Source organism: Malus sylvestris, chromosome 11 (assembly GCF_916048215.2).
Source record: "Malus sylvestris chromosome 11, drMalSylv7.2, whole genome shotgun sequence".
Taxonomy (NCBI): domain Eukaryota; kingdom Viridiplantae; phylum Streptophyta; class Magnoliopsida; order Rosales; family Rosaceae; genus Malus; species Malus sylvestris.
The window spans coordinates 28,893,255-29,019,542 of NC_062270.1; the positions used below are offsets into that span (position 1 = coordinate 28,893,255).

General features: G+C 38.0%; 6 protein-coding genes, 2 long non-coding RNA genes and 1 pseudogene across 11 annotated transcripts; 1 reads left to right on the top strand and 8 right to left on the bottom strand.

Annotated features, from left to right (window-relative positions):
* Nucleotides 1-4,765: 4,765 nt before the first annotated feature.
* Nucleotides 4,766-9,565, bottom strand: LOC126589707 (65-kDa microtubule-associated protein 1-like). The gene is made up of 10 exons (XM_050255085.1): nt 9,399-9,565; nt 8,358-8,452; nt 8,050-8,253; nt 7,680-7,928; nt 7,360-7,575; nt 7,080-7,235; nt 6,689-7,000; nt 5,954-6,041; nt 5,589-5,737; nt 4,766-5,351 (listed from the first exon to the last, which is right to left on the bottom strand). Exons 2-10 carry the CDS (start codon nt 8,427-8,429, stop codon nt 5,052-5,054), a joined length of 1,746 nt encoding a protein of 581 aa, XP_050111042.1. The 5' UTR covers nt 8,430-8,452; nt 9,399-9,565; the 3' UTR covers nt 4,766-5,051.
* A 39,309-nt stretch (nt 9,566-48,874) lies between these two features.
* LOC126588552 (trigger factor-like protein TIG, Chloroplastic) lies at nt 48,875-53,532 on the bottom strand. Its single transcript, XM_050253652.1, has 13 exons — nt 53,138-53,532; nt 52,966-53,049; nt 52,734-52,862; nt 52,390-52,478; nt 51,988-52,171; nt 51,389-51,479; nt 51,124-51,278; nt 50,927-51,019; nt 50,744-50,836; nt 50,203-50,283; nt 49,908-50,057; nt 49,653-49,748; nt 48,875-49,242 (listed from the first exon to the last, which is right to left on the bottom strand). The coding sequence occupies exons 1-13, from the start codon at nt 53,426-53,428 to the stop codon at nt 49,165-49,167; spliced, it is 1,614 nt and encodes a 537-aa protein (XP_050109609.1). The 5' UTR covers nt 53,429-53,532; the 3' UTR covers nt 48,875-49,164.
* A 1,088-nt stretch (nt 53,533-54,620) lies between these two features.
* Nucleotides 54,621-56,901, top strand: LOC126588558 (uncharacterized). The gene is made up of 3 exons (XM_050253659.1): nt 54,621-55,004; nt 55,512-55,658; nt 56,453-56,901. Exons 1-3 carry the CDS (start codon nt 54,729-54,731, stop codon nt 56,597-56,599), a joined length of 570 nt encoding a protein of 189 aa, XP_050109616.1. The 5' UTR covers nt 54,621-54,728; the 3' UTR covers nt 56,600-56,901.
* Nucleotides 56,902-57,196: 295 nt separating this feature from the next.
* Nucleotides 57,197-60,774, bottom strand: LOC126588557 (grpE protein homolog 2, mitochondrial-like). 2 transcript variants are annotated; one of them, XM_050253658.1, is made up of 6 exons: nt 60,463-60,769; nt 59,292-59,493; nt 59,011-59,204; nt 58,714-58,881; nt 58,316-58,444; nt 57,197-57,529 (listed from the first exon to the last, which is right to left on the bottom strand). In XM_050253658.1, exons 1-6 carry the CDS (start codon nt 60,598-60,600, stop codon nt 57,446-57,448), a joined length of 915 nt encoding a protein of 304 aa, XP_050109615.1. In that variant the 5' UTR covers nt 60,601-60,769; the 3' UTR covers nt 57,197-57,445. The 2 variants fall into 2 exon arrangements, with proteins under 2 accessions (XP_050109615.1, XP_050109614.1); XM_050253657.1 differs by having other exon boundaries at nt 59,011-59,493; nt 60,463-60,774.
* On the bottom strand, nt 57,661-58,309 carry LOC126588560 (uncharacterized). Its single transcript, XR_007611521.1, has 2 exons — nt 58,100-58,309; nt 57,661-57,948 (listed from the first exon to the last, which is right to left on the bottom strand). It is a non-coding gene; the product is annotated as an uncharacterized LOC126588560 (long non-coding RNA).
* Nucleotides 60,775-66,200: 5,426 nt separating the features above from the next.
* LOC126588556 (MATH domain and coiled-coil domain-containing protein At3g58370-like) lies at nt 66,201-74,568 on the bottom strand (annotated as a pseudogene).
* A 1,247-nt stretch (nt 74,569-75,815) lies between these two features.
* LOC126588554 (uncharacterized) lies at nt 75,816-80,317 on the bottom strand. The gene is made up of 6 exons (XM_050253656.1): nt 80,250-80,317; nt 79,125-79,303; nt 78,422-79,033; nt 78,190-78,330; nt 77,934-78,094; nt 75,816-76,317 (listed from the first exon to the last, which is right to left on the bottom strand). Exons 2-6 carry the CDS (start codon nt 79,190-79,192, stop codon nt 76,145-76,147), a joined length of 1,155 nt encoding a protein of 384 aa, XP_050109613.1. The 5' UTR covers nt 79,193-79,303; nt 80,250-80,317; the 3' UTR covers nt 75,816-76,144.
* LOC126588553 (uncharacterized) lies at nt 75,816-117,655 on the bottom strand. 3 transcript variants are annotated; one of them, XM_050253655.1, is made up of 6 exons: nt 117,464-117,652; nt 116,758-117,372; nt 116,526-116,666; nt 116,275-116,435; nt 113,951-114,183; nt 75,816-76,068 (listed from the first exon to the last, which is right to left on the bottom strand). In XM_050253655.1, exons 1-6 carry the CDS (start codon nt 117,535-117,537, stop codon nt 76,000-76,002), a joined length of 1,293 nt encoding a protein of 430 aa, XP_050109612.1. In that variant the 5' UTR covers nt 117,538-117,652; the 3' UTR covers nt 75,816-75,999. The 3 variants fall into 3 exon arrangements, with proteins under 3 accessions (XP_050109612.1, XP_050109611.1, XP_050109610.1); XM_050253654.1 differs by lacking the exon at nt 75,816-76,068 and adding an exon at nt 90,414-91,050 and having other exon boundaries at nt 116,526-116,663; nt 117,464-117,655; XM_050253653.1 differs by lacking the exon at nt 75,816-76,068 and adding an exon at nt 90,414-91,050 and having other exon boundaries at nt 117,464-117,654.
* Nucleotides 108,070-108,723, bottom strand: LOC126588559 (uncharacterized). Its single transcript, XR_007611520.1, has 2 exons — nt 108,309-108,723; nt 108,070-108,200 (listed from the first exon to the last, which is right to left on the bottom strand). It is a non-coding gene; the product is annotated as an uncharacterized LOC126588559 (long non-coding RNA).
* Nucleotides 117,656-126,288: the final 8,633 nt, after the last annotated feature.

The window sequence follows — 126,288 nt, forward strand, 5'->3', positions numbered from 1 at the left end:
TTACTCAACTCCCCTAAAGAAGTACTCATTTCATGTCCTTCATTGAAAAGATTATGAAAATAACATCTCCATCTGTCTTGGACCGCGTTCTCTGTAGCAAGAACCTTTCCATCCTCATCCTTGATGCACCTCACTTGGTTTAGGTCCCTTGTCTTCTTTTCCCTTGCTCTAGCTAGTTTATAGATATCCAACTCTCCTTCTTTGGTATCTAGTCGCTTATACATATCGTCATAAGTCGCTAACTTAGCTTCTTTCACAGCTTTCTTCACCACTTGCTTCGCTCTTCTATACCTTTCACCATTTTCATCGGTCATGTCCTTGTATAAGGCTTTACAACATTCCTTCTTAGCCTTCACCTTTGTTTGTACCTCCTCATTCCACCACCAAGATTCCTTTTGGTGTGGAGCAAAGCCCTTGGACTCTCCTAATACCTCTTTTGCTACTTTTCGGATACAACTAGCCATGAAATCCCACCTTTGGCTAGCTTCCCCCTCTCTATCCCACACACACTGGGTGATTACTTTCTCTTTGAAAATGGCTTGTTTTTCTCCTTTTAGATTCCACCATGTAGTCCTTGGGCACTTCCAAGTCTTGTTCTTTTTTCTCACTCTTTTGATATGTACATTCATCACCAACAAGCGATGTTGATTAGCCAAGCTCTCTCCCGGTATAACTTTGCAATCCTTACAAGTTATACGATCCCCTTTCCTCATTAGAAGAAAATCTATTTGTGTTTTTTACGACCCACTCTCGTAGGTGATCACATGTTCTTCTCTTTTCTTAAAGAAGGTGTTGGCTAAGAAGAGATCATATGCCATTGCAAAATCTAAGATAGCTTCCCCATCCTCGTTTCTCTCCCCAAAACCATGGCCACCATGAAAACCTCCATAGTTGCCTGTCTCCCTGCCCAATTGTCCATTTAAATCTCCTCCTATAAATAACTTCTCCGTCTGGGCAATTCCTTGCACCAAGTCTCCAAGGTCTTCCCAAAATTTCTCCTTCGAACTCGTATCCAACCCTACTTGAGGTGCGTACGCACTAATCACATTGATGAGTTCTTGTCCTATTACAATCTTGATTGCCATGATTCTATCTCCTACCTTCTTGACATCTACAACATCTTGTGTCAAGGTCTTGTCCACGATGATGCCAACACCGTTTCTCGTTCTATTTGTGCTTGAATACCAAAGTTTAAACCCTGAGTTTTCTAGATCCTTTGCCTTAAGACCAACCCACTTAGTTTCTTGTAGGCACATAATATTTATCCTTCTCCTCACCATAACTTCCACTACTTCCATAGATTTTCCCGTTAAGGTTCCTATATTCCACGTTCCTAAACGCATTCTACTCTCTTGAACTTTACCCTTCTGTCCTAGCTTCTTCACCCTCCCCCGTCCAATAGGATCAAAGTACTTCTTTTGTGTGTCCTGTGTAAAGTTGATAGAAGCATATGCTCCCAAACAACTTTGAGTGGAGTCGTTCGAAAAGAAGTTTCTATGGCCCCCTTGCTCATTTAACACTGCATCCGGGTGCCGATGGAGATACAACGACCCTTGCTCACTTATCACTGTGCTCGAGCCACACAGCGCGCCACTTACGGGTGACGCCCTAGCTTTAGCGCGATTTCATTCTGGATTTATTTTCATAAGGATTCGACGTAATTGAGGAGTTCTTTATTTAGTACGTACAAGTTATTAGTATGTTGTATTATCCTTATTTTGGTACGTACAAAACTTATGGTATGTTATGTGTAAGTTGTGTAACCTAAAAAAAAATAACTTTTCACATTAAAACATTGCACTAAAAAATATTTTGTCAACTCTTAATAATTAATTATTGGAATAAGGACTCATTTTAAATAAAAATAAAAATGTGAAAACTCTTAGTTCACGTTTCTACTATAAGTAGTTGTTAAAAAATTCAAATTTATCTTCAATTGCATGAAATTAGGCAGTCTAGTCTACATCTCAATTTTAATTATAAACGAACTCTTGTTTTTTTATAATCTATATAAAATGTTGAGTTGGAAATTGGAAAAACTATATTTCATCCAATTAATCTTGAACCCCAATAGATATAATTGAATCCTTAAATTGAGGAAGGGATGAGATTCCATAAAAATAGCAATAAATTAATGAATATTATTGAGTGCATTTTTTTTACATAGAAATGGATTTAAAAGAATTTATAAAATACTTAAATTAAGAATATACCTGGAATATAAAGTTTAATTAAAAGTAAAAGCACTTTAATCAAAAGTTGAAAAGTAACAAATGTTTAATTTAGAAAAATCTAAAATGAGGCATCTAATTATAATTAACTGGACATTTTATCCTAAAACCATTTGTATATTATTTGTCATTTGTTTGTTAAGGGTGCGTTTGGTACGTGGGACGGGACGGGACGGAACGGGACGAGGCGTTCCGTCCCGCGTTTGGTACGTCAAAAATGGGTGGAACGGACTGTTCCACGGGACAGATTTTGGGTGTTTTTGCGTTCCACCTCCCCGCCCTGGAACGGGTTTGTTCCACGTCTGTGGAACACACTGTTTTACCATTTTAAGACAAATATACCCCATGTATTTTTCAAAAATTACACCTTCGTTCCGTCCCGTCCCGTTCCGTCCCGTCCCGTCCCGTCCCGTCCCGTTCCGTCCCGTCTGCGTACCAAACGCACCCTAAATCTTCGATGGGGGAGTTCAAACAACATTATCTCCTAGACTAGACGTGTAAAGTAAGGGTAGTTTGGTATTGCTATACTTTTTTAAAAATAAATTGCTTTTTCTGTGCTGTGAAAATAAACAGCTCTAAAATAAAGTTGTTAAGTGTTTGGTAAACCTTTTTTTTGTAAAAGTGCTTTTAATAAATTAAAAAAAAACAGTGTATGAGTGTTTGGTAAACTTTTATATAAATTGCTTTGAATATATTAAATGATTAAAAATGATATAATATTTAGTATGATATAATAATTGTCAAAGACAATAATGTAAGGGCAAATATTGTAATATTATAAGAACAAGATCAGCAGCCCCTCCTGCATCACAACTTGGACACATGTCGCACCGTGATAGGCTCTCAGCAAGAGGGGTTGCTAATTCTTTCAGCAGCAAAGTTAAATCTATATTATAAAACATGTGAGAGTATACTTGCCATTTAAAAATTTTATTAAATGAGCATTAATTACTATGCTTTGAAAGAAAAAAAAACACTTTTCTTAGAAGCATAGTAGACCCTACTTCTGCATTTCTCTGTTTTTCTACTTTCATTGACAACAGTTTTTTTTTTTTTAAAAACACTTTTTTTTGTTTTACCAAACACATTTAATGTTCCAAATTTTTTTAATAAGTTGTTTTTTTTTTTTTTAAACACCACAATCCGAAACCAACCCTTAAAGAGCAAAATAAGCATCTCCGCATATGTGGATTATATTAATTAGTTAGTTATGAGCATTATGCCAATATAGTCTTGTATTTATGATGACTTTCCGTAAAATTATATAGAATTAGTGGAATCTAACTGGTGGTCATGGGGTTCTCTTTTTCCTTGTTCGGGGTTTCTCTTATTGAGTTTTTTCTACTGTTCTAAAAATTCATGCCAAGCACCGCCTAGATCCCGTCTAGGCGCTAGGTTGCTGGCCACCATCCCGATTAATATTTAAGCGTTTGAAAATTAAGAAAGGGCACCTAGACTTGCTGAGGCGCCCACCTAACCCTTCCAAACTTGCCTAGACACCTGCCTAGATTGCAACTCACTTAGATAGAAAATAGATAATTTTCCTTTTGTATTTTATTGTTTCCAATAAATTTTAAGAGACTTATTGAACACTTAAATAAACACATATTATATGTTTGCTCTCATATTTTCATTATATTCCAATACTTCATAATATAAATGTCATTCTATTTTCTAGTTTATGATGAAATTATATATATTTTAAGTATAAACAAACACTTATTTACACAAAATATAATAGATTTATTTAAATCCGTCTAGATGCCTAGGCGCTAGGCCCTAGCCCGTCGCCCGACTAGCACCTAGCGTATTTTAGAACCTTGGTTTTTTTCGAACAAGATTTTCTCTTAAACTCTTGTTTTCATTTGTGAGTGAGAGGTTTTATGTTCGATTTTGTTTAAAGGCAATTTGAACCACATTAGTATAACAAAACCTGTATAAGGTTTACTTCCTGGGTCCATTGAATCTTCAACAATGAAGTACGACAAAATTCTGTTTAGAATGTGATTTTGCATGAGCTTATATAAAATGCACTACTTCTCTTCTTGCCTTATTCTTTTGGGGTACATCTTGAACTTTATTCAAAGTATCATATAAGGTTTGTCCATGTATGAAACCTAGTAACCATAAGTGATTTTCGCCACATGATTTGTGTTATCCATGTATTTAGCTCAAGTGTAGCCAGACACGAGGGAACGTGTAAGCTAAAGCAACGTTAAACTCAGCATGCTTCGCATCTCAAGAAGGAAAATCTAGGAAGGAATTTCGTACCCATCATTATAGTTTGGAAAGAGATACACACATTTATCCCCCTACATATCTTTGGTTAGTCATGTCAATTGGGTCAGTTTAATTTATTCAATAAAAAACATATATAAAAAGGGGTGTTTGGGAAAAATGTGTGTTCAAATCAATTCGCCAGTATACGAATGAGCAGCATAGATTACCAAGTTCATTGCAACCAAGACAGGAAATTCAAATTAAACTTTTTATATGGTGTACCAGTTATGCAAAGCAAAACAATAAAAGAGTACTGGCGAGAATGCAGATGCAGGATTTTATTTCCAACACAGAATAGCTACCGGCACAGGCACCATCATGCTTGCTTGCTACAATATAGATCAAAACTTGAAGAACAAAGAAAGCAACACGTATTTAGAAAGCTCCGAATGCCAAAACATAACATGCACAGGTAGAGACGTCACAGTTCACTCTCCAATTTACCCTCACTGTTTCATACATTATATCCCTACTACAGTAACAAGTAAAAACGCTAAACTTCGACAGAGCTGTGTAACCTACAGTACTTTCCCTTATTAATTATGGTGAAGCAGGAACCGTGTCAGTGCCAGAAATGTGGGAGGCAGCATCCTCTTTTGCCATTTCAACGTAGTTCATAGGAGCGACGGGCCTAAGATCTCTCTTCCCATCTTTCACTACAGACCTGCTTCCATTTTGATGAGCATTAAGTGAAAGCCGTCTGCTAGGAGTTCCATTGGGGCCACCATTTGCACGAGGACCTACTACCTTCTTTGTGCCAACTGGTCGAGCAGGGCTAGGCTTTGAACCAAATATGGTTTCTTGTTCTGTATGTTGTAGCTCTTGGTACTTCTTCTGATCCTGCAAAATCCATCAGACGTAATCCCATTTGATACATGATGACAATAAAGTCAGACTGCTATGTAATAACCAAAACCATACACGCTACGGTAATGTCAGATTAGGATTTGGGTCATATAAAACGCAACTGATTTCATACTCAGGCACATATCAGAACTCGTACAATGATCGGTGAAAATGTAATCACCTCATATAATCATCAATGAGCATTTGATTATCTATTCAAGTAAAACGTACCCTCATCCTCCGCTTCTCTTCTTCTCTTTCTTGCCTCAGCATGGCATACTCATCCAGCATAGCAAGGAGAGGAACACCATCATAAGTAAATGATATGCCACGCTCTTCCTCCCACCCACGTGTTTTGGCTACCAACGTGTCTACAAGAGCTGCGTTGCCAAGAAAATGAAATAATAAGAATTTGGAGGTAATGGGTAATCAGGGGGTGCTAATTGGCAACAATGCACTGTTTAATTTTCTTTTATCAATAACAATATTACAGGCCACACAAAACTTCCATATGCTTATAAGCCACACTTTTTGTCAGTCCTGCATCTGTAAGATACAGTCATAATAATTGTGTTATCCCTTGATTCTACACATACCTGGAATTTTGTTAACCAGAATTCGTGCTTTCTCTGCACGCTTGAGGTTTAGGTGCGCACCTCTACTCGCATTATACCTGTTTTCATCCTGTTCGAGCAACAAAATGTTGGTTAGAATGAAACACTTCAAACGGTTCAAGTATAAAGAATCAGAAAAATTCAAGTGGGCTGCATAAATGCGAAGTAGATTCTCCTCAGCCAGTTAGTGGTTTAATGATTAAATGACTACACCAACCACCCTGAAAAGGCAAGACTCCAAGCCAAGAACACACATACGCCCAACCTCCCCCCAAGGCCCTTTTTACCGAAGTCCAACCATGAAATGATCACGTTTTCCTGTATGCTTAAATATAGTTTGGTAGGTGGTTAAAATGTTAGGACTCTCCGCAGGCACTGGCCAGGCCCTTTTTACCAAGTAGCTTCATTCTTTTTTTTGAGAAGAGACAATAAGTAGCTTCATTCTTGGAACTATTAAGTGGCAATAATTAATTCAAGCATGGCTACCATCTACTGTAATTACAAAGAACAAGCATCACAGGTATAAAATCTCTGATTCCACCAGCTCTAGTAGTACGGTAATATCAGTCTCTTTATTAAGGGAAAGGTCTAGGTAGTTCAACCTCCAATGATGGGGAGCAGACAAGAAAGGCGAAGGGTATATGAATTCCTCAAATCCCCACTCCCTAATACACATGCACACGTAAGCAGATATATTTTGAGAGAGGGTTTACTTACGCGATTGTAGTCCTCAAGCCAACTCTCTTCCTCACAGGCTGACATCCATTTCTCAACCTTGTCCAGTATATCCTTTCTGCTTAGAGCTTCATCCTTCGCTTTCGCTATCTGATCATCCATGTCAGCCAGTAATTCAGTAGGTTCAACATTCCCCGAATCAATGAGTTCCAAAATCTTTTCTCTGGCAGCTTCTGTATCTATTTCTACATGAGCTCGAGCAAATATCTCCTCTAGCTCTGCTTGCTTCTTGAACGCAATTTCTTTCATCCTGCTTGACTTCAGCTGATCGAGCCGGTCAACTTCAACCTCAGTCTGAAAAAAAAATCAAAGAAATGAGTAAACCATGATACATTATTTAACAAACCATTGAACATCAATATGCTTCATATACCTGTTCAATCAGATCCAGCGCAAGAGACCCAGGAACAGTCACTTCATCTACTGAAGCTGATATGTTACAGGTTACATGTTCAAATAATCTCCTTTCCTCGTCAGGGGTATCCATCAGATTCCACAGATCAATGAGCTGAGTTGCTGACTCTTGAAGCTTCAGAGCAAAGACACAAGTCAATTTTAATTCAAAGATCCAACAATCATTGTTTTTTTTTTTTGGTAAACACAATAATTGTTTGTACAAGCACAATAAATGGAAAAAAAGGGAAAAAGAATACCTTATGCAGCCTCTGCTCCTTATCTTCTTTTAGTGCTAAGACAGTCCTTGCCAGCCTAGATAGAGTATCATTGCTAATGCTTTTGGTACGCACACCAGTTGAGTCATTTAAGCTAGGATGAACCTCTGTAACAGTACTCAAGAAGTCCAGTCCAAGTACAGCACAAAGATCGTGCACTGTGCTCACGAATTCAAGCACCTTGTGCAATCTTTCACTCTGCCAGATCAAATGAGCAATTAACATTATCATTGTATTCCACATGAACTGTAGACTACTGTGATAGTGCACATGTCATGTTCACGAGGACAAGATATTTTTACCTTTTCCTTTTGAAGATCATGAAGTTGGGATTGAAATTCATCTAATTTCTTCAGGGATAGATCAGACTCATCAACCGCAGGACTCTCGCTGAGATTCGAGTTCCCAGCAATTTCTCCACAAATCTTCTGAATTTGAGACTGAACATCAGTAAACTCCTTCACTCTCTCCTCTTTCTGTTCCCACAGCTGTTCCAGTAGTGGCGCTATAGCCCCAAGCTGTTCCTTGATTGTCCCTGAAGTCTTCTCAGGCTGTAATCAAATTAACAGTTCACTATTACTTACCATATACTTTGATAGTACTATTAACATGCTTTAATGTAGCAATAACAAATCATCAGCACATATGAGGAAGATGTATGCAAGTACTCACAACTCCGGTAAAACTTTTTTCTCCAAGAGCTGATAGAAGACTGGAAAGTTCAAGTCTGGAATCAGACAATGCCTGAAGAAGCTGTGCCCTTGACTTAGCTGCCAGCTCGACCTTCCTCTTGTATACATCAAGGCACTCTTGCTCTAACTGAAGAAGCATTTTGTCTCGTTCTTCATCACTCTCGCCAACTTCATTCCAAATTTCCTAAATAAAATCATGGATTCGTTCAACAGCTAACCTTCAAAGTACATACAAAGAAGCGGTGGGGAAGAAAAAGACAAACAACCAAAGGTAAAAATATAAATTACCTGCAGTTTCTGCAGCAAAGAACCGCAAGTGGTTTCTCCAACACGAGGATTTTGAGCATCCGCGACAGCCATTTTTGCTTAGACTAAAACCTAAACTGCATCATCGAAAATTTCAAAAGGCATTCTATGCTTTTTTGAAAACAGCAAGTGAGAACTTGACCAGACAAATAATGCACATATACTTTGGCTTCAGTCATATAAGATGCTAGCTAATCTGCAAAAGGACTCTAGCATAAAAAAGATCACAAGCATGAAAGAACCTCAGAAGACGAAGGCAATACTGAGTAGCCATGTTCAAGCCCAACCATCAGTTGGGTATTAAAAATCAAAACACAGATTCTCTAAACATTAGTACAAAGATAACCCTCTATATTTCTTCTGGGTTCTGGAAATCACATCTATCAACGACGAATACCTTGAACCCAGAAGAACTAAATTTTGGTAAAAATTGAAGTTCCAAACACAGATCACACTACTCACATCATGTTACGGACTAAACAAAACTACAATCCAAGTACCAAGTCAAAGAACCATAAACAATTGAACCATATCATTAGTTTTCTTCCCTTGAATTTGGAGTGTCAAGAAAGAAAACTAAAGATTCCAAATCTTAAAAACCTCAACAAAGAATACAATAATCAAGACAGGAAACTTCTTTTCCTCCCATTTTCTCATCACCAAAAACAAAGCACTAATCTTGGTAGTACAGTACACTAAATACCACTTAATTAACCAAATCAAATCACTAAATCCAAGATTCCAAGTTCATAACCAGCAACCAATCATCAAGAACAAAACTCATCAAGCCCAATCCCAAATACAAACCCCACTAACAAAATCACCCAAAATTCACTACAGTAAACACAAAACCCACCAAGAAATTACCCCCAGAAAAAATGCATTACCCACCAAAAACCCATTAACCCCCACATTCAATCAAGAACCCAAACACATCAGATCCCTCAAGAACTTGAACAAACACCTAAAAACCCAAGAAAACACACAGAAAAGCTGAGAGAGAGTAGCAGAGAAAATGCTTACTAGGTCGTCCTTAAAGGTAAGAGATTTCTGGCGTTTGTGGGTTTTTCAGATCTAAAAGAGTGAGTGCCTGTTCTTCCTCAGTGCAATCTCTGAGAGTGAGAGTGATGGAAGCTAACTAAGGACAGAGAAGGAAAGATAGGAAAACAACAGTGTGCAGGTGATGGATGGGACAAAGATGGGGCCCTTATATAACATAATCTAAAATTGTTGCTAAAATTTCTATTAGTAATGCCCAGCATTTGGTTGTTATTTACGATTTTGGCACTGTGGGAGAGTGAATAGGAGGTTTGCTGGTTTGACTGGTTTTTTGTCTGGGTCTGGGATGGTCAATGAGCACTTTGAACAAGTTCACAATTTTGGCCATGAAAAAAAAAAAAAAAAAAAACTTACAGTAAAAGGAAATTTGTCTCACTCCTCAATATCGCTTCATCTCTTCGTAAATGTTTATATTAGATCCATTGAATCTTTTATATTAGGTTTATTATTTATTGAGTATTCTATATTAGGTTTATTGTATGAAAGAAATATTGATGTGTTTGTAACTAATTCATGTATTTTTCTTTAACAAGTATGATAAGCATTGATACGAAGAAAAGAACACATGCACATTAGAGGATAAGGTCCATTTAAATGGGTTTCAATAACAATTTTACTGAGAATTTCAACCCAGTCGAAGAGAAAAAAAAAATTTCCCACACCAACAAGTTACAAAGTTATAGTATCTTAAAAAATGAGATCCATGATTACATAAAGGGTTCCTCAAACTAAGGGCGCTTTATTCAATTGGAAATTTAAGAGATTTTTATGGAATTTAAATTGGTTTGTCGAGATTTTATGTAAAATTTTGATTCATTCCCTCGAAAATCTCATAAAAATAGATAAGATTTGTAGATGCTTAAAATACAGTACGAAATCTCTTCAATTCTCTCGAATTCCTCAACCTTTTCAAATTCTTTAAAATCAGTTTCTAATTGAATACAAGAAAAATGTTTTAAACTTCTTTAAAATGCTAATTGAACACATCCAGATTTTTAAGGATTTTAATAAACTATCGCAAAATCTTAATTGATTACACTTTAAATTTCAGATAGTCACTTAAAATCCTGATTGAATACTCCTAGATTTACTAAAATAATTAAAATCCCTCGAAATTCCAATTGAATGCACCCCAATAAATCACTTGTTCTTCTAAAGACAATCCCATTCTTGCCAGCTGCAACCTTGTTTGCCTTCTTTTGAGTATAAGTGAGCTTTGTGTGGAGAATTGCATGCATATGGCGAGCGTTGTTCACCACATGCCGCAACGAAGAAGTATCGTTGGATGCATCAAGTTTTAATGTAGCGAGAACATGTTGCAGAGTCTACCAAAATTATTAAGAGAGATTATGTTCACACACCCCCTCTCCTCAAATTACTTTTCCTACACCTTTTTACTTTTTTAATATTTTTTATATTCTACACACCACTTGATAGAAAAATATTAAAAAATTAAAAGTGTGTGGAGAAAGAATTTAGTGTGCGAATATAATCTGTCAATTATTAAAGCAATCACACAAATGAGAGCATCTCTACAGCATCGCATTTGGAGATGGTATGAGAAAATTATTAAAACAATCAGCTGCAATTCATATTCACTACTGTTTTGGTTAAAAATTATAATTCGTATTACAATTATGATACCCCACTAGCATAGTGTTACAATTATGATACAATCATTGATGATATAATTCGTGTTCGATTATTATTTTTAATAGGAAACTTTAACGAAAAGCATCCGGTAATGTTCACTTTAACGAAAAACCACATTTTTACACTAAAAAGTCAATCCTGGTACTATTCACTTTACCCTTTATTTTGTCCTTATCATTAAAACTCAAAGTTTTCAAACCATTTTCATTAGTTTTCATTTTTTATTAATATGCTTATCCTAGACTATTTGGGTTGCTCACACAACACATAAACAATTTTCATTTGTAGATTTTTTTTTTTTAACAAACGATATTATCTATAGGATAGAGTGGATTTAACTTCACAATGAGCTAGCAATAATGTAGTTCAAACTCGTATTTGACGAAAATCGAATCTAAGACTTCTCACTTACAAATGAAAAAGAATATCACTAGGTCGTAGTACTAAATAACTATATATAGATCGTTAGCAGAACAATTAAAAACCACAAAAAAAATTGCCTTAAGATTCTAAACGTGCTTTAAAGGGTCACAAGAACCCTTAAAATACATCAAATGTTCAATTCCGAAGTTTTTTGTATGATTAAAAAATTCCAAAGATTGTTATATATACAAGGAAAAGAAGTGGCTTTTCTGTGATTGAGTTGAAGAAGAATGGCATTTACTTGGGTCGAAGAGTAATGAGAAGAAAAAAGGAAAAAGCATTGGTGTGGGTAAAGAAAGAGTGGTGGTCACTGGCCATGGCTTAGGTGTCATCACGAATCCAATTAGGTCTCGATCTTCATATCCAATTATCTGCATGCAAGGCAAGGCCTCCAAAATGTTGAGACATGAGATGAGATAAGCTTTTCTATCTTTTTATCATATTTACGGTTAATATAAGGGGTCCGGTTACAATGTTAGGTCTCACTCATAACACTAATAGTATGTAGACGTTGCGAAGATTAAACAGATTCTTATAACTACTGTTCTAAAATTTCCGTCTAGTACCTCCGAGGCTCCGCCTCAATTAATTCTAGGCATTTGAAAATTAAAAATGAAGCCTAGATCTACTTAGTCGCATGCCTAGGTATCCGCTTAGGTCATGAAAAATATAACTTTCATCTTGCATTACTTTAATAAATTATCAGAAACTTGTTGAATACTTGAAAGAACACTCATTATAATCTAGTTCCTCATATTTTCATTATGTTTTAAAACTTTGTAATCTATTGTTATTCTATTTTTTAATTTATGTATCTCAATACTATTTTGTATTCTTTAAGTATAAACAAGCACTTATTTATACGGTACATAATAAGTTTACTTAAATACGTCTAGTCCACATAAGCCCCACCTAGCCGACTAGGTGCTAGATCCCAGTTCGTCCCCCCATTACCGTCTAGCGTCTTTTAAAACCTTACTAATAACAAAAACATTTGAATGTAACGTGAAAGAAAAAATACAATATAAAAAGGATATTAGAAGCTGAAACGTCTTACCTTTACTAATATACAATTAGACTAAGCTAGGTGTTAGAAATATCTTATTTATACAAAGCTATTATTTCCTTCTTAACTATTTTTTGTTTGAAAAGGAAAAAAAAAAAAAATAACCAATTTACAGCATATCTCTCGGCTTAAACCAAAATCATCTAAATTGCCTCAAAAAGTATTCACATGATCGTCATGTGAATCACGTAGCACGAAAATCATGTTTGGTTTAGGCCTTATGCTCTGCTTTTTGTTCTCAATCCCAATGTTTCTCATTTCCGTCCAATTCCACCCGAGCCATCTTAGGCTGAGAGGGGCAGATGCCCCCGCTCATTTTTTTGGGATATAAAAAAAAAATACTCTTTCAGTTGTTTGTGATATTAACGTTAACTCTTCATGTGCTACTTATATTGTTGAAAGAGCATTTTTTACCATAAAATTTATGAAGATCAATTGTAAAATTGTAAATCAATGAATGAATGATAACATGGTTATATTTATAACAATAGAGATATTTGATAGTATTGGTAATGACGTTGTCATGTAACACTTTCAAAACATAAAAACACATAGATGGATATTGTAATAATGTTGTATAAAAAAACCTTGTAGATTAATACATGTGTTTTGTTTAATAATTCTTAAGCTTTTTAATTTGTAACTTTATTGTTTGAGGATGTTGTTTGAGGATGCCCTCATCTACATAGATCTCTACCCTAATTTGACTTTTACACCTAGGAAATGAACAAGGAAGAGGTGGGAAGACGAGTTTTCCCTCAAATGAGAAGGTGAGGTGCCTTGTTATACGAATGAGTAAATTGTACAAATGGTCCCTCAATTTTAATCAAATTGGAGCAATAGTCCCTCAACTAAAAATCCATTATCATTGGTCCCTCAACTTATCAAAATGTGTAGCTATAGTCCTTTTCATCAATTTTGTCAAAATTTTGTCAAAATAAGCTATGTTGGAATGACCATTTATATAATTAGGGTCCCTTAACTCATCAAAGTGTATAATTATGGTTCTTTTCGTCAACTATGTCAAAAAAATTGTCAAAACGAGTTATATTGGAAGAACCATTGCTACAATTGGGTTAAAGTTAAATGACCATTTCTCCACTTGAATTAAAGTTCAGGGACCAATGGTAATGAATTTTTAGTTGAGGGACCATAGATGCACGTTTTGATAAGTTGAGGGACCAAAGGTAATGGATTTTTAGTTGAAGGACCATTGCTCCAATTTGATTAAAGTTGAGGGACCATTTGTACAATTTACTCTATACGAAGACAAGTCTTTCTTTTTACATGTTTTTCCATACCCATATAAAATGAGACCAAACTATGGTACAATAGTCATCTTGGGTTTGTAGGAATTCAATTTTCCTTTCGAAGTTCATCATATGAACGCACTTAGAGTGCGTTTGTTGCACTGGATTATTTCAGACTGAACTAAGTTGTATGAATTAAGTTTGACTGACTTACAGTAGACTAAGTTGGATTGATTTAGTGAAACGTTTGATGCAGTATAAGACTAGGTAGTTGAATAGTTAACAAACTATAATATTATATTATTTAATCCATATGTTAATGTTTTATTAATTAAAAATAAAAATAAAACTCTTCACACACACGCACTCTCTCTCTCTCGAAACACATCTTTTTCTCTATCCCATTCTCTCCCTCCCTTATATTTTTTCTCCCACTTTTTGCCAAATCTAAAAACGCATAATCCAAAATCCTCAATTTCGTTGATTTGAAGAAATTTTTGAATATTTTCGGAAGAAAATAAAAGATTTAAATTTTGGTTATTTCACCTCTTTGGATCAACGATTCTTCTTGAGATCATCGGAATTATTTCCCATCTGATTTTTTCGGCTTAATTTTCTTATTCATAGCATTGTTTCTGATTTGATCGTAGTGTTTTTTACAGTACAAAGTGACGCTCCTCTGGTGGTTCCATGGACAAAGGAATGATAGTGATGGGAAATCACCAACATTCTTGCCTCTCGTGTTCCTTCAAGCACACCGAGTGGCTCATAAGTCTCCTCATGCTTCTCCTCGTCGTGTTCCTCACCCACCATTGGGTTCACAAAGATCCCGTCTTTTGGGGATATAGGTTTCAACAGAGATGAAGGTCTGTCGTCTACTTGTTGGATGGCCATGAAGACGGTGTGAAGCAGATTGGATGAGTTCAAGGTGAAGCAAAGCAAATGGGCTTAGCAATTTCAATGCTTTTTTGGAGGTCTCACTAAGACCTCATAGTGAGAAATTTAGTCGAGGCGAGTTCTCCTTTATCCCATTAAACTTAATCATGCCTGTAAGAAACATGTGCTTACACTAATATGTAATCTAGTCCAGTGAAAGTTAGTGATGGCAAACAAACACATCCTTAATATTATAGTTTAGGTGAAAATTATTTACTCAATAGAAACTAAAGACAAATATCTTGCTTTAATTTTTGGAAACACATGTCCAAAAAATTTCAAGCCCAAATCCAAAAATTAAAGTAAGACATTTGTTAGGCCTAACAAAGGCACCGGATGACACAAAATTTGACACTTGAGAAAAATAAGAAGTTCGAAGAGAAAAACGAAATAGAAATTTTGGAAACAATAATATAAAACAAGGACCACTTTTAATTGCGACATTGGGTCGTAGTGATGATGGGTATTCCAATCTCATCCCCACCTTTGTTAAGTTTTTTTCCTCATTCCCGCGTCCTACCCGTAATTTCAAATTGGAAATTCTCATCCCTATTCCCAATGAGAACAGGTTCCCCGCCATGTCTCATTACAAAACTAATAAAATTAAAATATTTTCTTCAACAAAATCTAGACTATAAGAATAATCATAATAATAAACTTGATCATCAAATAGTACTTTCTAATATATCAAAGTCCACAAAAAAAAATGGCAAAAAGAGTTGCAAGCAAGTCACTGTTTTATATTTTGTTTATGAAAAATGAGGTTCTTATCTCTCATTTTTCAATTGCATTGATTGAAATCTTAGTCTTTTTCAATAATATATTTGCCCCACTTTGAACATCATATTCGAAAGTTTTCTCAAACTATTCCTCATCCCCACTTTTTATCCATCGTGCCTAATAGGGTGAAACCCCACGACAATCCAAACCAGTGGGGCAAATTGTCATCTCTATTACAAGTCCATTTTAACAATGGTCCTTTGCTTGAATATCTTTTCGGAAGAAAAAACCTTGCACATTGTCCAAACATAATCATCTCTAAAGTAAAAGTACTTGTTAGGGGTGGGCACAATTTGGTTTGATCTGGTTTGACACCATTAAAGACTTTTAGATCATAAGCCCCCTAGTCTAGGCTTAGATTTTTGCTTATGCTTAAGCCATTGTATTATGTGAACGCTATATTATTAATAAAAACTTCTTTAACCCCGTGAATGCAGCCCAACTTAGGGTGAGCCACGTAAATCTCGTGTCTACTCCTCTACCCTTATCTCTTTACATATCATCATTACTCATAGATTGAAGCACAGTCACATAGGTCACTTGACCATACTTTAAATTGACGAAGTTCTACCCGATTGGGTCTTGCATAGGATTAATGGAAGAAAAGCCAATTTAAAGTCACACCTCTTCCACTACCACGATACAAACTTCCTTCAAGCTTCAAACAATCAACAAACTTCAATACAATTAGCTTCAACCTTATTGCAGATTCCAAGATAAAGGTTGGAAGTTTAACCAATGAATAGACTCGAAAGCTTCAAGTAATGCGGAAGCTTCAATCCTTCAACCACTTAGCTTGCAACCTACAACAACTCGAAGCATCGTTAGAAATATCCTTCAAGTTTACAAGAAAGTCATCAAGGCTTCAAACAATTATTTAGGTCCCCATGCGTAATGTTTGAATGAAGCTTATTTATGGACCCATCCAAGCTTAAACTTCTATGAAAATTTATTTGGGTTCCAATGTGTAACATTTTAAGGTGACTGGCTTATGGGCTCACCAAGTTTCAATTACTTCTACTGAAGTTTATTTGGGGTTTTCATGCTTAATGTTAAATGGTGACTAATTTAAGGGCTCCCCAAGCTTCAACTACTTATTTTAGTTCTCATGCTTAACGTTCGAAGATGACTGATTCATGGGCTCTCCAAGCTTCAAATATGCCTATCAATATTAATTTAGGCTCCAATGCGTAACATTTGAAGGAATATGAAATTAGTACCAGGTGGAATATCATGTATATAAAAGTTATAATCCGCTAGACTAACTAGTCAAGTCCACTAGTCAACTAATGGCTCATTTGGATGTGCTTTTAAAATGACTGAAAGCGCTTTTAGAGAAAATATTTTTTGGTGCCAAAAACACTTAAAATGCTTTTTGCAAGAAGCACCAGTTATGTACTTCTCCCAGGAAACACTTTAAGTGTTTTTCCAGAATTTACTTGCATTTTTATTAAGAATTTGTTCCATAAACATTTTCACCAAAAGCGATTTCAGTCATTTTAAAAGCACATCCAAATGAGCTCTAAGATAGATTTATTAGTCAATAAACGAAGATTCAATTACCAATTTCAATTTCCAAAAACTATCCTAGTCAGCAAGGCTGCAGTTCGTTGCAAGTTATTAATGTGTCAAGTGGGCAAGATTGTGAGCACATACCATTTAAATGTTCAATAGATATATGTATCATGTATGTGTATGTGAGATGTGTGACACAATAAAAATAACTTGAACACAAGATATTTTTGGCCTGAAAAACCCACCTCTGGGTTAAAAAACAGGAGACTCTCCACTGAGTCCAATCCTCTAGTGTAAACAAAGGTTCATACAAAGATCACACAAGCTTAATTCCTAGATCTCTATTTATGGAGCAGCTTTACCTCTGTGCAACCTTGCCTTACACGAGATTGACTTCTTCGGTCTTCACGAAATGGCAGCTCCTCCTGAGCTCATCACCTTGTGGCACTAATATCAACATGATCAATGATATGATATGATTTTATGATATGCATATAAAATTTGGATTTAAATGACTAGTCAAATTTTCCAATCAAACAGTTGAAGAGTTTGGTCTAAAACTGAATTTAAAGCTTAAAACCAAACCGAGACTTTAATGCAAAATCTTGAAATAATGCAACCCTAATACACAATGATTAGGTGTTTAATGCATAAGGAAGGTTTGGCAGTTAAGGTTTCATAAATGGAGAAGATGTAAGCTTAAAGCCTTTAAGGCAACTCTCTCTCTATAAAAATAAAAAATAAAAAATAAAAAATAAAAAAATTCTAAACCCCCAAGTTCAAACTAAAACCCTAGCGAACAAATATATCCAAGGAAATCAGATTTTCCATTAGCTAACTTGTCCCAAGGACACTTGTCAGCTGCAAAAGAGATATAGGCAGATCAATGGCTAGAAACTGACTACCAGCAAAAATGTGTCAATCAGCCTATGTGAGTTGTCTTAATTTGTGTGCCTAGATAGTTGGAAGTCAGCATGCAAAATTGACTAGACAATTAAACTAGACATAATGCAACACAAATAAAGATATGAAATACACATGCATGAACAAACCTTTTGAGGTAAAATGTGCCATTTCTTGAACATTTCCTCCAGCAGCAACAACCCATAATCAAAGTATATCTTAAAGCTAGATTGAGCATGTGTGAGGTTCAATTACAATATTTGACAAGGAAAGCCAAACACTTAAGACTATACTTTACAATCTCCCCCTTTGGCTTTCTTTAACAAAATACCCCAAGCCTAGAACTAATTTCACTCACCCACACTCAAGAGAAAAACCAAGGAATGAATCCTGTATATGAACCTGATAAATGAAATTTATCATGGGTAAGAAAAGGCTTGCAATGTATGAAACACAATGAAATTTTTCTCCCCCATTTTGTCATAGTAAGACCAAGACAAGGTGGAAAATCGCACAAAAATAGTCAAAATTGTTGCACATACACAAGACAATCAACAAGAACACAACGGATAAAGAATTTCCAATAGATCATATGGATATCCTCAAGCAAAGTATAGCAACAATTAGACTAGCAACAAGTAAGCACAAAAAATGATCCAACTCTCCTAGAAAGGATGCATGCAATGAAATTGAACTCCCCCAAAATTGATGCCCTTCATGAAAACACACTCCACCATAATTCCAAATCATAACTTCATTTATTTGATGAGGGACATTGACTCAACAGAAAAAAGAGATGACCATTGACACATAAATTTGAGCATAAGCATAGACAAATGTACCCAAACAATCAAAGGCAGCTCATTAGGAAGATAGAGATCAAGATAACAATTGAATCTTTGCACCAATGAACTACAACTAAAACATAAGCCACAAAAAGGATAATAAAAAGTAATTTGAATATCTAGGCTTCCAAGAGATATTGATATGGCAAGTGTTTGACAAAACAATATGCAATGCAATTCTCAAAAGACAACTCTTTAAGGGCATACAAAGATAGTAATATAGAGATGAACACTTGCTCATTATGCAACTATGATGTGTCAAGGTAAGGGAATATGATTGATGACAACCATCTTGAAATCATAGAACCAAGCATTTAATCTTAAAAGCATTTTCAAAGTTAATTAAGCTTTTAATAATCCATTGACCTTAAGAGACAACACTTCCTACATAATATGGACAATGGGCAAGACTCGCAAAAGCAAGGCATAAGCCTTCAAGGAAAAGACAACTTTGGTGTGGAACTTTGAGAGAGGCGCCATTTTTGAGAAATGCCAAGGTCATATGAATGAAGGTTAAATTTTGATGAATCACCATTGATATTTTAAGAGAATTTGATATATGACCTATGGAGGAGGATCTTGAATCACTATACATGACATTGCATGGAAGGCCAAAATGAAGGGATTTTCCCATTTGATAATATATATTTCTTTTGAAGACACCCCTTTCACAAGACACTCTTCCATTTGAATTTTGGTTTTGATTTGGGGAGAGGACAAAAAGAAAGAGAATTGGCACATGGTCCAAATTACAAAGTAAGTAAAGTCACTACCACTCAATTAGGACCAAAGCAACATTAAATAAAAAAAACACCACTAGATTTGGATGATTGGAAAAATATTTTTAAGAGTCCATCTGAGAGAATTAAGAAAACCTTTGACATCATAATGAAAGACTATCCAAGGCTAATTCATATATTACTAACAATGTATAACATATAAGAGATGCATACAAATAACAAAATGAGGTTATCTAATGAGATAACTGCCTATACAAAAACATGCATAAAGACTAGACAAAATATTCAATTATTGGAAGTAAGGCTATACAACCTATTCAAATCATATCACAAAGACCAATAGACCATTGAAGATCCTCGTACCTTCGATTATCTAGGGTTTTAGTGAATATGTCAGCTAGTTTTTTTTTCAGTTGGCATAGAGGTTAATGTAAGTATTTTATCTTCCACAAGATCTCTAATGAAATGATGCCTTATATCAATATGTTTGATTTTTGAATGTTGGACAGGGTTCTTGGAAATATCAATAGCACTCATATTGTCACAATAAACAAGGTGGATAGAGAGATACCATAGTCACTGAGCATTTGCATCATCCACATTAATTGAGTGCAATAGCTTCCAGCAGCAACATATTCAACCTCAGATGTGGACAAGGAGACACAGTTTTGCTTCTTACTATGCCAAGCTACGAAATTGTTCCCAACATAGAAAGCTCATCTAGAGTACTCTTTCGATCATCAATGCACCCAGCCCAATCGACATCATTATATCCAACCAAGTTAGTATTGGTGTCATGACTATATTGTAATCTAAAGTCAGTAGTTCCACCCACATATTTGATAATCCTCTTAATTGCCAATAGGTGAGACTCATTGGGACAACTTTGAAATCGAGCACACACCCCAACTGCAAAGGCAATATCCGATTTACTGGAGGTCAAATAAATTAGGCTTCCAATCATGCTTCTATATAAAGTTTGGTCAACATCATTACCACTTGAGTCCTTGTGGATTTTGGCACAAGTACTCATTGGTGATCTAGTAGTTTTTTATCCTTCAAGATCAAATTTCTTCACTAAATTCTTGGCATATTTGACTTGAGAGATGAAAATTTCATCTTTCCTTGTTTGACTTGAAGTCCAAGAAAGTAGTTTAGTTCACCAACAAGGCTCATTTCAAACTCACTGGTCATTATAACAATGAACTGCTTCATAATAGAATCATAGGTGGAGCCAACAACAATATCAACAGCATACACTTGAGCAATCATAACATGAAATTTCACATTCTTTACAAACAGTGTATTGTCAACTGAGCCATGTGTGTAACCATGAGCTAGAAAATGAGAAGATAGCATGTCATTCCAAGCACGAATGGGCTTGTTTAAGACCGTTGAAAGCTTTCCTCAGTTTGTACACCCTATCTGGCTTGTGATGATCCTCAAAGCCCTTAGGTTATTCTACTTAGACTTCCTTATTAAGATATCTATTAAGGAATGCGGTTCCATTTGAAAAGGCTTGAACTTTAAATGGCATGTAATAGAACAAAGAAGTCTAACAAATTCAAGATGAACAACAAAAGCGAAGGTTTCATCAAAATCAACACCTTCAAGTTGAGAGTATCCTTGAGTAACAAGTCTGGCCTTATTTCTGATCACATTTCCTGACTCATCAACCTTGTTCTTGTAAATCCATTTTGTACCAATAGTATTAGTATTCGATGGACAATCAACAAGGGACCAGACTTCATTCCTTTCAAACTGATTTAGCTCATCCTATATGGTTAAGATCCATTCTTCATCATTTAAAGCATCTTTGATATTCTTAGGCTTAATCTGGGAGACGTTGCAAACATTTGCACCTTTATCAGCTATTTATCTTCGAGTTCTAATGCCATTGTCAATCGGACCCATAATTTTCTCATCACGATGACCTCTGGCCCATTTCTGTTTATCCTTGAATAGAACACGAGAATCTTAATTAGTGCTTGATTCACTCTCATTGTCACTTTTTGACACCACACTTGACTCACTAGAAGCATCACCGTTATCCTTAAAAGAAGGAAATAACACATTATCATTTTCTGTTGCCAAAAAGAGATGGACATCAGTGTTATCCATCTTGACATTTATAGACTCCACAATGGTTTTTATTCTCAGATTGTAAACCTTATAAGCCCGACTTGTGTTGGAGTACCCTAAGAAGATTCCTTCATCACTCTTAGTATCAAACTTTGCTAGATGTTCACAATCACGTAGAGTGTAGCAAATACTCCCAAAAACTTTGAAATACTTTACCATTGGCTTCACCTGCAAGAGTTCATAAGAAGTCACATTAGTGCCAGGTATAAGGAACACTCAATTTGAGATGTAGCAAGCGGTGTTTATGGCTTCGACCCAAAAGTGTTTTGCCAAGTTTTTGCTGATAAGTAGCACCCTAGTCATCTCTATCAAAACACGATTTTTCCTTTCCACTACACCATTTTGTTGAGGGCTATTAGAGCAGAAAATTCATGCTTGATACCATTTGTTGAACATAAATTATCATAATGAGCATTCATAAACTCGGTTCCATGATCAGTTCTGATTCTTACTACAGCAAGATGGCTAGACATAGATTCATTCAACATTACTTTGTACATAGTGAAAAACTGTTGAAAGATATCAGATTTTTCCCTCAAAAAGCATACCTAACTGAATCTAGAGTAGTCATCCACAATTACCAAGATGTACTTCTTGTCACCAAGAGATAAGGTCTAAATTGGTCCAACCAAATCCATATGAATCAATTGAAGAGGCTTAGTTATTCCAATGTTAATCACTTTCTTGTAAGTCACTCTAGATTTATTTCCCAACTAACATGATCCGCAAACATAAGAGTCAAAAATAGAAAGAGGTAGCACCCCCCTCACAACCTCATGTTTGGACAACTTCTTTAGGTCTTTCAAGTTCACATGCCCAAATGTCTTATGCCACAATACATTAGTTTCATCAATAGTTTTGCATATGGAATATTCAGCAACGTTAGAGACATCAAGAATGTAGCAATTGTCTCTAGATATCGGAAGTACAAGCAAGTTCTTTCCATGTTCATCCACAATCCGGCAACTTCGTTTTGAGAAGCACACTTCATCAACTACATCATCACACAACTAGCTAAAGCTAATGAGATTTGACTTCAACCCATCAACATAACTAGCATTTTCAAGCTTTGGTAATTTAGGAATCTTTACATTACCTTTCCCTGTGATCTAAGACTTGTCTCCAGTCATGTGATGAAAGCACCCACTATTAAGATATCACACATTTGATTTGGTAGCAAATAAAGCATTTAAAACAACAAGGCACCTGTTTGAGTCCTTTTGAACCTACTTCGAACTTTGCTTAATATTTCCAGATGAAGAAAAATGAACAAGTTGAGTAATTCTGTTGACTTCGATGACCATATGATCCACCTAATCCTTCAGCAAATTAGTCTTTCTAGAGTACAATTTTCTACATTTTGGACAAATATGCCCAACTTCACCACAGTGATGACACGTAAGAACAGATCTTATCTTTGGACATGGTTTGACATTCTGATATACAGGCCTAGATTCTCTCACAAATTTTGTTTTGATGGGGATAGAACTTGAGCCACTTTCTACAAAACCAAGATCACTTTTGTCATCGTGTAGTTTCCCAATATTGAGCATCTTGTCAATTTTTCAACCCCAATAGTAAGGAAAATGACTTTAGTATTTGCCTCATTCAGCTTAAATAGTTGTTTCCTATTAGCCTCATAATACATCATATTATTTGCCTTTAACACATGAATTTGATTCGTCAAGTTTTCTTAAGATTCTAGCAAGTTTTGAACATGTGCTTAAGAGCAATGATGACATCATTATTTTCAACTTTGTGATTGCAATTAGGAACCTTCTCATTTAGCTCCTCAACATGGGTCTCAAGATAACCAATCTTTTCATCTAGTTCAATTTTGACTAGACGAAGAGACTTGTTTTCCTTCTGTAATCAGCAACTTTCTTAGTTAGTTCAATCTTCTCCACTTTTGTAGCGCAAGTCTCATTAAAGAGTGTGTCATACTTAATTCACAGTGTCATACTTAATTCACAATTCATCACCATTCAGAACATAATCATCATCACTTAGAGACACTTCTTCAATTTGAGCAACAAACGCAACAACCTTTTTCTTTATCATCTAACAACTCATCAAAATGCATAGAACCTTGATCATTGTTATCACTCCAAGAAACCATCATTGCCTTTTTACGCTTTTGACCAAAGAGTTTAGTGTTAGCACAATCAGCAGCATGGTGCCCACTTTCACCACATGCAAAGTAGGGACCATGTACCTTTAACAAACATTTGTCTCCTTTTCTAGCGAACCTTATATGTTTCACTCCAGTAGGTTGTTTTTCCTGGCTGTTTGACTCACTAAACCATTTAGAATCTTTTCCCTTGTTTTGAGAATTCTTCTGAATTGTTTAACGAATAAGGCAAAATCATCTTCTGAGGCATGTCTACACACATCACTAATACCCTCATAGTTCTCAACACTTTGAATGGCTACTTCTTTTCTCTTCTTGGAGTCACTTTCATCCATGTCAAGCTCCATCTCATAGGTAATGAGTTTCCCAACCAATTTTCCAAGCTTGATCTCATTTAGGTCTTGACACTCTTGAATGTCAGCTTTCTTTGCTTGAAATATATTGGGCAAACATCTCAAAATCTTTTAAACAACTGTTGTTTCATCAATAGGCTTCCCTAACCGTAAGGATTCATTTGTTAACATTTCAACTTTCTCAAAGAAGACCAAGAAAGTCTCAGACTCGAGCATTCGCAAATCCTCAAATTTTGAAAGGGTCATTTGGAGCTTTGAATCTCTCACTTGTTTTTATCACCCTCATGAAGAATTCGTAGGTTGTCCTAAAACTTGTTTGGCAGTTGTGCAATGAAGAATATGAGCAAATTGATTAGATAAAATAGTAGAAACAATAGCATTTTTTGTTTTCCTATTAGTCATGCCGAAGCAATTTCTCCTTTAGTCCATTCACCATTTGGCTTAATCACAGACTATCCATTGACTAGCCTTGATGGAGCCTTCTTCTCAAGAGTGAGATAATTAATATCTATAAGATCTTGAGCCTCAAGGAATATCTGAAACTTCTCATTCCAAGCAGTATAATTTGTATCATCAAATAATGGAGGTGTATAACATGAGCCACTGACACGATCACGGTCTATGGTGAGATTCCAACCAACATCAGCAAATCCCTGAGATCACTCTAAGTATATCTAAAGCAAGGATCTAATACCAATTGAAATTGGTACCATGTGGAATATCCTGTATATAAAAATTATAATCCTCTGAACTAACTAGTTAAGCCCGCTGGTCAACTAAGATAGATTTGTTAATCAATAAATCGAAGATTCAATTACAATTTTAATTCCCAAAAACTATCCTAGTCAGCAAGGCTGCAATTCGTTGCAAGTTATTAATGTGTCAAGTGGATAAAATTGTGAGAAAATACCATTTAAATGGTCAATAGATATATGTATCGTGTATGTGTATGTGAGATGTGTGACACAATAAAAAAATTAAAAAAAAAAACTTGAACACGAGATATTTTTGGCCAGAAAAACCCATCTCTAGCTTAAAAAACTAGACTCTCCACTGAGTCCAATCCACTAGTGTAAATAAAAGTTCATACAAAAATTACACAAACTCAATTCTTAGATCCCTATCTACAAAACAACTTTACCTTTATGCAACCTTGCCTTACACGAGATGTACTTCTTCGATCTTCATGAAATGCCAGCACCTTCTGAGCTCATCACCTTGTGGCACCAATATTAACACGATCAATGATATGATATGCATATGATTCAAATGACCAATCAGATTCTCTAGTCAAACAGTTGAAAGAAGAATCTGACTTGAATCCAAAAGCTTGGTCTAAAATTGAATTTAAAGCTTAAAACCAGACCAAGACTTTAATACAAAACTTGAAAACAATGCAACCCTAATACATAATGATTGGGTGTTCAATGCATAAGGAAGGTTTGGCAGTTAGGGTTTCATAAATGGAGAAGATGCAAGCTAAAAGCTTTTAAGGCAACTCTCTCTCTAAAAATAAATTCTAAACCCCCAAGTTCAAACTGAAATCCTAGAGAACAAATATACTTAAGGAAATTAGATTTTCCATCAGACAACTTGTCCCAAGGATACTTGTTGGCTACAAAAGAGATCTAGGCAGATCAATGGCCAAAAACTGACTACCAGCTGAAAAGTGTCAGCCAACCTATGTGGGTTGTCTTAATTTGTTGCCTAGACAGCTGGAAGTCATCGTGCAAAATTGACTAGACAATTAAACTAGACATGATGCAACACAAATAAAGATATGAAATGCACATGCATGAACAAACCTTTTGAGTTGAAATGTGCCACTTCTTGAACATTTCCTCCAACAGTAATAACTCATAGTCAGAGTATATTCTAAAGCTAGATTGAGCATATGAGAGGTTCAATTACAATATTTGACAAAGAAAGCCAAACACTTAATACTAGACTTTACAAAATCTAATTATGCGCTCTTCGAAAACTTCAAGCATTTTCTACACCAACATTCACAAGAATTTCAAGGCAAAGCTTCAAACACATTTTATAGTTGCTACACATATAAAACAAAGAGATAAGGTATTAACCTTGTTGATACACAAAACCGGAGATCTTGGAACAACGTAAATCCGGTCGTGAATCTACAAGAAATGTAAATAACACAAGATGTATCGTGGTTCATCCCAAGGTTTGGGCTACGTCTACACTGATATTGAATTTCTCTGAGAAGTGAGGGGAGTGAGGGAGAGAGCTTCTGAGGGTGAGAGAACTCCTCCCATGGCCTAAGAAAATGGCCTCCCTCAATTGTAAAGGTGAAAAGTCATTTATAGAATAAGGGCTCCTCACTTATTACATATTTGCCCATTCCTTTATTACATAATTACATTTTAAGTCCCCCGAGTATTTGTATGAGATCTAAATACGGAGGCCCTAAATATGGTATAAACAGTAGTCCCCCAAGTCTTCAGTCAAGAGAGTCTTTTGGCTGGAAACTTGAAATTCAGTCCATGTGTGGGCCGAAGTAAGTAGATGTTGTCTTGAACTGATACTTGATATGAGGTGGTGCTCAAAGAGAAATGATGCTCAAGTAGCACATGTTGCGATGCTGCTCTGCTTGTGGCTTATGTTGCCTTGGTTGGTTCGGCTTGTGGCATTGAAGGTGAGGGAGTCCCTTTTATAGAATAAGGGCTCGCTCCTTAATACATAAGTAATGGGTTAAAAGTGATGCTCGCGGCGAGGCGATTGCTCAACTGGCAGCGATGCTCTCTAATGAAGGTGAGGGAGTCCCTTTTATAAAATAAGGGCTCGCTCCTCAGTACATGAATAATGGGTTAGGAGTGATGCTCGCAGCGAGGTAGTTGCTCAGCTGGCGGCGATACTCTTTAATGAAGGTGAGGGAGTCCCTTTTCTAAAATCAGGGCTCGCTCCTCAGTACATGAATAATGGGTGCTCTCTAATGAAAGTGAGGGAGTCCATTTTATAGAATAAGGGCTCGCTCCTCAGTACATAAATAATGGGCTAAGTCCCCCAAGTATTTTTCATGAGGCCCAGTTGAGGCCTAATATATGGTGTATAGTGTAGTCCCCCAAGTCTTCGGTCAATAGAGTCTGTTGGCTGGAGACTTCAAATTGAATCCATGTATGGGCCGAAGTGGCGGTTGTTCGCAGACGGTATTTGTATACCCTGCACTAAAGCTTTGTAGGTGAAGCTTTGCAATTAAAGCTTTGAAGCTGGAGCTTTGTAAATGAAGCTTTTGAAGTTAGAGCTTTTGTAAATGAAGCTTTTGAAGTTGGAGCTCTGTAAATGAAGCTTTTGAAGCTAGAGCTTTTGTAAATGAAGCTTTTGAAGCTGGAGCTCTGTAAATAAGCTTTTGAAGCTAGAGCTTTTGTAAATGAAGCTTTTGAAGATGATTGACATGAGTGATGCTCATGAATGTTTATGTTGATTGACATGAGTGATGCTCATGAATGTTTATGTATGATTGAATGAGTGATGCTCATGAATGTTTATGTATGATTGATATGAGTAATGCTCATGTATGTTTGAAGTACTGGGCATACTTTTGATCACCTGGTTGGTGATAATAGTAGCAGGCTGCCGAATAATTTGGAGTACTGGCCAACTTTTGATCACCTGGTTGGCGATAATAGCGGCGGGGTGCTGAATAATTTTTTGTAGTACTGGGCGTACTTTTGGTCACCTGGTTGGTGATAATAGCGGCGGGGTGCCGAATAATGTTTTGTAGTACTAGAGGTACTTTTGGTCACCTGGTTGGTGATAATAGCGGCTTATGGGCCTTCGCCCTCCACACAACATTCCAGCCCATTTATTTTGGGCTTTGCCTTTTTTTTTTACCCTCTGATGGGATTATACAGATATCTACGAAAGATAAGAAAAATAAATTACATCATTCAAAACAAAGGATTCGACAAAAAAGCTTCGACAGTTGCAGATCGTTGGTGCGTTGCTTTTGCTTTTGCTTTTGTTTTCTGCTTTGCTTTTGCTTTCGTTTTCTGCTTTGCTTTTGCTTTCTCGACATGTGAGCAGATCCGTCTCACATGACTGCACCACTATAAAATTCTCAATAATTTCTCATTATTCCAAACTGTTGCAGCAACGTGACTCTTAAAGCTCTTTAGCAATGATGTATATGTTGGCCCTCCTGGAAAAGGCTCTGTCACTTCAGCATCAACCCCTTTCCTCTTCATTGACTCGGTTGAACCGGTTTTCATCCTCATCAGAAACTAGATCCCACTCCTGCCTTAACCCGACGCATGAACTCAATAACCTTTCTTCTTCGTCGAGCAGGTTCGGTAAAGCTGCCTTCCTTGTACACCCTTCCACCAGGAATATCCACATCAAACAAGTGAATCTTTCTGTGAGTACTTCTGATGTTTCTAGCATCATCAACAACAACATCGGTGTTACACAAATGTTTATTATCCGATCCTTTTTCTTAGAACCCTCCACGTGACAACCAAATCCCAGATTCTCTTGCTAGGGAGCAGTACTTCTGCAAAATTGGACCATCTAAAGGTTTTGCTATTTTCAGACTGTCACCATCTTTAGCACTAATAAATGAAAAACTTTTCGAAAAGCAAATCAATTTTGCTCTGGCAGCAGTTTGACGAGGCGATAGCAGGTGGCAAAATTGGCTGCGAGGTCGTTGACGGAGGTCATTTGGGCGGCGACGACTCGAACTGAATTGGCGTCCATGTTCGACTCTCCAGGGATGATGACGCGAGCGAACTGGGAACGGATCGGAGCGCCGTCTCGGAGAGGGCGTCGAGATCCTCGGTGGGCAGTTGACAGCGCAGACTGACGACCGTCATGGATGGCCCACACAACTCAGTCAGCTTGGAAGACAATTCAGAAAAATAGGTAGAGTGAGGAACGGCAAGGACACGGGTTTGCTCTTTCGAGGTAACGGAGCTTGTCGTCGAGGTAACGGGAGAGGATTTTACGCCAGTAGCTGCAGAGTAACTTGATGTTGATAACCTTGGTGGGGTCAGGCGAGGGTCCGACCATGCTTACTAGGGTTTTGCTTTGACTAGTAACTCAAGAGAATTTTTCAGAAGCGTACGGATGGAAGAGAGATTTTGGGGGATGGAAACAGTGGAAGACGAAACAACTCTGTAAATTGGAATTTCAGAGAGAGAGAGAGCTCTGTGTATGTGTCTCTGTGTGGGTTTTGCAGATCTACGGTGGACAGTGATGTGGTCTCACGGTGGTGAGATGAAAAAAATGAAAGAGAACTAACATAGCTTTTCGTGTCGATTCCCACAGACGGCGCTAAATGTTGATGCACAAAACCGAAAGTCTTGGAACAACGTAAATCCGGCCGTGAATCTGTAAGAAATGTAAATAACACAAGACGTATCGTGGTTCATCCCAAGGTTTGGGCTACGTCCACACTGATATTGTATTTCTCTGATAAGTGAGGGGAGTGAGGGAGAGAGCTTCTGAGGGTGAGAGAACTCTTCCCATGGCCTAAGAAAATGGCATCCCTCAATTGTGAGGGTGAGGAGTCCTTTTATAGAATAAGGGCTCCTCACTTATTACATATTTGCCCCTTTCTTTATTACATAATTACATTTAAGTCCCCGAGTATTTGTACGAGATCTAAATACGGAGGCCCTAAATATGGTATAAACAAACTTTATCAAAAGCCACACAACCCACATAAGCTCGACCTAAGCCTTTGTCCGCGTAAATCTTAATAACCTAATTGCTACAATATAGAAAAGTTGGATGGGATCTCAATTTATGTAGTTTGCCTACAATGTAGCAAGCTTCAACATCTTCATATCTCCCACCACTTTAAATTGAACAAACTACTCTCATTTATGCTTCAATAGCAATGACATCCCCCTTTAGATCAGACAAATTTTAAAACTAGTTGAGCTTCAACCATCAAGGCATCACCCACCTTTTTCATATCTTACAGCAGTTGTAGAGGCGTTGTCTTTCAGCATCGGCGTTAAGCTATAGACATTAAAATAATTCAACACCCAAGCCTTTAGTCACCGAAAACTTCAGATAAGCACGCACTTTCAGACAACGACCCTCAAGCTCGTCAACCCATCATTTTCTGTTGGTCTATAACCTTTCAGCTGAGTATTGGAGGCAAAGAAAAAATTCAAACCTTTAGTTTAATATTTGTTTCAGGTTTAAATTAGATTAGAGTCCATATGGCTGCCCTTGCTTGTATTTAGCTTAAGTGATAGATTATAACAAATGGCATCATCTCATAGGGTGATAGCAACTAAAGGCTGAGATTTAGTTTTTTTATTGATGAGTGAAGGATAACAAATATTCTCATACTCTAACATGGCCTCAGAGCCAGGTTTCATCGTCTAAAATGGGCATGAAATTTGTGAAAGTTACCGTGTGTGATTGAGATGTGTTTTGAGCTCAAATCAAACCTAGAAACTGTGCGATCTCTTGAATCCAAGGTCTAACATGGCTGGATCAAGTACCGCTGAGCTTAAAGCTTCAGTTTTCAATGGAGAAAGCTACGAGTTTTAGAGGATTCTTATGACAACTATATTGAAATATTATGGTCTATGGGAGCTAGTGGAAAATGGGTCTGAAGGATACGAAGGCTGTGCTTGATGAAACGAAGAAGGAAATAATGGAGTTCGTGCCATTCAGCGAGACCTTGATGAAAAATGCTCATACACTTGGAATGATCCAAGAAGCAATCTCGAATCTAATCTTCCCCAAAATTATGAAAGAAGAAACATCCAAACGAGCTTGGGATGTCTTAAAAAGCGAATTCAAATGAGACAAACAAGTAAGAAGTGTAAAATTGCAAGGGTTACATAGAGATTTTGAGTATACTCGTATGAAGGAAAATGAATCTCTATTTGTGTATCTCAATAGATTATTTGACATTACTAATCAAATAAGAAGCTATGGAGATGAACTATCTAGGAAGAGAATTGTGCAGAAATTGTTAATTAGTCTTCCTAAAACTTATGATGCAATTTGTTTTGTGATTGAGCATTCTAAGGATCTCTAAACCCTTGAGGTCTAAGAAGTTGTTGCTTCACTCAAGGGATTTGAGCAAAAACTTGATTTACATGCTAAAACCTCTATTGAGAGAGCATTTACTAGGTTAAATGTTGTAGCCAGGCCTAACTTTGCCCCTAGACAAAACAATGCTCAAAGAAATTGGGATCACATGCCTAATTTTGCTCCTAGGAAAAACAATGCTCAAGGAGATTACAAATGGTGTGATAGGTTTCACTATGGGAAGTGTTGGTATAATGGTAAACCAAATTGCATAGGTTGTGGTAAACCAAGTCATGTTGTGAAGGATTGTCATGAAAACAAAGCAATACAAAAGGCTAATTATGAAAGGCAAATAGGTGAAATAGGGTCACTATTCTATGCCTGCAATGCTATGACAGATGTGAAAGTGAATAATTCTTGGTATATATACAAAGAAATTTGTCTTCAAAGGTGAAAATGGGCACAGCAGCAATTGTCAAAGTTGAAGGAAAAGGAACCTTGGTAATTGAAACTAAGTTAGGAAGGAAACATATTCAAGAAGTTATAATGGTACATGGCCTTGAAGAAAACCTTCTGAGTGTAAGTCAAATGATGGAACATAGTTATTACTTGATGTTTGGAGGAGATGTTGTGAATGTACTTGATGGATGATCACTGGATAATCTAGTGGTTAGAGTGCAAATGACCAGTAATATATGTTTTCCATTTACAATGATGCTTACAAATCAGCTTGTATTAAAAGCAAGTGTCACACATTGCTATCAGGTACGGTATAAGAGATTGGGACACTTGAATGAGAGAAGTCTCAGATTACTTGAAAAACAATAGGTGGTGCATGGATTGCCCCATTTGGAAATGTCAACTAGTGTATGTGAAAGATGCATGATGGGAAAACAACACAGGGACTCATTCTCTTCTGAGTTAGCTTGGAGAGCTAAATATCCATTGGAATTGATCCACATAGATATATGTGGACCAATGCAGATTGATTCTCATTCTGGAAATAAATATTTTTTGTTATTCACAGATGATTGCACTAGATTGACATGGGTATTCTTTCTGAGATATAAGTTTGGTGCACTTGAGTGTGTTAAAAAGTTCAAGGCAGTGACATAATTACAATCTGATTATAAGGTGAAATGTCTCAGAAGTGATAGAGGAGGAAAATTCCTTTCTGCAAAATTTGATAAGTATTGCAATGAACTAGGAATCCAGAGACAGTTTACTATAGCCTACACTCCCCAGCAAAATGGAGTATCAGATAAGAAAAATAGAATTGTGGTGGAAATGGCAACGTCAATTATGCATGAGAAGAATCTTCCATATGTGTTTTGGGCAGAAACAGTGAATATTGTTGTTTACTTGCTTAACAAATGTCCTTCCAAAGCTTTGGAAAAAAAAACTCCATTTGAGGCATATAGTGGCAGAAGGCCAGGGGTAGCTCACTTGAAGATCTTTAGTTCTCTTAGCTATGTGCACAACCCTTCTAATCTCAGACACACATTGGAAGAAAACAGTCATAAATGCATCTTTGTAGGCTATGGTGCTAGTGTAAAGGGCTACAAACAGTGTGATCAGATTTCAAGGAAGATCATTTTATCAAGAGATGTTACATTTGATGAGAATGCTTCCTGGGATTGAAACTACACTTCAAACACTAAAGCAAGATTTCCAGTTCTCACTGAGCATCAGAATACTACTTAGACATGTGATATTGGTGAATGCTCTCAATCTGATCAATCCACTACTTCTCAAAGTGATAGTATGACTGAAAGACCTCAAGTATATGATGACACACCTAAGAAGTGGAGAAGTGTAAATGAAATCATGGCTCGGTGCAATATGTGCATTGTTGAACCTGAAAGTTATGATGATGCAGCCAAGGATGACTCATAGAGAACTGCAATGAAAGCTGAATTAGAAATGATAGAGAAGAACAATACACGGTAGCTAGTTGAGAGACAATTTGATAAGTCAGTTATTGGTGTCAAATAGGTCTATAAAACCAAACTTAATATGGATGGTACAGTGCAGAAGAATAAGCTAGATTGGTTCCAAAAAGGCTACTCACAAAAGCCTAAAATTGAATACAATGAGACTTTTTCCCTCGTGGCAAGATTGGATACCATAAGAACCTTGATTGCACTTGCTGCACAGAAGAAATGGAGTTTGTACCAACTGGATGTGAAATCATCCTTTCTCAATGAAGTTTTAAAGGAGGAAGTGTATGTAAATGATATTGTATACACTAGTAACAGTTCACAAATGCTTGAAGAGTTTAAAAATGACAAGATGAAACATTATAAGATGACAGATTTGGGTTTTTACATCATTTCCTTAGAATGAGTGTATTACAAACTGAGAAAAGCATTTTCATACATTAATAGAAGTATGCAGAGAAGCTGATTAAGAAATTTGGGTTAAAAGACTGCAAAACTATTGTTACTCCACTTGCTGTGACTAAGAAACTAAGTAATGTTGATGATAGTGAAGCTGCAGTTGAAGGTGAATACAGAAGACTTGTGGAGAGCTTACTGTACTTAACTACAACCATACCTGATATAATGTTTGTAGCAAGCTTGCAGGCAAGATTCATGCATAAGCCCACTAAGAAACACATGGAAACAGCAAAGAGGGTGTTGAGATACATTCAAGGAACAAATGATTTTGGAATTATTTTTTTAAAGAGAAAAGCTACTACTCTAATTGGCTACTGTGATAGTGACTGGGCTGGAAATTAAGATGATATGAGAAGCACTTCAGGTTATGCATTTACACCGGGATCTAGTGTGTTTTCATGGGCATCAATCAAGCAAAGCACTGTGGCACTATCCACAACTGAAGCAAAATATGTAAATGTTGCAGAAGCCATTTCTCAAGCAAAATGTCTGAGATTTGAACTTGGAAGATTTTGGAGAAGATCAAGTGGAAGAGACACAGATTATGTGTGACAACACATCAGTCATTGCTATGGCTAAGAATTCTGTCTTTCACCAAAAGACAAGACATATCAGCAGAAAGTTTTATTTCATCTGAGAAGCAATTCAAGCCAAGGAGATTGAACTGGTGTACTGCAAGATAGAGGAGCAAATTGCAGACATTCTTACTAAAGCTTTGCCTAAAGATCGATTTGCTTATCTAAGAGAGCTTCTGGGAGTCAAGACAGCTAAAGGGTTAGAATGAAGTGTTGGCGTATAACCCTTCAGCTGAGTCTTGGAGGCAAAAAAAGAATTCAAACCTTTAGTTTAATATTTGTTTCAGGTTTAAATTAGAATCGTTGGATCATAGGCCATATGATTGTCCTTACTTGTATCTAGCTTAAGACTATAACAAGTGGCATCATCTCATAGGGTGATAGCAATTAAAGGCTGAGATTTAGATTGTTGTTGATGAGTAGAGGATCTCCCTTCCTTTTCCATGTATAATGGTAACAACCTCACATGTTTGTTGTGAGGAATATTACAATCAATTCAATCATCCTTCTCCGAAATTCTCTCTACCATTTTCTGGTTTTTCTTAGACCTTCATCAAGCTTTCATAGAAGCTTATCTAATATTCCCATACTCTAACATTTTCCTCTTCTGTGGATAGGGTGTAACAATGTCAGGCCTCTTCAACCACTTCGTGCTCTTCAACTGTTGCACGGGCAGATCAGAGAACCCTCCGTGAAATGCTTGGTCACCGCATAATTCAAGGAACTCATTCCTCACAAAGCCTCAACAGTGGTTGTTGCAAATCAAACTCGCAAATTCCAGACCTTCTACCACCTCCTTCAACATCACACCCCCCCAAAGGCACAACCCACTTCAAAAGTTTTAACCCCTAAAGCCTCGAAGACTTCAGCACCCCTGCTGAATCACACGAACCAACCTCAAACGAATGAGCTCTTTGTTCCTCCAACTTGGAGGCAACTTGCTAAAAGACACTTGGCAACAGTACAACAACATTCCAAGAGTCCCACATCAACCACAGACAAGAATGGGGGATTCTCCTCACATATAAATGGCACTTCTCTCTTACAATTATGGGCTCTTCGATCTTAGGACCCCTAATTCAGGCTTAGTCCTATACTAAAGCTTAACCCATTATATTATGTAGATATTACATTATTAATAAGAACTCATCTAACTCAGTGGATGTAGTCCAATTTAAAGTAAATCACATACGTCTCATGTCTACTCCTCTTCCCCTTATCTCTTTACATATCATCCCTCTTGAATGACTGAAGAACCGTCTTGTGGATCGTTTCATCATATTTTACGCAAAGCCCACCCTATTTTGTATAGCAACAACTATCATACACTTTCTTTTTGGTGAATTGCAATCATACGGCTTTAAGACTTCTCCAATGATTTGCTTCTATCATGATCGAACTTATCCTAAATTAAATGAATAATTATGTTTTATTAACAAGGTAACCGATATGGTATTGTGTGTGTACTATGTTTTGTTTAGAAAATTGATTAATTCAAAATCAAAGATGTTTGACTAATTATTTAACAAGTGATGGATTCCACTTGGATGGTGATCATCTTTTAATTCCGAAAACTAATGATGGAACGGACCAATGGGAACAGCTTTGTAGGGCTTCGCTTCATGTGGCCTGGACAGGAAAAAGTATGGAACTTGTTTGGGTGCATTGTAGCAATCAAAAGTAGTCACGTGGTCTTTGGACTCTTATGTTATTAGTATTATTAATATTATTCGTTTTTGTTTTGGTGAATACAATAAAATATATGTTAAAAAAAATATAACTGGTGTCAAATCACGATTATTCATTCATTTCGAGCTTAGGGAGGCCATGCAGAATTTCACTCTACCCGTGACCAGGGTCAAACAGACTCACCAATTCGAAGCATCAAATTTGAGACCTCTCACGTTAGCAAGAAAATATGATATATTGGATACGAAGATGTTTGTAACTTTGTAGGACTTAATTTATTTTGCAAGTACTTTGCTTAGAACATTTTTAACGGGGAACATTGTTTTGTCCTTATATTATGTGAGCTGGAATGATCATTAGGGTGTAATTGAACACCAACTTCATTGCCGATGCTATTATTGTTTTTTAACATATTATGGATGGCATTTTTCAAATAGTATTATTCGAGTCCGGTGCGTAATGCTTGATGTATGAGTTTTTAGATGCAATTACGCTTTAATTTGTGATTGGTTGGGCGATTGTACTCTCTTCTTTCGTATTAAAATCATTAACATAGCTGTAATAAAGCGCTGAAATTATAATTTCCTCCGGTGGTTAGATACAATACACACATGTTATATATATGTTGTTCAGAGAGTAGCTGGAGCGGATGAAGGAATTTGGTCTATGCAAATATTTGGTATGAATATTTATTGGTGGGATATATTTGTTCAGGAAACTTCATTAAGGCTTGTAATTTGTAGATCCAACCAAATTTGCATAGTGGGACTGCAATGCAAAACTCTGATGTCCTCATGCGTACGTATAATTTTATCAGGCATGAACTTATCTGTTATGATTTTTATACGAAGAATAAAATTTACATGAAACGAGTGTTTTCATCTAAAAGTAAACACTAATTATACAATGTTATGAGTTAATATTTTTCACCTAATATTGTGTTATTGAATCAAAATCCCATATAACGATAAATTGTTCTGTATAACTTGCTCTTTATGAAACATATATATTGACTGGTAAGTGGCAAGTTCATTTTTTCACCTAACAAACCACGAAATTTGATAAGGTATCTCCAACAGATTCTCTAAAACAATTGCTTGGTTAAATTAAAATGTTGATGACGAAGAAGAAAACTATCCATCCTAATTCCAACACTCCATTATTTTATTAGGCTTTTGCAAGTACAAACCAGTTCAACTCAAATTAAAACTATTAAGTTTCTATCTGAAAGTTACTATAAAGTGATTAGTTAAATACATTTTTGGCCATTTTAATAAGAATATAACAAAGAAATAGAGTGTTGCTGAAGATGCTCTAATCTTCGTTTTTCTAATGCACCAATAAAGTGTCAATGTTTTAATTGAACCTTCAAAGTGATGAGCCATCAATACTATGATCTTATTGTATCTTCTCCGCTTGTATGTTGAGGTTTGATATATCTAATTACCATGACTGCTCTATTATGTGGTTCAATTCAGATTTGCCACTCATTGAAGTGAAATTTTTGTATCAATGGAAAACAGCTTTCAAAACTACAATCTTGTAATATTTTTTATATGCTTGTACTTGTGAGGGACAATTGTCCCACATCAGCCCCAATCTTGAGGAAAGATATCTTCATAAGTGAGATGGTTAAATATAATATGGGCCAAAGCCATGGACATTGGGTTTTGTATTTGGGTGCATATTAATTTGTTAAAGATGGGCCTTTGATTTGGGTGCATCATGATACTTATTATTTTCTAATTGATTTATAATAAGATTTACAATACTATTTGCTTGAAGATTTTTTTTCACTATGCAAAATATAATGTAGTTTTTTAATAGAAAATAACAAACTAAATTATTTTGGTCTAGGATGAATTTTTTTTTTTTTTTTTGTTCACTAATATATAAATTAAAATAATCTATCATAAATTAAAGTTTATATTTCTCTAAAGTTACTATTAAATGATTTCTCAAATACTCTCTTCCTTCTCACAAATTCTCTAAAGTATGATCGGTTGGTATACTTGCTACTAATATATTATGTTGAACTTATGTATCCTTACTGGTAAATGTAGGGTGTTCAATAACACCAAGATGAAAAATTTTGCTTCTTGAGTATCTTGTTTATTCTCTTATAAATATATGCTAATTTTTTTTCTTTATGCTAGTTATAGTAGGATTTCTAAAACAATAAGGGTGCGTTTGTTGCACCGGACTGTCTCGGACTGGACTAGCTGCAGGGACTAAGCTGGACTGGCTTAGACTAGACTAAACTGGACTAACTTAGTGAAGCGTTTGGTGCAATGTCGGACTAAGTTATAGACTAAATTATTTTTTGAACAAAATATTTTGTCATTTTTTTTAATTCTTTCTCTGCACGCTCTCTACCTTCTTCGTTTTTTCTCTCTTTTTCTTTCCAGAGGCTTCTGGTCTCTTATTTTTCTCTTCCTTCTGAATCTCAAATATTTCTTTGCCTGCTATCGCCCAGGTGCTTCTAGTCCCTTACTTCAAATCCCTTTTTTTTTTCCTAATTTTTTCCATCCCTCTCCCTCTTTTTCTCCCCTCTCCAGCTTTGCCTTCTTGATCTCAAACCAGATTCCAAATTCTTAATGTTGCTCTAATTCTCCTGCATCTAAGCTTCAAAGCTGGACATCAATCGGCAAATCCGAATCAGAGCAAGCTCAGGTGCAACAAACGCAAGACCCACCTCCTCGGCCAAATCGAGCGAGCTCCAAGTCTCGGGAATTGAGGGCTTCGGCTATTCGAATAAGAAGAATCATATAACGTTGGGGATCCGAAGAAAAGGAGCTTGCTGAGGTGGACGACGAGGGAGGCTGTAACGCCCCTATCCCGAAATATTTGTATAATTCGGGAAAATAATTATGGTAGGCCCAACCTAAAAACATAGCTAATTGATTTTCTTCTCTTGGATCAATTTCCGTCTATAAACTAATTCTCGAATATTTAAACACATTTATTTTATGGCTGCATCTAACGTCTCGTTAGACTACCTATGCACCCTCAACAGGGATCAAGCCTTTCGTAGTTCAAAACTTCAAAATTTAAACCAAACCCGAAAATATTCCTTTAATCCAGCATATACCAAAATCGTAGAAATATTCAAACCACAGCAATTAAATCTCAAAAAAAACATAATTAGAATAACGAAATTCGCATAAAACACACTTGTTGGCTCCCTGGCCGTCCGCCACCTCACCCGCCGCCGCGGGTGGCGGTCGGCCGCCCCGGTTCGCCGAAAAATTCAATTATTTTTAAAAATTCTCAAAAATTACAGAAATGAAGATCTCAATGAATAGAGAAACTTTCATACCTGCAACCAAGGCCAATTTGGCCTGGAATGGCTCCGATTTCATCAAAACCCGTCGGAACCCTAGAATTTGGGTGTCCTCAATTCGACTCCATAGCAACTTCGACGCCCCAACCAATGAATGGGCTTTGTTCCAGCTCTTAAGGGGCGTCTAATGGTAGTGGAATTGGACTTAAATCGTTTCAAATTTTGGTTAATTCGAACCCCATGCCGCCGCACCCCCACGGTCCGGATCTACCCATTTCAAGCTCAAATCCCATGATTTTTAAGGTGTAGTAAGAGAAGGGAAGATTATGGAGGGTTTTACAATAGTTAATTTGGTGTAATTCGCCGAAAAAAGGACTAAATTTTGTCGTACAAGGGCAAGGAAACCCGACCGGGTCGGGTCCGGCCACCTGGGTCACGGGATCCTCCGCTCCCCCCATTCTCTCCTTTTTCCTCCTTTCTCTCTTCTCTCATTGGTCACCTCTCATCCTCCCCTTTTCTGATTGGCTCCTCTCTCCCTCCTTTCTCTCCTTTATCTTCCATCTCCACCGCCTAACTTTTCTTACTTTTAATCTGGGCCACACACGTGGCCTTCCAGATTTGGCTCCAAAAATCTGAAGCATTCTAGTAATGGTAAATTTACAATTTTATCCCCGACTTTAAACGTTAATAACTTCTTCGTTCTAACTCCGTTTCACGAACGGTTTGCGCCTACGCGTTCGTGAGGTCGAGCTCTATTTAAAAATATAAATTTTGACCTCGAAAGGTCTACGTATTTTAAATAATTAAGGTCCAAACTTTAAACCTCGTCACTAGTTTAATTTAAAACTAAACTTACACAAACTATTATAAATTCTTGAAAAATCATATAAAAGCTCAGTAATATGCTCGATTTAATTCTTCATAATCATAAATCGAATTATTTTTTATTTTCTCCACATATTCATATATTTAAAATTTTTAGGGTATTACATTCACCCCCCGTTAAAATAAATCTCGTCCCCGATATTTCAATCGTCAAGTCACGATAAGGAACTAGCAGTATTTCCACCATTTCGTTTATGGTGAATAAAATTATAACCTCCACCTACGATTTTATTCAAATTCAAAATAAGCAAAACAATGAATTATAATCGTGATTATTTCTCTCATTCTCATATCCCTAACACATTCATTGTCAAATTAAGTATCAAAAATTTTAACCATACCCATTGGTAAAATAATTATCCACATTAAGCCAAAATTTCTCATGGCCTTCATTGGCTATACACAGCCATTTACCACAATCCCTCTCCTTTTTTTTTTTTTTGTTTTTTTGTTTTTTGTTTTTTAGCAATCATCACTGACGATACCAACGTCAGAAAATACCCAATATGGGCAGCATAAATATTATAATTTTCAGCCATAACTATTCTCGACCAATTAACTACTGAAATTTCAAATCATCCACTAGTAACCAGTAGAATTTCAAGCCAACTCTTTATCAAACCAAATATCAACAATTTCAACCAAATTCCAACCACAGCTTGAATAAATTAGTGAGCTACATGTCCAGTGTACTATCTACATTTCATTAACCAAAGGAAAGAATTCTACATTTTACTACTCTAACGGCCAACCAAATTAAACCTTATTAATTTCATAACCATGCGAATATATATACGCTTCAACAATTTGGTGCACAACATCAATTTCAACAATGTTAACTTATAACCATGGCAACTCACCAATCAAATTTATAATTATACTTCCCCATCCATTCCTTTCATAAAAAAAATTTCACATCTCACATCACCAAAAATTCGTTGATATTAAACAAGCTTAGAATTTCATTTCATAGTTTCATTCTTACCCACCACCATTCTAATTATATTAGTCAAACCATAACCATAGTTTATAATTTCATTTCCCATTCAATAAATCACAATCTCTTCCATAAATATTGATATGCCCAACCAAAATTTTCATGGCCATCAGATTTTTGAAATTTCGAGCTATACTTATCATTATCAAAACAATGATTTCACCACCATTTTCTTTTACCTCCATAAGCGACTAGTAGGCGGAAAATATTGTATTATACCTGGCCAATATACACCACTTTTTTTTTTTCCACGGCCCTTCTCACCCAATTTCACATTTACAGGTCATTGTGCCCAAATTTCACATCTATGGGCCTTTTTCGCCCAATCACATGTCCACGGGCTCTTTTTGGCCCAATCACATGTCCACGGGCTCTTTTTGGCCCAATCACATATACACAAACTCTTTTCGGCTCAATCTCATATCCACAGGCTCTTTTCGCCCTAATCACATGTCCACAGGCTCTTTTCGGCCCAATCACATATCCATGGGCTCTTTTCAGCCCAATCACATATCCACGGGCTCTTTTCTTCCATTGGCACAAATATAATGCAATTCTTCCATCTACTTGTCACCATTCCACCATCATTTTAGCATTTCACATTTCATAATGCATAACATAAAATCAATTCAATTCAAAGCATCATACTTCACAACAAATACATTCCACAAAAGTTCCTTATTATTCAAAGAACTTAGAGACTAATGCAATATAAATAAAAATAATAATTTCTACTATCACTATTTCATATTCATCATGGAATTGTCATCACAAGCACAATGCAATCATATATGTATTTCGTATACGCTTTCCATAATGCATAATATAAATTCAACCCTAAATAAAGGTTAACCCAAACCTTAATTAAATATCCAACATTAAGGCTATTACAAGAAATGTGACATTTCAAAAATTTCTATTCCCATTTAATTCATTTCATGACGATTTACAACGCATACTTTCCACATAGATTCCTAATGTTTCATAGAATTTATGAGATAATGCAATACCAACGAGATCCATAATTCACATTCAAAACTCAACCATATCTCATAATGTAAAGTGGGATCATTTGCTCTGATACCATTTGTAACGCCCATGTCCCGAAATATTTGTATAATTCGGGAAAATAATTATGGTAGGCCCAACCTAAAAACATAGCTAATTGATTTTCTTCTCTTGGATCGATTTCCGTCTATATACTAATTCTCGAATATTTAAACACATTTATTTTATGGCTGCATCTAACATCTCGTTAGACTGCATACGTACCCTCAACAGGGATCAAGCCTTTCGTAGTTCAAAACTTCAAAATTTAAACCAAACCCAAAAATATTCCTTTAATCCAGCATATACCAAAATCGTAGAAATATTCAAACCACAGCAATAAAATCTCAAAAAAAACATAATTAGAATAACAAAATTCTCATAAAACACACTTGTCGGCTCCCTGGCCGTGCGCCACCACACCCGCCGCCGCGGGTGGCGGTCGGCCACCCCGGTTCGCCGAAAAATTCAATTATTTTTAAAAATTCTCAAAAATTACAGAAATGAAGATCTCAATGAATAGAGAAACTTTCATACCTGCAACCAAGGCCAATTTGGCCTAGAATGGCTCCGATTTCATCAAAACCCGTCGGAACCCTAGAATTTGGGTGTCCTCAATTCGACTCCATTGCAACTCCAACGCCCCAACCAATGAATGGACCTTGTTCCAGATCTTAAGGGGAGTCTAATGGTAGTGGAATTGGACTTAAATCGTTTCAAATTTTGGTTAATTCGAACCCCATGCCGCCGCACCCCCACGGTCCGGATCTACCCATTTCAAGCTTAAATCCCATGATTTTTTAGGTGTAGTAAGAGAAGGAAAGATTATGGAGGGTTTTACAATAGTTAATTTGGTGTAATTCGCCGGAAAAAGGACTAAATTTTGTCGTACAAGGGCAAGGAAACCCGACCGGGTCGGGTCCGGCCACCTGGGTCATGGGATCCTCCGCTCCCCCCATTCTCTCCTTTTTCCTCCTTTCTCTCTTCTCTCATTGGTCACCTCTCATCCTCCCCTTTTCTGATTGGCTCATCTCTCCCTCCTTTCTCTCCTTTATCTTCCATCTCCACCGCCTAACTTTTCTTACTTTTAATCTGGGCCACACACGTGGCCTTCCAGATTTGGCTCCAAAAATCTGAAGCATTCTAGTAATGGTAAATTTACAATTTTATCCCCGACTTTAAACGTTAATAACTTCTTCGTTCTAACTCCGTTTCACGAACGGTTTGCGCCTACGCGTTCGTGAGGTCGAGCTCTATTTAAAAATATAAATTTTGACCTCGAAAGGTCTACGTATTTTAAATAATTAAGGCCCAAACTTTAAACCTCGTCACTAGTTTAATTTAAAACTAAACTTACACAAACTATTATAAATTCTTAAAAAATCATATAAAAGCTCAGTAATATGCTCGATTTAATTCCTCATAATCATAAATTGAATTATTTTTTATTTTCTCCACATATTCATATATTTAAAATTTTCAGGGTATTATAGAGGCTCTGGATTCTTCAACGGTTGGGAGGGATGGGAAGAAATATATGAGATTGTGGGCGATGAGAGGCGATGAGGAGGAGAAGGCGAGGGAGGAGGCCGTCGACGACACTCTCTTGCAGGATGAGCGAGGATCTCTCTCGCAGGAGCGCATGAGGTCTTACGAATCCGGGCATTTTTGGGGTGCTTCGCTAGGAACTCCTAGCGAGGGATTTAATCCGTGTGAGTCGAATCTAATCCCATTAAACCTAATCCTTGTCCATACCAAACATCAGACTATAGTGTAGTCTAGTCCAGTCCCACCTAAGAAGGTCAAACAAACACCCCCTAAACTCCTAGTAATTGTGGTTGACAAGGTCTACAAGGACAATAACATATAGCATTCGTACCAAATTAAGTGTTTGTGTGATATTTCAGTTGTGTTGATGACTTATGTCTTCAAGGTACTTTACTGTTATAATTATACTATTAAAATGTTAAACTTGGCTTTGATACCAAATTCAAAGTAGTGGCTCAGTTAAATAGTCGGATGACATTATAACTACTAGACATACCTTGCACATGGAACTTTACATGTTTCAGCATGAAGGCTACTGCCAATGCAGGTATAAGGCCCCACAGGTTGAACTCAGAGGTACTGAGAACTCAGAGGTGCCATGGTTTATGTCCAATTATTTGTATGGCACATATTCAACTATAACAAAGTGCTCAAACAAAGTGTCATCATCAGTTTAGCAAAATAATAATATAATTACAATAGTATCTCCCTATTTTGGACTAGAAGTCTAATTAAACAAACGGATTTTTATGACAAACAGTTCTTGAAATTGACCCACTCCATCAATATGGTCCCTAAAATTGAAAATCAATTAATGTAACTCCTGAAAATGAGTCTCACAAATCAATGTGGTCCTTCCATTACAATTCCTTCAAAAACTCTATTATGTGTTGATGTGGCACATAAATGGTTTCCACACCTTTACGGGAAGAAGATGATGAATAGTATTCAATCATCTTCTTCTTCTTTTTTCTTTTTAAATTTTTTTAATTATAAACAATAAAATTTATTTTTAATTATTTAAATATTTTTAATTCACATAATAATATTTAATTAATGTGTGGGACCCATTTATGTGTCATGTCAACACATAACAGATTTTTGGTGGAATTGTAATGAAAGGACCACATTGATTTGCAACACCCATTTTTAGGGACTATATTGATTGATTTTCAATTTGAGGGACCATCTTGATGGATAAGTAAACTTCATGGACCATTTGTGATAAAAACTCTTAAACAAACACATGAAAGAAATAAAACTTACTTAAAACTAGAGAATTTGTACACCTATCTTTTATTGATATACAAAGGATATTTACAATGACTAGTCTTCATGCACGAGCTCACACGCGTGCAGAAAGCATTTTTTGAATCACGGAGTTCTACACGCGACTTACACATTTTATATGTATTTATATGCGTACATTGACAAAAGGAAAGTCAAATATTTGAAATAAATGAATAATCTTAAATCATGCTAGAACAGACCCCTCATAAACCAATTAAAACAGCTGAATCCACATAATAAAATGGTCTCTATATACTTTACATTAATAATAGAGAAAATAATATTTAATAAACAACTGATTGAATCAAATTATTGCTAACCCATTGTGAGGCTAAGCCCACCCTCTCCCCCTTAGTGTAGATAATATTGTTTGTTAAAAAAAATCATTTGACAACTAATTTAATCACATTATTATCCGCATGCGAAAGATATTTTTTATAACAGGCATTACATGTCTCTTAAGATGTTTTGAACGTGTTTAAAAATTGAGAAAATAATATTTAATAAACAACTGATTGAATCATATTATTGTTAGCCCATTGTGAGACTAAGCCCACCCCCTCCCCCCTTAATGCAAATAATATCGTTTGTTAAAATAAATAAAAAACAATCATTTAACAACTAATCTAATCACATTATTATCCACATGCAAAAGACCTTTTTTATAACCGGCATTACACACCTATAAAGATGTTTTGAAAGTGGTTTAAAATAGAGAAATTAAATTGCATTATTGCTAGCCTATTGTGATGTACTAATTAAAAAAACATCACAAAAAAACTAAATAAAATGACAAAGGCATTTTTTGAAGGCGTGCTACGCACGACTTACACTTTTTAAAGTATTTATATGCGTAAATTGAGAAAATGAAAGTCAAATATTTGAAGTAAATGAATAATCTTAGATCATGCTAGAAGAAACCCCTCATAAATTAATTAAAGCAGCTGAATTCATATAATAAAATCAGTCTCTATAGAATTTACATTAAGAATAGAAAAAATAATATTTAATAAACAATTGATTGAATCACATTATTGCTAGCTCATTGTGAGGTTAAGCCTACCATCTCCCTCTTAGTGTAGATAATATCATTTGTTAAAAAAAATAATAATCATTTGACAACTAATTTAATTACATTATTATTCGCATGCCAAAAACATTTTTTATAACTGGCATTACGCGCCTCTAAAGATGTTTTGAACGTGTTTTAAAATAGAGAAATTGAATTGCATTATTGCTAGCCTAGTTTGAGGTACTAATTTTTTTTTTTTTAAATCTCAAAAAAACTAATTAAAATGACGAAGACATTTTTTGAATCACGGCGTGCTACGTGCAACTTACACATTTCAAATGTATTTATATGCATAAATTGACAAAAGGAAAGTCAAATATTTGAAGTAAATGAATAATCTTAGATCATGCTAGAAGAAACCCCTTATAAATCAATTAAAGTAGCTGAATTCATATAATAAAATCGATCTTTATAGAATTTACATTAAGAATAGAGAAAATAATATTTAATAAACAATAGATTGAACCACATTATTGCTAGCTCATTGTGAGGCTAAGCCCACCTTCATCCCCCTTAGTGTAGATAATATCGTTTGTTAAAAAGAAAATACAATCATTTGACAACTAATTTAATGTAATTTAATCACATTATTATCCGCATGCAAATAACCTTTTTTATAACCGGCATTACACGCCTCTTAAGATGTTTTGAATGGGTTTAAAAATAGAGAAATTGAATCACATTATTGCTAGCCTATTGTGAGGTGCTAATTAAAAAAAAACCACAAAAAAATAATTATTAATAAAATACTATTAAAATGACAAAAAAGCCCCTGCCTTATTTGATGCATTATTTTGGAATGCCTTTGAAGTTTTTTGTCTTGGGAGCATTTTTGTTGAAGCTTGGTGACAACAAAATCACTATTCACTTTTCCATTGGCTTTAATCACATTATTGTCCACGTGCCAAAGACCTTTTTTTATAACCGGCATTACACGCCTCTTAAAATATTTTGAACGTGTTTAAAAATAGAGAAAATAATATTTAATAAACAACTAATTGAATCACATTATTGCTAGCCCATTGTGAAGCTAAGCCCACCCTCGTCCTCTTTAGTGAAGATAATATCGTTTGTTAAAAAAAACAATCATTTGATAACTAATTTAATCACATTAGTATCCGCGTGTGAAAGAATTTTTTTTATAATCGGCATTAAACGCCTCTTAAGATGTTTTGAACGTATTTAAAATAGAGAAAATAAGACTTAATAAACAAATAATTGAATCACATTATTGCTAGCCCATTGTGAGGCTAAGCCCACCCCTCCCCCTTAGTGTAGATAATATCGTTTGTTAAAAAAAAAAACAATCATTTGACAATTCATTTAATCACATTATTATCCGCGTTCAGATGACCTTTTTTATAACCAACATTACACACCTCTTAAGATGTTTTGAACGTGTTTAAAAGTAGAGAAATTGAATCACATTATTGCTAGCCTATTGTGAGGTACTAATTTAAAAAAAAAACCAGAAAAAAATAATTATTAATAAAATACTATTAAAATGAAAAAAAAGCCCCTGCCTTATTTGATGCATTATTTTGGGATGCCTTTGAAGTTTTTTGTCTTGGGGGCATTTTTGTCCAAATAATTTTGTTGAAGCTTGGTGACAACAAAATTACTATTCACTTTTCCATTGGCTTTAATCACATTATTTTCCGGGTGCGAAAGACCTTTTTTATAACTGGCATTACACACATCTTAAAATGTTTTGAACGTGTTTAAAAATAGAAAAAAAAATATTTAATAAACTAATTGAATCACATTATTACTAGCCCATTGTGAGACTAAGCGCACCCCCTCCTCCGTAGTGTAGATAATATTGTTTGTTAAAATAAAAAAAATAATCATTTGATAACTAATTTAATCACATTATTATCCGCATGCGAAAAAAAAAATTATAACCGGCATTACATGCCTCTTAAGATGTTTTAAATGTGTTTAAAATAGAGAAAATAATACTTAATAAACAACTTATTGAATCACATTATTGCTAGCTCATTATGAGGCTAAGCCCACCCCCCCCTCTTCCTTAGTGTAGATAATATCGTTTGTTAAAAAAAAATCATTTGATAGCTAATTTAATCACATTATTATCCGCGTGCGAATAACATTTTTTATAATCGAGATTACACGCCTCTTAAGATGTTTTGGTGTGCTTAAAAATAGTGAAATTGAATCACATTATTGCTAATCTATTGTGAGGTACCAATTAAAAAACCACAAAAAAAATTAATTATTAAAAAAATACTGTTAAAATGATGAAAATGCCCCTACCTTATTTGATGCCTTATTTTGGATGCTTTTAAAGTTTTTTGTCTTGGGGGTATTTTTGTCCAAATCTTTTTGTTGAAGCTTGGTGACACTAAAATCACTAATCACTTTTCCATTGGCTTTATATATAGATGGAAGTTTATAAAGGATGGAAGAGAAGGCTTCGAATACTCAATGTGTGGGCTTTTTCTCTTCGTGTGTGTGGTAGTGTGCATTCGTGTGTGTGAGTGAGGGAAAGCTTTCATTTACACATAAATGGGTCTGCTAACTTATAAAACTCCTTTATAAAAAGCTACAATTATTTACACTATTTCTGAAGGTGGACTACACTTGACAATGTTCCTGAATGTGGAATTGATTTCTTTGTGACCACCTTCATCTGGTGCAATCTGATTTGGACCACCATTTTATATGCTTTCTGATTGGGACCATTTCTTGGACCACCAAGATTTTGTGCAGCATGCCCAACTTTGTATAGTCACGTATATCAATCTTTGTTTTGGTTTGGTTAATTAGTTTTAATTAGTGTAGTTCTTCGCGTATTTCTTTCTTTCTTTGGTTCCTCGAGGTGGTTTCGGTGTTTGATTCAACAGTATACAGCAAAAAATAACTCTTGTTACCAATTTGACATAACTTCAAAAACCAGATATTGGATTGATTAGGACTGGATCCACAAACAAAATTCTTCATTTCGGAAAAATAGCTTTGAACTCGCTAATCAACCAATTGAACCTCTCAATCTATTGGCCCTCAACCGGACAATCCAACTAGTGTAAATTTAGGCATGCTGCAAACTATGTCGGCTTGAATGCTGCTGGGCATCGTCAAAAGAAATCACCTTTAAAGTAAAAACATGACTAGCCTTGAACAACATTGTGTACACTGTACGCGTGCCAACACAGCCATGCTTCTCCTCTCCGTCACCTGGTTACGTATTGAATCTCTGCATGCTCTCTCAACCATTCAAGCACCTTTGCTCCCTCTAAAATTTCTTGAACCTGCAATTTGGAAGATTAATTAAATAATTCAAAACCCCAGGAAGGGTAAAAGATGGAGAAAGCAAAAACATCAAACATTTAGCGCCCGTAAGGAAGCTTTCTTGTTTTAATTTGATTTATTTAATAATGGTACATAACAAAAAATGGTAGAAATGTGAGAAAAGAGAGGATAGAAGAAAGGGAGAAGATCAATAGCATTTAGTTTGGAAAAATGAACTAATCATTTTCGTATAGGTTATCCTTTTAGTTTTACGTATTTCCTTTCCTCTCTTTATCATCTCTCTTCCCCTAAATCCAGACTGAAATCACAGACAGCACAAGTAATCAAGATAACAGAAAGCACATAGCCAACACAGTTGAAACTAAAAGCACTTGAAATCTGCTTTTCTAACAGGGTGACACATGCTGACCTGTCCCCTGACACGTTCTTCATCATAATCTTGTTTTTGACGTTTGAATTCATCAATTGAATTTTCAACTTCTTTGACAATCTCCTCTGTTGAAATCTGCAAAACACAAACAATAGGTTTCCGGTTACAATACGTTTTGCAACCCACCAGTTATTTTTCGTGAAGCCTATGCTACCAAGCAGAAAAAGATACAAAGCATAACCCACAGAAAAAAGAGTTCAGGACAAATAATCAGTTAATATAAATATAAATTACCTGCAAATTTTCACGTTTATATATGTCTCCGACAGCCAGACTCTGTTTTATCATATTTGTTATGTTCTCCTTCTGGTTTAGAAGGTACTCGTCCACAGCCTTCTTACTTGACAGAGAAGCCAACTGCTCGTCATTTAATTTTACGCTTGCCTACAAAACCATGACAACCAAAAGATAGAAGTTGTTAACAGAAAAACGCAGGAACCTACATGCTCACCAACACACACACACACAAACTCAAACCACGAGCCAATAAATGTAATTCTCTTTACATTGTTATATTGTAACTACTGACCTGTATCTCCAAAAGTTTGGCTCCATAAAGCTGCCTACCTTGCTCCTCAAAAAAGGACTGAGGAATATCAACCTCTACCATCTAAAAACAACACGACACAGTTATTCTGAAGGTTGAAGTTCCCATTTAAGAGGACACTTGAAGTGTCCGCATGTCAACACACTCTGCATCTCCTTTGTGGATTTAATAAATAATACCAAGGGAGAGGAACATAATTCTTTGTTTGAAATATGCATATTTAAAACGACCATTCATCTTATGAAAATTGAGGCTTCCTCCAAAAAGAATTAAGCTTGTCAAGCAATTTAACAGTATCATGTCAAAACATAGGACTTTTGGAATTCACGCAAACATGTTGACCAGCGTAATCACAAAACTTCCTTGCAATGGTTTTGCAACAACATGGGTGCATTTGTGTGTGTTTGTACACAGATACAAAAAGAAGCCATGCAAGGCCCTGTCTCAGAGAGGCAAACACCAAGTGAAGATTGCAAAAGATCAATCTAATCTTAATGATGAATATTTGAAAAGTTAAAAGCACCTTGCAAAGCTGATCTAAAATGGCATTATCAGCTGCTTGCTCTCTAGCTGTTTGCTCCATTTCCCGGAACTTTTGCAACAACACTTCCTTGACCTGCATATTCGTGAAGCAGAGTAGCGTTGTAGACAGTACAATTTTAACGTATCACTTCATTGAGAGTATTTAAAATCTCATACAGGCTACCTGTTTGAGGGTGGTGCCTCCAGGAAGAAGCCTTTCAGCAAGGGAGTCATCCAATTCGGGTAAGTCTCTGTAGAATAATTCTTTGCATTCAACCTAAAGGAGAATCAAAAGAAGCAAAACATGAGAACTTTCACCTATTTAGTCTTGTGAGGACAAAGTATACCAAGTGGACTTCCACAAAACAGGAAACCACTCACATTGAATTGGGCATTAACTCCTCGGAGCTCTTCTTGTGTCCATGATTCAGGAAAGAAAAGTGGAAAGGACTTTGTTTCACCTCGTTGAATTCCAATTATCGACTCGAGGAAACCAGGAACTACTTTATCACCATCTTCCGTATCAAAATGATAACCTTCAGATAGAAAATAGAGTTGAGAGATTCTTATGCAATAATATTTCATCACTCCAAACCAAAAAATAAAGCCATTGTTAATAGAACAGAAGAAGTGGATATTGCCAAACCTTTACTCTCAGCGGATGGAATATTCTTAACATTTGCTTCATCTTGATCTATCGTTGTTGCAGATATATCAAGGACAGCAAGATCACCAATCTGTAGGAGTCTCAGTTTTGTCAGTCACCAACTTAATATAACAAGTAGGAGAAGGGTTTTCAATGGAATTTTGAAACTCAACTAATATGACACTCTAATCCATGAAACATTGTGAATGTAACGCAGAAGTACTTCTGAAGAGAATTCAAACACTGCATCTGAAGGTGCAGTGAAGAAAGCTTGTTCAGTGATCTTTCTTTATTGAACGAATAAAGCTTAATTAGTTTAGGGAGTGTCTGACAATTCATAAAATTGAAGGTGATAACCGGAAACTTCTCCAATGGACTATTTGTTTTATGTTGTAACTGTCAAAATGAATGCCTAGAAGCCAACCGTCCACTCCAAATAAAATAAGTAACTCAACTGTATGAAAACTTGAGCAACAGACAGATTTCTAACTATTTTCATGCAGTGTTTGGCAGAATTTATCCCAGCAGCGAATGAACATATCATAAAAGTCAAATTTCATTCAAAACAAAAAAACAAAAGTAAATTGAAGTTGAGTCACCTGTAGACCTCTATCGGTTACAATTCTCAGTGCACCTAAGGACTTATGGCGTCGCCTTAATTCTTGTTCAGAAGCTTTTTGAGCATCTATGTCGCTATCTAGCTCAACTACAACCTTCAAATTCTTGTATCCCTCCTCAGGTGTCCATTTCAACTCCGGTGCTATATCAACGATGACTTCATATCTGGACCACAAATCAAACTGACAAGCATGATCGATCAAATCAAACGTGGAGGCACATAATCAGTTGACATGATCAAATTTCCTTCAATACATGCCTCTCCTCTTAACATACTGTGAGAGGAGAGTTGCAAGCATTATGGCATTGTAAGATGGATATTAACAGAAATATCAAATATGCAAGTGGAAAAATGTAACTTGAAAGATATCTGAATTAGCAACCTGAGAGAATTGAGAGTAGAATATGTCTGCTCCATTTCTGGAAATCTGGTTACAATACGTACTGAGTCTCTTAAAGGTGTGCCTGTCATCTAAACCATAAAAGCAGATCAGCCACAACAGAGAACTCGAGAATGATAAATCATAAGAAATTAATGCTGTTCTTATCATATGTTATGGGGGGTTGTGATTGTAAAAATGCTGCAGCATTGTAACTTTGAAGCCATTGCCAATAAGCAAAATCCAAACACTAACTTGCAAGTACACGAATTTAAGCAACTCTATGTTTTAACAACAACGATGAAGATAAATTGTAATAAATAAACAATATTTCAGTTTTAACATACCGAAGACATGGCATGTGGAAGGGTCCTCCTCAAAATAGATTCAACAGTAGCCTTGTTGACACTTCTCTTCCCAACATGACTCACAAGAATACTCTCCGGCACCTTCTTTCCGGGCCGGAATCCAGGAACCTGCGCACATTAAAACCCCCAAAATATCCATAAATTAAACTTCAAGTCCAGACAAACTAAATGAAAACAATGGAGAAGGAATGTAAAACTAGAAAGTAGAAACCTTGGCTTGCTTCATGAACTCGGCCATAACCCATTTGTAGCAATCGTCGCAGACCTCCGGCGGTACTTGTATGCTTAACTTGACCTGCATACAGATTACAGACAGTGATGATATTTACCAAAATTGAGATTAAAATCAAAATTAGAAAAATTGGCAATTAAGAAGATTTTACTCTGGAATTGGGTTCTCGGGTCTCTGTGACAATTATGTCCGCCGGAAGCTGATCTTTATCGTCGCTGACAGCCGTCGAAGAAGAAGGAGAAGCCGGAACCGCCGAGCGAGAGAGTGGTGGCGGTTGGAGATGTTGGAATTGGCGGGAAAGGGAGGAGGGGGGTCGGAGGGAAGTGAAGGGATGAAGAGAAATGGGGTTTCTTGGGGAAAGAAGAGAGCGTGAAGGGGGTGATGGGTTTACGCTGACGACCGACATGGAGACACTATTGACGACGCCCATACAGAGCTCCATTGTTCCTGGTTTCGTTCTGAGCTCACTAGCTTGGTGCCCAGCTTTAGGTTGAAAGATAGAGGGCAAAACTGGGATTATCCAACAAAACAAGGAAAGTTTTCCGTTGCATTCTGCTCTCGCGTCTTTGTTAAATTTATTTGTGCTAGCTACATTTTTTTTTTTCAATTTTCTCATATTAAATCATGAAGTTTTAAACTTTTATGAATTTATACATTTTCTGTTAAATATTTAATCCTTCCTTAATTTGATGAGTTTTTTTTTTTGTTTTTTGTCATGTGATGAAAATCTGACTTACATGTTAATCCATATAAGGATTTCACGTTTACAATATCACAAGTTTAATGATGGATCTAACAATCAATCCAACTAAAAGTTAAATTAATACAATTTTACTATTTATGGTGTAAACTAAAAAAAGTTAAATTAATACAATTTTACTATTTATGGTGTAAACTAAAAAATATTAAAACTTCAAAGCGCATTTTGAAAATCATCTTTAATTTCAATGGTGTAAAATGTAATTACTCCTAAAGTTTTAACCAAATTTGTTCCTCCACATTCCCTAATTCTCACAATGACGTTAGTTATTTGAATTGTCACTTAATATTCTGGTTTAATAATATTTTTTTTCATTTGTAATTTTTTTATATATAGAAGTGAAAAGTAGTAGATTCGACTTTTGTAGAGGGCAAATTTTATACTAAATTATTAGGGCAAACTTATTGTGTGACTTAACTCAATCATAACTCTTTAGTTCAATAATATCGTTGTATTTGAGAAAAGAAGTCAAATTTATAATCGACTAATTTTTCAATTTACTTTAGATTTAGTCTATAAATTAAAATTTGCCAATTAAGAACTCTAACTTTAACATTGCGTTACGTTACTGATGATTCGGTGAGATTTTTCATTAATTTAATTACGTGGCATGATATAAGATCCATACTCAAACCCACAATTGATCCTTGACTTTTCAGCGTACTTTAGACTTTGTCTTTAAATTTTCATCCTAAATATAAATTCAACAGAAATAACGGACAAAATTAAACAAAGATGAACGAGAAGAGAAGAAAGTGTGGTTATCATTTTTCCAATGAGAGAGAAGAAAGTAATGCGGTTGCAAACCGTCAACGGAACTGTGTCGCGTGTGTTTGACAAAGACGCTGTAACTGAACGCAGAAACGACGTCGTGAGGCCTTGAACAACAAATAATCTGTATATCTCAACCTCGTAGCTGAAATAGTCACACACACTGGCTCAGTCACTCTTGAAAGCCGAAGAAGCAAAAAGCGGGTCGAAAATGGAAGCACTCGGGTCGAGATTGGGCAGGGCGTCCTCCAGGTACGGCCAAACAGCCACCGTCTTCAACGGCCCCGTCCGCAGGTGGAAGAAGAGGTGGGTCCACGTGTCCTCTTCATCCCCCTCCCTTACTTACCAAAACCCTCACTCCCAATCCAACAACAGCAGCTCTCGCCTCCTCCTCTGCCGCTGGACCCCAATCTCTTCCGCTACCTCGCCCGACGAACCCGCCGCGGCTTCGGATGAGCCCCCTCGCCGGAAGTTCCGCTACACGCCCGTAAGTACACCACAAACATGCATATATGCATCTATATGTTTCAATTGCTGTGTATTTGTTGTTAGGGTTTTTAGGATTTATGGAAATTGCGGGTTTTTATTTTTATCTTTTAGTTTTTGGAGGATTTCTTTGAAGCATTTGATGGACTGTTCTGTAATCTGTATACTGTGTTTCCAAGTTTGGATTGTCTAAAAGAGTGACCTAGATAGGAATTGTAGCTGCTATTTTTGTGAAAACAAGAACTTGTATGAGTTTATACTTAATAGTATACTGGCTTTAATTTAGTTACATTATCGGTATTAGTTGTTTGCGAATATATTATCCTGCCAAGTACTGCAATTTAGGACTGATGTTATGCTTTGGGGCATTCATGAAAGCTTAACTTGTGTGATCCCCTGAATAGAAGTATTCAGAAATATGAGTCCTCGACTCCCGGAATCCATACAATAGATGCTTGATGCTATTGAATGCTCTTTGTTAATAGCTTATGGTTGATTCATTGTGCAGGTTTCTGTGCTAGAGGAACAGAAAAAGCCAATTCAGAAAAAGGTTGGAGATGAGGAGAAAACTAGTGAGACTGATGAATCGGTTAGCCCAAGTGATAAGGTGCATGGAAAGCCAAATATTAATCAGATTATGAAGGAACAAGCTGAGGTGAGACTTATTGCACTCCTGCTCAATTATCTTCTTTTTGTTCAGTTGGATGTCTTTTTGTGTTCTCGTGCCCTTTCCTAGAGGTTGAAATTAATTTTAGCGTTGCAGAATGACCATGTGGGTGGTGGTATTGGCCGTCACTTAGTTTCTTGTAGTCCATGAGTATTATTTGTGGGTCATTCTATGAAATCACTTAGTTTTCCCAGTTAAGTTCCTTTGCAAATGAAATTGTAAGATAAAATGAAAGCATAAAATAAACATCGACCACCAGTCACTGGCCATGGTGCTACAACCTGGTGGTATGGACATAAGGTCTGCAACATATGGCCGTGGTGTTGGTCTAGGAGGAGCAAGTATTTGTATTCTGTTCTTTCTTGAATGGGTACATGTCCACACACACACAGAGACGAACACAAATATTGGTTAAATTTTCTGGCTTAAGAATGACCCACCTTGTAGAAATCCAATATCTTCGCTGCTGCGAGATGCTTTATAGTGTTTAAGTAACCTTCACTGCTGCAAGAAATGAAAAGAAATCTAATGCATTTATTCTGTTGCATTTGTATGTGTCCTAATTATATTTTAGTAAATTTTATGGGTTATATAAGCATGCGAGGTTTTATATGAAACTACTTGAGGAACCAACACCATCATCAACTATGATACTCTAGCAAAGCAGTGTGAAAGTGAAAAATAGGGGTTAGGATATTTTGAGGTTCTCTTGCTGTAGTGGAGAAAATCTTGAGTAATTTACCATGCAACAAATTATTGATTAGATGTTGTCCGTGGTGCAGGAGTTGGACGAGGACGAATCAGGAGTGCAGGATTCAAACAGAAGCCATCTGGATTTAGATTTGGGCTTAAAAGATGGTCACAATGTCAACCTTGATTCAATGATTCAGATGAAGAAAGCAAGTTCAGGTAGATTTTGGTTGGATTGACGCTTAGCGTTTGTAAGACAAAAACTAGAGCTGCGTGCAGCGATCCACTAGCAGGGACTACTTCAAGCCGTGTGATTTCTATTTAGTATGATACTGCGTGTGATGTATGTAAGTAAGCCGTAGGTTTAGTTTGTGGGTTCTCTCCTTATGTATATGGTTAGCAAGTATTAGTACATGATCAACAAGCACATGACGTTTCGAGCAGTCGACTGTTTGTAAAGATTAGCCGTGTACCTGTTTGCCACTTCTCTGTGTGGGTGACCACTCCTGTTTATGATATGCGCGTGGCCTATTTTTATGAATTCTTATTGGGTTATGTTCGAGGAAATCGAACTCCTCTCCTAAAGCCGTTGGCCACTACGGTTCGAGAGGTTTTATGACAGGACACGAGGAACGAAGAAGTTTTATGAAGGCTAGACGTACAACAATTCCAGACGCATTCTGTCCAATTGTCAGCGAGACTTGTGATCAAGAGAGACTGTAATGTTTCTGTGAGTCTTTCCATACCCCTAAATATAATGGATAATCATGATTTACCACCAATTATCCCTCTTTTTGAAAGAAAAAAAATGAAAAAAAATAAATTTGAACCTCTCGAAAACTCAAACGTGCCCAGGGCACTTATGTGGTCGTGTCGTCCATAATAACAAGAGCAATATACTACAAAACTAACATAAAATGATTGGGTAGAAAAAATTGTCAGGCTGGAAAATAAGTTTATGGACCCTTAAGTCACAGGACTAAGATTAAATCCTATTCAAGTTTCTCAAACGTAGGCAAAAAATATTGTAATGTGATCCGGTGCACCGCAAAGACGTAACTTGGGAAAATTTTGGTAGCTGCCATTTAATTGTCAGCATTGTTCTCCGCTTCCGTTGTTACACCAACTTCAGCTGGTCGAACAACTCGATCATGAAGCATGTATCCCGGCTGCAATACAATAAAGCATTAGGGTATTTATTTATGGACTTAATGCCACAGTTACATAAGTCATTTGAACAAACGTAAAATAATTTCTACACACATATTTGCAAAGAAAACCATATTTTGTTGAGCAAAAAAATATAATCTAAAGATTCAAGCAATTATTTGGATTCTTGCATTAGTCACATTCCTGCTAACAATTTATCCAAGTCCTTGCAATGACCCTTCTCCATTACTAAAATACGTCATAACGCAAAAACGGCCAATTAATGTTGTTGGAAACAAAAACATATATCAAGGAAATCAGTGCATAAATATGTGCGGGGATGTGCCTTCAAAAGCCATTTTCTGCAAGTAAATCTTGAATATGGCATGTTTTCTAACAACATCAAGCTCGTGCCATTTTTTCCCATTAAGTATTTACTCTAGTAGCGATGGCAAGTGCCTTCGCCCATGAGCGGTAGGTCTCGGGTTCGAGACTTGGGAGCAGCCTCTCCATAAATGGGGGTAAGGCTAGCCGACATTCACCTCTCCCAGACCCTGCGTAAAGCGGGAGCCTTGTGCACTGGGTACGACCTTTTTAGAGAGAAACAGGACATGCTTATCCATTCCAAATTTTTTTATCTCAAACTTGTAAGATGTCAAGATATATCCATTGGAGTTCCAATCGCAGCACATAAAGTGTCACCCCAAGGCTTCCAACTTGTAAACTTATAGTACTGATGCCAAGCAGTAGGAAACTTCTTTCTCATTTGAAAAGAAATGCAAAAGAATTGATTATATATTTCATACCTTGAGAACCACAGCAACAGTACCCGGAGGCTTGGAAGCATCTTGTAAACTGAATACTGCATTATGCCTGTTTGGGTCAAACGCTTCATTTGTAGGATCATACTTTTCAATTCCGTACTTTCTAAAAACCTGAAGGGAAAATGCATTATACGTTACAACTTTGTATTTAATTTCCTCTATTGCTAACAGAACCATTCAGCAGTACACAACTACACACGAAATGTAACCTGAAATAGAAAATATAATATGCGAGAATGAGCCTGATTGACACAAAACATATGAGACAAACAGAATGTACATCCAACACATTTAAAACAGTGTTATATCAGACTTATAAAGCCACTCAAATTTTGAAGGATTACAACGGGTGGTTATAATTAGTGATTAAAACGGTGTACCTCTAAAAGCTGTTTCTCAGTCATTTCAACACCTTCTAGAAGTGTTTTCAGAAGTGGGAATGCTGCACCAGTGTCCTTGGACTCGTCAAGTTTTGAGAAACTTTCTTTGACAACTGAAGAAGCTCTGCCTAGATTGTCTGCAACATCTAGTAAACTCTTTGCAAAACTCTGCAACATATTTATGAAAACTCCGCAGAGTTAGACTTCAGACAATTGTGCAACAAGAAAGAGGTAAAAAGAGAAGCAAATAACAAGTTTCTGAGGACAGGAAAATAAATTCTCAAAAGTAACCAAGACCTGTATGGCAAATTTCTTTGAATTCTCTGCCTCACGCTTTGTCCTCTCCATGACATTTTCGATCTCTGCGTAACTTCGGAGGAATTTATCTTGCATTTTCTTGAATTCTTCATGTTTCTCCTTCAGAAGATCTTCCTTCTCAGCAACAAGTTTTACCAGGTCATCCATTGTTAAGTCACCGTCACTCTCTGAATCTGAATCAGAAAATGCAGTTCGTTTAGTACCTCCTCTCCTTCTTTTGACAGACGGAGACATGGTAGACTGGGAATCTGAAATATAACCTGACTCTTTTGCTTGATCAGCAACTTTCACTTCTCCACTTGCTTTTTCTGGCTCTCCATTTGTAGAAGCGCTGCCATTCTCTACAGCACTTCCATGATCCTTTTCAGGATGTGGCGATGCAGACGAAGAGAACCCAAATATTTGAGAGATAGAAGAAGTTGGGGTTGAATGATGTAATAGGGACACCTGCCTCGGAACAATCTGTTATTCGAAAATAAATGAAAAAAAAAACACCTTTAGTAACCATGAAGTTTTAAACTTGTCCAACAGGCTACAAAGTTATACGTTTCAACCCTCGATCGAAATAAAACCTCATACTCAGCGGCCCAGCGGAAAGTCAGGGAGCATAACAAAATTCAAATTAAGCATAGAAATTAAAGTGATACAAAATTATGTTCAGATAACCATATCATATGCTATGAAGCACAGATACCTTAGTTTGGTCGCGTATACAATATTTGTCAGGTAGCATACCAGTATTTGGCTTCTAGGATACCATTACACTTTCAGATGAGAAATTACGAGGAGAAAGTTAATAGGAAACAAAGATTTAGTTGAAAGTTGATGAATACAAAGAGCTTGTCTCCAATTGAAACAAGTGATATAACTCTCACACTTGAATTAACTTGAATTTAGATGTTTTCATGTTAGAATATGTTTTAAATTATATATTTTTATTGCCATATCCATGACGTATTGTATCCTAGTTTTTAGAGATTTTACGTATCACCATATCCGTATCCGTATCCATGCTTCATAGATCATACAGACATGCATACATATGATATTTTATATATCACTTGAAGTAAAAATATGTTGTTAAAAATATATTATCTTGTGCCTACAGAACAAATGAATTCATCAATATTTCAAATCCACTAGCAAAAATACGCTATATTAATTTATCATATATAAAAATATGAAATTATATATCAGAACCCAATATTCACTAAATACAAAAATAAAATTAGAATCCAATAATCAAACAGAGAAAAAAAGTAAGAACAATGATTTACATAAAACCCTAGCAAAACCCTAGCGCTAGATAATAAGAGAACGGGAATTGGATCCAAAAAAGCAGATTAAATTGGTGAAATTTGCAGAAAACCTAAAACCCTAGCAAAACCCTAGTGACAAAAAATTGAAGAAAAAAGAGGGAATTTGTGGCACCTTAGAGGAAAAATCGTGGATCAAAGCTTGGGACTGATTGGACAGGATTGGCAAGTGATGATTTTGCGGAGCCGCCAAGAGCATTGTGCCCCTGGGGAGGGTCCTCGAGGCCCGAGCTAAAACCCTAGAGACGAACATGGCTGGAGAATTCGAGGGGCAAAATGGGAACCAAAATTTGGAAATCTAGAGCGAGAGAAAGACTGCGGTGCGGTGTGGCCTCTTATGGGGAGGGGTTTGTGAAGGGAAGTGAGAGAATCTGTTGCGCTTGGAGAGAAAGGAAAACAGAGAGACACCGGTGGGATTTTTTGGTTGACGAAAGTACCCTTTTGGATGGGAATATATTAGCCGTTTTTTGGAGGGTGTTTCCGTCAGAGCGCCAATTGGGTTCTTGAGGGTTTAGAAGACTCCAGAAGCTTTTCCGCTGGCGCACCCGATATTTGTAGATGACTGATCGTAAATGGTGACACGACATCGTTTAGAGCCGCATGCATTGCTCGGTGTACCTTCATTTTCAAAGATTATGGTCAATTGGAAATGTTTTTAAAATGATTAAAAGGGTCTTTAAAGAAAATGTTTCTATATTGTAAAAGCGCATACTTCCTGCAAGAAGCATATATTACAGTTGCAAAAAGCACTTCAAGTGCTTTTTCTCGATCCACTTACATTTTTACTACGGATTGGTTCCAAAAATATTTTCACTAAAAATGGTTTCAAAATTTCAACTATTTTCAAAACACTTCCAAATGAACCCTAAAGTTAAGCAAGTTCCATAATGTTCGATTCTACACTAGCAAGTTCCAAAATTCTGAAGAAGATTAACTTCACCCACGTTACACTGATCCCGAAGGTCAACAAGCCTAAGGAAATGGGTCATATGCGGCCTATTAGCTTGTCTAATGTCCTGTACAAGATCACTATGAAGGTGCTTATGAACTGGCTGCAGCTCATCATGCCTAACCTGATCTCTCAATACTAGAGAATATTCGTCCCGGATCAACCTCTGATAATATTATTGTTGCTAATAAGGTGGCAAATTGTCGTAGTCATCGGAGAAGGGCAAAAAAGGGCTTCCTATCGCTCACGCTTGACGTTAGTAAAGCTTACAGCCGAATTGAGTGGGGTTATATGGAGGTCGTGTTGGTCAAATTTGGTTTTCCACGGCAATGAATCGATCTTAGTATGTGTTTTGTTAACTCCATCACATACTCGATATAGGCTTAAGGGAGTATCAATCTATGGTGGTGCCCCTTGTTACCCATCTTTTATTTGCTAACGATTACTTACTCTTTATAAGGGCATCTTCGAAGGATTGTGATATGATTTTGTCAATCTTGCACAAGTATGAAATGGCTTTGGGCCAGGTTGTTAACCTTTTAAAAAGTTCAGTGTGTTTTGGCAAAAATGTGAAATGCAATCTTCAAGAAGAGTTAGCTTTGCGGATAGGGGTGACTCGTGTTGATCGAACAAGAAGTATCTTGGCATGCCCACTTATGTTGATAGGAACAGAGGTGAGTACTTCGCTTATATTAAGGAGCTGCTTTGGAAAAGACTTTAAAGTTAGAAAGGGAGGCTTCTTAGTGTGGCGGGCCGGGAGCTCCTTGTCAAAGTTGTTGCCCAAGCTATCCCGTTGTACGTCATAAACTATTTCCTTCTACCCAGGTATTTCTACAAATGACCTTAACCATTTGGTGGCTAGGTTTTGGTGGGGGAGGAGGGTCTGATAAGGGAAAGAAGATCCATTGGCTTAGTTGGGATCGCCTTTGTCTTCCTACGTGCGATGACAGGTTGGGCTTTAGGAATATGCATGCTTTCAATTTGGTCCTTTTGGCAAGGCAAGGGTGGCAACTTCTGTAGAAGCCTAACTCTTTGGTTGCTTTAATCCTAAAAGCTAAGTATTTCCCAACTTCTATGTTTTTGGATGCTAATGTAAAGGCAGGGGCCTCTTACTACTGAAAGAGCATTTGTTTGGCTCAGGAGGTCTTGATAAGGGGTTCAAGATGGTAGGTGGCGTCTAGAGACGATATTTGCATTTGGGAGGATCGTTGGATCCCCCCAACAATCCTCCTTTCAGATCTTCTCTCCCAAGCCTGCATATTGTGATTTGTCTTTGGTTAGTGAGCTAATTGAGGATAATGCTCATCTGTGGAACATTCCTCTACTCAGATCCATCTTCTCCATATCGAAAATTGATCTTATCTGTTCTTTGTCGCTGAGCTTTCGAAAGCCAAGGGATCGTTTAGTTTGGTATTTTGATAGGAATGGCATCTTCTTGGTCAAGAGCTATTATCATGTGGCCTTTGCTTGGGTTAGTGACGTAGAAGCCTCGCTTCATCCTCTGGACCCAACCCATTAAACAAACTTGTATTTGGGTTGCTTCTGTCCCCCCAAAAGTAAGTCTGGGCATGGAAGGTGTGTCGAAATATTATACCTACACGTGGTAATTTGATCCGGAGATGTTTAAAGGTGGAGGACACTTGTTTGTTGTGCGGTGCTTCGGGGGTATCTACTATTCACATTTTCAGAGATTGCTCGTTCGATGCTTGTGTTTGGATTGTTTCCCTCTTGGGACATCCTCCTAAAGGCCGTAATATTGAGACCATTGATGACTGGGCCCTTCTGTTGGCCTCATCGCTGAAGCAAGCAGACTTTGATTTATGCCTTATAATTTGGTGGGCAATCTGGGGGACTAGAAATTGCAAACTATGGAATGGGAATGTCGAGGGCCCTGCATTAATTACGGCGAAATCCCTGGGTTGGCTGTCTGATTTCCTTGGGGCTCAGTCCTCTGTTTCTAATGCTACTATTTTTTCTCCACAAGGGGCTCGATGGGTTGCTCCTCTGGCATGCCATTTTAAAATTAATGTGGATGGTTCTTGGATTCAGAGTGAGAAGAAGGGCGGGGTTGGTGTTATCGCGAAGGATGCTTTATGCCTCTTTGTGGCTGCTAGAGTCGCTCGGTTTGAGAATGTTTTCTCTCCAGCTCATGCAGAGGCTCTAGCAGCTCGTGAGGGTTTGGCGACGATAGTTGAAAGGGGTTTTTCTAATTCTATTTTAGAGTGCGATTCGCTCCAGATACAACTGCTTTGCAGGGGTAATATTCAATCACATCATTTATTGGACCTGTCATTGAGGATGCCAAAACTTTCATGTCAAGGATCACTGGAGTTATTATTGCCCATGTTTGTCGTCAGGCTAATGATTTAGCCAATCGCCTCACAAAATTTGTTCTACAAGATTCGGTATCTCAGTCTTGGTTTAAGGAACCTCCTGACCTTTTGGCTGATCATTTTGTAAGTCATTGATAAGGCTTGAGTTGTGAGTTGTATGGGGTGCTCCTGCCCTTATGTGCTTGTAATGTGATCTCAAACCTTATTCTTTTGAATGAAATCTATCGTTGCCTTTCAAAAAAAAAAAAATGTTTGTGCTCGAATCTCTGGTCTAATTAATTATAATCTTTAATCTAGCAATCTAACTCAAAAGTTAAAGAAATATCATATTTTATCATAATAATTAAATATACTCATGATCAGTGGCGGAGTCAGAAAACTAGATTAAGAGAGGCCTTTAAGCCATACGAAGGATTGCAATATAATTAATGAGAGAAAAATTTAAAGTTTTATTTTTTGTATTGGCATGGAAAATTTTAATCAAATAAGAATGGTGGAGCTTTAAATTTTGTATGAAAAACCTAGTATTGAAATGATTATATAATAAATCAAAACTTGTTTACAAGTTTTGATTAAAAAAGATTAACACAATAAATTCGAACAAAAAATTATGTACATGGATATGGCTGAAATTCCAGAATAAGCCTTACTCAATGCTAGGCCCTATGTGGCTTCGCCACTGCTGACGATTTAAGTGATTTAAATCATATTTCTCAGAATTAAAATCAGTTCTAGCCAATAGGGTGTACAGGGTAGGCGTTCGCACATGACCCTAAGAAATTAGAGACCTCTTAAAAACTTTCTAACCCAAACGTAAAAGAAACACAAAAAGACCGTTTTATAGTATGACCGGTGTATTCCTATTAAATAAAACAAGCCTCTACATAATGGTTCTAAGAGGCCCAATCTAAATTAGCACCCCACTTCTTAATTTAAGATGATGAACTCAATCTAGGCTTGTCAATGTCAACTATCACCAATTGAGGAAGATTACCATTAATTATCGGAATTGGATCAGCTCCGGACCTTAGTGTCCGGAGCCTAGAGATCAATTTATCTGGGCCGCACGAGTTGAATATAATGGTTCCTATTAACTTATTTTTTTGGCCCACCACACAACCAACGACTCTAATTTTCTTTACACACCAATTAGTGGTCTAGATGATTTGATCCTTAAGCTCCGAACACTAAGATCTGGAGCAGATCGAATTCCCTGATTGTAATAATCACATGCCAATCAATGAACATCCATGATGGGACTCATCCGTGCCCTATAAATACAAGTTTCGAAGAAGGGAAAAGGATCCTCGATCAAATACACAAATTGTCATCGTATATTCTCTTCAATTCTTATGATAGGAGCAGCATAATACCCAGTCTATATTATTCTCATGCAATTTACTTTCCACACTTGTATTTATATTTCATTTACATTCAAGCAAATGTGTCTCTTTGCACTTGTTCTTAATTTAGTTTACCTTTTTGCAATTAACTTAATTTTATATCTTTTTTTTTACGATTTCTTTCACTTTCTCATCTAATCTTCACTTCCACTAACTTCATGTCCGTTGGTTGTTTATTGAAAGCCTTGCCCCAAGATAGAGAAAGAACGGAAAAATTAGTATCCGGTCCCTAGTTTTTACTGTTCATTGACTAAGACCTTATTAGTTCTCAAATTTTGATTCAAGTCCCTAGCATTAATGTGATAATGAATTTACATGTTTATTATATAATTTTTTAATATAAAAATTAGTAATTAATTTAGGGTTTAATACTCACACCTCTATTAAACTTCTAATTAATTTTCAATTCAAACATTTCCAAAATAATAAAAAATTAAATTAAATTAAGTTTGTACCTATTAGTTTTTTTTATATATAAAAAGATTCTCAATTTTTTAATCTTAAATGTACCCATTCATATAATTTTTCAATTTTTTTAATCTTAAATGTACCCATTCTCAAATATATCAATTTGTTATATGTAAAATGTACCCTTTTTTTAATATAAAATCCATTCAAATTTTTTAATCCATGTTTAAACTTATATGGGTACATTCTTTTTCGTTGATTTGAGAATGTATCCATGTTTTGGTACAATAACTTTTTTTGTTAATTTTGGTTAATGTACCCATACATATATGTACACACACACAATATAATAGAGAGTATAATTTATATTTTATTATTTTTAATCCCATAAATTATGGGTTTTATTTAAAATCTCATTAATATAAACAATTACAAATTTCAATTTTTAATTTTTAATTTAAAAAATATAGTAACTTACATTATTACATTAATGTCAGGGACCTCAATAAAAAATTAAAAACTAACAAGGTTTCAATCAAAAAATATAGATAGCTAGGGACCACATCCAAAGTGTCCCGAGAAAGAACCCAGACCGAGGGAAGGTTCCTTGCTCAGTCGGCCAATCTAGAACATGTGGTAGCACGCCGGGACATCCAAATCAAAGCAGGACAAAATCACCTTCACATCCTTTTAATGGATTAAATTGAATAAAAAAATAATCAAAAGGAAAAAGAAAAGGAGCTTAAACACTAAACCCCTCATCCTTCCAACATGCTCGTTTGATTGTGTTTTTTAAATGACTGAAAGCGCTTTTAGAGAGTGAAGAGAGAAGCCAGCCTTTATGCATACAACTTCCAAGTTTATTTTGTTTATTCATACAACTTGAAAATCCTACATTAACAAACTTGAGGAGCACGTCAAAAAAGAATCCTCAAATAAGGCTAACCCCTACCGTAACCTAGCTCACCGTTGATGTCTATCTCGTCCAAGCCTTCTTCAGTCTTGTTTAAATCTCTTACTGCTGCCTCAAGATTTGCCTCCGCAACAGCTAGCTCAGTCCTCAACCTCTTCGTTTGCGTCTGTAAAGCGTCCACGTCCTTTCTCAACCTTTTCAACTTCCCTGCACTTTCCACAATCTTGTTCATGTCCAAAGCCCTTTGAACACCAGGCGCCAGCCAAGCCAAGTCAAATTTGAAGGGCCTCAAGCTCCTCCCACAAAAGTTTCAGTTGCTCACATGCATCATCTGTCATGTCCTTGACCTTTTTCGTCTTCATAAAATGCAATAGCCGGCCCAAAGCTGTGAACGCCCACTCAGTAAACATGCGACTTCTCTTGCGTTGACATTCAGTCAGCGAAGGATGCCACGAACAAACCTCATCTCGCAGAGGAACGAAAGCTTTCTCTATTTTCCCTAAACCCCTAAAATCCTCGAGCTCTGCAGCTGGTGGGGAAGACATGTCCTCAGGTTCCTTGACTATGGGAGGGCCAGGAGGAGCATAAGTAAGGTTGTTGACGGCCAGCACGTAATCCAGCACTCTACGTTTTTTGTTTAAGTGCTTAATAGGTGCAGAACTACTTGCATTGTGTTCTAATATATTAATTTCAGCCTTCGAGACAGCAACTTTGGCCCTAATGATACACATATCATTCACAAGATACCCTTTACCACTGTCACAAAACTCACTTAGAGGAATTAACGATGTGAAGCCCCAGTCACTTCCCCTTTTATCGAACACATGCTCAGTGTCTGCAAAATCAAAACATCAAAGATAAAAATTAAAAGAAATTAAAAAATATTAATAATAAACACAGTTCAGTACTACATAATAAATAAATATTCACAAAGGAAGCCCATTGCGAATCTTTATATTAAGTTTTGATATGAACTCAGTTTTCATAGATCAACTGTGCCCACAATAAATAACATACGCTCAATTAGGCTCTAGTAAGTGGTTAAAATAAATAACTACATTAGCAGTAAGCGGAAAGTTCAGATTCAAGGTCGAAACATTTAACAATTCTCCAACTCAGGAACATAGTTAGATAGAAAGAAATAAAATGGTTCAGAACAAAGAGAAATGGAAATAAGTACCGGCTTACTGCTACCATTCTACTTCCTGTCTAGTCAGTGTTGTCTTTGCTCCTATCTTGTATTGTAAAAATTCAAAGAAGTACAGAGAAAGTGGTCAGGCATGGATTTGCAGAAAGCGCATAAATGAATGCGAATCACAACAAAATGTGCCTATAATGATGCAACAATCACTAGCTTCATGCCATAGATAGGATAACAAGAAAACAAACGAAAACAAATGTGAAGTGAACAACATGAACAGAAAAACAAAAGTACCCAATGTTTTTGAGTTGCTAGGATGAAGTTGATTGACCAAAGTCAAGCTGAAAGCAACATATCTAGACCATCCTGGTGGCAGTTTTGAAGACTCCACAACAACCAAATACACCGATAGGAAGTCTACATTGTTTCCCCTTGGATACAAAAGGATTTGCCTGACCAAATCCAACAATCCAAAGTCCAAATTTCAAAGCCATAACATATAACAAACTCAAATTATAAGGCTGTGTTTGGTGCTTAGGATTGGATTGGATTGGATTGGATTGGATAACTCGCTAGATTAAGGGATGTCAAAGTAAGAAATGAAAGCCGCCTCCTAAAATTTGTACAGGTTGACGCAATTGAATGGATTAGTAGGAAACTTATCCCTTGCAATCCCTTCCATCTTTTACCTTCAAGTCAGACAAAATTTAGAAGTTGGCCTTCATTTCTTTCTCCAACATACAATGAATATAGTAACTTATCGAATCCAATCTGGCCTGATTCGGAGTCTAGGATTGGATAACTAACTAACTAGACTCAATGTTAGTTGAATGACGAAAAGGATTCCAACTTTCAATTTGTCCAAGTTGAAGGTAGAAGATCGATTAGTCCCTCCAAATCCTACCACGTCTGCGGGGATCGTAAGGAAAAAGTTTGCTTCATCACTAACCTATCTTTTCGATTCAACTTGGATAAAATTTAGAAGTTGACATCCATTGCTTCGTCCAACACACATAATCTAGTTAGTTATCCAATCCGCTCAAATCCCACATACCAAACAAGGCCTCAAATCCAAGGCATCAAACTGGACTAAGGATTTAAAGCAGACCATGTTAATAACAATGACAAGTGAGAAAATAATACCATTTATAATCGTCGATTGCGAAAACGTCAGAGTAATGCTTGAAGTTATTCAACTTGGAAAAGTTTTGAACTTCCCAGGAGAAGTCGACGGATACAAGATCGTCCTTCACCCTCTTCTGACACTTCGATCTACCATTTCAATTCACACCCTTAACCATGAGAAAGCTGTTAGAGTATAAGACATTTGAGTTATGTAGAGAATGCCACTTGTCCTTGTATTAGTGGCTGTTGAGTTTTGTCTCTAGGGTGTTGTGTTTAGTATGAGTATAAATAGCAGAATTACATTGTATTGATTAAGTTAACAGTAATAGAAAATCTGTTGCAAAAGATTGTCCTTGCTCTCTCTCTCTCTGATATTTGTTATCTTTCTTAATACCTAAGCTTTCTACATTTCTTAGCAATGTTGTCATGGTATCTTCGCCGAAACGGTTAACACCTTCGGTTATCGATCCTTCTTGCTTCCGCTCTCGATTTCGTTTTCTTGGATTGTTGCTGTGATTTGTCGATCATCGTTGGTGATGAAGTTGTGGATTTCGATTCAGTCGCAGTCGGTGGGTTTTTGATTTCTGTCGCTCGTTGTCGAAGTCGGTGCTCTGCCAAACCCTAGAAATTGGGGATTTTTTGGTGTTCTTGCGCTGTTGTTCATTGTCGCTCGTTGCTGAGGTGATTTCTTCTCTTTGTTACGATTGAATCACTGTTAATTGTTGAAGATCTCTACTGCAAACCTAATATGTGGAAATTGCTGTTGCGGATTCTTGATATTTTTTTTGTGTTCATTATCTCTCTGCTGTGCTTCTCTCGTGTGGTTTACACTTTGTTGATTATTCTGTGTCCAAACATGGTTACCACTGCTCAATTGGCTCTTACTCAGTCTCCGATTTCCTCACTGATTCCCAGTGTTGGTAATATTGTTACGGTTAAACTTGATGATTCCAATTATGTTACTTGGAACTTTCAACTGGAATTGTTATTGGATGGTAATGGAATTCGAGGTTTTCTTGATGGCTCCATTCCTTGTCCTGCACGTTTTGATGATTCGGATTCTGATAATGATACTGTGGAACATGAACACACTGTCACTGATGCATATAAAATCTGGAAGATTCATGATAAGGCTTTGATGACCCTCATTACTGCTACCCTGTCCACTGCTGCATTGTCTTGTGTGATTGGTTGTACGAGTTCGAAAGACATGTGGACTTCTCTTCGTGAAAGATTTGCCAATATGACTAGGACTAGCATTGTTCAAATGAAAATTGATCTTCAGAATATTAAGAAGGGTTCTGAGAATATTGATGCATATTTGCAACGAATCAAAGATGCTAGGGATCAATTGGCTGCAGTTGGGGTGTTCATATCTGATGAGGACATTGTTATTGTTGCTTTGAGAGGCTTACCTCCTGAATATAATACCATCAAAGCAGTGATTCGTGGTTGGGAAAATTTGGTGTCTCTTAAAGAGCTTCGATCACAACTGAGGGCTGAAGAATCTACATTAGATGAGACTACTCGACAGATTCCTCTTATGTCTGCCATGCGTGCTCAATCCACTGGTGCTGTTTTTGAAGTTGGGGGTTCCTCGAGCACACAACCTTATTCTTCAGGTTCTGTTTTTGGTCAGCCCTCTGGTTCTGTAATGCCATTTCCAATGCAGTTTGCCTCCATGCCATTCATGCCTCAGTTTCCAGTTTCTGGCCAGCAGGCTTTTGTGTCTCAATCTGGCTCGGGCACCTACAATAATTTTCGGGGGAACAATTTCAAATCCAAAGGGAAAGGCAAGAAATTCTTCTCTGGGGGTCCATCTTCTCATAATCAATCCTTTACTCACGGTGCTAATCCTCCATCTTTTCATACTCAACCCGTCACTTATGGTGCAAATCCTTTCTCCCAGTCCTCCATTCAGCCTCCAGTCACACCATCTTCTCATAGTCCTCAACCAATGTGTCAGATATGCGACAGGAAAGGTCACACTGCCCTTACTTGTTTTCAACATGGTTGTCAAATCTGTCATCGTGTTGGGCATACTGCAGCTACATGTTTTGACAGAAATTCAGCTCCAAATCAATCATTTCCTTCTTCTCAGTTCTATCATACCTATCCTCAGCAACATCCACATTCGGTGCAGTCACATGCTCCACCTCCTGGTTCAGCTCATATCTCTTACAATTCAGCTTCTCCCGGGTCTTCCCAGTTCTTTCCTCCCTCTGGAACTTCATGTCACAATCCTCCTGTTGCCATGAATGTGCGGGCTCAAGTATCACCTTCTGCACCACAACCAGAGTATTGGCTTCTAGACTCGGGAGCCACCAATCATATGACTAGTGATTTGTCTAATCTTCATGCTGCGGCTCCATATCCTGCGAATGATACTGTCACTGGTGCAAATGGTGAAGGTTTAATTATTGCTAATGTTGGCAGTTCTAATCTTCACTCTAAGTCTCACAATTTCAGATTGAATTCTGTTCTGCATGTTCCTCAATTATCTCAACACTTGCTGTCTATGCATCAATTGTGTAAAGATAATAATTGCAGATGTATTGTTGATGAATTCTCTGTTTGTGTACAGGACAAGGTTACCAAGAGAACATTGTTCCACGGGCTGAGTAACAATGCAGTTTATCCTATTCCTATGCTCAAACCTTCCACCGGTCCTCCTGCAGCGTTTCTTGGTCAAAAAGTTAGTTCTATTCTTTGGCATCGTAGGTTGGGTCACCCTACTAATAATGTTGTCCAACTTGCCCTTACTAAGTCTTCAATTCCATTTTCTAGTACCTTAAACTCTCAGCCATGTATTTCTTGCTTGAAGGGCAAATTCACTAAGCTGCCATTTCCTATACATGTTTCCAAGTCTTCAATTCCTTTTGAAGTCATCCACACGGATGTATGGGGTCCTGCTCCTGCTATGTCTTTCGAAGGTTTTAAGTACTATGTCTCATTCATAGATGAATGTACTCGTTATACATGGATCTTTCCTCTTATTAATAAAGCTTCTGTTTTTGGCCTCTTTACTCAGTTTCACGCTTATGTGGTTAATTTCTTTGATACATCTATTAAAATTCTGCAAAGTGATGGGGGGTGGAGAGTATCTTAGTACTTCTTTTCAGTCTTTTCTTAAATCCAAGGGCATAATTCATCAGATTTCCTATCCATATACACCTGAGCAAAATGGCTTAGCTGAAAGAAAGAATAGGCATGTTGTTGAAACAACTATTACTCTTCTTCAGTAAGCTTCTTTACCTGATCCGTTTTGGTATCATGCGTGTGCTACTGCAACCTATCTTATCAATAGGATGCCTACCCCTAGTCTTGCAATGAAATCTCCTTTTGAAGTCTTATTTCATTCTGCACCTAAGTTAGATCACTTAAGGGTTTTCGGCTGTGCCTGCTATCCTTCTTTAAAACCTTATAGGACTACTAAACTTGATCCAAAGACCACTCAGTGCATTTTCTTGGGTTATGCTGCACAGTATAAAGGTTACATTTGCTTTGATGTTTTCAAACACAAATTGCTGGTTTCCCGCCATGTGTTATTTGATGAAACTCAGTTTCCTATCTTGTCTTCTCCTTTTTCTAAGCCATCTTCTTCTTCCACTTTTTCTCCCTCCCCACCACATATTCTTCATCCTAATACCTTTCACCAGTATCCCATTATCCATATCCCTTTACCAACTGTTTTTCAGACACATGCTGCATCTCCTCATGTTACTCAGTCCAGTTCTCTCTCCCATGGTGATCTTGTCTCCTCTACTGCTCCTTCATCAGTCAATGATATTTCTACTTCTCCTCTTGTCTCAGAATTACATCCAGACACTACAATGTCTCAGGTTCCAGATTTACAGCCTGTGCTTCTTGCTGCTACAAATTGTCACCCTATGCAGACTCGATCCAAGTCTGGCATTTTTAAGAAAAAACAAGGGTTCACAGCTTCTGTTCCATCTCCTAGTAGCATCGAACCACACATTTTTGCTGCAGCTTCCAAGTCTGTTGAGTGGAAACAGGCTATGCAAGAAGAAATGGATGCTTTGCTTCATCAGCAAACTTGGTCACTTGTTCCTCTTTCTCCACATAAAAACCGTGTCGGCTGCAAGTGGATCTATAAGATCAAGCGGCATCCCGACGGCTCTGTTGCTCGGCACAAGGCCCGACTAGTGGCACAAGGGTTTTTTCAAGAAGCAGGTCTCGATTACTATGAGGCATTCAGTCTTGTGGTTAAACCTACCACAGTACGCCTGATGTTATCTTTGGCAGCAACAAACGGTTGGAAATTGAATCAACTTGATGTCAAGAATGCGTTTTTGCATGGTTTTCTTGAGGAGGAGGTCTATATGTCTCAACCCCCGGGTTTTGTGGATAGAGATCACCCTGAGTATGTTTGCAAGTTACAACGGTCTCTCTATGGTCTTAAACAAGCTCCTCGCGCTTGGAATGATCGGTTTACCTCTGTTTTGTTTTCTCTTAGTTTTAAAGCTTCTCATGCCGATCCCTCTCTCTTTGTCAAGCATGATGGTCTTCATATAGTTGTGTTATTGTTATATGTGGATGATATCATCCTCACTGGAGATCATGCTGACAGTATACAATCTGTGATCCGGCATTTGACAAAGGAGTTTGATATGAAAGACTTAGGTCTTCTTCATTATTTCCTCGGGCTGCAAATTGAATATCATCCCCAGGGGTTATTTGTTCATCAGTCTAAATATGTCCAGGACTTGTTGCAGAAGACGGACATGGTTCAATGCAAGTCTTGCACCACTCCATGTCATCCCAATCAGAAATTACTCAATCATGGTAGTCCCCTTTACTCTGATCCTACTCATTATCGCAATATTGTTGGGGCTCTTCAATACTTAACCTTCACAAGACCGGACATTGCTTATTCAGTTAACCAAGTGTGTCAGTTCATGCACACTCCATTGGACTCTCATTTTGTTGCTGTCAAACGGATTTTGCGTTATCTCAAAGGAACTCTTGATTGGGGAGTTTGCTTTAGACCTGGTTCATTTGACATTCGAGCCTACACTGATGCAAATTGGGCTGGTGATCCCAATGACCGCCAGTCTACCACTGGTTTTGTGGTCTTTCTCGGTTCTAATCCCATTTCTTGGAGTTCCAAGAAACAACATACAGTGAGTCGTTCTTCCACTGAAGCAGAATACCGGGCTATGGCCACTACCACAGCTGAGGTTGTTTGGTTACAACAATTGCTCAAGGATTTGCACATTGTGACTTCTGTCCCTCCTCTGTTACATTGTGATAATATCTCTGCAATGGCATTGGCAACCAATCCAGTTCTTCATTCCAAAGCTAAACATATTGAAGTGGACTGTCACTTTGTTCGAGAACGTGTTCAACAGGGAGTGATTTCCCTACAGTTTGTCTCCTCCACTGATCAGTATGCTGATATTCTTACCAAAGGCTTGTGTTCACCTTTGTTTCTTCGTCATTGTTCCAATCTTATGCTTGGGGCTTCCCACCATAAGATTGAGGGGGAATGTTAGAGTATAAGACATTTGAGTTATGTAGAGAATGCCACTTGTCCTTGTATTAGTGGCTGTTGAGTTTTGTCTCTAGGGTGTTGTGTTTAGTATGAGTATAAATAGCAGAATTACATTGTATTGATTAAGTTAACAGTAATAGAAAATCTGTTGCAAAAGATTGTCCTTGCTCTCTCTCTCTCTGATATTTGTTATCTTTCTTAATACCTAAGCTTTCTACATTTCTTAGCAATGTTGTCAAAAGCAAACAGTTAAAAGCATCATCGGTGGAGACTGGAGAGGAGAGACTTACGTTTCCATGGAAGCAAAACATGGACTATGAATCTCTGACAAAGCTCAGCTCAGACCTGGAAATGGAATGGAAGGCAAACCCTCAGCTGCTGACCAGCAGTGAAAGTGACTGAGTGAGGCAGTGACGATTGCAATTACTACTGCACCTGTCCGCCTTTTTTATATGGGAATAGTTTTGCATTTATCACCATTCTGTATAGTTTAAATTTCGATATTTAAACTCATTTATCACCAATTATTACCATTCAATTTTTAAATTCATTCACCAGTGATAAATAAAATAATGATTATTACCACCACTTGAAGATGAGACACACAAGAGTAAATGTTTAAGAGTAAATTGTAATAATGGTCCCTTAATTTTAGGGCTGGTTTGGTATTGTTGTGCTTTGAAAAAAAATTGCTTTTGCTGTGATGTAAGAATAAACAGCTGTGAAATAAAGCAGCAGAGTGTTTGGTAAACTTTTTTGTAAAAGTGCTTTTGAAAAAAAAAGGCAGTATTATAGTGTTTGGTAAACTTTTATGTAAAACAGATGTGAAAAAAAGTCGGTTTTTCAAAGCTGGGTTTTGCAGCTTCTTATTTTTGGTTTTTTCACCCAAAACTGTGAAAAAAAAACTGAAGCTAAATGTTTACCAAACACAAAAACAGCTCTCAGCTTTTTTTTATACCAGCTTTTTTTCATAATCACCTCAGTACCAAACCAGGCCTTAATCAAATTGGAGCAATGGTTATTCAACTAAAAATTCATTACCATTGGTCCCTCAACTCATCAAAATGTGTAACTATGATCATTTTTGTCAACTTTGTTAGAATTTTTTCAAAAAAAGTTATGTTGGAATGACCATTGCTACAATTGGGTTAAAGTTGAGGGACCATTGCTCGAATTGGGTTAAAGTTAAGGGACCATTTCTCAAATTGGGTTAAAGTTGAGGGACCAATGGTAATAGATTTTTAGTTGATGGACTATAACTGCACGTTTTGATGAGTTGAGAAACCAATGGTAATGAATTTTTAGTTGAGAGACCATTGCTTTAATTAAGTTAGAGTTAAGGGATCACTGCTACAATTTACTCTAAATTTTATCAGTAGATTATATGATAGGACAATAGTACTAATGGCTATATGATAGGATGAAATGATGGAAAATTTTGTGAGCAACAATTGCACTTACGCAACGAAAAAGTATAAATAAACAAGTTTTCACAATGGCTGTGAAGGTTGGGGTGCAAGTAGAGTCGGCACTGATATTTTCGGGGCCCGAATAATTTGTTGCAATCATATTGCTCTCAACTTGTAAATGTGATGTGAGGTGTTATGTTTAACTTCGATGAATACAAGTTCAATATCAAATCACTGCTATGCAATTGTGCGGCCAAGCTTAACGCCCACACTTGATAAAGTTTGGAAATGTATTTCTTCCATGGAAACATAACATAAACGGTTACAATGACCTAATTTTGTTGTTTTTTCTTGCAAACTCCGAGTTTATAATACAACTTTGAAAATACTACACAGACAAGCTTGACGAGCACGTCAATAATCCTAAAATAAGGTTAACCCCTACCGTAACCTAGCTCACCGGTTAGTGGGACGGCACATCATGAGTACCTTGACTAAGGGAGGGTTAGCAGGCTCGGTGCAAACCTGCTCGGAGCTTGGTGCATCCTGTGGTACGCAACTCTTCAGAACTTGTGGCCTAATCTGCTGCTTCTTTATGGTTTTATCTGACGGCTCCGAAAAGCTTAATTTCAGACTTATGGACTGCAAGCTTGGCCTCAATGATGCATATGTCATTCACAAGATATCCTTCACGGTCATTGTAAAACTCGCTTAGAGGAATTAAAGAGGCAAAGCCCCATTCGCTTTCCATCTTAGTGAACACATGTCCAGTATCTGCAAAGTCCAAATATTCATGATCACAATAGAAGCATAACAATTTCTAATATAGAAATAAAAATAAGGAGTAGCTCATTACGCAGAGTACTTAAAATAAGTAATGGAAACAAACAGTTAGTGCTAGAGCATTAGATCCAAGAATACAAGACTTCCAGAGTCTGCAAACGTAAGACTCAAGATCAAAACAATCCACTTTCAATCGTTTCAATCCCTACCAAAGAAAGAGATTTGAAGGTCCAGAAATTAACCATCTATTTTAGCTACTTATTGCAATTGGTTAACAAACACACAGACTGCCCATAAGAAGAATGTTGCGCATAGCAAACCCAAGTACACACCAGAATTGCTCACCTCACCTTTAGCTAACATATGAGGCCAGATTACCCAAATTCGGGTGTTAGATTCAATAATGATTTAGTAATACATAGTAATGTACCTAAACAAAGGACCAAAGTCAAAACTCATTGTAAAACTTGATTTCGATGAAAAAACCATATTCTCCAAGGATGAAAACCTAACTATCCCTACCTTAAACTAAATGGTTTTATCACGGGAGTATTTACTAAATAGATGGTACTCAATTGCCATAACTTAAAAGTAAAATTTGAAAAGTTATGCTTTCAACGGTAATCACCTTTTTAGACATGAAAAGTTGTATTATTGCGCTCAGGTGATCTAATATTCTAATTAATAGCAGGTAAACTATCAACCGTACTGCAGATAAGGTATGTTTTGCAATGTCAAATGCACTGGCAAACAGTTAGCATCCCCAATATACTGCCATAAAAACAAGATCCCATCTTTGGCAGAAGAAAGATATCCAGCATATCAACCTTCAGTTACACCATGTTAATTAAACAATTGTGGCTCATGCATGCCCCTTTCATTTTCTAAAGGTCTAAACCAACCACCCAGACATGCAGACATAGGAATTTGGTTTAATTTTTGACAGTTAAAAGGAAACAAGCTTCCGTTGTTATAGGTGGTTACAAGAAATAATTTTTAGACTCCAGATTAATACTGGAAACCCAACTAGCCAAGCCGTGATAAGACACTGCAGTTTCACATTTAGTAGACAACGTAGAATAATAAGCAACCTAGCGGTAATAATTAATGGTGCTCGGAATTTTAGAGGAAATGAAGGGAGAATAAAGAAAGAGAACCTGAGCTCAATTGTCTTCAGGACCCAGAGAAATTACCATTTGAATGTTTCTTAAAAGGCGACGCGAAATAAAGAAAAAATAATATTGAAGAATTAGATATTCCTCAAGTTACTGATTTTCTTCAAAGGAGATCTCCTTATAGTGGAAAGTATTGTTAGCATTCCACTTCTGTTCTAAACCTAACTAATCTTTTGAACCAGAGATATGAATTTGCATTATTACCTTTTGTTTATCTACTTTCAGTATCTCGTATAGTAAAATTCAATAAAATGTTGACAAGGCAGTCGGCATTGATAGTAAGTGTGAGACTAAATAAAAAAGGACAGGATACAGCAACCACTAGTTGCCTTCGATAAATTAGCTTTACCCTAAAAATTATAAACTAACATGGCAAGAGACAAAAACAAGGATGAATGTGAAATAAGAAACAGTAACATAACAACAAAGTACCCTTTGTTATTGATTTGCTGCTTTGAAGTTGATTGACGACACTCAAGCTGAATTGCGCATATCTAGCCCACCCTTTTGGCAATGTTGAAGAACCAGTAACATCCAGATAAACCGACAAGGAGCCTACGCTTTTCTTCCCCCTCGGATACATAAGGATTCGCCTGATAGAACCAACCAAGTCTAGTGGAAAACCATATATATAACAATGCAAAAAGAAAAATTTTAAGCTTGTGGATGGTACGAGACAATAAAATACCATTCAAAACAACCAATGACGAAGACACCAGAGTAATGCTTGACGGCATTTAACTGAGAGAAGTTGTCAATTTTCCACGTGAATGTCACAGATGCAGCATCATCCTTGTGAATATCCAGTTCCTCCAATTTCTTTACTCCTCTACAAACTCAAAGCAACAATAACATGTCACCGTAACACCAAATACCACACAACAGAAACTAAAAACGTAAGTATGCAACCCGCAACAAACCTGAATTCTATAACTGTGGGAAGAAGAGACCTGGGCTTAGCCACCCTACAGATATCCTGGACCAGAACCGCCTCGCAGCCAGGCGGCGGTGCATCGAAATAATGGCAACCCAACCCCAATGTCAGCCCAAAATTGGCCAAAAAATCAGCCACGCTGTTTTTTTGCCGGTACACATGCTGCAGGGAGTAGTTTTGGATTTGGTTAAGCAGATTCAGGCAATTCCTAATCAGATTTTCGCTATTCCTAATCTGATTCAGCGACTTATGAATCAAATTAAACTGAGGGTGTTTCGGGTACAACTGAACCGGGCTGAACACAAGCGTCACCGCCATGGCTGAGTCGGTTTCCACCTCAATTGGGTACCACCCATAATTCCAGGCAAGCTCCAGGCCTCTGTACAATGCCCAGACCTCAGCCTCAATGGGTTTCTTGCCCGTTCCCAGATTTTCAGCAAACCCACTCAGCCATTCTCCGTCTTGATTTCTGATCACGCCGCCGCCTGCTATGCACCCCGAGCGGTAACTTCCGTCGACGTTGAGCTTGTACCAGCCATGGCGGGGAAAACTCCAGCACAAAAGCACCTCCTGATTGTTTTTATGCTTTTTCTTTGTGCTGGGTGTAAATACAAGAAAACCCATAAGTTTACAGGTCTAAGCTTTAAAGTTGAAACAAGAGAATCAGAGAGTTTGATCGAGAGACGTACCTTCCCCTGGACGATTCCGGTAACTCCAACTCGGAGCCAGACACACTCTGTAACTGCAACTCAGTCATGGTAAAAGCGGATTCAGGGGGAGAAAGACGAGGAGTTGACGGTGGCTCACACCATTTTTTCTTCACTTTGCAGGGGTTGAGAAAAAAGCGCTCGAACGAGTTGGGTCACTGCTTAGGCCATCTCCAACCCATGGCTGGTAAGAGGGCTCGCTTTAGCCCTCTGGTCCTCCAAGATTTTTTAAGATATTAATATTTTAATGAACAGTACAGGGCTATATTTGCCTCCGTCTCCAACTGAGGGCCAGAGGGCTCGTTTTAGCCCTATCACAAAAAACCGTCTCCAACCGAGGGCCAAAGGGCCATAGGGCCAAACATAATTTATTATTTAAAAACTACAACTAAAATGTTGTTTAAGTTTCATGTTGTATAATTTTTATGTTGGTTAATTTTATTTAATGTTGTTTCATATTGTTTAATGTTGTTTCATGTTACTTAATTTAATTTAATGTTGTATAATGGCTTAGGAAGTTATAGGAAAAAAATAGAATTTAAAAAAAATATGAAACAAATTTTGTCAAATAGAAGTTATAGGAAAAAAAATGGAATTTAAAAAAAATATGAAACAAATTTTGTGAAATAGAAGTTGTGAAATAGAAGTTATAGGAAAAAAAATGGAATTTAAAAAAAACCAAATTTTGTGAAATAGAAGTTATATGAAAAAATAGAAGTTATATGAAAAATGTTGTAAATAAAAAAGAATAATAATAATGTAAAAAAAAAAAAACAAATCAAATGCAACGGCTAGTAGCCGTTTCATTTGAATTTTTTTTAAAACAATCCTGTCGGTTATAACCGACAGGAATACACCATTATTTATTATATTAAATAATAGCATGTATTCCTGTCGGTTATAACCGACAGGAATAACAAACCATTAAAAAAAAAAAGAGCCAGCCCGCTGCTGGCTGGCTGGCCGAAAGCAGCCAGCCCTCCAGCCCTCCAGCCCTCTCCGATCCCGTGGGGTCCTCCCAGATTCCAGAGCCCTCTGGCCTAGCCCTCGGTTGGAGACGGTTTTAGGGCTATTTTCGGCCCTCTAGACCCTTCGGTTGGAGATGGCCTTATGATTGTTATTTTGGGAAAGCCATCCTCCGAATCCTTTCTTCCTAATTCATCAAATTAGAAAATTTGTGCTATCGAAATTTGATTTAATAGCTGAAGTTATTATAATTTTTAAAGTAGCCATATATTTGTAGTTATTGGATCAAATTTTAATAGCACGAATTTCGTAAATTGGTAAATTAGGATTCCTTTCCGTTATTATGATCGCTAGATTCACCATTATTTTTCTTCGCTAGGAAGCAAAGAAAGATTCGGTTCGAATCTTTTTTTATTTTTATTTTTAGGAAGAACTGGATAGATTCATAACCAGGGCCGCATCCAAAAGGAGGATAGAAAGCCAAGCTACGACTAACACCATTTGACCACAAAGTAGAAATACAGGGAAAATAACGACATGTAACAAACACCATGTCACCCATACATCTACAAAATCATTCTAGTTTGGGGGGCAGGGAAGACCATCCTTGTTTAAGACCCGAACAAATGAAGATGGGGTCTCCGGACCCAGACAAAGTCGCACATCTTCGCACCAGTATGCGACGCCACAAAATCTGCCACTCCATTGGCTGATCTAGGTAGGGGTGGGTTCAGTTCAATTCGGTTCGGTTTTTTACCAAAACCGAAACCAAACCGAATTTTCAGTTCGGTTCATTTTTTTTCGGTTCAGTTTTTTCCGGTTTGGTTTAGGTTTTTTTTTTCTTTCAAAAAATGAAAATAATTGTAATTTGAAATTTTAACATCTCCAACACAATCATAACATAAGCATTCCAACTAGAATCAAAGACAATGAAAATAAACATTTAAAGTTCAACTAGAATCATCAATCAAGTCTTCCAAAGTCCAAACTAACAACCCCACAACACAAAAATCGAACAAAAGTTGCAAACTGGCTTACTCTTTTTCTTTGGGGTTTCACTCGATGTTGAGATATAATAAATCAGGCAAAGAAAGTTTGTTAGTTTGTGTCAGGGTAAGAAAAACTGATGAGAATTTTAGATCAAGAGAGTAATTACTAAATGTTTTAACAGTATTCCTCGGTTTCAATTTCTCTTCTTTCCGGTACTTCTTGGGAATTCATATATTTCAGTCTTTACTCTACCCTTCTTATTTGCTTCACTTATTTTTTTTAAGAAAGGAACGAGTTTCAAACGAGCGCAAGTATTCTTAATTTATAGCTCTAGCCTCTAGTCAGCAAACAAGCCAAGAATCTAATATTTCCATTGATTATATAAAATAGGATAACATAGTTCTGTATATGCTATACCTTCGAATGAAACTGAGCATTTTAGGAAAGTAATCAAAGTATACAGAGACAGATGTAAGGAACTATAAAAGAACTATAAAAGAACTATAAAAGAAATATATAAAACAAGGTTAGGATTTAGAGTTTCTAAAGGTTTTTTTTTTAAAATATTTTGGGCTTAAAGTTTGGGAACACATTGAACTTAGCACATTTGGGCTTACAAATTGGGTTTAAAAAATAATATTCAAAACAGATAATTGAATAAATAAAATGAAAAAAATAATTTAATTAATTCGGTTTGGTTCAGTTCGGTTCGGTTTCTAGACCACTGAAACCGAAACCGAACCAAAAGAATTTGATTCGGTTCAGTTTGGTTTTTTCGTTCGGTTCGGTTTTTTCGATTTCGGTTCGATTTGGTTTTCGGTTTTCGATTTTTTGAACCCACCCCTAGATCTAAATACCCAAGACCAGTCACACGAACTGAAAGCCTCGCCCTCATTTCGAATCTCCCAAAGAGTTGGAAAGACTTCCCAAGCCCCCTAATCAATACACCTATTTAGCCAATAAATAATTTCCTTCAAGTCTAACTCAACAATAATGCGGGAGAAACCCTGTTGCCGAGCCATGATATATCCCTCCAGCACCCACCGCGCCTTCGCCATTAGAACATTGGAAGCACACACCCTCATTCTTCATACCGCCAAGCAGCAGGAGGAAGAATCCTGAATTACCACTCCGACATGGCAGTGTTCTTTAACCCCGTTTCCATGTCGCATTAACATTAACCTTGATAACCCGTGCGGTGGAGGATCCCAACCTTGAGAACGTGTCCCCCGCTAGGTTCCGTCATGATTGCACCTTCGAGTGCACCTCCAAAAAATTGGCAATAGTTGAAATGATGGCCAGTAATGTCCTAGACGGGGAAGGGAACCTGCAATTAAAAGCTCCATCACATCTAGATTTCCAAATTGACCAACAAGAGAAGGCAATGTACGACAAGGATTTCCTCATTTCCACCACCGAACCAATAAGCCCTCTCCACACGTCCTCCAACCAAGTATGGAGGGAAGTAATCTCAGACTTTTCAATTCTCAACCCCAACTAACCTCCAAACCAAACCCGGTCCACCCATGGGCACAATAGTAAAGCATGCTTGATCGATTCCTCACGTTCAAAGCAAAAAGGACACATAGGAGAAGGTGCACACATTTTACAAAATATATTCTGTTTAGTAACTGTAGCCCCCCTAAGTGCCCACTACATAAAAAATTTATTTTAGGAAGGACCTTAAGTGTCAATATACACTTCCACACCCATGATTGAATTGAGGTCAAAGAAGCAGGGCGGAAAATCCATGTTCGGTGATTAGCAGCATGGACCAAGTGATATCTTGACTTAACAGTGAAACGTCCTCTTCTGTCGGAAGGCCAAACCAACATGTCCTTACGATCCATCGCCCCATGAAGAATGTCAACGATTGCCTATCAATCTTCCTGAATACCCTTGCTAATTACCTGCTCCTTCCACTATCTGGTTACCGGGTCAATGAGAGAATAGACCATTTGATTCAGATCAACTACGACCCCCAGGGTCGGGACATGATGTCTATTTGCAAGGCTTAGGATCTAGCAATCCACCCACACCCGTGTCTGATCACCACTCATAATCTGGCAATGAGCCCATTTAATAATAAAATCTCTGCCCGCTAAAAGACTCGCCCAGGTCCAAGAAAACCGTCCCCCCTTCTTAGCCTTAAGGAAAGAGTAATCGGGAAAATATCGATGTTTGATGGCCTGAGCCTAGAGAGAGTCGAGGGAATGTATAAGGCGCCAACCTTGTATGGCCAACAGTGCTAAGTTGAATTCTTTAAGATTACGAAAACCCATGCTCCCTTCTTGCTTTGGTAACCCCAATGTTTCCCGGTTCACCCAATGTATCTTTCTTTCCCTCGTTCTCTGACCCCACCAAAATTTAGCAACCTCCGCATCAATGTCATTGCATATGTTGTCGGGAAAACAGAAGATGTTCATTGGATAGGCTGGTATTGCCTGAGCTACTGCCTTGATTAGTACCTCAATTTCGACCTGGGAAATTAATCATTGCTTCCATCTTTGAATCTTCGCCATAACCCTATCCTTCATAAAAGTCAGGGCATTCGTTTAGATCTCCCCCACACAGTTGGGATACCCAGATAACTCCCAGGTCAACAACTTGCGGCATACCAAGAATATAAGACAACTTGTTCCGGAGCCCCGATGGAGTATTGGCCCTGAAATAGATGGAAGATTTCTGCATGCTGATCTCGTCTCGAAGCCGTGCAGAAGGCATTCAAGATGTGGGTAATGTTCTGGCAATTAAGATGAGTAGCCTAAAGGAAGATTAGTGTATCGTCGGTAAATAACAAATGAGAGAGAGTAAGCCCGTTCATACTCAACCTAATTCTTTCCAAAAATCCCTCATCAACCGTACCTTGGATGAGTCTCGAGAGAACGTCCGTCACAATGAGGAAAAGATACAGGAAGAGTCTGTGGGAGGGTTTAAACCGCTTCCCAGGTTGTCCATTGATAAGAACCAAAAAATCCATTGTAGTGACGCATCCCATCACAACCTTTTATCCACCACAGGTGAAAGCCCATTCGAACCATAACTGCCTCTAAAAAATCCCACTCAATCCTATCCTAAGCCTTGTTTATGTCGATTTTCATTGCCAGCTCAAAGCGAGTTTTAACCTTCCTGAGTTTGAGGAAGTGAAAAATCTCATACGCAACCAATATGTTATCCTGAATCTGACGCCCCTCAACAAAAGCATTTTGAGTTGGAGAGATTATCTGAGGCAACCAAGGCTTTAACATGTTGGCTAACAACTTGGAGAAGATTTATATGAATAGTTACATAGACTAATCGAACGATATTGGCCCACCGTGGTCGGGTTTGCAACCTTCAGGATAAGGACAATGTGCGTGGAGTTTAATTTTTTTAGACTCTCCATACCTTCCGCAAATTCCTTCCCTAACCCATTCACATCCTTGGCAATTATGTCCCAAAAAGATTGGTATAAAAGCTCCGTGGAAACCGTCCGGGCCCGACACTTTTAAGCCACTCATGTGAAACATTGCCTCATTGATCTCATCTATATTAATCTGTCGGGTAAGATGGGAATTCATTTATGCCGAAATGGATGTTTTGACACTGTCAAGAATCGATCCCCAATCTCTATTCCCCCCCCCCCCCCAGATTTGAAGAGCCCAATAAAGTGATTCTAGTATCACCCTTTTTACCCCAATAGATTCCTCCCTCCATACCCCTTAGGCGTCTTGGAGCTTTTCAATTTTATTAAATCTCCTTCTCTAGATAGTAGTTTGATGAAAGAAGCGGGAGTTTGAGTCATCTTTAGTCAACTATTTTATTCTGGACCGTTGACGCCAGAACAACTCATCTTGTTCCTCCAACATATCAATAGAGGTAGATAGTGCACTGATCTCATCGACTTTATATTCCCAATTTTCTTGAAGCAGTACCAACCGATTTAAATGGGCCCTAATATCCTCCCTTGCTCACTTGAATCTTCTCCTACTCTAATTCAATAAGTTTCCCTTACAGGAATTTAGATGACGTAGCCACCTATCACACGTGCGGTCTCCCCCGGTCTTACTTCAACTTCGCTCGACAATCTCCTTACACCCATCCTCCTTTACCCAAAAAGCCTCAAAACGAAATAGTTTCTTTCCTTTTGTCTGCAGGGGATCAGTAGTGACAATGATCGAGCATTGATCAGAACCTCTCACCACACCATGACTAACAGAAGTCAACGGCCATCTGACCTGCCATCCCCCGTTAACTAGACCTCGATCAAGCTATTCCTAGACAAGACCATTGTTCATGTTTCCCCTCCATGTAAACTTTGGGCCACTAACCCAAGGTTAATAAGCTCCATCTTCACCATAAAATCATGAAAGAACCTGGGTCTAGTATGGCAATCATCGCAACCACCATGCTTATCAAACTCCCACAAAATTTCATTTAAGTCGCCCTCACAAAACCATGGGCCCTTCATGGGATTCATAACCTGTCGCATAGATCTATGAATTATATTTTTTGTTGAGAATAAAATTTGCATATCGGTTGACTCGTGCCACCATAAGCTCAACCCACCAGTTACACCAATTGGGGGAACATTGAAACCCCGATTGTAGCCCAATATTTTCCTAATTTCATCCAATCTATGGCATTTCATTTTAGTTTCCAAAAGAAACACCACATAAGGTCTAACCTTCCTTATCAGCTCATATAGGTACCGAACTACCGTGTCCGACCCGAGACCACAACAGTTCCAAAGAACATAGATCATGGTGATTTTGCGGCTGTTTCAGGCCAGCCGCCACAGCCCCGAGGTTGTTTCCCAGCCTTCCTTGCCCGAAGCTCCTCAATTTCATTCTTCGGAGCCCCGTCCAGATAGTCTCAAATGCTATCCTCTTTCATGATTGGAACATCCTGAAGGTTATCTTTTGCTAGAATGACATTTTCCACTGCTGACCATTGTTATCTAAGAAAGATACCATGGAATCTGCTCTTTTTCTCCCACCTTGAACCACCAAGCTCATCCTAACTTTAAGCTTTCCTTGGCCTCAAAGATTCCGTGCCCAACATCCTTCCCATAACCCATCCCCTCAAATAAGTTTCCCACATGCTTGGGGTTTGGCTCCAAGGTTATTGGGATTGCCCCTGAGACTAGTTCTAAAGACATGGGTTGTACTATTACACCCCCTTCTTTCATAGCAATATCTGTCTGGGCCAAATTATTCTCCCTTTCCTCAAACGAAAGCCCAGAAGAATGACTAATCTCTTCCAACTCAATAATTATCACCCATTTTCCACTTGGCATATGATTGGGCCCCGTCTCCAGGAATTTTCCTTCTCCACCTCTTGTACACTCCACTAGGTATTGTTTAGAGCCACGTGGTATGAGTCGCCCTAAGGATACTTTAAGGAAACCCCTCTGCTGGCTAATGCTGGAGTTGCCCACATAAGTGTTGTCAGTATAATTCCTTATCCCTTATTTTGTGTGCCTTCCATCTGTCATCTTTCCTTTTGTCAGGTGGTACCTCCCTAGTTGCCCTTTGCCCACTCGTCCTAATGCCTTATCTATCCTGAAACCTAGAGAGTTCCTGCTTAGTCCTTACCTTCACCGCCCTGCCCTGTCGCAGATCCCCTGGCACCACCAGACTGGCCCTTCAAGACTCCTCACTATCCCAGGGTCTCTTGGCCCTAATCCAGTCACCATACCCCGCATTACGACCCCTTGATGGGGGGGGGGAAGAGCAATCGGTATTGACATGACCAATGCGGCCGCACTTGTAACAAAAATCTTGTAAGCTCTAATACTGAAATTCGATCTAGGAATCAATATCCACAGTTCTTGGTAGCCAACACCCTATAGTCAAAGGTTTCTTCATATCAACCATGATCTTCACTTGCAAAAAGCTCTTTTGCAAGGTCCAGATCCTTCATTTCCTGGAACTGTCTAATTTCCTTTGCCAATCTTCTTGCACTCACCTCTGAGCATAGGTTGAGAGGAAGACCTCTAATTTGAAGCCAAAACGAAACCTTCTCCAACTTTATCTCTTCCAGGGAAAGATTGCTAGGCCACATTGGCACCGAAAGCTTTTTACTCATAACCCCCCACGGGACAAGGTCCCTGATGTAGTTCGCAGATTCATCATCCTTCATAATAACGACAAAGGTATTCCCTTGGACCCAGTTAATATTTACCTCCCATGTCTTCTTCCAAGTGGTGTTTGGATATTCCTCACACCCCACTTATTGAAGGGTTGATCAAACAGAACCGCCCCCACAAGCTTCACCCCATGTTCCATACTTGAAATTTCTAATGAATCTTCCAACCGTATCACTAAATCATCCACCTCCATCTGCTCCATTCTCCACCAACAACCCCGATGTAGTAAGGAAGGTTAAGCAACCTTGGTACAGATGTGAATCTTCATCCTTTGCACTACTTGTAGGTGCACAAAGCTCTTGTATACACCCAAGAAACACCCACATACTCGAATACTATTCCAGACGACCCACAGAAAGTTAATGAAATATTCAAACACAATCTTCTAACCTTGACATTTAGATCTTGAGCTTTCGCAATAAGTTCTGAACAGTAGCTTGGTGTTGTTTTCAGACTTTTATCCATCAGATCTGGTGGTTGAGGGCATTTCCCCTCATAAATCCTCATTAATATTTTACCCTCAATTGCTAGTGTCCTGACACACGGGAGTGAGCAAATCAGAACTCAAGGGCTCATTATCCTTGTACGCAATAACCATAAACTATGTACCCAGGTAGGTGGGGGAAGGAAGGTGGGAGTAATTGCACTCACAACGGAGGAAGAGCTCTCACAGAGGAGAGAAGGCAAGAACTCATCATTTGCTTGATGCCTCTAATTATAGCCTTATGGTTTCTGTATCCAGGAAAGAAAAGTTGAGGTCAACCAAAGAGATGTATCATATGGGGATTAGTGCTAGCTTTTTGGTTCGAATCTAAAATGATGATTTGCAACGAAATTTCTTTACCTTTTTTCAGGTGGTGGCCAAATTGTATTTTTTTTTTCTTTATCTACATTAAGTGTGGAGGGGTGGGCTAAGCTCACAATAGGCTAGTAATAATGGGATTTAAATTCAACTTTAACGAGAATCGAACCTAAGACCTCTCATTTACCAGTGAAAAGGGATACCTCTAAACCGTAATAATAAGTGGCAATTGTATTTTTTTTATTTGTAGAACTATTTGGCAACTCGGACTGTGTTGACTATTTCAATCGGATAGGATAAATAATCATCAGATAGTATTAACTAAATTAGTCGGGCGTTTGGTGCAAGATCGAACTAATGACTATATTATTTATATTGTGTTTTGTACAAATATAAATTCAATGTTAATTATGTATTATCTAGAAACCCAAATACTTTTCAAATATTATCTTTAAAATAAGAAGCAAATGAAAGATAGTCGTCACGCCTTGAACCCAAGGTCGGTGGAAGAAATTGAACCCGAATCTAGAGCGTAAGTTAAAAACTAAATAAATAAAAGAAAATTGCAACGAACTGAAAAATAAATTATTCTTATAAAAATAACTCATGATTCTTAAACAAATCATGAATTCTTTACAATTCTATAATAAATAGATGAATAAACTTTCTATTCTCACATCTAATCCAATCTCATCTTGCCTACCCTTTTGAATGTTTAGTTCGTGAACCTACATAATAATAGAGGGATGAGCTTCAACAGTTTAGTAGGAACATAACCTTAACATAATAAATTGACAATACTAAATTAAGTGTCATGAGATCATATAGCCAAGTATCCAATCATTATTGATAACAATGCATGAATGCAATGCAACCTCTTCGGCTACACCTTTTAATATATATAATAAATTACGCGGGTGCATGTCCCATACCGTGCATTTACCACTGCAGTGGTGCTTTGAATGTTCTATTATACAAACTAATATCCCAAGTTCATAAATCTTCTTTGCTAGTCATCTTATCTAATTTATTGATGTTCAACCCAAATCACCCACAGCGACAATTTATCCCACCGATTTCCTATTCTAATGTGTACACGGGGCTCACCTGGAACTGGTTTCATAATGAATAGATTCAATTACACAAAAGATCCTTTCCAATCACCCGCATTTCCAGAATTCCAATCTCAACATTGAAGTTCCAACCACATCTCACAACATGAGACATGCATAAATAACATTATTTCATCTTTCATATGTATCATCGATTAAGCCATGTCAAATCTTATATTGATTTTTTTTATATAGAGACAATAAGACCAAAAGCAAAATGTGAGAGAAGGGGGAAGGAATGGGTTGAGAATAGGAGGGGAAAGAATCATACTTCCTTATTAAAAGCAAAACACTGTTGCTTCTAAGTTGCGGCTACAAGGTGCCTCATGGAAAAGACATCGTGATATGCATTTACCGTTTTCGACTAGTTTGTAATTGATCTAATCTCTCTTCCCCTTCAATCTTATGATGTTGCAGAGAAATGGAGAGGAGCAGTGCGAGTGTCTTGTAGAGTACATGGAAAAGACGCTGGAGCCTGGAAGGTGACAGGGAAAACAGAGCCAGCGAGAGGAGGTGGGGAGAACAGAGTACGAGACGAGGAGAATAGAACCTGCAAAAGGAGATGGGGAGAACATAGCCGACGAGAGAATGAGACAGAGAGAACCATTACAACGAGAAAAGGCGAGAGAAAGCCTAGTTCATGCGAGGGAGAAGAATGAGACCCTACTAATTATAAGCTCTTTTGGAAGGTTTTATTAAGGGATCTCTTCCCTCCTAATCTCTCTTCCCTTCCCTTATCTCATATTTGAACGGCTACGATTTAGCCACGTTAACATCTTATATTGATTTTTTTTTATAGAGACAATAAGACAAAAAACAATATGTGAGAGGAAGGGATAGAATGAGATGTGAATAGGAGGAGAGATAATCCTACTCCTTTAGTAAGAGGGTGTATGCCGTATAAAATAAGTGGATCAGATTAAATTAGCTTGTCCAATTTAATACGAGAGGGTGCCAAACGACTAAGTCCGTATTATTAGACCTATTTTGTCTCTTATATGACTTGCCAAATGAGGCCTAAGGGTATATGCGAGAAAAACAAAAATTATGCTTTTAGAGAATTAATTTCATAGTTTATAGTAGTGAAGTCCACATGTCAAATGATAAGTGGGAAAGGTAAGTAGGGAAAGATAAACAGGAAGGGCAGTGTTATTCACACACAATTTTTTACTTTCCGCACACCCTTACTAGTTTTTGTCCATTGATCTTCTTCAATTCATTTGATCCGATTGCCAAAAATTTAAAGAAGTGTGTGAATAGCACCACCCAAATGAGAAAGGTAGCTAGCATTCCTCATTTTGGAAATGTATTTCTTCCATCCAAACGAAACATAAGGTTAACCCCTACCGTAACGTAGCTCACTATCCATGTATATCTCGTCCATGCCTTCTTGAGTCTTGTCAAAATCTCTTACTCTTGCCTCAAGATTTACCTCCGCAACAGCTGGCTCAGCCCTCAGCCTCTTCGCTTGCGTTTGTAAAGCATCCACATCCTCTCTCAGACTCTTCAACTTCCCTGCCCTTTCCACAGTCTTCTTCATACCCAAAGCCCTTTGAACATAAGGCTCCAACCACGCCAAGTCAAGGCCTCAAGCTCCTCCCACAAAAGTTTTAGTTCTTCACACGCATAGGCTGTCATATCCTTGACCTTTTTCGTCTTCATAAAAAGCAATAGGCGGCCCAAAGCTGTGAACGCCCACTCAGCAAACATGCGACTTCTCTTGCGTTGGCATTCAATTAGCGAAGGATGCCACAAACAAACTTCATCTAGCAGTGGAACAAAAGCATTGTCTATGTTCCCTAAACCCCTAAAATCTGCAAGCTCTCCGGTTGATGGGGACGGCACATCATCCTTAGGTTCCTTGGCTATGGAAGGATTAGCAGGGCTATCAGTAGGCTCGGTGCAAACCTGCTTGGAACTTGGTGCATCCTGTGGTCGGTAGACCTGTAAACGGGTCGGGTTTATTGGGTTTGGGTAGGGTTCAACCCGACTTGTTAAGTTAACGGGTCACCTGAACCCGACCCGTTAAGCTAACGGGTCACCCGTTTCACCCGTTAACAATTATTATTATTATTTTTTTTTGCATAAAGTTTATTTTTTGTTATTAAGACTTTACTAAAATTACTAAAATATCTTCAACTAACGGGTGCTAACGGGTGTTAACGGGTCCTAACGGGGTCTAACAGGTTGACTCAAAGTGACCCGTTATTTAACGGGTTGTTAACGGGTTCACCCGTTAGTAACCCGACCCATTAAACATCTATCCAAATACAAATATTAACGGGTCGGGTTAACAGGTTGGGTCCAAAATACCAGGCCTAGTGGTCGGCACCTCTCCAGAACTTGTGGCCTAATTTGCTGCTCCTTTATGGTTTTATCCAAGGGCTCCACATGTGCAACACTACAACTTTTTGGGTCTTCTAAAAGCTTGATTTCAGACTTATGGACTGCAACCTTGGCCTCAATGTTACATATGTCATCCACAAGACATCCTTCACGGTGGTCAGAAAACTTGCTTAGAGGAATTAAAGATGCGAAGCCCGATTCTCTTTCCTTCTTATTGAACACATGTCCAGTATCTGCAAAGTCCGAATATTAGTGATCACAATACATCACTCATTAAGTACAGCAATAGAAAATAAGGATGGTCATTGCATAGAGTACTTATAATAAGTAACAGAAATTACCAGTTAGTCTCAAAGCATTAGATCCACGAATAAAAGACTTCCACGGCCAGCAATCTCAAGATCGAAACAATCCAACTTGAACTGTTTCAACAGGCCAAAGAAAGAGATCTCAAGTTCCAGATTAACTATCAATTTTAAGTTTTAACTACTTATTTCAACTACTTAACAAATACACACATTGCCCACAATTATATTCCAAAAAGGATGTTGTGTAAAGCAAACCCAAGTATACTACAGAAAGTGTTCACCTTTAGCGAACATTTGAAGCCAGACTAACCTAATCAGTATCTAAACTGTATCCGTAAATAGGTTTTGTCAGTCAGAAGACCAGAGCATTTACTAAATAGAAAGTAAATACTTGATTGCCATAATTTCAAGTAAATTCGAAAAAAATTGTACTTTCAATGCTAATCTCGTTTTAGACATGAAAAATATTATTGCCCAAGTGATCTAATATACTAATTAAAAGCAGGTAAACTATCAACTGCACTGCAGATATTTTGCAATATCAAATGCACTGGCAAACAGTAAGCAACCTCATATATACTGCCATAAAACAAGATCCCATCTTTGGCAGAAGAAAGATATCCAGCACCTCAACCTCCAATTACACCATTTTAATTACAAATTTATGGCTCATGCACACCCTTTTCATTTTTTATTTTTCAAGAAGAGATAAATTTTTATTGCACAGAACAATAAAAATATAAGGGCGGACAAGAAGTCCACACCCCTTTCATTTTCAAAGATCTAAACCAACCCACCAGACATGCAGACGTATAATTTTCAGACTGCAAAAGTTTACTCAGCATAACTGAACGTCATATCAGCAGGTATTGGTCAGCAGAAGAAATGTAACTCCAAATGACTGGGAACAAAATCAGTGAAACCACAGTGCTGTTCACTCTTAGTAAAGAAAATACAATAAAAAGAAACATAGCTGTAATATTTTCTGGTGCTTGTTTTTTTAGAGGACCCTATCATACGCATTTTCCAAATCTATAAAGACCATGTGTAAATCCTTTTTCCTATCTCTATACCTTTCCATCAATCTTCGTAAGAAATGGTGTTGGCATCATCGTGGACAAGACCTTGACACAAGATGTTGTAGAAGTCAAAAGGGTAGGAGATAGAATCATGGCAATCAAGATTGTAATAGGACAAGAACTCATCAATGTGATTAGTGCGTACACACCTCAGGTAGGGTTGGATACGAGTTCGAAGGAGAAATTTTGGAAAGACCTTGGAGACTTGGTGCAAGGAATTGCTCAGACGGAGAAGTTATTTATAGGAGGAGATTTAAATGGACACGTGGGCAGGGAGACAGGCAACTATGGAGGTTTTCATGGTGGCCATGGTTTTGGGGAGAGAAACGAGGATGGGGAAGCTATCTTGGATTTTGCAATGGCATATGATCTCTTCTTAGCCAACACCTTCTTTAAGAAGAGAGAAGAACATGTGATCACTTACAAGAGTGGGTCGTCAAAAACACAAATAGATTTTCTTCTAATGAGGAAAGGGGATCGTATAACTTGTAAGGATTGCAAAGTTATACCGGGAGAGAGCTTGGCTAATCAACATCGCTTGTTGGTGATGGATGTACATATCAAAAGAGGGAGAAAAAACGAACAAGACTTGGAAGTGCCCAAGCACTAGATGGTGGAATCTAAAAGGAGAAAAACAAGCCATTTTCAAAGAGAAAGTAATCACCCAGTGTGTGTGGGATAGAGAGGGGGAAGCTAGCCAAAGGTGGGATTCCATGGCTAGTTGTATCCGAAAAGTAGCAAAAGAGGTATTAAGAGAGTCCAAGGGCTTTGCTCCACACCAAAAGGAATCTTGGTGGTGGAATGAGGAGGTACAAACAAAGGTGAAGGCAAAGAAGGAATGTTGTAAAGCCTTATACAAGGACATGACCGATGAAAATGGTGAAAGGTATAGAAGAGCGAAGCAAGAGGCGAAGAAAGCTGCGAGAGAAGCTAAGTTAGCGGCTTATGACGATATGTATAAGCGACTAGATACCAAAGAAAGAGAGTTGGATATCTATAAACTAGCTAGAGCAAGGGAAAAGAAGACAAGGGGCCTAAACCAAGTGAGGTGCATCAAGGATGAGGATGGAAAGGTTCTTGCTACAGAGAACGCGGTCAAAGACAGATGGAGAGGTTATTTTCATAATCTTTTCAATGAAGGACACGAAAGGAGTACTTCTTTAGGGGAGTTGAGTAACTTAGAAGAGTGTAGAAACTACTCCTTTTATCGTCGAATCAGGAAGGAAGAAGTGGTTGTAGCTTTGAAGAAGATGAAGCATAGAAAAGCAGTGGGCCCAGACGATATACTGATCGAAGTGTGGAAAGTCTTGGGAGAGACAGGTATAGCATGGCTCACTGACCTTTTCAATAGGATTTTGAAAACGAAGAAGATGCCAAATGAGTGGCGAAGAGCACTTTGGTGCCTATCTACAAGAATAAGGGCGACGTACAAAATTGCATGAACTATAGGGGTATTAAGCTAATGAGTCATACAATGAAGCTCTAGGAGAGAGTCATTGAGCATAAATTGAGGCAAGAGACACGAGTTTCGGACAACCAATTCGGGTTCATGCCAGGGCACTCAACCCTGAAGGCAATCTATCTCTTACGAAGATTGATGGAAAGATATAGAGATGGGAAAAAGGATTTACACATGGTCTTTATAGATTTGGAAAAAGCGTATGATAGGGTCCCAAGAGACATTATTTGGAGGATTTTAGAGAAGAAAGGAGTACGAGTAGCATATATCCAAGCTATAAAGGATATGTATGAATGAGCAAAGACTGCCGTAAGAACTCATGAAGGACAAACCGAAAGCTTCTCCATAACTGTAGGATTACATCAAGGCTTATCCTTAAGTCCTTACCTTTTTGTGTTGGTAATAGATGAGTTAACAGGACATATTCAAGATGATATTCCTTGGTGTATGCTTTTCGCAGAAGATATAGTGTTGATAGATGAAACTCAGGAAGGGGTAAATGCGAAGCTTAACCTTTGGAGAGAAGTGTTGGAATCTAAAGGTCTTCGCCTAAGCCGATCAAAGACAGAATATATGAAGTGCAAGTTCAGTGCAAATGGAGACCAAAATGAGTTAGGGGTGAGGATCGGAGATTAGGAAATACCAAAGAGCGATCGTTTTCGCTACTTAGGATCTATGCAAATGGAGACCAAAATGAGTTAGGGGTGAGGATCGGAGATTAGGAAATACCAAAGAGCGATCGTTTTCGCTACTTAGGATCTATCTTGCAAAAAACGGAGAATTAGATGGAGATCTCAACCATAGAATACAAGCTGGATAGATGAAGTGGAAGAGTGCATTCGGCATGTTGTGTGACCGCCGTACGCCACTGAAACTCAAGGGAAAATTTTATAGGACGGCAATAAGGCTGGCGATGCTGTATGGCACAGAATGTTGGGCAGTGAAGCATCAACACGTACATAAAATGGGTGTAGCGGAGATGAGTATGCTTCGTTGGATGTGTGGGCACACGAGAAAGGATAAGATTAGGAATAAGGATATCCGAGGTAAAGTAGGAGTAGTCGAAATTGTAGGAAAGCTGAGAGATAATCGGTTACGGTGGTTTGGACATGTGCAAAAAAGGCCTACTAACGCTCAGGTTAGAAGGTACGACTACGAGACAAAGGTTCAGGGCCGAAGGGGTAAAGGAAAACCTAGGAAAACTTTGGAAGAAACTCTAAGAAAAGACTTAGAGTACTTGGATTTAACGGAGGACATGACACAGGACCGAGCATAATGGCGTTCTAAGATTCATATAGCCGACCCCACTCAGTGAAGAAGGTTTTGGTGTATTTAACATAATACGTTGAAATGAAGCAAAGCTTATTTATTGATATCTCCGAAAAGTTACAAATATGTACATATACATGACTCAAAATAAACAAACAAGAGGGAGCCTTCACAAAGGTTGCTTAGGAGAAGTCTCAGCAGTCGGTAGAGCCCCCGAAAGAGAAGGCACCGGAGGGGGATCATTCGAAGCATCAGTACTGGACAGAACCCTAGAAGGAGGAGGCATCGGAGGTTGATCATTTAGAGCTTCATTACGCGGTACAGCCCCAGAAGACGAAGGCAATAAATGCCTTTGGAATAAACCCACAAACCGCTGATGATCAAGTAAAACCTGACCATCAGATTCCTTCATCTGGTCAAGCTTCCTCTTCATGTTTGTAGCATAGTCATGTGCGAGCTGGTGCAACTGTTTATTCTCATGCTTGAGCCCTCTAATCTCCTGTTTGAGACTCATCACTTCAGCCGCCAATGATTAAACTTGGCGAGTTCGAGCAAATAGGCGTTGGGTCATATTAGACACAGAACCTGCACACTAAACACTCAGAGCCAAAGAATCCTTAACAGCCAACTCATCAGACCGTTTGGAAAGTAGTCTGTTATCTTTAGGAGTGAGAAGGTTCCTGGCCACCACCGCAGTGGTCATATCATTCTTCATCACGGAATCCCCAACGGTAAGAGGACCAGTAGGGGATAAGAAGGATGGGCGCCATATGTTGTCTGGAGAAGGCGTGGCTACCTCTTCAACAAGGTTCAAGTCAAAACGACGGTCGGAGGGGCTAGACATTTTCAAAAGTGTTGAAGAGAGAAAAGGTCGGACAAATCAAGATCTTAAAAGTGCAAGAAGGGAGCTTCTACTGGTGGAGATTCAAGTGTGCTTTGGAACTTAATGCCAGCCTCTATAAAAATCTGCACTCGACGGAGCTTCAGAAATTGAAGAGGCGCTTGCCCAGAAATCGAAGAGGCGTTTGTTTTCTCAAAAGCTGGGCTGCTCAGAGACCACGAGGGTCGATCTCAGAAATCGAAGAGGCATTTGCTTTCTCAAAAGCTGGGCTGCTCAAAGACCACGAAGGCCGATCTCAGAAATCAAAGAGGCGCTTGTTTTCTCAAAAGCTGGGCTGCTCAGAGACCACGAGGGCCGATCTCAGAAATCGAAGAGGCACCTGCTTTTTTCAGCCTTGTCAGCACCTGTCACATGCATACTCAGCTTTGCTGAAATTACGGGCATTCTGTTGAAGATTTCTGGTGAAGTAGAAAGCACGTGAATCTTACTGTTCAATCATCCACTTTCCACACGCACCATCAGCTCATGGGTACCACAGATAACTTTGCCAAAGATCTATGATAAAGTTTAGACACGTGAAGCTTGCAGCTCCCACTACATCGCTATGACCAAGAAAGGTAAAAGAATAGCAAAGAAACAGCACTAACAAAGTTTAGACACATAAATTTTGAAGGTCTAGCTACCATATTATTACCCACAAGGGTAAAGGAATATCACCACTGCTGGATAATTGGAAAGTCCCTGTGTGTCAACCTCTGTGCTCCGTGGCAAGGTAGACTAGCAAACATGCCCAACCTTTACTCACATTCGAGAAAACACTCCCAACAAGATTGCTTGCTCCAAAATCGAAGAGGCACCACCTTCCGAATCTCGAGAGCCAGACTCCCAACATGATTACTTTCTCAAAAATTGAAGAGACACCGCTCTCCGAATCTCGAGAGCCAGACTCCCAGCAGGATTGCTTTCTCAAAAATCGAAGAGGCACCGTTCTCTGAATCTTGAGAGCCAGATCCCCGACATGATTGCTTGTTCGAAAATCGAAGAGGCACCGCTTTCTCAACTTCGAGAGCCAGATCTCCTTGGATAAAGCTTGTCTGTAATCTTCACACGCAACATCAGTTTTCCAGATACCACAGACCACTTTTTCAAAGTGCTCTGACACACGTGAAGCTGACAGCTCCCACTACCGTGCTATGACCAAGCAGGGTAAAAGAATAGCATTACTACTTGTTGTTAGGGAGACTCTTATATATGTCGACCTTCATCCTCAACGGACAGGCAGACCTGCAAAAATGCTTAACCCTTCCTCATATCTGAGAGGACACTTCCAACGAAGCCTCTCGAAATACTCAGCTTTCTTTCCCCCCGATAATACCTCTGCAAACAAGCTACACCAGAGCAAGAATATCTTATATCAGCAGGGTTAAAAGCAAGAGTATCCCATATCATGCTTTTTCCCTGTCTTTTCCTTTGGCCTTGTTCTTACCTGTAAGACAAGGAGAAAGAGAGCAATCAGTCAGCACTTGGAATCAAGCTTCCAGTCAGGAACTGACTGACTGGAACCCTTTACCTGATTACTTACCTGGCATTACTCTCGAGTACTCATCTTCAACATCTTATGCTTCCAGAGAAGATACCACATCTGCCTGAGGAACAGATAGGGAAAGTGAGAAGGATACAAGGAAGCATGTAGAGACAAGCGTAACAAAACACATGCCGATACATCCACTACTTTGTCAACAGCAAAAGTATCCCATATCAGCAGGGTCGAACGTACTCTAGATTTGATGGACTTGTTTTGACCTTCAAATTCTTCAGTCGGCCTTATACTATGGAGGAAACCAGAAAACCCTTCAGCCTAGTTCAAGAATAAGCCTGTGGAAAGTTACTTTTTCAAAAACAAAAGTATCTCATATCATCTATTCTCCTTTTTCTTCTCTTTATCCTTCATGCTGCCTGCAAGATAGGGAGAATGAGAACAATCAGCCGGAACTCGAAATCAAACTTCTGATCTGGGACTGATTGCTTGGAGCTCTGATTGCTTACCTTGTCTGTCACCTCTTTCAGCAGATCCCCTAGCTCGGCGACTTAGGGGACTCCTACTACATGGTTTGTATCGCGCTTGACCAAGCCTGAAACTACAAGTAAGCTTCAAGTCAAATTGATACATTACCTTGTGCATCTCCACCAGTTAAAGATACCACCCCTGGATGGAGGAAGAGTACTTCCGGAGAAGATGTCATATCTACCTATGAGACAGATAAGGCAAGTGAAGACGATACCACACTTCGGTACTTAGAAGTTTCGTGATTACGAGATCATTCTCTCACACTATTTCCTAATGTCATTTGTACTAAATCATTCACTTGTACTTACTAAAGGAAAGCTTGAACCTATGTACTTGTGGAAACCTTTCACAATTAATGAGAACTCCTCTACTCCGTGGACGTAGCCAATCTGGGTGAACCACGTACATCTTGTGTTTGCTTTCTTGTCTCTATCCATTTACATACTTATCCACACTAATGACCAGAGCAATCTAGCGAAGATCACAAACTTAATACTTTCTGTTGTACCAAAGTCCTCACTGATTTTGTGCATCAACAATCCTTAAGTCCTTACCTTTTTGCGTTGGTAATGGATGAGTTAACAGGACATCTTCAAGATGATATTCCTTGGTGTATGCTTTTTGCAAACGATATAGTGTTGATAGATGAAACTCAAGAAGGGGTAAATGCGAAGCTTAACCTTTGGAGAGAAGTGTTGGAATATAAAGGTCTTCGCCTAAGCTAATCAAAGACAGAATATATGGAGTGCAAGTTCAGTGCAAATAGAGGCCAAAATGAGTTAGGGGTGAGGATCGGAGATCAGGAAATACCAAAGAGCGACCGTTTTTGCTACCTAGGATCTATCTTGCAAAAGAACGGAGAATTAGATGGAGATCTCAACCATAGAATACAAGCTGGATGGATGAAGTGGAAGAGTGCATCCGGCGTGTTGTGTGACCGTCGTAAGCCACTGAAGCTCAAGGAAAAATTTTATAGGACGGCAATAAGGCCGGCGATGCTGTATGGCACATAATGTTGGGCGGTGAAGCATCAACACGTACACAAAATGGGTTTGGACATGTGCAAAGAAGGCCTACTAACGCTTCGGTTCGAAGATGTGACTATGGGATAGAGGTTCAGGGCCGAAGGGGTAGAGGAAGACCTAGGAATACTTTGGAAGAGACCCTAAGAAAAGACTTAGAGTACTTGGATCTAACAGAGGACATGACACAAAACTGAGCGCAATGGCGTTCTAGGATTCATATATAGCCGACCCCACTTAGTGGGAAAATGCTTTGTTGTTGTTGCTTGTTTTTTTAAAAGAGGGAGACTAAAAAAAAAGAAACATAGCAGATATTACCATTTGAATGTTTCCTAAAAGGCAACCCGGAATAAAACAAAAATCATACTGAACAATAAGATATTGTGCAAGTTCTACTACTTTCAAAGGAGATCTCTCCCTATATTGGGAAATATTGTTAGCATTCTACTTCCGTCAAATTCTAATTATTCTTTAATTTTGTACATAAAAACAAGAGAAACAAATTAGCACATTTCCTTTCGTTCATCCCCTTTTAGTATGTTTTATGGTAAAGTTCAATGAAGAGTTGAGAAGGCATTCAGGCAATGACTTGTAAACGTTATGATAATTGTTCCCTTGCAGAAGTGTGAGACTGAATTAAACAAAAATCTTCATAAAAGGATAATATAACCACGAGTTTCCTTGGACAAATTAGCTTTCCCATAAAGGTTATAGAATGACATGCAAGAGGCAAGGACAAGGATAAACATGAACTAAGCAACAGGAAAGTACCATTTGTTATTGACTTGCTGCTTTGTTGTTGATTGAAGACAGTCAAGCTGAATCACACATGTCTAGCCCACCCTTGTGGCAATGTTGAAGAACCTGTAACGTCCAGATATAGCGATAAGTAGCCTATGCTGTTGTTCCCCCTTAGATACACAAGGATTCACCTGACAGAACCAACCAAGACAAGTCAGAAACCATAAACATCACAAATGAAAAATAAAAACAAAATTTAAACTTGTGGATGGTAGGAGACACTAAAATACCATTCAAAACAACCGATGACAAAGGCACCAGAGTAATGCTTGACGGCATCCAACTTAGAGAAGTTGTCAAATTTCCATGTGAATGTCGCAGATGCAGCTTTCTTCTGGTGAGTATTCAGTTCCTCCAATTTCTTTACTCTTCTACAAACTTAAAACCCACAAATAAGTAACAATAGCATGTCACCATAACACTAAATACAACCCAACAGAAACTAGTTTACAGAAGGCCTAACAACACAAGTATGCAACCCACAACAAACCTGTACTCTATGACTGTGGGAGCAAGAAACCTGGGCTGAGCCACCCTACATATATCCTAAACCAAAACCGCCTCGTAGCCAGGCGGGGGAGCATCGAAATAATGGCACCCTGGCTCCAAAGTAAGGCTGAAAGTGGCCAAAAAATTAGCCACTATTTTTTTGCCGGTACACATGCTGCACGAAGTAGTTCCAGATTTGGGTAAGCAGATTCTGGCAATTCCTAATCATTTGATGGTAGTTCCTAATCAACATAAACTGAGAGTGATTGTGTAACTCAACCGGTTTGCACACGAGGTTCACCGCCATGGCGGAGTCCGTTTCCACCTCAACTGGGGTCCACCCAGAATTCCAGGCAAGCTTCAGGCCTATGTACAATGCCCAAAGCTCCGCCTCAATGGGTTTCTTGCCCGTTCCCAGATTTTCGGCAAACCCACACAGCCATTCTCCGTCCTGGTTTCAGATCACGCCGCCGCCTCCTATGCACCGTGACCCGCTGCGGTAACTCCCGTCGACGTTGAGCTTGTACCATCCACGGCGAGGGAAACTCCAGCACAGCAGCACCTCCTGCTTGTTATTATGCTTTTTCTTTGTGTTGGTTTGATTCATATTTGTTGGGAGGTGAATGCATTTAATGTTGAAACAAGAGAATTAGAGAGTGTTGGATAGAGAGACGTACCTTGCCATGGACGATTCCAATTGCTCGGAGACCGAGATAGAGTCAGTCTGTAACTGCAACTTAGTCATAGAAAAAGCAGTACCACGAGGATCCGGAGGAAGAACCTTTATTGAAATGGACAGCCGTCTCTATCCTTTTTTATTTATTTTAAAATAGTTTTTTTTTTTGGAAAACTGGAAAATTCATTCACCGGGCAAAGATGTCAAAGGAAACTGAAAGCTTACAACGAAGCAAACAACCAAAGCAACACTAGAAAAAGGTAGTGCGAGGTTACAAGAGATCTAGACGCCGCACCTCATGCTAAAGCGTCCCTCCTTGCCCTACCAATATAGTTAATGAGGACACGGGAGGCCGTCGTTACACAAAACATGAATAAGGGAAGATGGGGGTCGAACAACCCAAACAAAATCACATACTTCCTTACAATTCCGCGAAGCCAAATGATCCGCTATTAAGTTGGCCGATCTTGGAACCCAAGACCAGCGAAAAACCCTCCTTAAGTTACTGCAACTCGCAATGAAATGGAAAGCTTCCCAGCTGCCCTTCCTTGAAGAGTCCTTCAAGTAAGAAATTGTTTCCAAAGAATCAAATTCTAAAATAACCGAATTCCACCCACTGCTAATACCCAACATACAACCATGCATCACAACCATAGCTTCCACTATAGCCACACTAGAAGCCTTAACTTTGTACCTGCAAGCCGCCAGAAAACTACCATCGACATCCCTTGCCACCACCCCCAAAAAACCCGAGCCATCCCTATCAAGCCAGCTACCATCCACATTGATTTTTATTAATCCCAAAGCCGGTGGAGACCAACCTGAATGAGGATTAACTACCTGAAGGCATGGCCTGAGAGAAGAGATTGGGGTTGAAGTTGCTTCTTTGAAGGTAAAAGCTGAGTGAGATATCGCCTCAATGATTCGTGGGGGATGAATTTGTTGGTTATTGAAAAGAAAGTTACATCTAGCAATCCAGATATGCCAACAAGTAAAAGAGATGTAAGAGAGCAGATGGCAAGTTACCTTCTTCGAGCCTCTCACAGAATCAAACATTTGAAGTAGCCAACCAGCCCATGAATTAGCCTCCAAAAGATTCATTCTTAAATTCAGACAACCACCAAACCAAATCCCTCGTACCCATGAGCATTCAAGAAGAAGGTGTGTGATAGACTCGTCCCGAACACCACAAATGGGGCAAAGAAGCGATGGAGAGGAACGACGCTAATACAAGTTCGCCATTGTTGCCAATGCACCGTTCAGGGTCTTCCACAAGAAACATCTAATCTTTGGAGGAACCTTTAGCTGCCATATAAACTTCCATAAAGATGCAGGGATAATATTCGACCTGTGAACTTGAAATAACACTCAATCATGAGCCCAAGGGTATCTAGATTTAACCGTATGCAACCTTTTTTTTATCATGAGGCCACACGAGTATATCCATTAACGTCTTTTCACCAATATGGGTCTCTAAGATTGCATTATAATCCTCAACCGCCAAGAAGGGTTTCAAAAATTCAATATCCCACTCCCCAATTTCCGGGCATATTAGCGAGTTCACAGTTAAGTTCTTAGAGACCTGAATCGTGCCTAAGGGGAAAGGTTTACCTAAGGGAATGTCCGGGAGCCACCTATCAATCTAAACCTAGACACACTCACCATTCATTATCTGCCAGTGTGCCCCCTATTAGCAAACCTCTTCCAACCAACAAGCTTGACCAAGCCCATGAAGCTCTCCCCCCTAATTTCGCATCTAGGAATGAGTCATTCGGGAAGTACCGGCCCTTAATCACTCTCGCCCATAAGGAATTTGGTTCAGTAATCAATCGCCAACACTATTTAGTCAACAGAGCATCGTTACAGGCCTCAAAATTCCTCAAACCTAATCCCCCATCCTTCTTAGATCTGCCCAAAAGCTCTCTTGATACCCAGTGAATACGGTTTTCCCCTCCTTTTGGCCCCACAAGAAATTAGATATCATGGCATCCATTTCCTTGCACAACGACTTACGAAATTTGAATAGATTCATCGGATAAGCAGGGATGGCCTACGCCACCGCCTTAATGAGGACTTCCCTTCCGGCTTGAGATAGAGAAGACTTTTTCCAACCTTTCAATTTTTCCATAAGTCTCCCTTTCACATAAGAAGGCCACATTTTTTGGAACGGCCCCAAATTGCCGACATCCAAAGGTAAACCCCCGGATCCCCAACTTTCTCCATTCCCAGAATAGCACTTAGATGATCAGATAATGAGTCCGGCACATTAGCACTGAAGAAAACGCTTGACTTTGCCTTAATGACTTGTTGCCCAGAAGCTACACAATCATCATCAATCACCTTAATTAAGTTCCTGCAATTTATCACCTCTACTTTGAGGAAAATGAGAGTGTCATCTGCAAAGAGAATGTGAGAAATGGATGGCCTATAAGGGCTTATCTAAATGCCCTTTATCCTATTCCTTTCACTTTTCTTTTGAATAAGCAGAGAAAGGACCTCACTAACAAAAAGGAAAAGATAAGGGAAAAGTGGATCACCTTGACGAAGCCCACGGGAATGAGCAAATTTGGAACCCGGTTGACCATTGAAGAAGATAGCAAAATTAACCGAGGAAATGCATCCCAAAATCAAGTTTCGCCATCTAGAATCAAAACCCAATTTCTCCATTACTGCCAAGAGGAAATCTCATTCAACCCTATCATAGGCTTTTTGCATATCCAATTTGACAGTTAGTTCAAACTTTTTCCTGGTTTTCCTTGTTTTTAGAAAGTGGAACACCTCATGAGCTATGCTAATATTGTCTTGAATTAATCTTCCAGCAATGAAAGCATTATGGGTCGAAGAAATTAACTCCGGAATACACACCTTAAGGCGGTTGGCAAGTACCTTGAAGAGCACCTTGTAGGAGTAATTACATAAACTTATATGCCTAAATTGAGACACTGACTCTGGGTTTGAAGTTTTTGGAATCAATACCAAATGAGTTGCGTTGAGATGCTTAGGCTCCTCCACCCTGTGCATTAAAACCTCAATAAAATTGTTCACATTTGCTGCTAGGATATCCCAATGAGACTGATAAAAAATTCCAGGAAAACCATCAGGGCCTGGAGCCTTCAAACCACCCATTTCCATAGCCACAACTTTTACTTCTTCAACAAAAACCGAACCTGAAAGGGCAGCATTCATTTCATCAGTGACTTTTGGAATAATGCAGCCCAGGACATCCCCTCAATCACGTTGCCCTGAAGAAGTATACAGATTCACAAAATGGTCATCCACCAATTTCCTCACAAGGCTCGGGTTGTCAACCATAACCCCACTGTTATTTTTTAGAGAAACCACACTATTCCGTCTTCTTCTATCCAAGGTAGATTGATGAAAGAACTTTGTATTGACATCCCCTTCCTTTAACCATTGGACCTGAGAACGTTGTAACCAGTAGCTTTCCTTTTGCTGCCGAAGGTTGTCCACAACTTTTGAAACCTCAGAAATCTCTTTCACATTCTCCCTCCAGTTTTGTTGAAGATTCTCCAGATGGGTCATCATCTCTCCTATTTGTTTTCCACGCTTCCTGAACTTGTCATTGCTTCATCTGATAAGTTTGTTACAGCATAGATTAAGTTTAAAGTTCCATCTGTCAATAAGGCATCTTTCTCTTCCATTGGTCCACGCTTTTTGAACTATATCTTTGCACTCCCCATCCTTCGTCCAAAAAACTTCAAAGTGGAACCTCTTTTTTTTCCTTCCCGGTTGTGCTCCACATTTCATCAGAACCGGACTGTGGTCAGAACCAAGAGTAGTGTTATTCATGACCAAAGTATATGGCCAACATGATTGCCAGTTCATATTAACTAGACATCTATCAAGACGAGCTTCTACCAACTACCCATTTCTATTTCCCCTCCATGTAAAATTTTGGCCTTTACACCCCCAAGTCAATGAGATCCGTTTTGTGCATAAATTCCTCCAAGTATCTTGATCTGTTATAGGGCACTTCAGCTCTTCCCACTTTTTCATGACTCCACATAAATTCATTAAAGTCTCCCCCACATATCTAGGGAGTACTATCTGGGCTAAAAATCTGGATTATATTTCTCCAAAACACCTCATTTTCCACTCGATATGACGTCCCATAAACACCGGTAAAATGAAAGTTAGATTGTGAATCCACTATGTTACAAGTAGCATCAATATAATGCCAAGAAGAATCCTTCACAACAACCTGTATAGAATCATCCTACCAGAGACTCATACCTCCCGCTCTACCAACGGGTGCAACACCAAAACCATTAGCGTATCCTATGCGTCTTCTCACCCAAGCTATTCTGTGATCCTTCATCTTTGTTTCAGACAGAAAGATCATAGAGGGTCTATGTTCCCTAATTTGCCCACGTAGGGAACGAACTACCGTGTCCAACCTAAGACCATGGCAGTTCCAAAAGAGGTGTATCATGGTTGTTCTACGTCTGTTGAGGGCCAGCTGCCACCGCCTTTGGATGAGAGTCTTTCTTTCATTACCGTTTTGGTTCTTTTCTGAGGAAAAAGAAACTCCTCGTCTAGCTTGGTTTCCAACTCTCTTTTATTTCTCCCGTCTCCTCCAAAGAGGCAGTAATAGTGTTACCATTTCTTTCTTCTTTTACAATGACTACCTTTTCTTTTTGGGTCGCTATAATTCTATGACATTCCAGCACCTTATTCCCACTTGGTGTACTCTGATCTTCTGCCCCCATACCTTCTTTTCCACTTGACTCTCCTACACCAACCATATTTTGATAAGGAGGATGATTTATGGTTCCCTTTCAAGTAGTCCCCGTTAACCTTCTTTCTGCCGAGGTAGTGGCTAGTTGTTTTAGAGGTTTGACGTGATCCCTTACAGGAGGTGCTTTTGTCCATTCCCCGTACCATGTCGTGCCTCCCTTCGTCCCTTCAAACGTACATTCCAAATTAGCATGACCGATCTTCCTGCATTTATAACAAAAGTCATGTAGTCTCTCATACCTGAATTCGATCCAAGATTCATTATTGTTGTGTCTTGGTAGCCAACACCCTGAAACGAGGGGTTTTGCCGTATCAATGGCAATTTTCGCTCTAAAAAATCCTCTAGCCCTTGCCAGATCTTTCGTATCCACCACTTCCCCAATCTTGGATGCTAGGCACCTTAGATTTTCAACTGAGTTCATATTAGGCAGAATACCCCTGATTTGAACCCAGAAGGACATAATATTCATCTTAACTTCCTCCAAGGCAAGCTCATGTGGCCACCTTTGGACTGCAAAGTTTTGTTTCATCACTGCCCAATGAGCTTGATCTAAAATCTTCATAGCAGTGGATTTGTCTTTCGTGGTGATGATGAATGTGTTGCCTCTTACCCATTTGATATCTATGTCGCCGAACTCACTCTATGAAGATCTAAGGATGTTTCTAGTCCCCCATTTATTCAGGGTTTTATTTTCCATAACGTTACCCACCAGCTTGACTCCATGTTCCAATGTTGACAACTCCATATTCTTCTTCAGATGAACAACCAAATCCTCTATCTCTGCCTTTGCCATCTTCTTCCTGGTTTGGGTTAATTTCCAGACGATTATTGAAAGAGCCAGCAACAGATTTAAGTTCGACACCTTCCCCAAACTCTCACCATTAATACGAGATTTAGTTGTTCTTGGGTAGTTGACCCTTTCCATGGTTAGAGTAAATAACAGAGGTAGTTTAAACTTTGGTTGCCTACCTGGATTTGGCTGTTTGTATTTAATGCAGGGATCCATACTGTGAGAGAGCGATATGCCCATCTCTTTAATTCTCTTTGTGCCTTTTTTCCTGGTAGATGGGTATCCGTATTCTTTGAAGCTTGCCATAGATTCAATTCACACCAGCTTCCACAGATCTGACAAGAAAGGGAAAGAAAGGACAAGAGGGAGGTTCTGAAAAAGGCCAGAGACAGTAGATCTAGGGGAATAAGGGTTTGGATACAGAGCGTAGCAGGGTATAGTTTGGTGGGAACAGGATCGAACTAGGGAAGAGATTAATGAGATGGCTGGTTGTTGGGATAGTAAAGAGACCTGAATGGTTGTTGGAGACCGGATCTGAATAAAGGAAGCAGAGAAAAGCTTGCAATAAAGAACGAAACCTCACAGCGGAGGGACTCTCACATAGGAGAGAAATTTTTTAGTGTTTTTTTTCTTTTTGTTGTTGTTGAAATAAGTGCTTTTGATCATAAAGTTAACCTAGCGCAAAACGGGCATTGAGCAATTCGGAATCCACCAAAAATAGACAAAACCTCCAAAGATTTTTAAAAGATCGTGAACGAATTTGAATCACAACTCCAGGATAAGCCTTCATATAGGCATTAGATCCTAATTTTAATGGTGATTGAATAATGGAATAGGATTACCATTTATTGAGTTTTCTTTTTCTATTTTAATCCAGAGAAGATTGGAGTTTAATCTTGAAAAATAGGTTTGCACTAGATAGTAATGCCCACGCATTGCTGCGGGATAGAAATCGGATGCAATATATGAATTTGAACTAATAATATATGTTGGAATAACATTAATTAATCTAAATAAAAATATCTCAGGATAGGAAAGATTTTTATTTGCTGCAAAAAAATTCTTATTTTGTTACCTTACATAGGTAATTCGCTCCAACTTCCTTGGTATCATTGCTCATCTCTGTGACAACTCTTTGACATTCCAAAAAACTAAAAACGAATGCAAAATTACCTAATCAAAATTTGAAGCAAACCGATTGAACAATAAAAACATTTGCAGACATGCATATAAGTATTAAATGTGAAAGGAGAAAAAACCTTTTGCACAGTGGTCATGAAGCAAGTATGCATTAACAAAATCATCAATGTGATCCTTCAAATCCTCCAATAAAGTGGCTTGCTCGTTCTTCTTTCGGCATGAAGCATGCACGGAAAAATGCATACAGAAAAGAGGCAACAACATAGTGCAGGTTAATTATTTGGGTTGAAAATAAAAAACAAAGTAGCTGAAAAACTCAAAAACATCATAAGCTGGACATCTTTTAAACGCAAAATTGTAATGTGTTGTTCATGCATTTGTATAACTCTGACATATCCAATAAAACACACCAAAACAAAGAATGCAATTTCACACAACACAACAAAACACATTAATCAAACAAACCCCAATACATAATGAAACAAAAATCAAATATTCAAAATTCAAATAATTTGTAAAACATGAAAAATTACAGGAATAAATGAAGGAGAAGGAGAAGCAACAAAACTTAATAGTCTGGGGGAAGTTTAGACAAAGGTATTGCAATGGAAGTGTCTCCGAAAGTCTATAAATAAAATTGACCTTCTTGGTGGGGATTTGGTTTCAGTTTAGTTACAATCTCTGATGGGATCTCTAAACTCTTCCTCTTTTTCCAATGACCCAAAATTTTCAACAGAAAAAAGGGTAAATTTATTAGAGATTTTGAGGTAATTGCTAAGATATTTAAAATCCAAGCATGAAAACTTTACAAAGATAAATTTATAAATTAACAAATTGTTGGTTAAAATACTACAATTTGATTAAATATATAATAAAAGAAAAATAGGAAAATGATGCTTACCAATATGGACATATGGATTGCTTCAAAAGAATGTAAATGCAAGGTTATTATCCCAATGGTTTTGTTTGCAATAAGAAGAGTAACTAACTTAAATAGAATCATCATTGCTACTTGCTAGTCTTCCTACACGATCTAATCACATTGACCATAAACTATTACATGCAACTTAAAAAATAAAATGAAGATAGAGAAATTCACTGAAAAACTCGAAAACACTTGCCGGAAAAACTCACTGATAAGCATTTAGATATATTTGAATAATTGCACAGTTAAAGCGCGATAGCTACGATATTCCTCTAGGCATCAGAACCTGAACACATAACTAATGAGTTTACCACGAAATTGTCAAAAGAGATTATACGACCATAAGCTACATCCAGTTTCATGGCATATCGTATCAGTTTATTAAAATCTCCTTGCAGTCTGTCATTCAAAAATCCAACTCAAGAGTAAAATTCAACAACAGTAACTCATAACAACATTGTAAGATCCCACATCGTCCAGGGGAGTGGAACCTATAAGCCTTTTATGTATATTCTCATCTCTACCTAGCAAGAGACCTTTTGGAAGCTCACTGGCTTCGGGTTCCGTAAGAACTCCGAAGTTAAGCGAGATCACGAGAGAGCAATCCCAGGATGGGTGACCCACTGGGAAGTTCTCGTGTGAGTTCCCAGAAACAAAACCATGAAGGCGTGGTCAGGGCCCAAAGCGGACAATATCGTGCTACGGTGGAGTCGAGCCCAGGATGTGGTGAGGGCCCAAGTTGGGATGTGACAATTTGGTATCAGAGCCAATCTCTGGCCGGAAGTATGCCGACGAGGATGTCGGGCCCCTAAGGGGGGTGGATTGTAAGATCTCACATCGCCCATAGGGGTGGATCCTATAAGCCTTATATGTCTATTCCCATCTCTACCTAATACGAGGCCTTTTGGGAGCTCACTGGTTTCGGGTTCTGTAAGAACTTCGAAGTTAAGCGAGACCGCACGAGAGCAATCCCAAGATGGGTGACCCACTGGGAAGTTCTTGTGTGAGTTCCCAGAAACAAAACCGTGAGGGCGTGGTGGGGCCCAAAGCGGACAATATCGTGCTACAGTGGAGTCAAGCCCGGGATGTGGTGGGGGCCCGAGCCGGGATGTGACAAACATAAATTCAACATAACACATAAACAATTTCACTACCATACATAAAACTCCATAAATTCCTTACCACATAAACCTTGAGAGGTCCAATAGGTCTAGAAGTCTCAAAACCTTCTCCATATTCAGCTCCAGCCGCATGAAAACACCGAAAAATAGAGGGAAAAAAAACATAAATTCATCAAAATTCCCTACCCAAAACTAAGCTAAAAAATGGAAAATATTCAAACCTCATATGCTCTGGTTTCCTAAACGCCACATGGATCTACATTAGAAAACATTGAAGTAGCGGTATAAAAGTGAAAGATTAAAGACATTTCAGTACAATGCAAGTGGTAGACATGTCAAAATTAAGTTTTATTTGATAATTATCAAGGAATATCATTTATAAATGACAAAACCAAATTATAGTTGTAGCAATGATTTCACCTTTGTTTATTTTTCTTTTACAATAGGTCCTACATGTGTCTTAATCTCTTATAAACAGTTATTTGATTGAGTCTAAAAGCTTCAATCAAACATTTTAACAATAAAAGATCTTTGATCCATTCAAATTATGTATTAAATTTTACTATCAAATATAGGTGCACTGGGCAATTGAGACTCATGCAAAACAGAGGAAATATATGCATACTCTTTCACTCTTTCCCTAAGTTCTGTCTACTGACTGTGAATTGTAAACAACAACATTATCAACAATGTTTACCCTCGGTACGCAAAAAAAATTAAAAGAAAGAGGCCCAAATTTTTAGTATGACAGATGATAATATAAATGTTATTAGAATGAGTAGTGATAGAATGAAGCAAACTATATGCACTGGTTAATTGAGACTCACCCAAAACAGAGGAAATACTTGCATACTCTTTCACTCTTTCCCTAGGTTCTATCCACTAATTGTGAATTGTAAACAATGACATTATCAACAATGTTTACACTCGGTACGCAGAAAAATTTAAAAGAAGGAGGCCCAAAATTTTAGCATGACAAATGAGATTATAAATGTTATTAAAATGAGTTGTGATAGAATGCAGTGCAGATTTTTAGATGTTTACATTAATCTTCTGCATTTATCTATGTCAATATCTCTTTATGAGATGTGAATGTGGTAACCTATAAAATGTTTGAATTCCACAAACAACTACACATCAATTCTCGAACTGCACAACTACTAAATTACAACAGTACTATATCGATGACTGAAATGATCTTTAGAGCATCTAGGTACCCAGGTTTTCGATTAAAAAACTTATCCAATTGAATTCAATTTAAAAAATGATCTCTCGGGCATCTAGGTACACATGCATGCATTCAAGTGCACAAACACACTCAAATGAGTTATGAACTAACAGAAAACATACCAAAGGCAGTGGGAAGCTGTACGTCGATGTCAGACATGAAACTTAGCTGATTCAACTAAGCGGGCCTGCTAACCAGAATGCTCAGACTTGGATCATATTTAAAAATACCCATAAATCATCATGACCTCAATCAAATATAATCAAGATAAGAAAAACATAACAGGCACAAATCACATAATCATCAATAGCTAAATTAAACCCAAAAATTAATCATGATCATCCATTTGTATATCAAACCATGACAAAGAGTTAAAATTTATTCCTAATCCATCAAACTTTTGAAATTTTTACAAACCGGGTTCAATTTACTACACAGAAAATCTAACAATACAGAAAAATACATACCTTTAACGCCAAGAAAACCTTCACAATATGAGAGGTTAAGTCAATCTACCACACAAAACCCAGATGCAGATTTACATCAAGCATCAAACTTTTCAAAAATTCGAATCAAATTTTATAGCAAAAGGCAAAAATCATCCACAATGAGGCAAAACCCAGATGAAAAAACTCACCATTGATAGTCAGATCCCACCACCAGATCTCATAATGCCACCACAGAAGCCAAATAGAAGTCGAGAGAGAGAGAGAGAACGTGCGAGCCTGCGAGGTCCAAACAGTGTCAAGAACCAAATTTAAGCTTTGGTCTCCGACGTTTCAGTGGAGGATACAAATCAGAGGAAGAGTGACAGATGAGGATAGGCGAGAAGAGAAGATCGTAGAGAGAGAAATGGAAACGGAAGGAAAAGTCGGGAAGAAAGTCCTAGGGAACCTTTGACGATGATCAACGCGTAGCCAAAAAAGAAAGAAGCGGAAGCCGAAAGAAGCGGAAGCCGAAAGAAGGATCGAGAAAAGGAACAAAAAACATAGGGTTAAACGATGAGTGACGCATGGCCAAAATGGGTAAAACCAAAATTTTGCTATACCAAGCCAACAACAGAACATGAGAGTGAGAAGAAACAAAGGGTATTTCCACCATTTCACTGTTTACGAACAGTGAAAAATAGTGTCGTCCTAACTGAGTTTTAGTATATAGATAATGTCTCCCACAAAAGGTGAAGACGAATGCTCCAAACGAGCCCTCAGACTTGTAAGGTGTCAGACCAAGTAGAAAGCATTTGCGACAAAAAAAAATTGGCAATTTAGTCACTCGTATAATGTGTCAGACATGTGTATCTCCTATGAAAGATGCATGTGGGAGTCCAAGATAGTAGATATAGCTTCATTTAGTGCGTTCACAACAAACTTAATAATAAACGGACTTACTCTTATAATTAGACAGATGTGAGATGTTAGATTAAGTAGACATCTGTATCTCTTATAAATTAGGCTGCTCATTATATGGCTTAGCCAAACTCTCTCTCTTCTTAGTGTAAAAATATCGATGTACTAAAAAAAAATTACTCATAAAATTTGACAAATTTAAAGTGTTAGACGAAATAGAAACTGCATATCTCGGAAAAAAAAAAACAAAAAAAAACATACGTGGACGTCGAAGACAGTAAACAGCTCCAATCGGTACATTCACGGTATAGAAATGGCAATGGCATAATTGTCTTTCCACAAAGTTCCATTTTAGCTGGATGCTTTTGGATTTCTCATGATTGTTCCATAGAACTAAGGTCCAAAATATGGAAGAAAGTCAGAAACACAACTCTACCGCTCAATCGATTATGTTCCCCTTAATCCAAGTTTCATGGCCACATATCTTTTCGGCTATAAAATGAAAAACCTTTATGTTGTAACATGAATCAAATTTCCATTTCATCCGAGAAAAGCCTTATTTTTCTCAAGAATGCCTATCATTTGATCCAATAAGGTTAATCGGTATTTATTTGACACTTGTGTAAATAATAGGTCGAATTTGAGTAGTCAAATTCTTTTGCTTCTTGACGTTCTCTCCATGGGCATTGAAATTATTTCAATTTCTTGACTTCCCATTTATTTGACACAACAGAGACAGCGAAATTATTCCGATTTCTACTTCTCCGTGATTGACAAGAACTATCTGATTTTGCTTGTCACTCACGGCAAGGCTAATATATACTTTATACATGGTCCAAAGAAGGCATCCTTATTCTTGGTCGTCGCCTCGATGGCGTATACTAATTTTAACACAAATTTAGAACAAGTTGATCGCACATTCCTTCATTGACGATAACCTTGCAGCTTCTCTTTACCGACTCAGTAGACACGCAGCTTCTCTTCTCTCGGAATTCAATAGGGGAAGGATGACACGAACAAACTTCATCGCGCAGTGGAACAAAAGCTTTCCTTATTTTACCTAAACTGGTGTGGAGGACGCATCCTAATGGTCCTTGACAATGGGACCGTTAGGAGGGCTATCAGTAGGCTCGTTGCAAACCTGCTTGGAACTTGGTGCATCCTGTGGTAGGCAGCCCCCCAGAACAAGTGCAGCTTTACAACCTTTTTGGTCTTCTAAAAGCTTAATTTCAGACTTATGGACTACAACCTTGGCCTCAATTATACACATGTCATTCACAAGATATCCTTCACGGTCGTTGTAAAACTCGCTTAGAGGAATTAAAGAGGCGAAGCCCGATTCACTTTCCCTTTTAGTGAAAACATGTCCAGCATCTGCAAAGTCCAAATATTCATGATCACAATAGAAGAATAACAATTTCTAATATAGAAATAAAAATAAGGGGTAGCTCGTTACGCAGAGTACTTAAAATAAGTAACCGAAACAAAAACAGTTAGTCCTAGAGCATTAGATCCAAGAATAAAAGACTTCCACGATCAGCGAATGTAAGACTCGAGGTCAAAACAATCGAATTTCAATTGCTTCAATCCCGAAGAAAGAGATTGAAGGTCCAGAATTTAACTATCTATTTTAGCTACTTATTTCAACTGCTTAACAAACACACTGGTTGCCTATAATTATATTCCAAAAACAAACGTTGTGCATAGCAAACCCAAGTACATACTCACCTCACCTTTAGCTAACATTTGAGGCCAGACTAACCAAATCGGTAAAAAGATATTATTTTCAATAAATTGGGGTGTAAGATTCAATATTGATTTAGTAATATGTAGTAATGTGCCTAAACAAAGGGCCAAAGTCAAAACTCATTGTAAAACTTGATTTCAATGAAAAAACCATATTCTCCAAGGATGAAAATCTATCCCTACCTTAAACTAAACGGGTTTTATCACGGGAATATTTACTAAATAGAAGCTAACTTCAAGTAAATTTGAACAGTTGGGCTTTCAACCGTAATCACCATTTTAGACATGAAAAGTTATACTGTCACTCCTAGGTGATGTACTATACTAATTGTTTGTACCATACTTGACCAATCCCGAAACTACTGAGCACCGGTCAAAGTTATACCGTCAAGGACCCAGAAGAGTTTCCCTCCAACCAGGAGGCCAATCATAGCGCGACACGTGTCGACATCAGAAGCCAATCATAGCGCGACACATGTCAACATCAGAAGCCAATCACAACACGACACGTGTCAATATCAAAATAAAGCTAGAAACTCTCTTCTATAAAAGGAGATCATTCTCCCACAATATTTCCAAATGTCATTTGTACTAAATCATTCACTTGTACTCACTAAAGGAGAGCTTGAACTTATGTACTTGTGTAAACCCTTCACAATTAATGAGAACTCCTCTACTCCGTGGACGTAGCCAATCTGGGTGAACCACATACATCTTGTGTTTGCTTCCCTATCTCTATCCATTTACATACTTATCCATACTAGTGACCGAAGCAATCTAGCGAAGGTCACAAACTTAACACTTTCTATTCTACCAAAGAACTCACTGATTTTGTGCATCAACACTAATTAATAGCAGGTAAACTATTAACCATGCTGCAGATAAGGTATATTTGCAATTGAGTATTTAGCAGAAGAAAGATATCCAGCATCTCAACCTTCAGCTGCACCATGTTAATTAAACAATCATGGCTCATGCACGCCCTTTTCATTTTCAAAGGGTCTAAGCCAACCAGCCAGAAATGCAGACATAGAAATTTGGTTTAATTTTTTACAGTTAAAAGGAAAACAAGCTTCCGTTGTCAGAGGTCGTTAAATATAAGATATAATTTTCAGACTCCAAACTGGAAATCCAAGCAGTGATAACACATTGAAGTTTCACATTTAGTAGAGAACATAGAATAATACGAAACCTAGCAGTAATATTTGACGGTTCCTGGATATTCTGAGGAAATGAAGGGAGAATAAAGAAAGAGAACATGACCTTAATTGTCTTCAGGACCCGGGGAAATTACCATTTGAATGTTTCCTAAAGGGCGACCCGAAATACAGCAAAAATAATATTGAACAATAAGATGTTCCTCAAGTTCTATGATTTTCTTCAAGGGAGATCTCCCAATAGTGGAAAGTATTGCTAGCATACTACTTCCGTGCTAAACCTAATTAATCTTTTGAACCAGAGATACAAAATTACCCATTGCCTTTCGTTTATCTACTTTCAGTTCCTTATATAGTAAAGTTCAATAAAAAGTCGAGAAGGCAGTCAGGCATTGATAGTAGGCGTGAGACTAAATCAAAGAAAAACCTCCATGACAGGACACAGCAACGACTAGTTCCCTTCGATAAATTAGCTTTACCCTACAAATTATAAACTAACATGGCAAGAGACAAAAACAAGGATGAATGTGAAATAAGCAACAGGAACATAAAAACAAGGTACCCTTTGTTATTGACTTGCTGCTCTGAAGTTGATTGACGACACTCAAGCTGAAGTGCGCATATCTAGCCCACCCTTTTGGCAATGTTGAAGAACCAGTAACATCCAGATACACTGACAAGTAGCCTACGGTTTTCTTCCCACGTGGATACATAAGGATTCGCCTGATAGAACCAAGACAGGTGGAAAACCATAAATAGCACAATGCAAAAAGAAAAATTTAAGCTTGTGGATGGTACGAGACAATAAAATACCATTCAAAACAACCGATGACGTAGACATCAGAGTAATGCTTGACGGCATTTAACTTAGAGAAATTGTCAATTTTCCATGTGAATGTCACAGATGCAGCATCATCCTTGTGAATATTCAGTTCCTCCAATTTCTTTACTCTTCTACAAACTCAGAGTAACAATAACATGTCACCGTAACACTAAATACCATACAACAAAAACTAAAAACATAAGTGTGCAACCCGCAACAAACCTGCATTCTATGACTGTGGGAAGAAGAAACCTGGGCTGAGCCACCCTACAGATATCCTGAACCAGAACAGCCTCGCAGCCAGGCGGCGGAGCATCGAAATAATGGCAACCCAACTCCAATGTCAGCCCAAAATTGGCCAAAAAATCAGCCACGCTGTTTTTTTGCCGGTACACATGCTGCAGAGTGTAGCTTTGGATTTGGTTAAGCAGATTCAGGCAGCTAATCAGATTTTGGCTATTCGTAATCTGATTCAGGCACTTATTAATCAACTTAAACTGAGGGTGTTTCGGATACAACTGAACCGGGCTGAACACGAGAGTCACCGCCATGGCTGAGTCGGTTTCCACCTCAATTGGGACCCACCCAGAATTCCAGGCAAGTTCCAGGCCTCTGTATAATGCCCAGACCTCAGCCTCAATGGGTTTCTTGCCCGTTCCCAGATTTTCAGCAAACCCACGCAGCCATTCTCCGTCCTGATTTCTGATCACGCCGCCGCCTGCTATGCACCCTGATCCGCTGCGGTAAGTTCCGTCGACGTTGAGCTTGTACCAGCCATGTTGGGGAAAGCTCCAGCACAAAAGCACCTCCTGCTTGTTTTTATGCTTTTTCTTTGTGCTGGGCGTAAATAGAAGAAAACCCATAAGTTTAAAGGTCTAAGCATTAAGGATGAAACAAGAGAATCAGAGAGATTGATCGAGAGATGAACCTTCCCATGGACGATTCCGATAACTCCGGCTCGGAACCAGACTGCAACTGCAACTGCAACTGCAACTCAGTCATGGTTAAAGCGGATTCAGGGGGAGAAAGACGAAGAGTTGACTATGGCTGACACCAGTGTTTCTTGACTTTGCAGGCGTGTGAAAAACCCGCCCGAAGCAGTTGGGTCGCTGCTTATGATTGTTTCCAATGACCCATTTATTACTATCATAATCTTTTTAGCGGTAATTAAGAGGGATTAAATTTGAATTTCAAAAATAATGAATTCGGAATTAAATTGTTGTAATGTAAATATATCGTTGTATAAAAATATAAATATGTCATACTTTATTTGGTAGAATAATTAAGAAGTACTTGTGAGTTGTTATTTCAAAAAGTATTTCTTCAATAAAAATTTGTGTTTATAATAAAAATACTTCTAGTACAAGTTTTTTTTTTTTTTTTCTCAGGCGTGTGGGTTAAACAAAAGCGATTTCTAACAAATCGAGAGTGTTTCAGAGACATTTACTTTCTTTGGACAGCGTATTAAAAAATTTCACTTTTTTTGAGACACCCCAGGGAAGCAATGTTCTTGGATTAACCCTCAGATTATTTGTATAAAACAAAGGTTTAAAAGTAGCAATGATCTCTCAATTTTACCTCTAGTTTAATTTTAGTCTCTAAACTCTTATATTTCTTTCTTTAGTCCTCGAGCTTAATAATGTGTTTCACCATTGGTCCTTTTCCACTAATTGTCACATCCTGGTCTGGGCCGCCACCACATCTTGGGCTCGACTCCACCGTATCACAATATTGTCCGCTTTGGGCCCCAACCACACCCTCACGGTTTTGTTTCTGGGAACTCACACTAGAACTTCCCAGTAGATCACCCATCATGAGATGCTATCGCACAAACTCGCTTAATTTCGGAGTTCCGATGGAACTCGAAGCTAGTGAGCTCCCAAAAAGCCTTGTGTTAGATAGAGATGAGAATATACATATATGGCTTATATGATCCACTCCCTTAGGCGATGTGGGATGTTATAATCCACCCCTCTTAGGGGCCCGATATCCTCTTCAGCACACTTCCGGCTAAAGATTGGCTCTGATACCAAATTGTCACGTCCAGCCCCGGGCCGCCACCATATCCCGGGCTTGACTCCACCGTAGCACTATATTATCCGCTTTGGGCCTTGACCACGCCCTCACGCTTTGGGCCCTGACCACGCCCTTACGGTTTTGTTTCTAGGAACTCACACGAGCACTTCCTAGTAGGTCACCCATCATGGGATTGCTCTCGCGCGAACTCGCTTAACTTTGGAATTCTGATATAACCCGAAGCCAGTGAGCTCCCAAAAGGCCTCATGCTAGATAGAGATGGGAATATACATATAAGGCTTACATGATCCACTCCATTGGGCGATGTGGGATGTTACATTGATGTTGTCTTCTTCTTTTTTTTTTGGTTTAAATCTAGGGGTATATTAGAACTTCAACTTAAAACTTCGAAAAAACAATAGAAGAAGCTAAAAATTAAATTAAAATTTATAAATTGATATCTAAAACTTAAAACAAAATGAAACTTGAACTATAAAAATACATTGAAAATGGTTAGACTTTAGCAACTTGTAAATATTAGGCAATGCAATTTCAAAGTTGGTAGGAGATCAAACTATAGCTGGACTTAAACAACTAAAAAAATCACATATTGAACTACGGCAAAAAAAAGTCCTATATATTCAATTTTCTTACACATAAAAAACATTGATTATTTTAGGTTTTTTTTTTTTTACTTTTTCATATACTAGTAAATTTATTGAAAAAATAGACGGCGTTATTGAGAGGACCAATGGTACAACACATTGTTAAGTTCGAAGACTAAATAAACTAATGTTAAAGTTCAAGGAATAAAATTAAATTAGGGGTAAAATTCATGGGCCATTCTACAATTAAGCCTAAAACAAACAATTATAACAAAAATGAATAAAAAGATAGGGAGGGAGGCCGGCCATGCATGGTGGACCGGTGTGGAGAGACCGGGGGGATGGTGAGTTGGGTATAATTTTTTTTTTAATGTGCTAGAAATACGGCCCGATACATCAAGTATAATAATAAATAAAAAATTAGGACTTAAATCAAAAAAAAATTTAATTTAAAAACCAATTTTCAAGTTTTTGAACCAAGATCATATTGAATTGGAAAAAACAAAATCGAAAATGAATCGTTTCGAAAAAAGTGAAAAAAACTTAAGCGAATAGTAGTTTCGGTTTGATTTTTGGTTTTGGCCAAAAACCAAACTGAATCAAACCAACCTACCCCTAATTGAAATTATTTCAAATTTTTACTAGTTTTCAATTTTCAATTTTGACAAAAACTAAACCGAATGAAACCGAACTCACCCATAATTGAATTTATTTTGATTTATACTATGCAAGTGTATAGTACACACATGAATAGTGAAATAATTCTTTTTTTTATGTCTCCTGCGTGTACTTGGCGGGAACCCTAGAGCTATCCGTTTTCAGAATCTGGTGGTTGAAAAAGTAGACATTTCTTTCGAGAGGCCGTTGTCGAGAGTTAAGAATTTGTCCTTGCTTGTTGCGCACGCCAAGGTTAATACTTTTGTCATGGTTCAGTATGCATCCTCTTTGCTCGTCGCCTCAATGGTGTATCCTATGTGTAAACAAATATGGAACAAGTTGTTTACACACTTTTTCATTGCCCATTGAATTAGGGTTTGTGAGTGAAATTGGTAAAGATGTAAATTAGTTGAAGGGGCAAGACCAAGGTTATGTTTTCTTGACGTGAATAAGAAAATTGCGTTAAAAATTTTCAAAATTACGCCTAAACTTCTAAGTTCGTTTCTGTTCCCGTAATATCGTTTGTATAAAAAAAAACAAGTAAATTGCGGTTGTCTCACATGCACATTATTCATTTTAACACAAAACTACAAATCGCAAAACACCATCGAATGATAAAACAATAACACCACACTCATTAGTTAAATCGATCATTGCACAAAAAAAAAAAAAAAACATTCAAGGTAGGCAATTGAAAATACTCAGAATCCAAAATTTCAAGCTAAAGATGATAGAAACTACAACGGATGAACAATCTCTTCATATATTTCAAATTTCAGGTTCCAAGAGAAGAATTAAATCAAAATATAGAAAAGCTTGTAGCATGAACCCAATGTTGTTGAATATATGACCAAATTGTAGTGGACCTTTATTTATAAGCCTAGCAGCCCATTTAAAGGGCCTTTCTTCTTTGGCCCATGTGAAAAGCCACGACTGTGGCTAAGGTTTTAACTGGCAGCAGCAGCTGCCTTCATTTTTGAGCAACCGAAAAAGAAAAGAAGAAAAAGAGTGCCGCAACCCCTTTTTGGAGAGAAAAAGAAAGTGTGCACCTCTCAGTTGGTTAGTACTCATTCAATCAAAGTTGTATTTGTGTATTAGCTTTAAGCTTTGTATAGAGAGGAAATTATTCATTATATTTCCTTATCTATTTGTTTCTTTGGAGAGTGAGAGTTATTAGGTGTATTGGGGTTTTGGGTTGTGAGATTGCCAACACTTTGTAAACTCCTATTTGGTTGAAGTGGATTATTGGGTGAGCTCCTACTGCTCCAATGACGTATTCTAGTTACACTGACTATTGAGGAACCTTATTAAAATCTTGGTGTCTTTTTTCTATTTTTGTTCTTGCATTTCATTTGATATATTTCTTGTGGGTTAGTTTGAGTTGGTTCCATTTGGTTTGGTACTATCATAGCACAACAAATGTACCTACTGAATTGCTACAGCTGCTTCGATGTCGGAAAAGTAGTCGTGCCTGTGAGTAGTAGGAAAGGCGATTAAAAGCATGAAAAGAACACAATTGTGAGCATGTTCTGATAATTTTGCAAGAAAATCTCCCTTTCCCTTTCCCAAATCATAAATGTTACTTTTCACCAAAGATAAATTTAATTCCCAAACCATATACTGAACATATGAATATATATATTTTAGTAGAATCCGACTTACGTGATTTTGCAGGAAAGTTTTTGACAATAACGATCGATAGTATTCATCATTGGTTGGAAAACCCAATCTGGCTTTAGTTCAGGTAGTACATCAAGAGTTAACCAAAAAAACTTCAAAACTAAGAGGTTACATGCAATCCTCGACAAGAAGATTCAAAATAAAGTTCGGGGCCGGGGGGTTGCAGCCCACTCACATTGACTACCAATTGATAAGTTATAGCGGGCTAGCCGATGTGCTGCAGTGTTGGCTGGCTTGATGGCGGACATGGTTCACTAAGTCTTCAGTGACTGAGGGGAGAAATGCTTTCGTATCTTCCACTTGTCCGAGAACTGAACAATTGGGGGAAGTTGATACAAGCCTATCCCAGCCATTGCAATATTTAACACTAAACAAATATTCCAATTTTTCTGCAATTTCAAAATAATATTAAGGAAGCCTGTTTTGATACAAGCTTGGGTATTCCTACTCTCGTGGCTCGAAGTAAGAAGGCTTGATTTGATCATATTAAGGAACGAATATGGAAGAGGTTGCAGGGGTGGAAAGGCAAACTCTTTAACGCGGTCAGCCACATGCTTCTTGTTAAAGTTGTGGCACAAGCCATCCGCTATATACTATGCATTGCTTTCTTCTTCCCAATAATTTTTACAACGATCTAAACCGAATGGTGGCTGCATTCTGGTGGAACGGGGCTGATGATTCCAAGAAGATTCATTGGCTTTCTTGGGAGAAAATATGTGCTCCTAAGTAGGAGGGTGGCTTGGGTTTCAGAAATATGCATGCTTTTAACCTTAGTCTGTTGACGAAACAGGGGTGGAGATTGATTTATGAGCATCACTCCCTGGTGGCACGAACTTTGAAGGCAAAGTATTACCCCCAATGGATCTTTTATGAAGGCTAAGGTTAAAAATAATGCTTCGTATGGTTGGAGGAGCATTTGTGCAGCGAGACCAGTTATTGCTCGAGGCTCCCGTTGGCGGGTTGGTACTGGTAATGAGATTAAAATTTGGGAGGATCCTTGGATTCCAATTCCTTCTCGATTCAGGATATTCTCAACAAAACCGATGGGCTGCAACATTACTCTTGCCAACCGACTGATTTGCCAGCAGTCACACATCTGGAATTTCCTGATTCTGAAGTCCATATTTTCTGAATGGGAAGTTGATGCTATTGTGTCTATACCATTGAGTATTCCCAAACCTGAGGACAAGCTTACTTGGCACTTTGATAAGAAGGGTAAATTTTCGGTTAAAAGTGCTTATCAGATTACGTGGAGATGGCAAAGTAGTGGTGAAGTGGCGGCTTCTTCATCAGATCCCAACACATCCGCTGATCTCTGGAAGAAAATATGGGCAGCGAGGATCCCTCCCAAAGTAAAGCTATGTGCATGGAGGTTTTGCCGTGACATTATCCCTTCAAGGGCAAATCTGAATATGCACCATATCAATACCGAACTGTCATGTGTTCTATGAAATGGGCATGTGGAATCCTCCATTCATCTGATCAAGGATTGCTGCTATGCCTCTTGTGTGTGGTTATCTACTGCCATCGGGAAACCTCCATCGGGAGGGCAGTGTTCATCTGTCATAGCCGAATGGGGTTTTTCTTGGCTTCCACCCTCAGCCCATCAAACTTTGATCTCTGCCTTTGTTGTGCTAGGATAGCACCAAACCTTATGGAACCAACTCAAGCTAACCCACAGGAAATATATCAAATGGAATGCAAGAACAAAATATAAAAGACACCAAGATTTTAACGAGGTTCCTCAACAATCAGTGTAACTGGAGTATGTCCTCAATCAGTGTAATTGGAGTATGTCCTCGGAGCAGTAGGAGCTCACCTAATAATCCACTATCAACCAAATGGAAGTTTACAAAGTGTTGGCAATCTCACAACCCAAAAAACCCAATACAACCAATAGCTCTCACACACCAAAGAAACAAATAAAGAAAGAAATATAGTGATTAATTTCTTCTCTATACAAAACTCAAAGCTATTACAACAACAACTACCTTGGTTGATGATTACTAACCAAAGAAAAGATCACCTTTTTCTTCTCTTCAAAATGGGGTTGCTGCCTTTTATTTTTCTGCTTCTCTCTCGGTTTCTTTCATTACCAAATGCAACAAGTGGGAGCACAACAACCAATTCTCTCCCTTTCTTTATTTGCTGCTCTATGTTTTTCTGCAGCCATTCCCGTGACTTTTCACATATGCCAAAGAAAAAAACTTTAAACAAAATGCCCTTTTTTTCTCCCCAAAACAAGGAAGAAACATAATCATGTTGTCTTTTTTTTCTTTTGATTTGTTTAATAGCCAAAAGCTTTTTTTGTTTTGTTCTCCACTTGGCCACTTATTCAACAATCTCCACCTTGGCCAAGTTCCGAAAAACGCAATGATAAGCCAACCAACACAATTAACACACAACATCACTCCCAAACACTAGCAAGAGAACAACTCATGCCGAGCCAAATGCTCCAAAACTCCTACTGCTCAACGCCTTCTTTATATAGGTAAAATGTGAGCCAAGTTCAAGCAATGAACAAACTTGGCTACACCAACAACCTTAGTCAACATATCAACGAGGTTGTCTTTAGTTGGAATCTTCTGGAGAATGATTTCCCCTTCACCAACAATTTCATGAACAAAGTGATAACGCACATCTATGTGCTTGGTCCTCGCATGATGAACCTGATACTTAGCCAAATAAATGGCACTCTAACTATCACAATGTACCTCCACCTGCTTCTGATCAACCCCCAAATCTCTAATCAGCCCATGTATCCAAATGGCCTCCTTTATAGCTTCAGCAACTGCCATATATTCAGCCTCTGTAGTAGACAAGGCAACATACGACTGCAAAATGGACCTCCAACAAACTGGCCCTTTAGCCATAGTAAACATATAGCCTGTAGTAGACTTCCTTCCATCTAGATCACTTGCATAATCTGAATCAACATAACCAACTGCAAAATGGCCAATGCTAGAGTCATCTCTCTCAAAGCATAAACCAACATCTCGAGTACCATGGAGATACCTCAATATCCACTTAGCTGCTTGCCAATGCTTTTTACCTGGATTATGCATATATCGATTCACCATGCCAACTGCATGAGCAATATTCGGTCTAAAGCATACCATTGCATACATCAAACTACCAACCAAATTTGCATATGGTATATTTTTCATTTGCAGTTTTTTTTTATCAGTTTTAGGACATTGTAGAGAACTCAATTTAAAATGAGGAGCCAAATGGGTACTAACCGGTTTGGTTGAATCATGAACTCCAAACTTCCGAATCAACTTCTCAAGGTATTGTCTTTGATTCAAATTGACCAAACCCTTCTCTCTATCTCTAGTGATCTCCATGCCAAGGATCTTCTTTGCTTCACCAAGATCCTTCATCTCAAACTCATTCTTCATTTGCTTCTTCAATTTTTCAATCTCTTCAACATTCTTTGAGGCAATCAACATATCATCAACATATATCAACAAATAAATGAAAGACCCATCTTGCAACTTTTTGAAGTACACACTATGATCATATTGACTTCTAGAATAATTTTGGCCTCTCATAAATTTATCAAACCTCAAATACCATTGCCTTGGAGATTGCTTCAAGCCATAAAGTGATTTCTTCAATTTGCAAAACAAATTCTCCTTCCCTTTCACTATATACCCATCCGGTTGACACATATAAATCTCTTCATTCAAATCACCATGTAGGAAAGCCGTCTTCACATCAAGTTGCTCAAGTTCAAGATCATACTGTGCAATAAGAGCTAACATAATGCGAATTGAGGAGTGTTTCACAACCGGAGAAAAGATTTCATTGTAGTCAATGCCCTCCTTTTGTACATACCCTTTAACAACTAATCTTGCTTTGAATCTCACATTGCTTTTCTCATCAGCATCTTCCTTCTTGGCATACACTCATTTGCAACCGATAGCTTTCTTGCCCTTAGGCAATTTAGCTAACTCCCAAGTCTTGTTCTTCAAGAGAGAATTCATCTCATCACCCATGCCATTGCACCACCTCTCCTTTTCTTCACTCTCAATAGCTTCCTCAAAATTGGATGGAATCTCATCAGTGATAATAGGAAGAGCAAAAGAAACAGTCACTATACCGAGCTGGCTTGGTAATTTGTCTCTTTCCTCTGTTCTTGGCAATAGACTCTTGAGGTGAAACTTCCTCTTCAACTTGAATAGAATCTTCAAGTTCAACTTGTTCAACATCCTCATGGTCTCCAACTTCTTCACTTGTAGTGGCTTCAACATCAGCGAAAATAGGATTTGAAGTACCAAAGGCAACTTTCTCAAGCTCCACCTATTAGACATCTTTCACATTCTTCTCAGAAACTTTGTACATACTTTCTTCATCAAATGTCACATCTCTGCTGATTACAAGTTTTTTCATCTCTGGGCACCACAACCTGTAACCTTTGACACCACTACTAAAACCAAGAAAGATAGCCTTTTTGGCTCTAGGATCAAGTTTATTTTCAGTCACATGAAAATAAGCAGGTGAACCAAAAATACGGATATAGTCATAATCAGAAGAAGGTTTTCCAGTCCATACCTCCATTGGTGTCTTACCCTGAACAGCAGCTGAGGGTAACCAGTTGATGATGTGACATGCATAATTAACTGCCTCTGCCCAAAATGACTTGCTTAAACCCGACTGAGACAACATACATCTAACCTTCTCAAGCAAGGTTCGATTCAATCTTTCTGCAACTCCATTTTGTTGTGGAGTTCCCTTGACACTGAAATGTCTTACAATCCCTTCTTCTTTGAAAACTTTCAAGAAATGGTCG

What these genes read in the sequence shown, in the direction of transcription:
- LOC126588557 (XM_050253657.1), bottom strand. Translation starts at nt 60,600, where the DNA reads ATGTTCGTCTCTAGGGTTTTAGCTCGGGCCTCGAGGACCCTCCCCAGG. An exon ending in CAAAGAAATTTGCCATACAG is followed by an intron (nt 58,882 to 59,010) that starts GTCTTGGTTACT and finishes AATATGTTGCAG; the next exon opens with AGTTTTGCAAAGAGTTTACT. An exon ending in CTGAGAAACAGCTTTTAGAG is followed by an intron (nt 58,445 to 58,713) that starts GTACACCGTTTT and finishes TTTTCCCTTCAG; the next exon opens with GTTTTTAGAAAGTACGGAAT.
- LOC126588552 (XM_050253652.1), bottom strand. Translation starts at nt 53,428, where the DNA reads ATGGAGCTCTGTATGGGCGTCGTCAATAGTGTCTCCATGTCGGTCGTC. An exon ending in TCTACTCTCAATTCTCTCAG is followed by an intron (nt 52,172 to 52,389) that starts GTTGCTAATTCA and finishes TTTGTGGTCCAG; the next exon opens with ATATGAAGTCATCGTTGATA. An exon ending in TAACCGATAGAGGTCTACAG is followed by an intron (nt 51,480 to 51,987) that starts GTGACTCAACTT and finishes AGACTCCTACAG; the next exon opens with ATTGGTGATCTTGCTGTCCT.
- LOC126588553 (XM_050253653.1), bottom strand. Translation starts at nt 117,537, where the DNA reads ATGACTGAGTTGCAGTTGCAGTTGCAGTTGCAGTCTGGTTCCGAGCCG. An exon ending in TCGGAATCGTCCATGGGAAG is followed by an intron (nt 117,373 to 117,463) that starts GTTCATCTCTCG and finishes ATTTACGCCCAG; the next exon opens with CACAAAGAAAAAGCATAAAA. An exon ending in GTCATCGGTTGTTTTGAATG is followed by an intron (nt 116,436 to 116,525) that starts GTATTTTATTGT and finishes TGGTTCTATCAG; the next exon opens with GCGAATCCTTATGTATCCAC.
- LOC126588554 (XM_050253656.1), bottom strand. Translation starts at nt 79,192, where the DNA reads ATGACTGAGTTGCAGTTACAGAGTGTGTCTGGCTCCGAGTTGGAGTTA. An exon ending in GTCATTGGTTGTTTTGAATG is followed by an intron (nt 78,095 to 78,189) that starts GTATTTTATTGT and finishes TGGTTCTATCAG; the next exon opens with GCGAATCCTTATGTATCCGA. An exon ending in CAGCAAATCAATAACAAAGG is followed by an intron (nt 76,318 to 77,933) that starts GTACTTTGTTGT and finishes TGGACTTTGCAG; the next exon opens with ATACTGGACATGTGTTCACT.
- LOC126588558 (XM_050253659.1), top strand. Translation starts at nt 54,729, where the DNA reads ATGGAAGCACTCGGGTCGAGATTGGGCAGGGCGTCCTCCAGGTACGGC. An exon ending in GGAAGTTCCGCTACACGCCC is followed by an intron (nt 55,005 to 55,511) that starts GTAAGTACACCA and finishes TTCATTGTGCAG; the next exon opens with GTTTCTGTGCTAGAGGAACA. An exon ending in TTATGAAGGAACAAGCTGAG is followed by an intron (nt 55,659 to 56,452) that starts GTGAGACTTATT and finishes TCCGTGGTGCAG; the next exon opens with GAGTTGGACGAGGACGAATC.
- LOC126589707 (XM_050255085.1), bottom strand. Translation starts at nt 8,429, where the DNA reads ATGGCTGTCGCGGATGCTCAAAATCCTCGTGTTGGAGAAACCACTTGC. An exon ending in AAAAAAGTTTTACCGGAGTT is followed by an intron (nt 7,929 to 8,049) that starts GTGAGTACTTGC and finishes ATTTGATTACAG; the next exon opens with CCTGAGAAGACTTCAGGGAC. An exon ending in CGCTGGATCTGATTGAACAG is followed by an intron (nt 7,001 to 7,079) that starts GTATATGAAGCA and finishes TTTTTTTTTCAG; the next exon opens with ACTGAGGTTGAAGTTGACCG.